The sequence below is a fragment of the Esox lucius genome, chromosome 13 (assembly GCF_011004845.1).
Source record: "Esox lucius isolate fEsoLuc1 chromosome 13, fEsoLuc1.pri, whole genome shotgun sequence".
NCBI classification, from domain to species: domain Eukaryota; kingdom Metazoa; phylum Chordata; class Actinopteri; order Esociformes; family Esocidae; genus Esox; species Esox lucius.
Window position 1 is genome coordinate 17,367,595 of NC_047581.1, and position 144,179 is coordinate 17,511,773.

General features: G+C 39.2%; 4 protein-coding genes across 10 annotated transcripts; 1 reads left to right on the forward strand and 3 right to left on the reverse strand.

Annotated features, from left to right (window-relative positions):
• Positions 1 to 803: 803 nt before the first annotated feature.
• Positions 804 to 3,558, reverse strand: nkx3-1 (NK3 homeobox 1). Its single transcript, XM_010875993.3, has 2 exons — positions 3,273 to 3,558; positions 804 to 3,140 (listed from the first exon to the last, which is right to left on the reverse strand). Exons 1-2 carry the CDS (start codon positions 3,472 to 3,474, stop codon positions 2,737 to 2,739), a joined length of 606 nt encoding a protein of 201 aa, XP_010874295.2. The 5' UTR covers positions 3,475 to 3,558; the 3' UTR covers positions 804 to 2,736.
• A 13,271-nt stretch (positions 3,559 to 16,829) lies between these two features.
• Positions 16,830 to 19,741, reverse strand: stc1 (stanniocalcin 1). The gene is made up of 5 exons (XM_020052463.3): positions 19,718 to 19,741; positions 19,445 to 19,580; positions 17,625 to 17,767; positions 17,301 to 17,512; positions 16,830 to 17,163 (listed from the first exon to the last, which is right to left on the reverse strand). The coding sequence occupies exons 2-5, from the start codon at positions 19,557 to 19,559 to the stop codon at positions 16,872 to 16,874; spliced, it is 762 nt and encodes a 253-aa protein (XP_019908022.2). The 5' UTR covers positions 19,560 to 19,580; positions 19,718 to 19,741; the 3' UTR covers positions 16,830 to 16,871.
• A 13,397-nt stretch (positions 19,742 to 33,138) lies between these two features.
• On the reverse strand, positions 33,139 to 46,881 carry ido1 (indoleamine 2,3-dioxygenase 1). 3 transcript variants are annotated; one of them, XM_010876001.5, is made up of 11 exons: positions 46,706 to 46,881; positions 46,116 to 46,211; positions 45,689 to 45,808; positions 45,291 to 45,409; positions 45,156 to 45,170; positions 44,924 to 45,023; positions 44,602 to 44,719; positions 44,453 to 44,504; positions 44,195 to 44,343; positions 35,942 to 36,273; positions 33,139 to 35,321 (listed from the first exon to the last, which is right to left on the reverse strand). In XM_010876001.5, the coding sequence occupies exons 1-11, from the start codon at positions 46,832 to 46,834 to the stop codon at positions 35,217 to 35,219; spliced, it is 1,335 nt and encodes a 444-aa protein (XP_010874303.2). In that variant the 5' UTR covers positions 46,835 to 46,881; the 3' UTR covers positions 33,139 to 35,216. The 3 variants fall into 3 exon arrangements, with proteins under 3 accessions (XP_010874303.2, XP_010874302.2, XP_019908430.2); XM_010876000.4 differs by having other exon boundaries at positions 35,229 to 36,273; positions 46,706 to 46,880; XM_020052871.2 differs by having other exon boundaries at positions 35,229 to 36,273; positions 46,116 to 46,207; positions 46,706 to 46,793.
• On the forward strand, positions 44,984 to 76,290 carry rhobtb2a (Rho related BTB domain containing 2a). 5 transcript variants are annotated; one of them, XM_020052869.2, is made up of 10 exons: positions 44,984 to 45,063; positions 61,596 to 61,797; positions 63,227 to 63,330; positions 63,448 to 63,633; positions 64,470 to 65,413; positions 65,576 to 65,694; positions 65,856 to 66,006; positions 68,057 to 68,145; positions 68,418 to 68,523; positions 73,502 to 76,290. In XM_020052869.2, the coding sequence occupies exons 1-10, from the start codon at positions 45,035 to 45,037 to the stop codon at positions 73,705 to 73,707; spliced, it is 2,136 nt and encodes a 711-aa protein (XP_019908428.1). In that variant the 5' UTR covers positions 44,984 to 45,034; the 3' UTR covers positions 73,708 to 76,290. The 5 variants fall into 5 exon arrangements, with proteins under 5 accessions (XP_019908428.1, XP_010874297.1, XP_010874300.1 ...); XM_010875995.3 differs by lacking the exon at positions 44,984 to 45,063 and adding an exon at positions 52,144 to 52,419; XM_010875998.3 differs by lacking the exon at positions 44,984 to 45,063 and adding an exon at positions 52,562 to 52,649.
• The last annotated feature ends 67,889 nt before the right edge of the window (positions 76,291 to 144,179 follow it).

A 144,179-nucleotide genomic window follows, 5' to 3' on the forward strand; every position in this document is an offset into this window, starting at 1 on the left:
GAAAACCTGCAAAATCGGCAGTATATCAAATACCTGTTCTCCCCACTGTATATCCGAATCTAACATGTCACCCTCCTTAGGAGAGGAGGTCATCCTGATGATGTATTGTAAATGAGAGCTCGCTCCCAACCATCTCAATGTAAAGTTCCTGGGATGTTGTCCTGCTACTGCGTAAATACTGTGTATGTGTGTATTTACTGTGGCCTATTGAAAATCTTATTCATGAGTGTGTGATATGTGTTCCCTTGTCTTTCTGTGTTACTTCAGAAATTGAATTCCCGCAATATACCCCTTACAGTATAAGCATGTGACCTGCAGTGTTTGATGAAGACAGCTTTTTCGTCAAAAGAGTGTACAGCTATTTCTGTCATTTTCTAAAATGTTTCTATTCCACTAGTCAATGCCTTGCTTAACCAGGTGTGTTTTTTTCTCCGCCTATAGTCAACCTTCGACTATGATGATTACTATTCATAGCAATATTTTTAGAGTTTCCTGGAAACAGACATGTGGTCAGATTGCATTCCATTATCATATCTTGCTCCAGTCTACCCCTACACAACCCTGCCTATCTCAATGAAAACAATGTCAATAGAGAGATTGCTATTATTAAGTGGCATGACATTGCTGTGAAAAGATTGTCAACAATGCAGTTTAGGTGGGTCTGTTTAACACATAACCAACTTGTGTATTTGAAATCAGAACAGGTAAAAATATGTTCACAAGACACAAGACACAGATTTATGTACGCAAGTCTTAGGCCACCTGAGAAACTGTATCTGTGCAAGAAGTGTTTATTTGTTTGGAGAAAAAAACTACACAACATGAACACAAAGAAACATTAATACAAGGAAAAGGAATGTATATTTCCTCTATATTTTAAACAAATCCGTATTTTATGTGGCCTCCTTTAAAATGCAAACCAGAAGTACAGATTTGCCAGAACTCTTGTTTTGACTTTAACCTTTATTGTGGTCTTTGTTGTGCTGAAAGATCAGTCAAAGAATGCCATTACTTGATGCTTCATGGTTGAAGTGTGTACTTTGTGCCAGATGACAGCCAGTATACTTGCTTCCCTACTGTCTGCCATGCAGTGTCACATACTCAACTAAACTTGTGGGAATTCTGTTGGTCAAAACAGTCAGTCTAAACACTTTGACCCTTTAGCTGATTCTGAAGACTCACATTATAAGACCTGGAAACAATTACGTTATTGAGCAATAACGAACAAGAGGCAGTATTGTGTTCTGAATACAGTCACAGGTAAATGGTGTTATTTGGTCTGACCTGAGCGAAGGGCCAGTCTGCCAATTTACCTGTAAGTGTATTTACTATACAGCTCTGACTCACAAGTCTTATTCAGTTCTATATATTCCATTCCAACAGAGACTTTTATGTTGTATTAGAAAGCATATATTTGATAAGTAAATGCATACAATTAAATTCACCCTCTAGACGAATTCACCACGTTTTACCCCCTAAGCATTCTCCCTTGCCACTTTTCCTCAGGGGAATCTACACTGAATTTGGATGCAGTTAACTCTAAAACTCTATCTCTTGAACCGTTTAACCTTTTGTAAATATATTTGCTAGTTATCATTTAACTATGTTTTACTTATTTGTCAATGGGCCGTACTGAGGAAAACATCACATTTGATGGCTTTTAAGGTTAAAACACTAACTTTGGATCCGACATAGACCCCTGTTTCTATATGTTGTCAGACTTATAAGGATGCTTGGAGGAACTCAAATAGTGAACATATTTAATTGAATTTAAACTTTTAATACTTTTACTATTTAAACCTTACTCTTACCCCAGGAAGAGTAAGGAGAGTGAAATAGGGCTTCAGTAGGGTCATTTAAAACATCTTGATTTTGAAACAAGCCTTGGTTTATGTGAATTGATAGGGGTTCTTTATCTGTTAAAGAAGCCAAGCATTGTTGTTTAAAGATGACCCTCATCTTTTTTTTAAATCCCAGCCAAACTCTTATCTGATCATGTAATTTGCTAGTTTTTTCAGAGTTTAACTACAGGTACAATTGTTTCTCTCAAAACAATTACTGAATACAAGATGTCTCCAACAAGTTAATCGAAAACTTCCAGTAGCTCACAACCAAACCATGGTCTAGACCATAATTTCAAGCAATCTTTCCTGTATGTATAAATATACATTTTGTATATAACAACACCAATGGCTTCTCCAGGTAGTTTTTAAAGGCGTAGTAAATGTTGTCTCACTTTCCTGTCCCAACCAGCCATGCACATTTTATACTTGTAATTCTTGTATTCTTCAGAATGGAGCTTTTGTTTTCACTGAGCAAAAACGTGTACTCACTTGCAGAAAAGGTTAACTTGAGTAAACGCTTTGCCTTTTTTTGTAACCATAACTACTCTTAGTAATGAAAATATTTGCACTGTCTATATTATTTGGTGAACTTCATGGGTTATGAGACATTTAGCAAGATTTAACTACAGCTGGCAAATACCTTGACACTGCAATATACTTTCAATTACTTTAAATTTAAAAGTCACTCTTTATTTTGTTGCAACTTCAGATAGAAAAATCTTCAAGAAATGCAAGTAACAAAGTGAAGGAATCTTCCCCCCATTTTTACATACTCATAGCGGCTACAAATAAAAAAAAGGACAGTTTATGACTGAAGTAGGTTGGCTTACTGTGCTGAATAGATCAAATTCCATCTTTACATAAAAATTGTCCAGTACTGAATATGTAATGTTCAGAGTGTTGGTCTCCATGTGCTATTGAAGTCATACACATATGTTAAGTGTTGATATGATTTGTAGAATGTGTTGAGAAGAGAAGCTCTAACTAATTCACCCTCTGTACTTAGTCCTTCTGACTTTTGAAAGTTGTCCTGAGAGTACTCTGTGGCATACTTCTTCCGTTTGGTTTTATATCTTCTGTTCTGAAACCAGATTTTCACTTGAGTCTCTGTCAGTCTCAATGTGTTGGCAAGATGGGCTCTTTCAGGAGCGGACAGGTACTTCTGGTGGTTAAATTTCTTCTCCAGTTCTAGCACTTGCATGTGTGTAAAAGCAGCTCGTGAGCGCTTTTGTTTTCTGACTGATGTAAAACTTCTCATGGCACCTGGGGTGCTGGAACAAGAGCAGTCAATGGAGTCTGTAAGAGAACACAGGTTCAAATGGAATAAGCACTATTCCCTGTTGTCATTATGATTCTAAGGAATGTAACAAATCACAGCTGATGAAATCCTAAATTTCGAACAGCCTAAGTAAAATGCAATATGCTCACCTTTCTGCTCACTAAATGTTGTATCCTGTGGCAAAAGTTCCTCCGTATGTGATGCTTTATTGGGCTGTTGGTTATTCCATTGTGCGTGTCCCTCCTTGGACTTGTTTGAGGTGTAGCACCTGAAATGTTGAGTTTTTTTTTCTTTAATGGACAGGATGTCCTTAATGAAAAACGATGTTAGTGGCTTGACAATCTCTGACATTCTTCAGTTAGGAATCCACCATATGGGCAAAGCAATGCAGGTTTGGCTTGTCTGAAGTGTGCAAGCTAAGTAGGAAATGTTGCCCAGGACACAGGTAACAAGGTGTATACTTTCTTAAGCTTGTGGGCAGGTCAATTTATACTTGTGCTGTTGTGGTCATGATGACAACAGAAGCAACTGGCGAGACTGGTTGTCTCGCCAGTGTCTGGTTTAGGCTACCTAATCTACAATGATGATAAGAACAGACTGGCTGTGCTCACTTTTCATTCATACTTCTCTTTCAGAATATCGTTGTCATGGCATCTCATGTGTGAAGCATTCTTCATAAATAATGTTACATATATTCAAATATTAATATGGCAATGTATTATTTTTATTACAATAAATAGAATTAACAGCTGCATTAACCAGTTTCTCACTGATCTTTGGAAATCTTTAGAAAGGACAGGCTATATTACTAAAATATTAGGACTACTATTCAAGAATAGAAATACTAAAAACAAGAGTTGTTTTTAAGACTTCCTGGTGTTCTGCAAAACCACTTGATGAAATGTTGTGCAACATCTTGTCAAAGACTGAGAGCACTACCTGAAAAGTTTGGAGCATTCTATTTACTGCAGAATAAGAATATTTCTTCTGGAACATAAACATTTTTATGTTTAATATTTATGCATCTGATTGAGTGCCAGTTTAACCACTAAGGTTAGATATACTTTTTATTATTTCATCACAAATGTATAAATTTTTTGTGTACTGAGATGTGATCTTTTGTCTTGTTTTTTTATGGAAGTTGTATGATTACTATGAGATGTAGCACCAAATGTGTGAGATGTATTACAAAATGTGTAAAACTTTTGGTGTGATATTTACTACCCATATTCATTACTACAATGGCTGGGTTTGGGCTCAATATGACAGATGAAAAATTAGGTCAAATGTAGAACATACTGAAATGGTGTGGTTATGTAATTTTAATGTCATTAGGCAATACTCAACTTTTAGCGCAGGAAAATGCAGTATGAAAAATGCATTAACTTCAATAACTACAATCCATTATACCTGGCTCTGCAAACCAAAAGGTAATGATGGTTACATGTTCATACATGTTCTAATAGACCAACTTGGAAAAGGATAACTCCTGAATTTAAAATCAAGCAATCTCCATAGTTTACAATACAGTGGATATAAAAAGTCTACACAAAAAATAATGAGACAAAGATAAATCATGTCAGAACCTTTTAAACTTTTAATGTGACCTAAAATGTGAACAGTTCAATTGAAAAACAAACTGAAATCTTTGAGTGAGAAAATAAAGACCTTACAGTAACCTGGTTGCATAAGTGTGCACACCCTCTTATAACTGGGGATGCGGCTGTATTCAGAATTAACCAATCACATTCAAACTCATGTTACATAGGAGTCATCACACACCTGCCATCATTTATAGTGACTTTGATTAATCATAAATAAAGTTCAGCTGTTCTAGTAGGATTTTCCTTACATCCCAACATTAAAGGATCTGCAGGAATTTCTGGCAAGTACTGGCTGTGTGCTACATGTGACAACAATCTCCCGTATTCTTCATATGAATGGGCTATGGGGTAGGGTGGCAAGACAGAAGCCTTTTCTTACAAAGTAAAACACCCAAGCCTGGCTGAAGTTTGCAAACTCAAACATCAAAATCAAAAGGTGCTTCAACAAAGTATTAGTTATAAGGCTGTGCACACTTATGCAACCAGGTTATTGTAAGGTTTTTATTTTTCATTTGTCCCCCTCGAAGATTTCCGTTTGTTTTTCATACCATACCATACCATCTTCTTCCGCTTATCCGGGCCGGGTCGCGGGGGCAGCAGTCTAAGTAGGGATGCCCAGACTTCCCTCTCCCCAGACACTTCCTCCAGCTCTTCCGGGGGGACACCGAGGCGTTCCCAGGCCAGCAGGGAGACATAGTCCCTCCAGCGTGTCCTAGGTCTTCCCCGGGGTCTCCTCCCGGTGGGACGGGATCGGAACACCTTCCCAGGAAGGCGTTCCGGAGGCATCCGAAAAAGATGCCCAAGCCACCTCAGCTGACCCCTCTCGATGTGGAGGAGCAGCGGCTCTACTCTGAGCTCCTCCCGGGTGACCGAGCTTCTCACCCTATCTCTAAGGGATCGCCCAGCCACCCTGCGGAGAAAGCTCATTTCGGCCGCCTGTATCCGGGATCTTGTCCTTTCGGTCATGACCCAAAGCTCATGACCATAGGTGAGAGTAGGAACGTAGATTAACCGGTAAATCGAGAGCTTCGCCTTGCGGCTCAGCTCTTTCTTCACCACGACAGACCGATACATCAACCGCATTACTGCAGAAGCTGCACCGATCCTTCCGTCAATCTCCCGTTCCTTCCTTCCCTCACTCGTGAACAGGACCTCTAGATACTTAAACTCCTCCACTTGAGGCAGGCACTCTCCACCAAACTGAAGTGGGCAAGACACCCTTTTCCGACTGAGGACCATGGCCTCGGATTTGGAGGTACTCATTTTCATCCCCCCCGCTTCACACTTGGCTGCAAACCGTCCAAGTGCATGCTGAAGGTCCTGGTTTGAAGGGGCCAACACGACAACATCCGCAAAGAGCAGAGACGAAATCGTGTGGTCCCCAAACCTGACACCCTCCGGCCCCTGGCTGCGCCTAGAAATTCTGTCCATAAAAATTACGAACAGAACCGGTGACAAAGGGCAGCCCTGCCGGAGTCCAACATGCACAGGGAACAAGTCTGACTTACTGCCGGCAATGCGGACCAAGCTCCTGCTTCGGTCGTACAGGGACCTGACAGCCCTTAGCAAGGGACACAGGACCTCATATTCCCGAAGCACCCTCCACAGGATGCTGCGAGGGACACAGTCGAATGCCTTCTCCAAATCCACAAAACACATGTGGATTGGTTGGGCAAACTCCCATGAACCCTCCATCACCCTGTAGAGGGTATAGAGCTGGTCCAGTGTTCCACGGCCTGGACGAAAACCACACTGTTCCTCCTGAATCCGAGGTTCTACTATCGGCCGTATTCTCCTCTCCAGAACCCTGGCATAGACTTTCCCGGGGAGGCTGAGAAGTGTGATCCCCCTATAGTTGGAACACACCCTCCGGTCCCCCTTCTTAAAAAGAGGGACCACCACCCCGGTCTGCCATCCCAGAGGCACTGTCCCCGACTGGGTTTGTTTTTCAATTGAATGTTATAGGTCACATTAAAGGTGGAAAAAGTTCTGACATGATTTATCTTTGTCTCATTCTTTTACATCACAAGAACCTGGCATTTTCACAGGGGTGTGTAGACTTTTTTTTTATATCCACTGTAATATGTCTTTAATATAATGCACTGCTTTTTTAACTGAGAATTGTTTATTTAGGACCAATATATTATTTTTTTATTGTTACACTGCAGCTTTATTACAAATCACACATTTGCTTAAAGTTGATAATCACCCAGTAAACTGAATTTGCAGAAACTGAACATTCAGATCAGGTTTACCTTTGGTTGATCAGCATACAAAAGCTCTAAATCTATTGTTAGATATTTAAAAATGTCTTAAAGTAATTTAGGGTGAGACAATGATTACGTATACTATCATGTGTTTGTTTTAACTATATGAACAAAAATTGCCGGAACTGTGTCTGTATAGAATTTCCCACTGAGAAACAGGCATTATACAATTTACAGTCTGTTTGAGTATAAACACGTGTCTTAGTGAGACCAATAGAAGAGGAAGGGGGCTGCTTTTCTGCAATACTGCATTTTAGTACAATATGTGCTTCTGTATGAACCCAAATTTGTTTCTGGTGAGTTAATGTTGTGAAACTTATCGTTCCACTATCACTGCATGTGGACATTTTACTATATTACAATGCAAACATTTTACATAACGCCCTTTACATTTATTCCCCTATTAAATATAACTTATATTTTATGTGGATCTCAACAGATGTCAGGTTTATTTCAGTTACCTTTCTGGGTGTACATTAGTCTGATATTTTAGAAATCTTAAACACATTTTATTGATATTTAAGGGACTTACTTGATTTCAAACATTAGCTGCTTTCATGTACACATTGTATTAAGATGTTTTGTTTGATAAGGTTGACCTTGAATTCTTTCACTCGGTTTGCCTGTCTACGTCTCTGTATGACTTAGTTCTTAAGCTGAGGTCTGGAGCCTGCTGATTTTGTGATCTACCTCATTAATAATTGCACCCACCTTGTGTCCCAGGTCTAAATCAGTCCCTGATTATAGGTTTGTGATAAAAAAAAATAGAGTGGGACTGGCTTGAAGGTACAGAGTTGAGTTTGGGGGCTGTAGCATATACAGAATGTTTTTCTTAACAGAAAAGGAACCAGCCAAGCCTAGTTCAGCCAGCCCTTGATTAGAATGGATGAATGTTGTTGTCCCTGGCTGGTTTCAATCCACAGTTTTCAATATGGTAGACTGTGTCTTTAACCATTATGCTATTTAAACAGCGGGAATGCAACTTTTACCTCAGTCATTACATTTTTGCTGAAATAATGTGGACAACAGAACGTTTATTAACGGAACTAAAGTGTTTATGGTATTACAGAGTGGATATATATTGTTGTGCGATGGCTGATAAGTACAGAGTGGATAAATATTTCTGAATGAAAAAAAATGTACATCTGGGAGGGGAATCGAACCAGGGTCAAAATATTGAAAAGCAGGGATAATCCCACAGGATTTACTAGTTAGTAGTCTATATGCATATAATCTCCAAACTTTTATTACAGCAACTACATTTTTGTGGAAAAAATATGGGAAACTGAACGTTTCATAATGAAACATAAGTGTACTCTGGTACAAATATTACTGGCTAGCTAATAGCTATACAGCCAACCTACAACAAAACCAATAACTCCAATCACTCCATTGCTGATTCTTTTCTTTAAAAATAATAACAGTATAAAAGAAATTGGAAATAATGTAATATATTCTGCAGTGACACCGGAGGGGCATTCAAGTGAACAACTAGATTTCAGGTGGGGCAAGTGCCTCAGTTGCCCATCCCCTGTATTGTATTTTAAAAATACAGTAATGATGGGGTTAGAATACAGCTTACATTTTAGGGTATTGTCATTCATATCGCATTACCCATTTGGAAATGGAGAATTAACACTTGACAGCTCTTTTGCAAGTGAATGGTATTCGTTGTGTCTACTATGTTTGTTTGTCCTGTGAATAGAATGCCCCCATGTGGCCAAATACAAAAATATCAGTAAACCTCTCCTGGGATTGTCTCTGAGCAAACACATGATGTGTTGTCGTAAAGAACAGATAGAAAAGGACATGTTTGTTACCGGGGGTGGTCCTGCATTGCATTTTGACTGTTTTATGGATATTAAACATTTACGCAAGTAAAAGAGGCTCTGCTGTAGTGCCAGGTGCAGACGATCAATGTTCACAGGTGCCCTTAAGGGGTTGGGGGGCCATAGATGGGCACATTGGTACTGTAGCTCTCTGCATAGCTGGCAAATATGCTTAATGGGAAAACCTCTTAATTAATGGACCTTGAAGTAATTTGCATGACATATCATCTTGATAAATCAATTAAATGTATTTTATGAAGACCTATTTACATCATTAATCGTCACATAGTGCTTTTACAGACACCCAACCTAAAACTCCAAAGGGTAAACAACAATTAATGCACAGTGGCTTGAAACATTTTAGGAAGAAACCTAGAGAGGAACCAGATTTTGAGGGGTGACTAGTCCTTTTCTGGCTGTGCTGACTCAATAAATACAAATGGGCTGTGACCAGAGTTCTTAAACAGAATCCAAGTCTGTAGCATAACCAGGTGGACATGGACAGGGACAATCAGGTGCGGTGTGGGCAGTGGCTGCAGGAGTCATACGTCAGCAACTTGATCGGCAATCCATCCAGGAGAACTTTGGATGGGGACAGCTGCGAGTAATTTGGGCCAGGTTGTTCTGAGGCTTGGTCCAAAGGCTCGTGTCCTCCTAAAGTCAAACAGGACTTCAGGAAAGTTAAAGTAAGCATTCCTAGGATTTGCAAGTATACCTAAAGATGACGGTCAATCTCCCTCAGCCTAGGGCTCCATGCAGGATTCTGGTCTTGACTGCCTGGTTGAGAGGGGGTTCCTTATGACACATGAGGATTCTGGTCTTGACTGCCTGGTTGAGAGTGGATTCCTTTTGACACATGTGGATTCTGGTCTTGACTGAATCTGTGAGCTTTATCAGATATCCTGGTGTAACTATCAGCAATTTGTTAATGAGTTTGAATTTGTGCTTTGTGCCGTTCCCATGTCATGTAACATGTCTATACATACCTGTGATGAGCTGTTATATGTCTGCTCTGATTTCCAATTCTAGCTGTGAGGTAATTGTTCATTCTATTTACAGCAATTGTGTGCTTGCCATTTTTGGTTGTCCTGAAAAATTATATTGCAGGTTAAGTTCTGTGTGTCCTGTGAATATTGTCCATGCTCTCAAAACAAGCCCTCGGATTAGCCTGGGGGTCTTGCAATTGGCGATGCAGTTTACCAGCAACATCCACAGTTTTGGGGCTAGTAATTAAAATAAATCAAAGTAATCAAATTGGTTGGAACTGACAGTTTTCCACTATAACAAAAACTTGTGGCAGCTTTGGCACCAGTGAGCTTAATCCAGGTAGAAGTCAAGAGAGTGGGTTCCTTCTGACACATGAGGATTCTAGTCTTGACTGCCTGGCTGTGAATGGGTTCCTTCTGACTCATGAGGATTCTGGTCTTGATTGCCTGGTTGTGAGTGGGTTCCTTCTGACACATGAGGATTCTGCTTTTGACTGCCTGGTTGAGCAAGCAGCATGATAAGAATATGGCATCAGACGTGCTTTGGAAGACACATATCTCAACATCGACTCGCCGGAGTCCGCTGGGTGTTGAAGCTTGGCCATAATTACAAATTGGATATCACCAACTTTATTTTTGGGCTTGCCATGATCTAGATACGTAATTGAAAAGAGGCTTGTATTGCCGTTAACTGTAACATTTTCTTTAGGACAATGTAGCACACAGTAGATAATATACCTTAGAAAGAATGTAGAGCATTGCACTTAGCGAGAAAATGGGCTTGCATTTCAGTGTCTCTTAAAAAGTAAGATGTGTTGGAAGCACTTTATGCAGAGCAGCTGCATCACCTATCCCTTCGACTGGAGAAATGCTGCTGATGAGAAAGCCCTACAGGATTCTTTCAAATTGGTATGAAATTATGTCTGCCTCTGACTGAGATAGCGGCCATGCTGCCATTCGCATCCTACTCTCTCTTTTCCTCGGGCACTGCAAGGATACTAGCACATTGCAGTTTCAGCTCGTTTATGCTTAAGTTTAAGAAAATTCCTTTTTAAGGATGTGCTCTTTGTCCTTATTTCCTACTTCATGGATCATAGATTTGTCACAGTCAGAAAGCACTGAGGAGATATGGATGGGTTGTATAATATTTTGTGGTTTTAGTTGCAAGCTTCCCCATTCCAAATCAGAATGCTCATCTAGTCAGCTGTTTGTAATATCCTCAGACAATTAACAACTCATTACAGTACTATTCATAGATGCTAATTATTGCACATTAGTTTCATGTTTCAAGTTCAGTAGATGTTTTAGAAATACCAGGTTTATACACTCCCCTAAAGGATTATTAGGAACACCTGTTCAATTTCTCATAAATGCAATTATCTAATCAACCAATCACATGGCAGTTGCTTCAATGCATTTACGGGTGTGGTCCTGGTCAAGACAATCTCCTGAACTCCAAACTGAATGTCAGAATGGGAAAGAAAGGTGATTTAAGCAATTTTGAGCGTGGCATGGTTGTTGGTGCCAGACGGGCCGGTCTAAGTATTTCACAATCTGCTCAGTTACTGGGATTTTCATGCACAACCATTTCTAGGGTTTACAAAGAATGGTGTGAAAAGGGAAAAACATCCAGTATGCGGCAGTCCTGTGGGCGAAAATGCCTTGTTGATGCTAGAGGTCAGAGGAGAATGGGCCGACAGAAATTGGACAGTTGAAGAGTGGAAGAATGTTGCCTGGTCTGATGAGTCTCGATTTCTGTTAAGACATTCAGATGGTAGAGTCAGAATTTGGCGTAAACAGGATGAGAAAATTGATCCATCATGCCTTGTTACCACTGTGCAGGCTGCTGGTGGTGGTGTAATGGTGTGGGGGATGTTTTCTTGGCACACTTTAGGCCCCTTAGTGCCAATTGGGCATTGTTTAAATGCCATGGCCTACCTGAGCATTGTTTCTGACCATGTCCATCCCTTTATGACCACCATGTACCCATCCTCTGATGGCTACTTCCAGCAGGATAATGCACCATGTCACAAAGCTCAAATCATTTCAAATTGGTTTTTTGAACATGAAAATGAGTTCACTGTGCTGAAATGGCCCCCACAGTCACCAGATCTCAACCCAATAGAGCATCTTTGGGATGTGGTGGAACGGGAGCTTCGTGCCCTGGATGTGCATCCCACAAATCTCCATCAACTGCAAGATGCTATCCTATCAATATGGGCCAACATTTCTAAAGAATGCTTTCAGCACCTTGTTGAATCAATGCCATGTAGAATTAAGGCAGTTCTGAAGGCGAAAGGGGGACAAACACAGTATTAGTATGGTGTTCCTAATAATCATTTAGGTGAGTGTATGTTAGTTAAATGAAAGCAATCTACACATTTGATACCATAAACCAGATATGATAATAGTTTATTTTCAGCACAAAGAAAAAGCCCATACATACAGTATATACAGTATGGATATATGTAGATGAGTATTATTAAAGTGCAAGTGATTTACAAGGATAAAACATGCTTAGTATACATAGCTACTGTACTAGGAAATTCATCAAGTGATTCTCCTCAAATGCCTTACTGATTATCTTTGAATTTGTAACTGTCACTATGATTAACACTCAATCTTACTGATTAACCAGTACTTTAAATTCTGGGAAAACACAACAGGTTTTGTATATATACGCTGTATTTATCTTAATTCAAGTCTTAAGTGGAAAGAGTACTGTGAAGTTCCAAATGTAAACCTACTGTGTGATGTGTCAACATTAAACTGATGGAAATTTCAGTATGGACAGACTTAGCTAATACCAAGTAACAACCATTCAAATGCACCCCTTTTTGTTATTCCTAATAAATAAACCATGTCTTGAAAGAACAGAATTACTTTAAGTCTATTTATTTGACTTTCATATACAACTTTTGGACAAACCAAAGGTTGTAAAATAACATTTTGATTATGGTAGTGAACAGGGGCAGCGCCAGTACTTTTTGACTGGGGTTGCTATGGAATTGCTTAACAAAACCATGCAGGTGCTAATACTTTTTCATCCCGGAGTGGGGGGTGGGTGCGTGACTAGTTACTTGCTTATTCTGAGCGGTTGCTTCACGATATTGTACTGCTATATAACTGCGAAAAATGGCAAAGAGAAAAATTGCCAATAAAAAGGAAAAATCAAAATGATGGTTATAATTTTCTGGGGTTGCTATGGGGTTGCTTTGCCAATTCATAGGGTTGCTTGAGCAACTGCAAGCCACCCCCTAGTGCCGCCCCTGGTAGTGAAGTACCTACTCTAGTTTTGGGCATATCCTCACCAGAACAGACATTCAATGTAAGATACATTCTCTGAAGTTAACCAGACCTTGGATATATAAGCATAGTTTGAAGGGAGAAGAAATAAACAGAACACCATTGGCAAGTATTCATTACAAGCAACATTCAAAGGAATTCAAGAATATCTTCCAAACTGAATGTACAGTAAATGCTGAAATGCATTATTTCAATGCCCTTTTATAGTGGTCATATGCAGAGTGCACCATGTAACAAAAGTAGTAAGATACATACACTACAATGCCATTACAATCGTAACACTAATGAGCAATGATTTCCAGGTTCTTTTTGATATACGCTATATTGCTAATAAAAGCAAAATATTTTTTATATTCCAAGAAAAAAGACAAAATAAAAAGGTATACAATTGCATAAATGATGGGGGGAAAACAAGGACAATTGGGAGTACAGGAGCATATAGTTCATCGTGAGAATGGGAGAAAATAAAGCTGCTGCCACTATAATTCAGTATCAACTGGCACTGATTCTGACAAAGGGAAAGGTTGTATGTTACTATAAATCCTCCATATATGTGACTATTGCATAGTTTGGTGAGTTCTTAACATTGCAAATGATTTGGCATTGTAAAACCATCACATCTCTCTATCATTCTGTCCTCATAATGTACATCTCAGTCATGTGCACTGTGAAAGGACACTGCTCAAAGTTTTGTCAATGAACCTCCCTTTTGAAGCACATTTGCGGTTATGTTACCACTATGTGTGAAACTATATTTTGCATGATATTAAGAATAGATCCAGCAAATGCTTTGCAGTTAATTTTTCAAGTGCAACTGTTTGTGAACTACAATGGATGGTTTTACCACAATTTGTCCCCTTGTACCAACACATTTGTGACAACCTTTGCAATATAGGTTAACAGTCCCATGTAACACTCATAAAATGATCACCTGACTTGAATGACCAAGTTATTCCCCAATGTCCAGCACGGAGTCATAACATGGGTCCTATTCCATTACAGTCATAAGCATGGTAAATATACTATTTGATCACAAGCCTCCAACTAAATGGGAGCCATTATCAAACTGCACTTTAAAATATTGTACTAACCTAACAAAAACTATTGCAACATCATCAAATAACTTAAATAACACAGTAGGAAAATAAATATAAATATTATACCAACAAGGCTTAAATTGTCTTTATCAACACTGGTAGTCAGTGTTTATGATCCAACCCCTCCATGTTATATTCACAAGGGAGAATGTTGTTCAATAGTCCAAGGAGATGTCCTAATTCAATCTAAGAGATCATCTGCTCATAAGTTACACTGCTTGTCCTCACGCTTAACTGAGTGTTTCAGAACAAATTAGATGTAATAATATCTAAACAATACATTTCTGTCTGCTATAGGAGTTAGCTACAACATCTTCCATGTTTAGTCTTGTTTTGAGATATGTGATGTTTCAAGTTGTTTGATTTAAGGTAATTTCCAGTGCAAAGTTATAACAATATCTCTCACCCGAGGGACTGATATAGCTGGCTGTTGTTATCTGAGACTAAAAACTCAATAAATATGATAATCTGTTTGTTTCTATAACCCATGCTCACTAATTTTACTGGCCTTGTTATAATATCGAAATATACTGTATTATATATGAAAGATCTAGTAATATTTAACTAATAGTACTTGCAATAAATTTCATTGATAACTTATAGATATTCTATTATTGGCTAAACATTTGTATTTTTTCAAACAAAATTAATTGGAACCCTCGTACTATATATACATGAACCACACCTGCGACTTTGTGCATGGAATCAACAGAAAACATCCTTATTACCACTAGGTTATTAAAGGATTAATATAAAGTTTGTTAAGGGAACAGGAATGAATAAGGCCAAGTTCTAGAGATCCAATGGCAACATGTTCAATGCACTGTGTGAGTAATATCATTGAGAAATAATTAGGGCATACAATCCTCTCAAACCTAAAGTATAGTATATGTCACACAACAATTAAAAATTCTCATATCAAATATACTTGAATGACATTGGCTATTTTCTTATAGGTGCATGTTCATTTCCAGTCTTGAAAGGAATCATTTCTAAATTCCCTGGGGAAGAGACAGCTGTTGGGTTGATTATACAGTGGGAAGAACAAGTATTTGATACACTTTTGCAGGTTTACCCTCTTACAAAGCGTGTAGAAGTCTGTAGTTTTTATCATAGGTACTCTTCACCTGTGAGTGACAGAATCTAAAACAAAAATCCAGAAAATCACATTGATTGATTTTTAAGTAATTCATTTGCATTTCATTGCATGACATAAGTATTTGATATATCAAAAAAAGCAGAACTTAATATTTGGTACAGAAACCTTTGTTTGCAATTACAGAGATCATACATTTCCTGTAGTTCTTGACCAGGTTTGCACACACTGCAGCAGGGATTTTGGCCTACTCCTCCATACAGACCTTCTCCAGATCCTTCAGGTTTCGGGCTGTTGCTGGGCAATACGGACTTTCAGCTCCCTCCAAAGATTTTCTATTAGGTTCAGGTCTGGAGACTGGCTAGGCCACTCCAGGACCTTGAGATGCTTCTTACAGAGCCACTTCTTAGTTGCCCTGGATTTGTGTTTCGGGTCATTGTCATGCTGGAAGGCCCAGCCACGACCCTCTTCAATGCTCTTACTGAGGGAAGGAGGTTGTTGGCCAAGATCTCGTGATAGATGGCCCCATCCATCCTCCCCTCAATACGGTGCAGTCGTCCTGTCCCCTTTGCAGAAAAGCATCCCCAAAGAATGATGTTTCCACCTCCATGCTTCACGGTTGGGATGTTGTTCTTGGGGTTGTACTCATCTTTCTTCTTCCTCCAAACACGGTGAGTGGAGTTTAGACCAAAAAACTCTATTTTTGTCTCATTAGACCACATGACCTTCTCCCATTCCTCCTCTGGATCATCATTGGCAAACTTCAGACGGGCCTGGACATACGCTGGCTTGAGCAGGGGAACCTTGCATGTGCTGCAGGATTTTAATCCATGACGGCATAGTGTGTTACTAATGGTTTTCTTTGAGACTGTGGTCCCAGCTCTCTTCAGGTCATTGACCAGGTCCTGCCGTGTAGCTCTGGGCTGATCCCTCACCTTCCTCATGATCATTGATGCCCCACGAGGTGAGATCTTGCATGGAGCCCCAGACCGAGGAAGATTGACTGTCATGTTGAACTTCTTCCATTTTCTAATAATTGCGCCAACAGTTGTTGCCTTCTCACCAAGCTGCTTGCCTATTGTCCTGTAGCCCATCCCAGCCTTGTGCAGGTCTACAATTTTATCCCTGATGTCCTTACACAGCTCCCTGGTCTTGTGGAGAGGTTGGAGTCTGTTTGATTGAGTGTGTGGACTGGTGTCTTTTATACAGGTAACGAGTTCAAACAGGTGCAGTTAATACAGGTAATACGTGGAGAACAGGAGGGCTTCTTAAAGAAAAACTAACAAGTCTGTGAGAGCCGGAATTCTTCCTGGTTGGTAGGTGATGAAATACTTATGTCATGCAATAAAATGCTAATTAATTATCAAAAAATCATTCAATGTGATTTTCTGGATTTTAGTTTTAGATTCCGTCTCTCACGGTTGTAGTGTACCTATGATAAAAATGACAGGCCTCTACATGCTTTGTAAGTAGGAAAACCTGCAAAAATCTGCAGTGTATCAAATACTTGTTCTCTCTACTGTATTTGCTAAAGGTGTGTGTATATTTTGTATCTGAGTGGAGTTAGGAATTGTCTCCAGTGACACGCTTCTTGCCAAAATGGCTGGCAGTGTCTCTGTTACGCAGACCAGGCTGGATCTTATAAATGTGTGGACCCGTGGGCCACCGCCAGCTACCACGGCCCTCCATTCCTGTTGGAACAGCAGCAGCCACCACTGAGGGGCAAGGCTTGTTGTGCAGCAGCTGGAAAAGAACTGTCATCTCTGGGCCAAGCCTGGACACCACACTGGCCCTCACCAGGTCCACAGTCTCTTCATTACAGTCCATAAGGCTTTGGAGGAGCTTACTGTAAAACCTGCAAAAGGATACATTCACTTTGCTGAATATATTCACAGAATGTCGCTAAACTGTATTAGCAATACATTTGTTATTTTTATAAAGGTAACATAAACACACATGGAAGCCCTTGATTCAAGTTGGCTAGGAACTCACCTGTTGGGGAAGTGGCTTGGGAGCTGTGCCACCTCTCCAATAGCATCTGAATTGGTTTGGGCTATAGTGCAGATATCCAGCTTGCTGTAGCACTCCTCCTGAACCTCTGAGATCATTCTTTGGAAGGTGGAGCAGCGACGGATGGTGAGGAAAACCTTGGCGGTGATGCCGTTGGCAATGCACTTGAGGCTTTCTTTAACAAAGGCTTTGCCCTACACAAAGCAACATGAAATCACAGTCATATCACGTAACATTACTTCAGTTGACGGATTTAATGTACAGTGACATACTGTACTGTATCATATGTGAACAGTGTTACCATACCTGAGTGTCAAATTTAGCTGCACTGTACAGAAAGGACTTGCAGATGTCATGCATGCCGTCTGTGTCACACGTGGAGTTCTCCAGACAGGCAAAGGCTCCACAGCCTACCTGGAGGGCACTGTTCAGACAGCGTGCTACATCAGCTATAGACAGAGCAGGAAAGGACCGTTTTCAGAATGACAACTTATATATAGCTCTAATCAAGAAATTAAGGCCTGTGATGGTTGGAAATCAAATAACGAAGTGATCTGATAAGAATATACAACATGCGTAGTTGATACAATCCAGAGATCCTACTGAGATCCTAGTTGGGTCTTGGAACACATTTTTGACCATCTTCGCCAGTAATACCCTGGAGCAGGGCACATGCACATAGAGACACACACACATTCCTCGTAAACGCACAATGTTCAGGTGACACATAAACATTTCCTTCAGACTAAAAAGCAAGCTGATATGCACAGCTGTATAAACTACTCAGACAAGATGCAAAGATCAAAATGTAACTAGAAAACCCACATGTTGTCCAATAAATGTCTGAATGGTCCATTTTTGTAAGACTGACAAGTACATGGGAAGTAGCACACAGCTATCCCAGCAATTAACTTGTGTTTTGTATCAAATGGGCCTCCCATTGTGTTTCTCGGGTAGTTGGAGATTGTAGAAATAAATACATAATGGCAAAAACACCCATTACAAGAACATGGTGACCCATGCTGCGGGTACTTTTTATGATGTAAATAATCAGACAGCTCGCAAAAGAAATACTGAAAGACCTCATTCACACCAATTTCTCCTGACATGGGCACCTTCACTGGTTTGCTTATGGGCCTGATATTAAGACAACCTCACTTGAATTACTTTTTCTTATGACATACATGAGTATTAAACCCAGCAACCATTTTAAATAGAATGGAAAGGATGATACTGAATAGATATTAGTGTCAGCAAGCTTTGGCATATTGGTATATTGTAAGCAGACATGTTCCCAGCCTGCATACAGTGCTTTATTTATTCCGTTCAAAAATCAGTTTGCTGTTGTCACAGGTGTGTGGTTTTGTCTAGCGCATATTGTAGGTTGTTTTTGCGTACAAGCAATACTATCAACCATGTGGTAATGAGTTGGGTCATTCCCAAGACATTCAAAATGTAATGAGTATGGTTGTTTCCAAACACCTGTAGATCATTAAATGATTCTTTTTTTTTTCAATAAACAAAGCGTAAAAACAACATTGCCGATATTGCAACACTAAAGCAACATTACTTGTGAAGTAAGGTCCGTGAACTACATTTTGTTAGCAAAACAATTGTTTAATGATGATGTACACTGTGACCAAATAACCAGATTAATTCACACAAAACGGGGTTCCCTGCATCAATTCCAATAGCCTACCTGTCCTAAAAGAAAAATGAGAATCGAATGATCCCTGCTATATTATAGGCTATCATACGGTCACTCATGTCGTAGCCTATTAAAGCCACCCACACAACCATACATTAAAAACTAATTCATTCATCTCATATAGGTTAACAGCCTCCGCCAGATGCGTGTCATTAACCTCGAAGCTCGCGCTCATCTGTTGCCGGTAAAATACCGGTACAGCACCGTCAGCACGCAAAAAAAGAAAAAGCCTATGTAGGTGCTATAACGTAGTCTGTCGATCAAGGCGTTCACTTGGAAACAGAGGAATTATCATGCAATGGCAAATAAATTCCATACACTGTAAATACAGGTAGTCTAGTAATTATGTACAAAAATCAGTGCGTATACCGGCATCCACTCATGCATGCAGTAAAAGGCACTGTTAGGCTATACTTACAAGGGGTATTTGATGAAAAGCGTGCTCTTCTAGGTGAATACGACTCATTCTGATCCAGTTCATATGCACATCCCATCAGCACCATTAGAAGAAAAAGTGCGGTCCTCATAGACATTGTTCAATAATCACTGATGATCTGACAAAACACAAGGAATAGTGTTACTTGATTATCTTATTAATAGTTCATAAAGCTCTGAGGATATAAAACACCGTGTTTTCAACTATGTAAATATATGACTATAGGCTATGCAATGCAGCTCGCTATTTCTCTACCTTGAACCGTATACTGATTTCTTTTGACGTGCATGACAGATAGAGCTGGTCTGCATGGGTTTATATGGGACTGGCTTACATTACGAGTCTACTGTTTAGCCCAATCAAAACACCGCATCTACGACCATGGATCCACGATGACGGATAACTACCACCTCTCTCTACCTTCGTCAAATTGATTAATCGTTTTACAATAGCCTACATTAAACTAACTTGGGTATCAATTAACACATCAATGATAGCATATTCCTTGAGCTGATTAAACAGTTAAGCTATATTTGGACAAAGTAAAATAGAGTTCCGTATCGTATATTCAATCAACTATCATATTTCATTTTAAGCCAACCATTTCTCTTCAAACAACGTTAACAGAGATTTTCAATTCTCAGATTTTTTAGTTCGTTATGTTTCTGTGGGCAAACTTAAGTGAGAGACAACTGTTATATTTATAGTTGGCAAAAATCTAATGTTTTATTTCCTGTATTTACATCATTTCACAATCAAAGATTGTAGGCTACCGATAGATGTATTTTTATATTTAATAGACCAATAATCTCATAGTGCATAATCACGTATTACATACGTCCAAACAGGTGACACGTACAGTACAAACATAATTGCTACTGTAGTTTCTCATAAAATACTAGTTGAGCATTAGTAATGTTATGCGACAGAGACACAGCCTTGATTTAACTTCCAGCTATTTAACGAGCACTGTTATGAGAAGTGACAGTGTTCTGTTTGGAATAGGTCTAAAATTGAAAGCTTAGTTGTGCTCAAACCGGTGATGGTTGCCGCGCGTTTAAACCAAGGTCACTCACCAACCTATACACCTGCCTCCTTTTAAATACTGCGTTCTCGCGATAGACGATGGCTTAACTTTTACATCAAGTTAGCTACCGGCTAAACCACTAAACAACACGAAGGTTCGTGAAAGCTTGGTAAGTCTGACGTTTTTTGGAACAGCTGCGTGTTTTCTCGAAGTGAAAAAGTAATGGAGCGCATCCGCTTATTGGCACTTCCCTTGTACGGCGTATTGCTTAATTAGGAGGCCTTAAGTGGGATTTAGTAACCTGCGATTTTATTAAAATGTATTACACGCTTTGTTGCAGTCGTACTTGAATATCTTAAAAAATATATCTACTAAAGTTATTCAGATGATTTGACTTTTATCTCATTGGCATTTTAGCGAACCATGCTTAGTAAATGAGACAATGTTGTTTCAATGGAGATAATTAATTTATTATTTAGATAAACTACCTCAGTATTGACATAAAGAATGTAATGTATGGATAACCATCATTGTAGACATATTCCCTGACTGAGACATAATCAGCCTTATTCAAACTACACCATGAAACACAAGGATCTACCAGGCACCTTTTCTTTTTGGGGTCTCCTTTGAACAGAAGAAATAATGAGTCCTGCTAGCCCTTCAACACCATTTGCAGCAACATTTGGCCGCCCATTCAGTGACCGGCCAGAATCCCCTTTAAGTCGCTGTGGATAACATTGTTTGCTTAATCCTACTGACAGGTAGAGGTCTACAAGTTGTTCCATTCTCTACTTGTAAAATATTCCCCCATGGACCAGAGCAATACCAGAAATCCTTTTGAAGAGTATATGTGTTTGTTTAATCTCTGGATAAGAGATATTGAACCCTTTTATTATGCTGAAATTGGTAATTTATCACAGCATTCTGACAGAACAGACTGGTACCAAGTTAAGAATAAGGGCAGAGTTCAAATACAGGACAAATCTGCCACAAAGAATCCATCACCTGGCACAGCATAAGGTGGTAGCTTTGCATTCATTTACATGGATTTTTGGATTACAAAGCACTTTGCATCAGGTCCTGTCTGTAGTCCATCATAGATACAGTAGCTGCTCTGTCACTGCCATATGGTTAATGCAATATTGGAAACATTTTCATTTTAAGATAACATCCCAGTAATGCTTCTCACATCCTATCAGAATATGCATCAACCATTTCACACACAAACATGTCAATACTCCAAAACACAATTCCATTATCAAACATGATAAATAAACTTAAAGTAACACAATAATGAGATCCCCTGTATGACGTCCTGCCAATGTCTGCACAAAATCTTAGTTAATGTCATAGAAGTTAGATAGTGTGATATTTTGTCAGTTACTGTCTGTTACAGCACTGCGATTTGTTCAGTATTTCAGTATATAGTGTAAAATATCTCTTGATATTGACTGCAATTATGATTGTATCCACAAGAGGGACTTCTAGGAGGCAGTTCAGTGCAACCGACAGGTGTGAGACATCTACAGTGACTGCTGGAATGTCTGATTGTACCTGTGGTGGAGCATGGCAGTTGTGTATTGAATGGAATACTTCACAGTGAACAGAGAGCCTTCACTTACATAGACTCTTCACTGCTGTGTTGAAGCTAGTGGCACATTTCTAGCGGAGGCCTATTCTATCATGGTATATTTTACTGAGGATGTCAGTTAGGTATGAGACTCATAATAATTCCAGCTGCCCTCTTATGCCAGTGTGGACTTGTCACATAGAGAACCATAGGAATGTGTTAGTTGGAGGGAATGAGCCAGTGACGTATTTTGAAAGATCTTCCTTTGTCTTGACATCTGGGACTGTAGAAATGTGGTATCTCTGTAGGCTAGACTGCTGCTCGCCATAAGGAGGGAGAAGAGAGCATGTGGTTGCACTGACAAGGGATCGGAGCTCAACAGATGTACAGTAGAGCAGCTCAGCACACTTCAGTATTCAGACCCTTTTACTGTTTCCACAGTTGGTTGTGTTATAGGCTTATTTAATAATTTGTGCCAATTGAAATTTGTGCCAATTGAAAATAAAAAAAACTGAAACGGGCTGAGTAAGTTCTTTGCCATAACACTCCAAATTAAGCATGGATGCATCTTGTGTCCTTTGACCATCATTGGGATTACAGCTTGATTGGAGTCCACCTGTGACAAATTAAATTGATTAGACAGGATTTAATAAGATGGTCAATATAAGATCCCACACTTCTCAGTCCATGTCAGAGCATTAACCCAGCCATTAAGTCCAAGTAGTTCTTTGTAGACCACCGAGATAGTGTCAAGGCACAGGCCTGCAGAAGGTTCTAAAAAAATGCTACGCTATTGAACATACCCAGGGACTTTCACAGTGGACTCCATCATTGTTAAATGGAAGAAGTTTGGAACCACCAAGACTCTTCCTAGAGCATCCTGTCCAGCCAAACTAAGTGACAGGTCAAGAAGGGCCACTTTAACAGAGCTTCAGAGTCTCTCAGGTGGTGAATCACCTGTCAGAAGGACAGCCATCTCTCAGGCATTCCCTGAGTCAGGCCTTTATGGTGTAGTGGCTGGATGGAAGCTGCCATGGAGTAAAAGGCAGAAAGGACTCTGAGGGCATGAGGAAAAAGATTATATGGTCTGTTGAGAGCAAAATGGAACTATTGGGCCTGAATGCCAAGTGTTACATCTAGCAAGAACAAGCTACTGCTAACCTGGCTTATACACGTCCCTACAGTGAATCATGGTGGTGGGAGCTTTATGCTATGGGGATGCATCTCAGCAACAGGGACTGAGAAACTGGTCAAGATAAAGGGAATGATTAACAACGCAAAATACACAGAGGTCCTTGAAGAAAACCTGATCTAGAGTGCACAGGACCTCAGACTGGGGCAAATATTAATCTTTCAGCATGAGAACGACCTGAAGCATACAGCCAAAACAACAATGAAATTGGATCAGGACAAGTCAGTGGATGTCCTTGAGTGGCCCAGACAAAACCTTGACATTAACACAATTGAACATTTGTGGGGAGATCTGAAGATTGCAGTTCAATAACGCTCCCCATCCAGGCTGACAGGATCTACAAAGAACAATTGGAGATTGGAGAAACTGCCCAAATTTAGGTCTGCAAAGCTGGTAGAGGCCACAGCCAAGACGACTCAAAGCTATGATCACTGCCAAAGATGCTTCTTCAAAGCAGTTAATAAAGGGTCTGAATTTTTATGTAGATAAGATATACTGTATGTTTCTTATTTTTAACATATTTACAAACAACACATTTCTATAAACATTTCTAAAAACTAAATTCTAAAAATGTATTTTACTTTTTTATTATGAGTTATTGTGTGGATTTATGGTATTTTCTTTACATTTATTTAGTTAATTATGAATTATTTCTATAAGACAACACTGTGTAGAAAGTGTTTGGATCTGAATACTTTCCAAAGGCACTGTGTATTAGGGAATTTATAGATAACTAGGATAAGGCTCTCTCTTTTAATCTTGGTAACTTGTGGGGAAATAACAGAGTATAAAAGAATATTCTTTAAACAATAGTTCTTTATTGTAGAGCCTAATTCATCTCATTAACGTAATCAACAATCCTTTTCTCCTGCCATTGTACTGTACTGTTGGCACCTGACTAACAAATGACCCTGAACCTCACCTTTGAATTTATTAATGAACAAATGAATTTAAAAGTTTAGCTTTTAAATGTTTACATTTACTTTTTAGCAATCTTATACATAGCGACTTAAAAATAGATTGATTAAAAAAACACTGAACTCAGTAGTAATAAATATGCCTTACTCAGTGAATCAGCAGAGTCAGAGGTAGAAAAGACAAAATACTATTTGAAATGCAAGCATTAGTTTGAGTAGGGGATACCCAAAAAAAATGACATAACAATTTTTAAAAATGTATTATAAAATGTAATTTGCCTATAGTCAATTGTTAAAAAACAGCACTCATGTAACTGTAATTTTAGACATCAAAGTGCCTTATTTATTTAGGGTAGTGCCTCTCCTCCACCATCAACTCTTTTCTCTGTCCTATAACATGGGATTGTTCCATCACCTCTTTTCTCTGTCCTATAACATGGGATTCTTCCATCACCTCTTTTCTCTGTCCTATAACATGGGATTATTACATCAACCATTTTCTCTGTCCTATAACATGGGATTGTTCCATACTTAAGACATGGATTTTTGGTTGTCTATTGATGTAATTTATTTGTAGTACATTTTAATGTAACAAGCTATGATGTACAGTAAACATGATGACATGGTTGTGCTGTCTTTGTTATGTTAGCTATCTTAAGCAACTGAATAATATCTAGCAATATGAAACTAGCTAGCAACAAACTGACTGCAAAAACACATGTGCAGTGACCTCCATAAGTATTGGGAGAGTAAAATTGCTATTTTTTTCTGTTCATTCAAGGCATATAGAAAAATGGTTAAAAGGTGAATGAGAAATAGTAAAAACTCTCAGCTTTTATTTATTTCTAGTTGATCGGGTGTTTCCTGTTGTATTGATTGTCATGTCATCTGTCATCTTCTTCCGCTTATCCGGGGCCGGGTCACGGGGGCAGCAGTCTAAGCAGGGATGCCCAGACTTCCCTCTCCCCAGACACTTCCTCTAGCTCTTCCGGGGGGACACCGAGGCGTTCCCAGGCCAGCCGGGAGACATAGTCCCTCCAGCGAGTCCTAGGTCTTCCCCGGGGTCTCCTCCCGGTGGGACGGGACCGGAACACCTTCCCAGGAAGGCGTTCTGGAGGCATCCGAAAAAGATGCCCAAGCCACCTCAGCTGACTCCTCTCGATGTGGAGGAGCAGTGGCTCTACTCTGAGCTCCTCCCGGGTGACCGAGCTTCTCACCCTATCTCTAAGGGATCGCCCGGCCACCCTGCGGAGAAAGCTCATTTCGGCCGCCTGTATCCGGGATCTTGTCCTTTCGGTAATGACCCAAAGCTCATGACCATAGGTGAGAGTAGGAACGTAGATTGACTGTTAAATCGAGAGCTTCGCCTTGCGGCTCAGCTCTTTCTTCACCACGACAGACCGATACATCGACTGCATTACTGCAGAAGCTGCACCGATCCGTCTGTCAATCTCCCGTTCCATCCTTCCCTCACTCGTGAACAAGACCCCTAGATACTTAAACTCCTCCACTTGAGGCAGGCACTCTCCACCAACCTGAAGCGGGCAAGCCACCCTTTTCCGACTGAGGACCATGGCCTCTGATTTGGAGGTACTGATTTTCATCCCCACCGCTTCACACTCGGCTGCAAACCGTCCCAGCGCATGCTGAAGGTCCTGGTTAGAAGGGGCCAACACGACAACATCATCTGCAAAAAGCAGAGACGAAATTGTGTGGTCCCCACACCTGACACCCTCCGGCCCCTGGCTGCGCCTAGAAATTCTGTCCATAAAAATTACGAACAGAACCGGTGACAAAGGGCAGCCCTGCCGGAGTCCAACATGCACTGGGAACAAGTCTGACTTACTGCCGGCAATGCGGACCAAGCTCCTGCTTCGGTTGTACAGGGACCTGACAGCCCTTAGCAAAGGACCCAGGACCCCATATTCCCCAAGCACCCTCCACAAGATGCCGCGAGGTACACAGTCGAATGCCTTTTCCAAATCCACAAAACACATGTGGATTGGTTGGGCAAACTCCCATGAACCCTCCAACACCCCGTAGAGGGTATAGAGCTGGTCCAGTGTTCCACGGCCTGGACGAAAACCACACTGTTCCTCCTGAATCCGAGGTTCTACTATCGGCCGTATTCTCCTCTCCAGTACCCTGGCATAGACTTTCCCGGGGAGGCTGAGAAGTGTGATCCCCCTATAGTTGGAACACACCCTCCGGTCCCCCTTCTTAAAAAGAGGGACCACCACACCGGTCTGCCATCCCAGAGGCACTGTCCCCGACCGCCACGCGATGTTGCACAGGCGTGTCAACCAAGACAGCCCCACAACATCCAGAGACTTGAGGTACTCAGGGCGGATCTCATCCACCCCCGGTGCCTTGCCACCGAGGAGTTTCTTGACCACCTCAGTGACTTCAGCCCGGGTGATGGACGAGTCCACCTCTGAACCCTCATCCTCTGCTTCCTCAATGGAAGAAGTGACAGCGGGATTGAGGAGATCCTCGAAGTATTCCTTCCACCGCCCGACGACATCCTCAGTTGAGGTCAACAGCTGCCCACCTCTACTGTAAACAGCGTTGGTAGGGCACTGTTTCCCTCTCCTGAGGCGCCGGATGGTTTGCCAGAATCTCTTCGAGGCCAGCCGATAGTCCTTCTCCATGGCCTCACCGAACTCCTCCCAGGCCCGAGTTTTTGCCTCCACAACCACCCGGGCTGCAGCCCGCTTGGCCTGTCGGTACCCGTCAGCTGCGTCAGGAGTCCCACAAGCCAACCAGGCCTGATAGGACTCCTTCTTCAGCTTGACGGCATCCCTTACTTCCGGTGTCCACCACCGGGTTCGGGGATTGCCGCCTCGACAGGCACCGGAGACCTTACGGCCACAGCTCCGAGCGGCCGCTTCGACAATGGCGGTGGAGAACATGGTCCACTCGGACTCAATATCTCCAACCTCCCTCGAAGCTTTGCCGGAGGTGGGAGTTAAAGATCTCTCTGACAGGAGACTCGGCCAGACGTTCCCAGCAGACCCTTACAGTTCGCTTGGGCCTGCCGAGTCTGTCCAGCTTTCTCCCCCGCGAACTGTATTGATTGTTTACCGATAAAAGAGCGGTGAATGTGTAGTCTCAGTTCTATCCTTTATTTTAGCATTTGGAGTATGCGTTTGGTGTCAGTAGGCATAATCTAACTAGGGAGTTATCTATTAAAGAACAGCTAGCAATTTGGATGAAAAGAAAAGTGGATTCAATAGAACCACAGCACAAGTTGGGCATAGCCAAATGCACTAAAAAAAGAAAGAAACCACTAGTGTCTTCAGCAATCAGCAACAACCAGATCGGCCAAGCCAAACAGCAGCTGATGACCGAAAAAGTACTAGAGTTAAAATTACCCTAAAATGAATGTCAGTGAAATCACCAACAACCTCCAGAATGCTGGGTTGAAAGTATATGTATACAATCATGTATTGTAAGTAGAATCATTGTATTTTACCTCAGTTACCCATGAAATTCTAAGTTTTAAGGCAAGTGGTTTTAATAACATAGGGCACAAGTTGACATATAACATAGTATAGCGTTTTTGGGGTCCCTTTTTGGCTTGACAGCACCACATTTACATCTACTGGCCAAAAATTGTGAAGTACATTTTAGAAAATTTTTAAGCGTATAATATGTTTTAGGATTTGCATTGTTTTTTGTTATTATTACTATTGTTATTATACACTCACCTAAAGGATTATTAGGAACACCATACTAATACTGTGACAAGGCATGATGGATCCATGTTCTCATTCTGTTTACGCCAATTTCTGACTCTACCATCTGAATGTCTCAACAGAAATCGAGACTCATCAGACCAGGCAACATTCTTCTTCAACTGTCCAATTTTGGTGAGCTCGTGCAAATTGTAGCCTCTTTTTCCTATTTGTAGTGGAGATGAGTGGTACCCGGTGGGGTCTTCTGCTGTTGTAGCCCATCCGCCTCAAGGTTGTGCGTGTTGTGGCTTCACAAATGCTTGGCTGCATACCTCGGTTGTAACGAGTGGTTATTTCAGTCAAAGTTGCTCTTCTATCAGCTTGAATCAGTCGGCCCATTCTCCTCTGACCTCTAGCTTCAACAAGGCATTTTCGCCCACAGGACTGCCGCATACTGGATGTTTTTTCCTTTTCACATAATTTTTTGGAAACCCTAGAAATGGTTGTGCGTGAAAATCTCAGTAACTGAGCAGATTGTGAAATACTCAGACCGGCCCGTCTGGCACCAACAAACATGCCATGCTCAAAATTGCTTAAATCACCTTTCTTTCCCATTTTGACATTCAGTTTGGAGTTCAGGAGATTATCTTAACCAGGACCACACCCCTAAATGCATTGAAGCAACTGCCATCTGATTGGTTGATTAGATAATTGCATTAATGAGAAATTGAACAGGTGTTCCTAGTAATCCTTTAGGTGAGTGTATATTATCTATATTTTTCTATTTTTCAGCTTTGTCAAATAATAAATTATAAAATATATGATTTTGTAAACAGTGTTTAATCTCCCATATTTTCAAATGTGTTATCACCATTACAGGGGAATCAGATTTTCACTGAAAATATTGTACATTTAAAATGTTCTGAAAATGTATGTCTTAAAATGTGTGTGTAACTAAGTGCATGTGTATCTTTTTGTGTTTAATCTTTTAGTTATTTTGAGACAGTGAAAATCTTGTTCATGTAGATGTTTATGAGCTTTGCCTTTTCTCACATATATAAAAAAGTAATGCTTTGTTCCCATCTCAGTAACGTATGAAGAGCCAAAGCACACAGCTTGTGCTGTATTACCTGAGCTGATTTTAGGATCCTTCCCATTTTAATAACTCAATAAGAGTAGAGCATATTTAGGATGCCTGTGGGCTTATACTGAGGCAGCTATTTCTCATGGTATGTGATAAGGCCTATACTATGTCACAGACAGTAGCAGACAGTTAATCCAAAAAAACATTGCCCCCTTTTTCCAATTTGCATGCTAATGCAGTTCTAGATTTAATCTGATAAGGGCTATGCATAGTTATTATTTAAAGGTAAAGGGGCTATAAGAGTGTTAAGAATAACTCATGATTGAAAAGTTTCTTTGTTTAATGATCAAATTACACAAACTCAGTGAACTCACTGAAGCACTGATTTAATCAAATTATAATCTATTAATAAAGCTGTCATACTAGTAAAGAAAAAAGTACTACTATGATACATACATTTACTTCTGCCATAAATATATGGCCCTCCTTGACACAACAATTGGTTATCTATCTTAACACCAAGAAGTTAAAACAGGCTACTAAAATCTTCCGATCTCAAATTACAGGTGAAAGAAATCTAGCGTTTTCATCATGCTGGTTTTAGGGAAATATGGAATGGCTCAGACTGGATCGGCAGAGTTTTCCAGTAGTTGAAAACATTTAGTGTGCAGGTGAACAGACAGACCTTTTCCCTTGAAACAATGCATACTGCAGAGATGGCTAGGGCACCCTGAACTGGAGGGCCTATGTACAATGGGCTTCAGTTTCTGAGTGGTTCATGCAATGGATGAAATACTTTTAAATTCAACCCAGTCTGCACAAACCTATAGTCATTACATAATTTAAAATCCTAAGTGCTGAAATGCATATCCCCACTCCCCAAAACATGGCTTGCAGCATACAGGAGTGTTTTCTAAGTATTTGCACAATATTTGGCTAACCTGTGGGCAACCACTGGCCCTCCAACCAAGATAGGACAGCGCGATCTGATTGGTTGAGCTGAGTTATAAGTGGGGGAAAAAGCGTCGGGCCGGATCTGACAGTAAGATTATTTCTCTTTCAATGTCAAAAAGGAAAATGTACTGAAAAAACAAAGGTGTCGAAAAAGTCTGAGGGCAGTGGTGTAGTCGATGTAAGAACAAATCAGAGAAAGAATATTGCTGGTGGTAGTTACCTACTTCATGTTATAGTACCAGTCTACTGTGACTGCTGCCAGTTGGCCCAAATGTTTTTTGGTGTTATTGTAACAATCCCAGCTGAACAGGATTATTCCAGTCCATGTTTTGGTTTTGTCTTTTCCTTGTTTGGTCGTTCCTACCTGTCTTCCCTCCCAGACTCAGTTAATTAGTTTCATTCATCCTACCTGTGTTTGTCCCTGTGTCCCATTTCCTTGTTTACCTGTGTATTTAGTTTAGTTTTCTACTTCAAGTTCCTGTGGATTATTGTTTGTCTCTGCTTTTGTTTTCTCTTCAAGTTTAAAAAAAGTAGCTATTGAGAGTTTTCTGCGCCTACTTCCTACCCTGCACAGCCGTTACAGTTATAGTCTATAAAAACAGTACTAGGCTTAGGGTAATTAGAGAAGGGGAGATTTGGGGGGACATATAGACTAGTCTAACTTTAGTATAGCTTAACACGTTGACAACATAACACAAAGCTTTATATCAAACACAAGTCATTATGTATTACCATAAAACATTGAATGAATGCATACATTCCAAATATCACTAATGGTATAGTTGGATACTGTCTGTCTCTTAGATGTATTATTAATATATAGGCAATTGGTTTTGCATCTAAAATTTAGTTTTTAATCTATTCATTAGTGGCCTGGGCTGGGCTTCATGGGTGTGAGAACCCGGTCTATTTGGTTGTGTGCCTGGTCTTTTGATGGTCTAACTGAATTATTATAGAGTTTGCATAATTGCTCTTATTGCTTGCACATCCAAGTACAGAAAAGACCATCATACTACTGACACATCAGACCGCTCTCACCACTGACAGTCTCATGTAATAGGCCAAAAACAACCTCCCAGTTTGGAGTCAGGGTTAGTTCGTCCATAGAAATACTATTTCTAACAAACTCAATTTTAAAACAGTCCTGCAACACCTGCCCTGTGTAATGGCATCTTCCAAACTTGAAACAAAATTATCAAAAATATAGATGCAACGTTTAAAGTGATTTTGTTCCTTGAGAGTTTATCGTTGTCCAAAATGGATAAGCCACAGAGGTATTCACATTGAATGCAGCAGTTCACTGATCATCATACACTTATTTTCTCACATAGGATCACTTATTTATCATACACTTATTTAGTATATTGGATAACATTGTGTCACTGCTTACACTCTATCTCTGTGTGTAATGTAGTGTGGTGGCAAAAAGTCAAAATGATTTACGAAATTGGGGTAAGACAGAGGAAAACTCAAATGCACAAATGCATCAGTTTAAGAAATGTCCCTGACAATAGGATTCAAGGAGATTGGATGCAATTGCTAAGGGAACCAATTTAATTTCATAACACAGAAGATAAATAAAAGACTAAGCCTAACAAGGGTAAATACATAAATATACTCAAAGTCCAAACGGACTGAAACAAAATGAAAACCAAACAAACTGAACTTGCACCAGCGAGCAGAGAACTATGGAATCAAACAAACATACCCATATATAGAAGGTTGCAAAACGATAATCAACGAGGACTGACAATGAGGTTGTATATATTCGTGTAGTGATTGCGAATGGATGACCGATATGATTGATAGTCCAGGGCTGCGTTCATTTCCAGTGGAGTGTGATGAACTGTGATCGAGGAATTGGTGGTGGCTAGTACACAGGGGAGGACGAGCGCCGCCGTTTAGATGAAGGCCGGGGAGGTCACTGTGCATCCAATTCTCAGAAATATTTTTCAGATAGCTTCACTAGGCCCTTCCAAATGCAAATCAATGAGATTGTCAGGCTTTGAATAATCTATAGAGTCAAAACTCAGTATTTGAGTCACCTCAAGGTTTACAGATTATTTCAAAACAAGACCTGCACCAAATTCTTACAACCCATCGAGTCTAGGAGCCCATAGAGTCCTGCTTTAGACATCAGAGCTCATATTCCAGACAGGCTGAAGGCCACAATATGTCAAAAGCATTTTGAAATAACTACCAAAGAGCCTTTATTTTAGGCCTAGTTTTGGAATGTTTTGCACGGCCGCAATCAATAGGAATTTACTTGTAGGACCTTTATTTTGAAAGGCTATTCAAGTGACAGGAAGAAGAGCATGGAATGTTGGGTAATTAGAGAGGAGTGACAGCTGGTGCAGGGCGCAGAGTAGTTTTAAATTTTTTTTTATTCACTGAAAGTCACGTTTCACAAAAAATCTAAAATGGAAATAAGACCTACATCAAGATAAACAATCACAATTGATGATAAAATGTAATAAATTTAAATGTCTTATAGACTCTCAAATATAGAGTCTAAAAGAACAGGTCCTAAGGAACCGTTTATGGTAGTCATTTTAGGGTCATCCAAAGCTAAGTTCAATGACCTAGGAAACAGCATATACTCTGTTTTATTTGCATGTACGATCCATAAGTGAGTTTTTTAACAGGTAGAAATGAGACTACAGCTTGTTTATATGCTGTAGCATATAATACTGTGTCATCTGCATAAAAATGAAATGGACAGTTTCTTACAAAGTATATTTTACTATACAATGATATAGGACCCAAAATTGACCCCTGTGGAACTCCTTTGTGGACTGCAAGAAATGTAGAACAATGGGACTGCAAGTTTAAGCCAGTGTTGACGTAGGTCTCTTCCTTAAGGCTTTGGGTGGATGCCATCTGCCTTATAAAATGAACTTTGCTTCCAAAGTGTATAAAAATTGTCCATAGAAGTTACCCCAGAACATTTGCAGTTATTCTGTAACCAATTAAATTCCATGACCTAGTGAAAGTATAGGACCAGAAATCTTGTTTTATAAAGTGCTGTGATTTTTGGTGACAGATTTGGTGATGTTGAATTAACTGTCAGAAAACATATGCTATGAAAAATTCACTTTTCATCACTTTTCTTTCCCTTCTCTTTAAAATTACATATTGTGAATCAGTTATTTGCTGTTTACATAAGTGCTGCACTTATCAAACTTAAACTTTTTATTTTCCCTTTGAAAAATCAGTGAGCTCCTTCAAACAAGTATTGTCCACTAGACTACCTTGGATGTTGACAGCTCAAGAGAGCGATTTATTCAATTTAACAAAAAAAGTATTCACAGACTATAGCTTGACAAAAGTGTGCCAGGGGGCATTAGAGGGCAATACATTTGTAACAAGTACCACCTTCCATGGCCATGAAGTGTCCACACATTCAGAAAATAAACTGCTTCAGAAGAACTTTGATACAACACAATCAGCTGACCACAGCACCAAGTTTTCATTGGAAAATACAGCTTATCCTGGCACAGTATGTTGATAATATGTTGGATGTTGGAACATCGGGTGAAGAGGTTAATGGATCACTAATTGTGGGGTAATGGATGGTGTCGTTGTTACAGCCTATTTCTTTGAATATTTTTCTATTTATACTCAAGTTTAAACCAGACAATTAAATGATATATACCAAATGTTACAGTTAAAGGTTAGAGTTAAATGCTGTTAGAATTGGTACACAGAAATCTGTCATTTCTAGTTGTAAAACAATCGATGGATGACAAAGACATTGTATTATATTTTTGGGAATATTATGTTTTAGTTGATTGATAGTTGTAAAAGAGAGTGGAGAGTTTTTAGCTGAAAAAGCAGTGGGAAAGATGCAAATTCATGCTGCCAGAGTACATGTGCAATGGAGGCAGCAGCTTCGACTGCTGAACCCCCCTTGGCCACCAACACCTTTCCAGTTTCAGTATTCAGTAGGTTGAGTTGAGTTCCATCCTTTACGGTTGCATCACACTTTTCCTGTTACCATTTCCACTGCATGACTAATGACCTATTCACACTAACAACAGTTATCGAGATGACATTTCAATTTAAATAACATTTACATAATATTTACATTTGCAACTGGAAACGTTTCACACAGACAAAGCTTGTTGATAGGCGGAAAACATACATCACCTTGCCCTTTCAAAATATTACCTTTTGCTTTGGACAACCGGGCTAGTTTGTTACTTTGCTTGTTTAATTTATGTATTTAGTTATTTTATTAAATACATTTTAATACAAGTTTTATTTTAATAGAACAACAACAGATCACTACTAAATCTGATTAATAAATCATTACTAAGGATTTGGGAAATGACTTTTCAGGCTGATTACATAGGTACCAGCCAGGTACTAAGGTAAAGATAATCCAAGCTATCCCAATGTAAGGGACAGACAGTTCTATAATATATTTTTTGAAATTTTAATTGTGAAATTGAATCTTATTTGATGTGGGAAATTGCGTTTGTTTATCATTTTCACATCCAAGGAGACAAATATTCCATAATTACTGTGTTTTGCTGCCCAAATAAGGTTTAATGTGTTCAACATTGAGGTTTCCTTATGGTTAACAAACTGGTCATTGTACTGCAGCTTTGGAATTTCATGGCCAACTGAGATTATGCATATATAACCAGCATTGCAAGCATCAAGCTAGTATAATATTACAAATCAAATGGGAGATTTAAAGAATAGTTTATTATTTGTAATGCAAATAATAATGTAATTTGGAATGCATCTTTAGCTAAAACGTGCTATGTTGTGCATTTGAGCTGGCACTTATAGGAAATGGTCAAACCGAAGCTGGCTCATATTTACTATATGTTAGCCATAGCTAGTGGTATTTATTAACGTTGGCAAGCTATCATTGTCATAGCAAACAAGCACTTTGCTCATGCAATCCTAGTTGTTAATTTTTTTTAATGAAATCTCTTTCATTCTGCAGCTAGTTTGTGTAATTGGATTGAGGGACACTTACATTAGTCTTTTAATTTTGAGATAACCTTAAAGATTTGTGGTAACTACTGGTTTTGTTATAAAGAAAACATACACCATTTGTGGGCTCAGAGATGGCATATTGAAAGTTTCACACTATGTACTTCAGTGTGTATTTGGGCTATTCCAGACAATGCAGGTAATGGAACTGTCAAAGGCAGATACTAATGGAGGCATTGGAGGCATTTCAGTCTGTTGAAATAAAAAGAAAACCTGCCACCCCTCATCACTGCCCCTATTAATCATCCGATCATAAGCCGCCACTGGAAAGGACAGACATAAATACAGTTCAGGGGCAGTTTCTCAATCTTTCGCTTTGGTCATGAGGCATCTGTACACTTAAGTGCTCTTAAGTGAGTCTTCTGTGGCACACCAGGTATTTGCTGATTATGGAGGTTTGGTTGGAACATTTTGATGTTGGTTACCTATGGGGAAACACCCAAACAGGACATTGTGAAGGATCATTGATCTAATAAAATGCAATGAAATGCTTTAAAAATGTAACACTTAGCAATTACTGCAGATGCCAACAGAAAAACCTTTTAAATCAGTCCTCAGAATATGGATAGCATTCCCTTTGTTGTACAGTCTGTGTCAGGTTATGATAAACTGTACTTAAAACTGTCCTCAGTTTATGGCCAAATGTCAACCAGGAATTGGGGATTGTGGTGTGAGCACTGTCGGTCTGGACTAGTCACCCATTCTATCTATCTTATTTTAAAGTAAATGAAGAGATTAGTGGTTGCGTTTAGAAACAACAACTGATAGTTAAATTTAGGTTAGAACAGAAAGAATCAACAGAGGATGTAAATAACACTGTGACTCGTTTAGTCATACATCAAACCTTGAAAGAGCAACATATTATGCACAAACCTATGCTATTCACCGTAACTAATTAATTAAAAAAGTGTCTCTAAAGTGTGTTAGATGTCAGATGTGTTTGTTGTGTTGGGTTTTGCATTTTTTGAAGTTGTGCTCCATTTAAGCTCTTCTTCGTGGCTGTGTTGTTCAAAGGAAGGGAGATTCCCTGTGTGCTGTCTCTTACGGTCTTTAAGAAACTCATGATGCCTGAGCCACCAGTGCCCGTCTCCTCCAGTGCTGTGGGCGCCTTGCTGACAGTTTCCTTCTGGCAACTGATGTCCTGCTTTCGGAGCTTGCGGGCACGGGCAGCAGGCACAGTGATAAAGCAGCTGACCACATTAATGTGGTAACTGCGGAAAGCCAGCAGCTTAGTCACACAGAGCTGGAAGGCTGCTGTCAGTGGCTCACTGGCCTGTTGTTGGACAAAGTCTCGTAGGGAGGGCTGCAGAGAGATGTCCTGGATCAGACGCTTGTGGGCAGGAGGCATGTAGTTTCTCATACGGTTCAGAAAGGCACCTGTATAAGTAGATAGCACATTCATCCTAGCTGGAAATAACAAATCTTTAGGACACCTAAGTGTAAATAATGAAATTATATGTCAAAGCATACTGTACAAGTGCAGCCACATCTGTATAACATTTCATTTTTCCCATTCCTCAACACTTATAAAGTTAACTTTCCTTTTATGGTAAACCAAAGTTAACCATAAAAGGGAAAATCCAATGCCAGACACTATATATATATTTTTTCCAGTCTCCCTAGATACATTTCAGTCAACTCAAGAAGTATTGGCACCCCTCATGAAATTTAGCAAAGGTGAATGCAAAATACAAATATTGAGGGGGAGCCGTGTAGTATATCATTGCTCAAACCCAAAACATATCAACGGGCAGTATGATATTTTTATGAAAAATATAGGTTTTAAAGTAATTGGCTCCCTTTAAATCAATATTTTGTGAAACAAGACACTCAGTGCTAATTTCACAACACTGAGTGTCTTCCTGTAGGTTGGCACAGCGAAGGTTGACTTTTGGACCACTTCACCATTCTGAACATTTCAGGGGCCTTGATAGTCTTAGGTCTGTATTTCTTGACTGCACTTTTCAATTCAGACCACAGGTTTTCAGTTGGATTCAAGTCTGAAGACTGAGATGGGTATAGTAAAACATTGATTGTGTGGTCGCACAACCATTTCTGTGTTGTCCATCCACGGCCAAGTCTAAATCTGGCAGAGGCAATCAGGTTTTGGGCTGAAATATTCTGGTTATTAATGGAATTAATTATGCAAGCAATCTTAACAAGAGCCCCTGGACCACTAGTAGCAAAACGACTACTATCAGGTTGGGCTCTGTAAGCGCTTCTTTCGTACAACTCCTCCAAAGAGCTTGTTGACATGGAATTGCTGTCTAACAGTTGATTTTGGGACTTGATAACCCAAGATTGCACTAGAATTTGCAGTTCTGAAACTGCGATCCTCTAATTCATGGTGGCAATATGCAAATGTGTTTCTTGGCAAATCTGACATTACAGAGTTCAGAAAATGTTTCATTATTTCCCTTATTGTGCTTAGTGGTATTTTCAAATGTTTTTTATATCCTCTAGCTGAGCAGTTTAGATCAACAACCATTTGTCTTCATTCAGCTGAGAGCTCTTTAGATTTACCCATGGTGATGGATGATAAAGGTATTTTACATGCGTGCAACCTCATATTTATACCTCAGGGAAACAGGAACAGATGAAAGTAGTGATGGCCATTCGAGGCTTCATTACCGTTCTAGCAGCAGGATATAATGCTAAATTAGATTTTCTTTTTCAAAATAAAAGCCATCTTTGAAATATACAAGGCAATATAGTTAACAATCTAGCCTGTTATTTTATGTTTAATGTCTGTTCCAATGTTGTGCTTGTCTGTTCTTTTTACAGACTAAATTGTTAACTATATGGCCTTAAATAAATATCAATGATGGCTTTTATTATGATAAAGAAAATATGAGTGCATAATATCCTGCTGCTAAAATAACGTGAATGAAGCCTAGTTTGGCCATCACTAGATGAAAGGCATCAATACAACTCCTGGAGACTGAGACCAACTACAAATAATAGAATTTCATATCAGATGCCACTTGGTTTGAATTTATTTTCCATTTTATTTTGGGATGCAAATGCTGTTGAAACCTATTTTTTGCTGAAGAAATCCTAAAAAATAAAAGGCTTTGTTTTTGAGAAATTGTTATGCTGAAATTAGAGTATATTTCTCCTGCTTATGTTTCTGCCCAAAATATGATTTTTGTCCTTTATTTTTTGCATTCATTTTTGCACAATTTCATGAAGGGTGCCAAGATTTCTTGAGTTGACTGTAGCTGTTGGAGGTGTTTCAGACAATTATGCAGTACAGAAGTAATTTTGAAATGTCATGCTTGGAGAGTTGATGTCATTGGTTGAACAAACTTGCTGTCTGATCAAAATGTTTTCAAGAAATAATTGTGGCCTTTGTGTTCCGCTGATGCTCCATCAGACCATTGGTGGGTTGTTATGGTTGTCCTTGTTCAATAGAGCTAGGTTGACACATTTTATCTGCCTTTGTAGAGACTACAGCCTAAAGGGGCCCTATTGTAATTCCTGTCAAATTATGTTACCACTCTCAAAGGGAATTGGGGAATTACTAGTTTTTACTGATTCTCTGGAGATTGTGAAAGAAAATAATGATAATATTGAAATGTAGAAACACTTATATTTGTGTTGTTTGAGGAAATTGACAATTTTGATGGCACATACAGTATGTTAATACCATATTAATGGACACATATATACACTGCTCAAAAACATTATGGGAACACTGATGAACTAAATATATAAAAAATCTAAATCTTTACTGTACATTGTGTAATTCGTTGAGAACAAAATGACGTGACAACGGTCAATGGAAACCAAAATCACCAACCGATTGAGGGTTGTATTCAAACTCACACCGAAAAACAAGTTTCATCACGGAAATTTCATCATGGCCCCCACGTGCACTCCTGACAACGTCTGGGCATGGTCCTGATGAGGTGGCAGATGGTGTCCTGGGGGATTTCCTCCCAGACCTGGATCCTAGCATCAGTGAGCTCCAGGACAGTCTGTGGTGCTACTTGGCAGCGTCGGATGCACTAATACATAATCCAAATTGGATTCTCAATTGGATTCAGGTCTGGGGAGCGTAAGGGCCAGTCAATGGCATAAATGCCTTCGTCATCCAGGAACTGCCTACACACTCTGGCCACATGAGGCCGGGCATTGTCCTGCACCAGGAGGAACCCAGGGCCCACTGCACCAGCGTATAGTCTGACGATGGGTCTGAGGATTTCATCCTGGTACCTATCAGCAGTCAGGGTACCGTTGGCTAGCACATGGGGGTCTGTGCGACCATCCGAGGATATGCCTCCTTAGATCATCACTGACCCACCGCCAAACCGATCATACTGGATGATATTGCATGATGTTCACCACACCGTCTTCAGACAATTTCATGTCTTACTCTGTCACTCTGTGTGAACTTGCTCTCATCTGTGAAGAGAACAGGGCGCCAATGGCAGACCTGCCAATTCTGGTGTTCTCTGACAAATGCCAATCGAATTGCATGGTGCTGGGCTGTGAGCACAGGTACTGCAAGAGGACGCCAGGCCCTCATGCCACCCTCATGGAGTCTGTTTTTGACAGTTTGGTCAGAATCTTGCATACCAGTAGCTCGCTGGAGGCCATTTATAGGGCTCTGGCAGTGCTCCTCCTGTTCCTCCTCACACAAAGGAGCAGATACCGGTCCTATTGCTGGATTGATGCCCTTCTATGGCCCTGTCCATCTCTCTGCGTTTAACGGCTCATCTCCTCGTATCTCCTCCATGCTCTTGAGACTGTACTGGGAGACACAGCATACCTTCTTACGATGGCGCATATGGATGTGCCATCCTGGAAGGGCTGGACTCCCTGTGCAACCAGAATGGGCTGCAGTTACCACCTCATGCTACCAGTAGTGACAAGGACTCTAGCAAAATGCAAAACTAGAGAAGAATCAGTAAGGATAAGGAGAGAGCAATTGTCTGTGGCCACCACCTGGAAACCCATTCCCTTTTGGGGGTTGTCTTGCTTTTGCCTCTCCATTGCACCTGTTGTCACATTCACATGTACTAAAACAGGTGACGTTAATTTACAATCGCTTATGCTTCCTAACTGGAGAGAAGTTTCATTGACTTGGTGTTATACTGTGATGATTACGTGTTCCCTTCATTTCTTTGGAGCAGTGAATATACACATAACTGTTAAAAATTTTTAGGTCACTTAGAAATGTCCTTATTTTCTAAAGTCCATTAAAATAACACCAAATTGATATGAAATACGGTTTAGACACTGTTAATGTTGTATATGACTGTTGTAGATGAAAACGGCGGATTTTTAATTGTAACATTTACATCTACATGGCGAATAGAGGCCCATTTTCAGCAACCACCCCTGTGTTCCAAAGGCATGTTATGTTTGCTAATCCAAGTTTATCATTTCAAATGTCTAATAGATCATTAGAAAACCATTTAGCAAATTGAAGCAATAAAACTGGCCTTCTTTAGACTAGTTGAGTTTCTGAAGCATCAGCAATTGTGGGTTCGATTACAGGCTCAAAATCGCCAGAAAAAAATAACTATCTTCTGAACGTCATCTGTCTTGTTGTTCTGAGAAATGAAGGCTATTCCATGTGAAATACTGACACGAAACTGAAGATTTCGTACAACACTGTGTACTACTCCCTTCACAGAACATTGCAAACTGGCTCTAACTAGAATAAAAAGAGGATTTGGAGGCCCTGGTGCACAACTGAGCAAGAGTGTCTAGTTTGAAAAACAGACGCATCAAAGGTTCTCAGCTGACTGCTTCATTAAATAGTACCCACAAAACACCAGTCTCAATGTCTGTTCTAGGCAGAGAAGATTGTAAAAAAGTGATTTGGACAGACAAATCTAAGTTTTAGGTGTTCAGATTACAAAGTAGAACATTTCTGAGAAACAGACCACATGAAAAGATACTCAATGTGATGGTCTGGGGGTGCTTTGGTGGTGGTAAATGGGAGAATTGTACCAAGTAAAAGGGATCTTGAAGCAGGAAAGCTATCATTCCGTTTTGCGACTCCATGCCATACCCTGTGGATGGCGCTTAATTGAAACCAATGACCATATGGTGCGTAAGAAATGCCCATCAAGCCTTTTTAACTTCAGGAAGCATGAGGTGAAATCTCTGCATATTCTTTTCAACAAATGCATGTTTTTATGGAAAACACGGACATTTCTAAGTGACCCCAAATGTTTTTACAGTAGTGTGTGTATATATACACCAATCAGCCATAACATTATGACCACCTTCCTAATATTGTGTAGGTCCCCTTTTTGCCACCAAAACAGCCCTGACCCGTCAAAGCATGGACTCCACTAGACCTCTGAAGGTGGTATCTGGCACCAAGATGTTAGCAGCAGATCCTTTAAGTCCTGTATGTTGCGAGGTGGGGCCTCCATGGTTTGGACTTGTTTGTCCAGCACATCCCAGAGATGCTCGATTGGATTGAGGTCTGGAGAGGCCAAGTCAACACCTTGAACTTGTTGTGTTCCTCAAACCATTCCTGAACCATTTTTGCTTTGTGGCAGGGTGCATTATTCTGCTGAAAGAGGCCAATGCCATCAGGGAATACTGTTGCCATGAAAGGGGGCACATGGTCTGCAACAATGCTTAGGTAGGTGATACATGTCAAAGTAACATCCACATGAATGGCAGGACCCAAGGTTTCACAGCAGAACATTGCCCAAAGCATCACACTACCTCTGCCTGCTTGCCTCCTTCCCATAGTGCATCCTGGTGCCATGTGTTCTCCAGGTAAGAGACGCACATGCACCTGGCCATCCACGTGATGCAAAAGGAAACATGAATCATCAGACCAGGCCACCTTCTTCCATTGCTTCATGGTCCAGTTCTGATGCTCATGTGCCCCTTGTAGGTGCTTTTGGCATTGGACAGGGGTCAGCATGGGCACCCTGACTGGTCTGGGGCTCTGCAGCCCTATACGCAACAAACTGTGATGCACTGTGTGTTCTGACAGCTTTCTATCAGTACCAGCATTAACTTTTTCAGCAATTTGAGCTATAATAGCTCATCTGTTGGATCGGACCACACGGGCCAGCCTTTGCTCCCCACATGCATCAATAAGCCTTGTAAGCCATGACCCTGTTGCCGGTTCACAGATTTTCCTTCCTTGGACCACTTTTGATAGGTACTGACTACTGAAGACCGGGAACACCCCACAAGGGCTGCAGTTTTGGAGATGCTCTGACCCAGTTGTCAAGCCATCACAATTTGGCCCTTATCAAAGACACTCAGATCCTTCACTTGCCCATTTTTCCTGCTTCTCACACATCAACTTTGAGGACAGAATGTTCAATTGCTAGCCTAATATATCCCATCCACTGACAGGTGCCATGATAATGAGATTATCAGTGTTATTCACTTCACCTGTCAGTGGTCATAATATTATGGCTGTTATTGATGTATACACATACACAGTAGCACTCAAAAGTTTAGACAGGCTTACCCATTTGGGTAAATGTGTCCAACCTTTTGATTGGTACTTTTGTAAATTGAGCAGTTTTATATTTTTTAACTGTTTTAATCCCTCTAAAAACACAATTTCAAGTAATTTCTTTAAGATATTTTATCAAGTATTTGTGCAATATGGCTGAACTGACATTTTTGATGACATGTCAACAAGGTTTACCATCAAAAGATAATGTACAGTGCCTTTTGAAATTATTTTGACTCCTCCACTTTCTCCAGAAGTTGTTGTGTTATAGACTTAATTTATTATTGATTCAATATATATATATCAGTGGTTCCCAACTCCGGTCCTCGAGTACCCCCAACAGCACACATTTTTGTTGTAGCCCTGGACAAGCACACCCAATTCAACTCAGTGAGAGCCTGATAATTAGTTGACAAGTTGAATCAGCTGTGCTTGGCTGGGGCTACAGTGAATATGTGTACTGTTGGGGGTACTTGAGGACCGTAGTTGGGAACCACTGATATATATATTGCCTTCAATCTAAACACAATACCTAATATTCAGTGAAATGAAATGTATGCCAATTTATAACTGAAATATCTCATGTACAGAAATATTCTTCCCTTTGCCATGACCCTCCAAATTGAGCTCAGATATATCATGTGTCCTTTAATCATGCTTGAGGTGTCTAGAACTTGATTAGAGTCCATCTGTGGTAAATTACACATGATTTGGAAAGGAACACAAATCTCTATATAAGGTAAAAATCTGATCTGATCTGATGAGACCAATATGGAACTCCTTGACCTGAATGCCAACTGATCTGTCGAAAATGCAGTTCCACTCATCACCTTTTAATACCATGCCTATGATGAAGCATGGCGGTGGGAGCATCATGCTATGAGCATGCTTCTCAGTGGCAGGGACTGGGAGACTGGTCAGGAATAAGGGAAAGATGAACAGAGCCAAATACAAAGAAGTCCTTGAAGATAACCTGATTCAGAGTGCACAGGACCTCAGGCTGGGGGACAAAAATGACCCCAAACACACAGCTAACACATTTCTGGAGTGGCTTCGGGACAAGTCTGTGAATATCTTTGAGTGCCCCAGTCAAAGACTGGACTTGAACCCCCTTGAACCTTTGTGGGGAAACCAAAAGATTGCAATATACAGACACTTCCTATCCAATCTAGAAAAAGTTGAGAGGATCTGCAAGAAAGAATAGGAGTAACTGTCCAAATCCAGCTGTGTAAATGTTGGAAAGGTTGAGAACCAAGAAGACTTGGAGCTTTGATCACAGCCCAAAGCACTTCTAACAAGTACTGAATAAAGGGTCTGAATACTTATGTAAATTTTTTTTTTTGCCTTGTCGTAACATGGTATTGTGGGTAGATTGATGGAATGAAAAGGAAATGTAATCAAGTGCGAAATTAAATTGTAACACAACACAATGTTGAGAAAGTGGTCTGAATACTTTCCGAAGGTGCTGTATATGTATCACTACCCCAGATTTGGCCAGCATAAATAAATAATGTATAAAAAATATTGCCGTATACTAAGATTCTATTAAATGTCCCTATAGCAGGTTTAGAGTTTGGAACTTTGAGCTTTATAGTCTGATGGCACCGGCACCTATCACTACCAAAACTGTTCTGTTTGATACATTAGATTAGCTCAGTTGCCAACTTTTCCCCCTATACATATCACAGAAACAGAACACTTTAAACACACTATTTTGTCACTTTTAGGGTTAAAATATATGTTAACACAGCCCTTTCATATCTGTGAACATCATTGAAGAATTAATATGTGATGGTATTTGTCATGCACGGACTGTTCTAGAGCTGTCTGTTAGCTTTTTTTTTTTACCACTCTTTGCTTCATGTTTGATTCCAAGAAGCTCATCACAGCAGTGTAGCAGACTGCTCTGTGCGGCACTGGCACCAGAATATTCCATAGGCTCTGCCTGGACGCCCTCATACATCAACCCAGCTGGCATGCATGCGTTATCTTTCCACCTGACTCACACATACAGGTACATACAGGTTCAATATAGTTAAATGTATATTATGCATCATTAACTTTTGTCAGACTCATTTTGTGTAGGCCCAAGGATTCAGTACTTACCCAGACAGATAGATCCTCATTATGCCATAGAAAACTTCTGGCTCGACATGTGCTGGAACAACATAAGAGACATCTATATGCTGAGAATACAGGTAAACTGGACTGAATGTCAATTCAGAAAACATCTGTAATTGTTTCAGTTGTAGTACCATGCATCAGTTTCAGTGCATCTGTCATGCCTTGAATTGCCTGACTCAGTTCTTCTAGTGCTCTGGTCACAGTCTCAGCATCACCGCACTGAACCCCGTTAATAACAACAGGAATACTCTGAAACACAACAATGCATCATAAGCCAACATAATATCATGTATATTATCTGTTTAGTTGGTGTGAGTAATTTCTTTTTGTGTCTGTTTTGTCTTTATTAATCAACTTGAAAAAACTTTTGCCTGTCCTTTTTGCTTGTTCTTATCAGACCAATTTCAACATCTCATTTTAAAGGTCTGTTTGTGTTTCAGTTGAGACCTTCACCTTAATGACTGGGACTGCAGCTAACTCCACTAGCAGAGTGACAAGGAAGAACCCTCTCACGCTGTCCTCACCAGGAAGGGTAAAAATCAGTTCCAAGTTCCTGGGAGAGCAATGAAAAACAACTATTACCATGGCAGCTGGTAAGACGTCAGACTTCATTAAAACCTTTTATTTTAGAATGTATGGAATCAAAGACAGCTTGTTGCAATTAGTTACTCAAGGCAATACTTACTCCATGTCAAACGGCCTGGTATTATAGATGAGAAGGTGACATGCAAGAGAAACATATTTCCCTTAAATATCACTGGGAGACATAGAATAACTGGAGAGGCAGCTCTTGAGACACTGCCAGAATGAATAATCCTACCCTTGTGGATCCCTCTTCTTCCAGTTAGCCAGTACAGCATCTGCATGGGTAAGGATGGGGGGAAGGCCAAGGGACTGAGACACCTCCCAGTATGGAATGGCCAGGTTATGGGGCAGCACCTTACAGGATATTCAAGTTAATGTAAATGTCTCCCTATAGTGTATTGACAGAGTAACTGTTTGTTGCTCTTTATATCTCAAACCTGAAGGTGTCAAAGTATCTGGATTGTTTGTCCTTTGATTTCCAGTAGGACAAGATTATTAGAACATTTAAAAAAATGTTTTCACCTGCTATGGGTGTAAACCTTTTCCAAAATAATCTAAAAGTTATATCATTACTGTGCCTCTCTTCACGCTCTTGGTCCAGAACATTCATCATAAGAAGGGTTGGTGAATAACCTCGACTGTGTCATTCTCCCCCTCTTGCCACACGTAGCCCATGGTCATCACACTCAAGGCCAAGTGGGCCAGGCGCTGCTCTTTGTGACTCTTCAGGTATTGGGTGTTTAGCAGGGGCATCTGGGAGAGTATGTGAAAGAATGGAGCTATGCACTATACACAAAGAATGGAACTATACACTATACGTTATATATTATACACTACCTTTTTGGCAATACTTTGTTGAATTGTTCAGGTTATGGAATAATGTAATAAATATATGACAATAATGATTAGATAAAAAAAAAATATATTGTTGTCATCTCCTCATAAGTGATGTCACACTGTTTTCAATGTAGGTCTTTCAAACCAAGATGTTGGAATTCCATATCCCCCTTTTTGAGCCAATGTTACTGACCAGTGGTTTTACTGCATAGATAGAGCTTACCTTGAGAATGTGGGAGCGCAGCATGTGAGAGTAGATGAGGTCTGTAACATGCTGGGCAATGTCCATCCATGGCTGATAGTATGGCGGCAACTCTACCTTTAGGGTATTGAGTTATATTGGAAAGTGTCAAGGTACCTCATTGACTTTTTTTGTGTCTGTCTCGTGTCAAGTGCCGGTTAAGTTAGGATAAGCACAGTAAACCACAAGCACTGTGAAAAGTGCCAAACAAATGTATTACAGTTGTAAAAGATAATGATCACTTATAGAATAAATACAAGAAATGCCAAATTAGCATGTATTTACCTTGCCTAGATGAAATGCTCTGCACTCTGCACTCCAAATTAAAACATTGACAACAGCCTAGTCTAGAACATAAAACCCCAACTTGATTTGGGGGTTTCAGTGCTTGTCAACAATCAGCTTCGCTCATATAAAAATGTATCAGTACTACACAAATCCACATGCTATCATTCAACAAACAACTAAGATCCATAAACAGCAGCCATACCCCAAATGATATTCAACAAATACAAACTAATGACTGACAGTGACTATAACGGTTTCCTTTAAGATAACAGGTCTATACCTACCATGGGTGCAGGGAGGATGAAGCCAAACTCCTCAGAGACATGGTAGTGATCCAGAGAGAAAGGCATCTGTGAGTCTGTGAAAATAGTGATGATGGCTAAAAGAAGGTTCCTAATATGTGAAATGAGCATCAGGCAGTTTGAATGATCGGGTAAGTATGCAAAGTGAGACACCAGCCAAAACCATTTGGACTCCAGCACTGAGTTCACAAGTAAACCTTGTCAACAAAAATCTGATTACGCAACTCTTTACCTTTAGCCACACTATTGCACAATTGTTTCACCACATTATATGTTATTACTTATGGAACACACACACACACACACTCCACCCCCTTGACGGTTCAAGGAAATTAAACGGTCAGTCATTCCCAGAGATATGTTGACTTGATTGATTTTTTTTTTACCTACTCAATGTTTGTAAGCCCTATAATCAACAATGTTTTCAAAATGTCTATGCAATAAATGAATGGCCGCAGTACTTCCTGAACGCAAGAATCGTGTGAAACCTTTCTTATGCTTTGTGACCTAGTTTTATTTTCTCAACCAAATTAATTGGATTGTCTAGTTGCCTTGAATTTATGAAATTAATATTTAAAAAATGGCAAAGAAAAAGGAATATTATGATATGCAATGTAATTAGCACAAACAAGTCCTAGTACCCCTAGTTGGGAACCACTGTAAGAGTCAGGCCAAAATGCTAGTCTTAGTTTTAAATTTTTTTAGTAATTTAGCAGATACTTTTTATTCAAAGTGACTTTCAGTAAGTACAGGGATTTTTTTTTCTCCAGACAATAATACATTTTCTCACATGGTTTTGGGACATAGAATGTCATCTTTCAAATTGATAGGGGTATGCATTTTCTTTTTGTGAGAATTGGCTACCTTTTTACCATCTTACTCAAACGCTTGGATGGGAGTATTGTGCTATAGTGAGTACCCGAGTTTGTGACAGAAATTTGCGCAGCTTCTTTAATTTTGCTGTTGGCCTCTTTGTAGCCTCTCTGAGCTTTGTCTTTGTCAATTATTGTCCCCACCGATGAAGTCAAAATGTTGACAGTGTGATGGGTTCTGTTTGGTTGTTCATTCATGCATTCATTCGTTCGTGTGTTTCAGGTGATTTTCTAGCACTACCCTGAATTTTTGGACATCATTTGGGTAAATGATATCAAAGTGCTGACAACAGCCTTTAAAAATTACATTGATTGGCACATGAAAAACCTGAAAAATACATTGACCTGTGTGCATGCATAGTTTTATACAGGACAACTGCTGGCCATACCAAGCTGCATCCGTAGCTCAGTGGCCAGAGCAGCTTTCTCTTTATCATTCAAAACAACACTTGAAGTTTTTCTTCTGAACAACTGTGTGTAATTCAAGAAGTAAATTCACATCCCAGGAATCTGATTGAGATTAAATGGTTACTAGGCTGCAATGGAGAATTATCATTACGACTGAATGCAGTGATGTTTTTTTGTTGTGGTGATGTTTTTTGTTATGCTATGCTGTTAATGTATTTAATTTGTAATGTAGTACATTGTGAAAAACCCTGGGTGAGTAATGTGTCTTGCTGTTGAGGGCCAGTATTTACAAAATAACATTCATTGGCACTAACATAGACATAATGAATCCATTAATACATGTTCTTGCATGTTTGTATATGGACAATTTTATTTAATCTAGAAACAAAAACTGCATTTTCAGTTAGGGTATATAGACTATTTTATATCCAGTGTAACAGAAATAAAGACCATAGTAATGCAACAGCCTCATCTACTGGAATATATAACACATTACAATGTTTTGACTGACAGCCCAAATTTGGCAATTTTTTCCCAGTAACCAGCTCTGACAAAGATCTAATGTGAGAAGATCTTATCTGATTAGTCAAAGACCAATAAGTGGAACATAAATCAGAATTGGACAATTGTCTCAAAACAGCCATACTAACCTAATATGTACCAATACATGTAATGTCAATTACCATATGATTTGGGTTACAGAACCCCCACCCCCCAAAAAACACAGTAACAACAATGTGTTTGTGAAGTCAATAACGCTTGTTGTCCATCCCCAAATTGGTGTACTCAGTAATATGGTAGAGATGCAGCCTCTGGCACTATTACTATTTTTCAAAAATAATTGTATGATTTGTTTGTTGTGTGTATTTGTGCATATGTGTGCATCAGTGCGAGAGAGAGAAGGAGGGAATTAAAGAAAATAGATTACATAAGAAAGAGTCGATTTTTCATAGTGGCATGACTAGTTACCATTCTTTTCTAAACAAACTACAATAAGGTGCAGTAGAGTAGTGGATATGGCCAACCCAGTCTCTGCGCAGTTACTTTGTTTACTCCTCATTTAAATGTGTATTTTATACAGGAATTTCAGGTGGGAGGGGGCTTTTTTGCTCTTAATTGGGTTAAGATAGAATTAGGAAAGACATACAGTGTCCAGTGGGGAGAATTGAAACACTGCTGATTTTGCAGGTTTTCCTACTTACAATGCATGTAGAGGTCTGTAATAGGAACACTTCAACTGTGAGAGACAGAATCTAAAAAAAATCCAGAAAATCTAATTGTATGATTTTTAAGTAATTAATTTGCATTTAATTGCATGACATAAGTATTTGATCACCTACCAACTAGTAAGAATTCCGGCTCTCACAGACCTGTTAGTTTTTCTTTAAGAAGCCCTCCTGTTCTCCACTCATTACCTGTATTAACTGCACCTGTTTGAACTTGTTACCTGTATAAAAGACAACTGTCCACACACTCAATCAAACAGACTCCAACCTCTCCACAATGGCCAAGACCAGAGAGCTGTGTAAGGACATCAGGAATAGAATTGTAGACGTGCACAAGGCTGGGATGGGCTACAGGACAATAGGCAAGCAGCTTGGTGAGAAGGCAACAACTGTTGGCGCAATTATTAGAAAATGGAAGAGGTTCAAGATGACGTTCAATCTTCCTCGGTCTGGGGCTCCATGCAAGACCTCACCTCGTGGGGCATCAATGATCATGAGGAAGGTGAGGGATCAGCCCAGAACTACACGGCAGTACTTGGTCAATGACCTGAAGAGAGCTGGGACCACAGTCTCAAAGAAAACCATTAGTAACACACTACGCCGTCATGGATTAAATTCCTGCAGCGCACGCAAGGTCCCCCTGCTCAAGCCAGCGCATGTCCAGGCCCTTCTGAAGTTTGCCAATGACAATCTGGATGATCCAGAGGAGGAATGGGAGAAGGTCATGTGGTCTGATGAGACAAAAATAGAGCTTTTTGGTCTAAACTCCATTTGCCGTGTTTGGAGAAAGAAGAAGGATGAGTACAACCCCAAGAACACCATCCCAACCGTGAAGCATGGAGGTGGAAACATCATTCTTTGGGGATGCTTTTCTGCAAAGGGGACAGGACGACTGCACTGTATTGAGGGGTGGATGGATGGGGCCATGTATCGCGAGATCTTGGCCAACAACCTCCTTCCCTCACTAAGAGCATTGAAGATGGGTCGTGACTAGGTCTTCCAGCATGACAACAACCCGAAACACACAGCCAGGGCAACTTAGGAGTGGCCCCGTAAGAAACATCTCAAGGTCCTGGAGTGGCCTAGCCAGTCTCCAGACCTGAACCTAATAGAAAATCTTTGGAGGGAGCTGAAAGTCAGTATTGCCCAGCGACAGCCCCGAAACCTGAAGGATCTGGAGAAGGTCTGTATGGAGGAGTGTGCCAAAATCCCTGCTGCAGTGTGTGCAAACCTGGTCAAGAACTACAGGAAACGTATGATCTCTGTAATTGCAAGGTTTCTGTACCAAATATTAAGTTCTGCTTTTCTGATGTATCAAATACTTATGTCATGCAATAAAATGCACATTAATTTCTTAAAGATCATACAATGTGATTTTCTGGATTTTTTTTTTAGATTCCGTCACTCACAGTTGAAGATTACCTATGACATCAATTACAGACTTCTACATGCTTTGTAGGTGGGAAAACCTGCAAAATCGGCAGTGTATCAAATACTTGTTCTCCCCACTGTAGGTAGCTGATGTAGAGATTATATCTGGGCAGCAGCATTAGGCGAGCACCCCAGAAGTGCAGCGATGGCTTTGCAGGGGTGGAGCAGGCGGGGGAAGATTGGCCGGGGGGATGGGCAGAAAGAAAGGGGGCAGAGGACATCGTACACAAATAATAATGTATATAATAATTGGGAAAGACACGGGAAAAGGACACTGGATAAATGTTAAGGGACCTGAAGGGCGTTTTATCAAAATGTATGCCTTTTAAGTATCCGCAGTGCCGGCCCTTGCCTGTTGGGGGCCCTAAGCAAAAGTTGATTTGGGGAACCTCTCTCCCCTACTGGTCCTGGGCTTCCTAGCAGTTACAATTCTTAAACTTCTCTCCACAGATGGCATTGGAAAAGCAGTGCATGGAAAGTCTAATATCGATAATTCAATGCCCCGCTTCCACACCAATAGAGGCTCAACACTTGGTTTCTGAGAAAAGATGACTTGAACAAAGGTGGGAAAAAAATGTAATCGCAAGAAGAAGAGAATGTGAAAAAAAAGTGTTTGAACAAAGACATTTTAAGTCTGGATACGAAAATCCATTTATTGAGTTAAGCATACACTTTTACCATGTTTGTATCCATTTTCTTAATAAGATATTTTTTTTATACGATTAAATGTTTTTGTTAACCTCGCTTTAATTATTATTTTTTTATTCCTTTTCTTATGGTCAATACATTTGAACTCAATTTGGCTCCATACGGGGACCCTGGCAGTCAGGGGCCCTAAGCAACCGCTTATGCCTAGGGCCGGCCTTGCTCACGACACCTAAATGGTGTTTCTAAACCTTTGTGACTTAGTATTGGATTGTCTGTCAAAGTGTGCATCTCTCCTCCAGTTATTGCAGGACTACATCAAAATATTCCAGAATACTAAAAGAAATGTCCCAGTGAGCAATAAAAATTCAAGAAGAAGAAATTATTCTGTAACAAGTCAAATATTTTAGGTCCCTCCTTACATTATAAAGGGTTGAAAAAACCTTTATAAGGATTTAGTAAGAATTATGTTATGATACATAACTATGTAATGCTTTATAAATGTGGCATAACTGTGACATACTCACCTTAAGTAGGCTACTACTGTCAATAAAGCCGTAAAACAGTGTTTTAAAAAGAGTGACGTGTTCTGAAGGATGACATGTGGTCTGAAGTGAAATCTTGTTAGAACATAACTCAGAACCAAATGTGGGTTTATGAACCTAGTCACATTTTCCACAATGGTCGTTATTCGCTTTTAACTCCATGGCTATCCCTTTAAGTCCTTAAAACACATCTATGGGTGGAACTCTATTTTGTTGAATGCGTCTTTTATGGGGTGTGGAGGGGGGGGGGGGTCAATGCAGCTACAGTAAGCTGAGGTTTCCTTTATTTTTAACTTCTGGTGGACAAGGCTGGGGCTGCTGTTGACGGTTCACACAGACTTAGCCATCACGGCTAAGAAAGCTCGCCATTCTTCTATGCGGTTATGGTATTTTAGCCGTGTATACGTCCTCGGTGACTTTTGCTGTTCACCACCTGTATTTTATAACCTACAATTAACCTTGCTGCAAGGATGAAGTTCCACCTAGCCTGCGGTAAGGTGCAAGCCGCATCCGATGGAACCCTCTTCTCAAACATCGGGCAATCCGATGCATCATTTCATTATGTTGCGGTAAGGAGAAACGACATTTTGGGCAAATGCGCAACGGGATAGGCCTATGGGTTAATAACCTATAGTAGGCTATACCCTAATAACCGAACATTTTGGCAAGCGCCTCAATAACATAAAATGGCACAGGGAACCGCTGGGTGTTACATAACAGGTAAAGCAGTGTCGCGGAACGGTCAGTGACTTGGATTGGTGGAAAACGCTTTTGTAGCAAGCTGTCTGAACGTTATTAGGTAAGGCCTTTTTACATTCGCAAGATTAAAGTGCAACCTGAATAACATTTAAGTAAGCTATACGTTTCAATTCATACAATTTCAATACATTCATTTCTTACAGTTGTGGGTGGCAACTATTCGCTCCGAAGCTCAAATTGGCCGTAAATTCACAGTAGCCACTAACGCAGCCATTAAGCTTAAACTATCAAAGCATGTAAGCATTGTATTCTCAAACATTTTACAGTTGAATTATGGTACAAAACCAAACGATTGACATTTCTTATACTATTATATAATAGAGTAGGCCACATTTGAATCAATATCATGTAGATTTAAAAAGTGGTAAAAGCAAATTGCAAAGGAAACGTGAATTCACTGCGACAGTGAATTCTCCGGTGTCTATTGAGATCACCCGCCACCCCCAAACATAACAATGCCTCATAATTTGTCAACTTGTGCATAATAATCTGTGCTCCTGTCTGATCACTATATTTGATCGCAATTGATTACTGATAACAAGCTGCAATTAATCTAGACTTATTTTATTTTAGTTGCATTCTAAAGGCAAAGCACAATTAGGTTATTATGATTTGAGTCCTGAATGCAGATTACCACAGGGATGACGTAACATTTTATTTATTGCTCTAATTGCGTTAGTAGTTTACAATAGCAGTAAGTCATCTCTGGGGTTTGTGGTATATTGCAAATATACCACAAACTAAGTGCAGTATCCAGCCACTCAACAAGGCATAGTGTATAAGAACAGCTGTCAGCTGAGGTACAGTGTCATCCATGGGTGGCCTACTTGGACAGTGTATGAGTATGACAAGTTTTGTTGTTTTGTCTTTGTATTCAGGCACATGGGATTTAAAATGAAACAAAGTCTAAGAGGTTTAAGTGCAGACTGTAAACTAGGGCTGGGTGATTTGGCCCCAAAAAAATGCATTGCTCAAAGAAATAAAGGGAAAACTTAAATTACAAATCGGGTCTTGATGGACAAAATATATTAAAGATCAAAATCTTACTGTACATTGTATAATTCATTGAGAACAAAATGATGTAACAACGGTCAATGGAAACCAAAATCACCAACCAATTGAGGGTTGTATTCAAACTCACCGAAAAATCTAAATAAGCTATTGAAAGTGCAGGCTGTTCCAACTTGCTTGAATTTCATCATGGCAACTCATAATGTGACTCAGTAGTGTGTGTGGCCCCCATGTGCTTGTATGCACCCCCGACAACATCTGGCCATGCTCCTGATGAGACGGTGGATGGTGTCCTGGGGGATCTCCTCCCAGACCTGAATCAGGCCATCAGTGAGGTCCTGGACAGCCTGTGGGCCTACTTGGCGCCGATCCATAACATCCCAGAGATTCTCAATTGGACTCAGGTCTGGGGAACATGAAGGCCAGTCAAGGGCATCAATACCCTCTTGTCATCCAGGAACTGCCTACACACTCTGGCCACATGAGGCCGGGCATTGTCCTGCACCAGGAGGAACCCAGGGCCCACTGCACCAGCGTAAGGTCTGACGATGGGTCTGAGGATTTCATCCCGGCACCAAACAGCAGTCAGAGTACAGTTGGCTAGCACGTGGAGGTCTGTGCAACCCTCCAAGGATATGCCTCCCCAGACTATCACTGACCTACTACCAAACCGATTATGCTGAATGATGTTGCAAGCAGCATAACGCTCACCATGGCGTCTCCAGACTCTTTCACGTCAGTCACATGTGCTATTTGTGAACCTGCTCTCATCTGTGAAGAGAATGGGGCGCCATTGGTGCACCTGCCAATTCTGGTGTTCTCTGGCAAATGCCAATTGAGCTGCATGGTGCTGGGCTGGGAGCACAGGTCCACTAAAGGATGTCGGGCCATGATGCCACGTTCATGGAGTCTGTACTGACAGTTTGTTCAGAATCATGCACAATAGTAGTCCGCTGGAGGTCATTTTGTAGGGCTCTGGCAGTACTCCTCTTGTTCCTCCTCACATAATGGAGCAGATACAGGTCCTGTTGTTGGATTGATGCCCTTCAACGGACCTGTCCAGCTCTCCTCATGTAACAGCCGGTCTTCTGGTATCCTCTGTACACTTGAGACTGTACTGGGTGACACAGCAAACCTTCTTGCAACAGCATGTATGGATGTGCCATCCTGGAGGAGCTAGACTACCTGTCCAACCTGAATGGGCTGCAGATACCAACTCATGCTACCAGTAGTGACCAGGACACTAGCAAAATGCAAAACTAAAGAAGAATCAGTCAGGAGGGATAAGGAGAGAACAATTGTATGTGGCCACCACATGCAATACTATTCCCTTTTTGGGGTTGTCTTGCTGCTGCCTCTCCAGTGCACATGTTGTCACTTTCATTGGCACCAAAACAGGTGACATTGGTTCACAATCGCTTATGCTTCATAACTGTACAGATTGTTATCTCTGAAGTTTAATTGACTTGGTGTCATAGTTTGATGATTGCATGTTCCCTTAATTGTTTTGAGCAGTGTATATCACAATACATTTCTGACAGGTCTTCAGTTAGCAAAATGTATCCCTGCATGATGTGACCGGCAGCATTTTATTTTCCCAGACATTTGATAAATGTACCGGAAACATAGCCTAGAACAGTTTGAACTACACTTCACTAAAGTCCCTTATGAGTAGTTGGGTGTTTTTGAAATAGATGTTTTTTCTTATGGACAATTGGCAGGCAGCCAATCATTTTACAGATGTTGTTCCAAAAACGGTCCCCCTGCCAGAATGTGACCCCCCTTCACATGATCTCACACACAATTCTCAATTGCTGCGATTTGCTTGCTTATGTGGAGAAGTTTGCTCTTCAGTTCGTTGTCAATTTAGTCTACGTTTCTCTTATCTTAGTTGAACAAAACTTTATTTATTTGTGTCCTTAAAGACAGCAGTAAAATAATTACGGTTTTCACATTTTATTATAGAAAACACACTCCAAAAGCGCTTGCAATGTGCAGTTTCTGTTCCAGTATATTAGGCTGTAAAGGCATCCGTTTTCCATAAGTTTTCACCATCACCAACGACATCTCTCTCGTCTAATTTGACTAGTACATTTGGGAATTTCATTCACTTGAGTCAGTAATGCTTCGATTTCAGTATCAGTAATCAACTAACTATATTCATTATTATAGTCTGAGTTCAATTATTAGTTATAAGCATGTCTTATGATGTCCCTGCTTTGATATTTTTTTTCTACGAATGTACATAGACATTGATCGGAGAACTGAGATGGAGAAACGGGTATGAAGCAAGTGATCATGTAGTAAAATCCGCTGTCAAACGTTCGAATGAACGATACAATTGAACGAGTCACTAGAAAAAATGACTCGTGAGTCCCGACTCAATAAAAAGATTCGTTCAAACGAACGAATCGTTCGCAAACTGTACAGCACTAGTCACTGTCGTGTTTGGTGCGTAACAGACTTGCTATCGAAGATGTGCTTTATTAAGTGAGTTGATATCTACAAAGAATGTGTCAACAATACTGCAGTTACTATAAGCTTTCGAATTTGATTGAAAGCTGTGTATGTTGCTATTAAATTGGCCTAGACCTAGTCTCAGGAAGGCATGCATGATAAAATTGTTTGCTTTCCGTACCTCGTGCTGAAGTTACTGTTCTACATTGGTAAGTAGCAGTGGAGTCGTTAGCCCTAGGATATTAAAATAATAATAATAAGAAAAATAGCCTCTGATCGATTCATCTATAATTCCGATCGCGCATTATTAAAATGTAGAGGTGTAGGTCGCTAGCGTGTACATCGACATTTTCTGCGTGTGCATTCATATCCCTGTACTTTCTCTCCCGGGCGGTGCGGGAGGGTGGGCTAAGCCCCGAATGTATTGTGATCCTAGCGAGGCCTCTGGTCAGTAGGATCAACATGCCGACCCATTGAAATCAAATGCCCGTCCAACACGAGTATAGGTTATATGAACGTAATTCCTAGCATATATGATTTGTTTTACTTTAGTTTTCTCGTATTTCTTGCAGTCAGTGTCCTTAAACATTTTAAACTGAATTATAGTTACTTAATGGGAATCAATATTTATAGGTTCTTATTTCTACAACAGTTTCTTATTTCTACAACTTTGATATGTGACCAAGGCACGCCAAATATTTTGAAAGCAAACAGGAAAGTTGGTGTGTTCCCAAGGGCCATCCAGCTGCAGCCCCGCAGACCCACCTCTCACTAATCACCTCTCACTAAACACCCCCTCTCACTAAAATCCTTCTGTTTGGTCATTTCCTTACATTTTTACATTTTTGTGTGCGCAAATTGGCGCAAATCTTACACTGAACAGGTTGATATATATATAGTAGAGGCTATATGCATACAGGTACCAATAAACATTTCTCTTATCAACCTGATGGTAATGATTTGCCTTCTGGTCTTGGTTGATATGTGGTAAATGCCCCAGGTTGTAATGGAGGAGGCACCTATGCCATTGAAAATTTGATTTGCAGAAAGTGCAATGGCCAAAAGATTTGTTTGGGTGTCTAGCTTGAAAGTTACATGTTTGCATATTTGTGGTTATTATCAATAAAAGTTTTTAAATGAATGCAATTGTATAGATTTATTTTGAAACATATTAAACAACTGTAAATTGGGATGGCTTAACATGTGAAAGAAAGTTGATTGAAGATGTGCAAATGTTTTTGCACATAGAGTGATTTTTTCAGAGTGTTGGTTGGGTAGGGTGGAAGCGGAAAGGGCAAAATTGGTTTAGTGAGTAGTGATGTTATGTACGAGGTGGTGTTTTGCGAGAGGTGGTGGTTTGCGGGTTTGCAGCAGGATGCTATTGGTCTTCCCCATTAATGCTCTGCCAGCCTGTACTGCACCCATCTTCAGTTCCTGTTGGTGTCAGGGCATTGCTGCCTTGTCTTGACCAAGTGAGATGAATGCTCAGTTGGATTCAGCTCAGGTAATTGGCTTAGCCAGTAATGTGTTTTGAGGCATTTGGTTGGATCTGAGCAAGTTTTATAGACTTTCCGAATTCCTCCTACGGCATCTGCAAACTAGTGTTTTTGAACTGTAAAGTCCAGTCTCTGTAGTTTGGCTAATTAATTATTATTTGACAAGTAGTGGCTGACACATTGGTGCCTGACTCCTGAAAAGTGTTCCTGAAAAGTTTTTGCTTTTCATGTTTATGGTGATTTTTTTTTAACATCCACTGTAGAGGTCTTCCTTGGTCTACCAGGTCATTGGCCATGGGTGAGCTGACCAGTGCTTTCTCTTTCTCAATATACCAAACACTTAATTTGGGCGTCCATAATGTTTATGTTATGTCTCTGATTTATTTAGATTTATTTACCTTATGATAATCAGCTTACATTGTATTTACACTTCTTTGGTCCTAGCTTTGTCAGACACCAGAAACAGACTCCAAATGCAAAGCCTAGAATCAAGCCTAGACATTTCACAGAATGTACTCTTGTGATTGGACTAATGATGCAAACAAACCCACATACCTAATTAGAGACAGCTGTGAAGTTTATTGTCCAAATACATTTGGTATCCTTAAAAGGGGGACTGTACAAAATGTGATGTTATTTTTAATTGGTTCATCTTTTATATAGAGTACAGAGCCAAAACAAAAAAAAATCACTTTCCAGATACTTATGGATTGAACTGTCTATTGGCCATATACCACAACAGTATATTGTTATGAAAAAGTGTAAATTATGAAAAATTTATTATATTTTAGTAATTATATTATTATAGTAAGGATAGGTTTAAATTTGACAATGGACAGGAGCTGGATAAATCTACCTCTAACAACAGTGTTTACTTGTTTATCAAATTTGAGATTTGACAGATGTTTGCATAGCTATGTACATTGATGAATAGAGGCCCTAAGTTATTGTGGGGCCAAATACAACAAATTCAGTTTTTGTGTAATTTAATTGGAGAACGGTTTTAGCTAGCCATTGTTTTTTGTTTCTAAGAAAATCAAAGTGATTTCAGGGACCTGTTGGTTTACCAAGTTTCCTGGGTAAGGTACAACTGTGTGTCATCGGCATAGCAATGATAAGAGATGTTATATTTCTGAAAGTTTGAGCCTAAGGAAAGCATATATAATGAGAGTAAGATTGGGCCTAGGACAGAGCCTTGAGGTACCCCACAGGTGATTAATGCAGAGGAGGAGGAGAACTTCCCGATCTTTACAGAAAATGTCCTCTTTCAAATATGATGTGAAGGGCAGTACCCTGAAAGCCGACTTCTAACTTAAGACGATCTAGAAGAATGGTATGATGAATCATGTCAAAGGCAGCACTAAGATCAAGCAGAATTAAAATATCACATTTTGCATTGTCCCTAAACAACAATAAATTATTTTACACTTTAGGAAGAGCTGCCTCAGTGCTATGGCGTGCCCTAAAAACTGACTGATATTCATCCAGAATATGGTTTTCATTTAAAAAGAAGGAAAGCTAGGAAAAATAACTTTCTATAGAACTTTTGATAGGAATGGAAATTATGAAAGGGGATGGAAATTATTAAGAAGAGTTAAGTCTAAATTAGACTTTTTAATAAGAGGCTGGACCACTACATGTTTAAAACATTATGGGACAGTGCCATTGATGAGGAAGCAATTTATTATTGACAATAAACTGAGACCAGAATTGTCCAGCACTTTAAAAAGGGTGAGGGAACAGTATACTGGGAGCTTCATGCCTGAGCCTGTGTCTATCATGTGAAAGAGATACAGGTTCTAACTGGTTAAAATGTGCAGAACACGTACCTAAATCAGAGGGGTTGTGATCCAGAGTTCAGATGCAAGATCTTATGGCATCAATCTTGCCGGTGAAGACGGTCAGGAAGTCTTCAAAGGCAGTAGCGACCAGGTGTAAAGGTTTGTTAATCATACTGAACAATAGTTTATGATTAGAGGAAAGGGTTTACAATCTAAAATACTGTATGTCCTTGATTAATTATCTATAGACATTAAGAAAACCACTGGGGCTGATAAACTTGATCCAATGCTGCACACCCTATCTATGCTTATTTTTAACTAGTTAATTAGACCAGTTCTCAAAAGTCTTGCCACTAGTGAGGGTGGTATTTTGTGAGGTAGAAACTTGCTCAACAAAAAGGACAAACGATACGAGGAAGTTTGGATTCACTTTTCATGTGTCAGTAATAGTGTTGAAAACCAATATGATGACAACATAATAACATACATTATGCTAGCTAGCTGGGTCTTGAAACTTTTTTAATTTTTCAGCTAGCTTCCAAAAATCCTGTGGGCGGAAATGCCTTGTTGATGCCAATTGGGCATGGTTTAAATGCCACGGCCTACCTGAGCATTGTTTCTGACCATGTCCATCCCTTTATGACCACCATGTACCCATCCTCTGATGGCTACTTCCAGCAGGATAATGCAACATGTCACAAAGCTCGAATAATTTCAAATTGGTTTCTTGAACATGACAATGAGTTCACTGTACTGAAATGGCCCCCACAGGCACCAGATCTCAACCCAATAGAGCATCTTTGGGATGTGGTGGAACGGGAGCTTCGTGCCCTGGATGTGCATCCCACAAATCTCCATCAACTGCAAGATGCTATCCTATCAATATGGGCCAACATTTCTAAAGAATGCTTTCAGCACCTTGTTGAATCAATGCCACATAGAATTAAGGCAGTTCTGAAGGTGAAAGGGGGTCAAACACAGTATTAGTATGGTGTTGCTAATAATCCTTTAGGTGAGTGTATATTCAACAGATGGCTTCCTACATCATACCATAAACCTTTTGCAATCTTAAATTAAGAAATTATTAATTGAAATTATTATTAGAAATAAAATGGATTTCTTTGTTATTTTTCTGAAAAGTACAGAAAGTGTATGCATTATGATATGCATGACAGTAGTTATTTATAAAAATGAAAAAATGCCACTTTTACCATGTGTTTCTATTGTAGCTGGTTTAGAACATGTCACAGTTAAGATGGTAGCCAAATCACTCCATTCTGATCTATAGGGGTGCTATGACATCCTCCTATCTACTCTTCTATTATCTATGATTAAGAGCGTGATTTTGCATTTTGTTTTCAAAATGTTTCTTCTAGCCCTGCAGCCACACACGCAGTGCTATTTAGTAAAACATTTTGTATCCCATGAAATGCATGCCTGTTCCAACAATATTTAATAATGTTTGTGTATTTTGGTTACAGAAAGTCTCCACCCACTTTCAAAATGTTCACCTTTTGTTGCCTTACAGTCTGAAATAACAATGCATCCATATAAATGACTGTACTCTGTATATATGTTTATCATGATTATCATAACATAGCACTTTTGCATTATTATCATAAAAAATGTCATCATATGAGGTGGTCAAATGATGACAAACAGAAATGTTCCCATGCAAGAAACATTGCATGAATTCTTAAAGGGTAAACTGTAAAAACTATACATTAGTCCATTACATTATTAGTCTCACAAATTTTATTCACACATTTTTTCCGCATTAACTAGGCTTCTTTTGACAAGAAGTTCACTTATTCCACCACGTGGCACCGTGTACATGTATACATCATGGCTGTACATACATTTGCAAACCCTGAAGGAAATGTTTTTTAGTTGATAAATATCAAACTTTGCATGTAAATGGTTTATGCACATATTAATGCATACCTGTGATTGATGAACGAAACCCCCAGCGATTTCTGAATTGGCAGAGGCACTCAGACAGGGAGAAAGTGTGATTCAGATGAAGCAGTCTTATGGCTAGTTGCAATATTGGTTCTTTATGCCATAGTGGTCAGGTAACCAGTTCAATAATTTTGATTTGGGGCGGGGGGTCATTATGTTTTTGTATTAAATATATTATATATATGTAACATGCAAACATTTCATATCTATGATAATTTGCTCTCTAGTGGATCAGTTCTTTGTATTTTTTATCAAACTCTACTTTTCTCCTCCTGACAGGCCCCAGTTGATGGATTCTGACATGGACTATGAGAGGCCAAACGTTGAGACTATCAAGTGTGTGGTGGTAGGGGACAATGCTGTTGGAAAGACCCGTCTTATCTGTGCCCGGGCCTGTAATGCCACACTCACTCAGTACCAATTGCTTGCAACACATGTCCCTACTGTCTGGGCCATAGACCAGTACAGAGTTTGCCAGGAGGTGAGTGGTGAAGCTATCGCTGTTTTCTTTACAAAAAGCTCTCTCTTCTTCTGTTTTCTCTATTGTTTCTACGTTTTACATATGTACAAATGGGTCTGAAGGGATCAGATTTGGTCTACATTTCAATTTAACAGTGAAAGAAAACAATGTTGAATGCTGTTGCTGCTTGTTTACAGTAATCTTTTTAAACTGCTGCTAATTTACAGTGTTATGTATATTATTGCTTAATTTTTTTGCTATATTCTTGCTTTATATATTTTTCTTAATTCTCACTACATAGTTGTGGGGTGCCATGTCACAATAATTGTATTGTGCTGGGTGACACTGTGTTGCGGGGAAACCATTTCAAAAACATTAGGGAAAATGTGGCCAAGACAATCTTTAGGCAACAGGACATGAACATAAGCAAGAGTGTGTGGGCTGTTCTGAATGACTTTGAACACACAAGTAGACATGGGTCAAATTCATAGCAAGTGCAATAAAAATATATGGTTGTTACCACCTTTTTTGTGTGTGGGAGCATTGCAGAGAGTTGTATGTTGCTTCTCAACGGGTGACTGCAGATAATGGACTCCCTGATAACAGGCTGTGCTGTTTGGCTTAAAGTTAATAGAGCAGCAAATCCGACAGACATCTTGGGTCTGAATGCTGGTATGCCGTAGATGCATTTGACGCAGCGAGTCGTGGCTTAACTGAACCACACTTCCAAGCAGGGTATCGGACATGGAGAAGTTCAGTCACTATATTACATTTTTTACTTTACACATTCCAGGACATTGATCTTGTTTTGCAAGCCTTTCTTTGGTTGACTTGGTTGTGTGCTTCAGATTGATGTGTTGAACGGTGAAATTCATCTTTTGCTTCAGCTTTCTGGAATAGGGCAACAGAGTTCAGTTCGTATGTTGATATTTGGAACTTGTCATTGTCCTCTTAATCCTGGCCAGAGCCACTGTCCCTGCACCAAAAATATATTTTGGAATTCAGACCTTCTACTTTGGTCTCATTAGACCAAAATGCATTTCCAACATTATCTTTGGAAATTCAAAGTCTTCTGGCAACATTTATACAGGCTTGGATGTATTTTTTTTTTTTTTTTTAATGGTTTACATCTTGCCACCCTACCTCGGAACTCAGGCTTGTGGAGAACATACACAGTGATTGTAAAATGCAGGAAGGGTCTAGTTCTTAACAGAAAGGTTGTTGTTGGCCTCTTGGTAGCTTCAATTATATTTACAGAATGTTTGTCAGTAGTCATGTTATGTACCTGTACATATTGAGATCTAACACTAAGATCATCATTATTAATCCAACCAATTGCCTCAATTAAAAGGCCTGTCAAGTGTGAAATCTCTGAGACATCAGTTCAAAAAGTTGCACAGTAGAGTTTAGAGTCAGGTATACTGGTTGTGATAAATGTCTCTCCTGTCAGGTTTTGGAGCGATCTAGGGATGTGGTGGATGACGTCAGTGTGTCCTTGCGCCTCTGGGACACATTCGGCGACCATCACAAGGACCGGCGCTTTGCATACGGAAGGTGAGATCAGCTAACCATACTGTTTACCCATAGGAGCCTTGGAACTGGTGCGATGTAAACTACAATTTTCTGGACATTTTCTTTCTGTCCGTCTCATAACTCCACTCCTCACTGAAGGTCAGATGTGGTGGTTCTGTGTTTCTCCATCGCCAACCCCAATTCGCTGTACCATGTGAAGACTATGTGGTACCCCGAGATCAAGCACTTCTGTCCCCGGGCTCCTGTCATCCTGGTAGGCTGCCAGCTGGACCTACGCTACGCTGACCTGGAAGCAGTCAATAGGGCACGACGCCCACTAGCAAGGTGCACTACAACTATTAAGTCCAGTGATTTCAATTTAAAACAGGGTCTTAAGCATCTCAACTTAAAGTTTATATCCTAGGGCCCTATCATTTACGCATTGCAGAGATCTTATTTTCACTCACTCCATAACGTAACCGTTGTGAAAAATTGCAGGGCGCCGTTTAATTGAATCTACATTAACATTTATTTGTAGGTTTTTGATTTTGTTGCGGTATGTGCAGAGGCTAGCATTCAATAAAGAAAAATGCTAGGGCACTGCAGGCACGGCAGCATGCTGGCAGATACCGAGAGCTCGCTCCAACAGGCCTACCAGCCTAGTAGTGGTGATGCGCTGGTTGATGACCAAAGTTCCATGACAACGTCTGTGCCAGCATGAGCAAGCCTCGTCCGCAGACATTCACGTACATGCTTGCACGTTACGTCAACACAAGCGCTAGATGGCATTGTCATATTTATTAGGCCAGAATTATATCCAAGGTGCAGGCAGGTATTGGGTCACAAAATATTGTTTGGCTAAAGAACGGGTGGGTTACAGTTAGGTTGAAAGCTGAAGGACATTGCTAGGCCTAACAATTTTTTTTGAAATAATCTATTTTGCAGATTTATAATTTGCAGATTTATGGGTTGGTTGCAGGATTCAGAATTTAAACAGATTTTATAGTGCCCTAATATCCTGCAGGTGAACATCTGTCCCCATTAGAAGCTTTTTACACAAATGTACAGTCAATAATGTTTTTACTCTCATGTTAATGCTGGTCTGAATCAAATCAATTTAGTCTGGAAATTCACTTAACCTTTGTCCTCTTTTTGGCCTCTTTCACGGTCATGTCTTTCAGACCCATTAAATCTAATGAGATTCTGCCTCCAGAACGCGGTCGTGAAGTGGCCAAAGAGCTGGGAGTCCCATACTACGAAACAAGTGTTGTGGCTCAGTTTGGAGTAAAGGATGTATTTGATAATGCCATCCGTGCAGCCTTGATATCGCGGCGCCACCTGCAGTTCTGGAAGTCTCACTTGCGCAATGTGCAGCGCCCCCTCCTCCAGGCTCCCTTCTTGCCTCCCAAACCCCCACCACCAATCATCACTGTGCCACCTCCTCCCACCACAACTGAGGAGCATCCCGGACGTCTTCTGGAAGACCCACTGTGTTCTGATGTCATCCTAATCCTGCAGGAGAATCAGAGAATATTTGCCCACAAGATATACTTGGCCACATCCTCTTCTAAGTTCTACGACCTCTTCATCCTGAACGCCCGTTCTCAAGAGGCTGAGAAGCCCGCCCGTGCCACTGCTCTTTCTGGCCGTGAGCTACTGATGCGTGCTGCCAGCTTTGATGTGTGTGAAAGCCCTGACGAGGGCGACACGGCAAACCTGCGGGCCTGCACCAGTGACGATACCCTGAGGGACTCCGATGGGAGCCGGAGGGGGAGATTGCTGTCTACCTGGAGCAGGGCTTTTGTTAGCATGCAGGAGGAACTGGTGGATGACCCAGTGACTTACAGCCCCAGGCCTATGACCGTGGTGCACATGGACCAGTCTATGCAGCTGGGACCCTTCCGTGCTGTGTTGCGCTACCTGTACACAGGCCAGCTGGACGAGCATGAGAAAGAGCTAATGCACATTGCACACATTGCTGAACTGCTGGAAGTATTTGACCTTCGCATGATGGTGGCCAACATCCTTAACAATGAGGCCTTCATGAACCAGGAAATTACCAAAGCCTTTCATGTAAGGCGTACCAACAGAGTCAAAGAGTGCCTGGCCAAAGGCACATTCTCTGGTGAGAGCAAATTATAATCCTGAGGACTTTTACACTGTTATAAGAGTTTCCCCTCAGAGATACAGAGGTGAGGGGGAAAAAAACAGGATAGAATTTTTCTAAGACTTTTAGTATTACACTACGAAGAAGGTAGTAGCAGTATGATTTCTTTTTGTTTTCCAGATGTAGTGTTCAAGCTTGATGATGAAACGATCATGGCTCATAAGCCCCTGCTCATCTCCAGCTGTGACTGGATGGCAGCTATGTTTGGGGGACCCTTTGTTGAAAGCAGCACAAAAGAGGTTAGTCAATACTTTTCACCATCTTTCTTTAGCTACAGATTGTGAAGTTATATATTATTTGTTGTTTACCATAGAAAGAACAAAAAAACAAGTGAACACACAATTTAACTAAAGAACTTGTGTACTGGGAAGGAAAAATGTTGGGCCTCTTGTTGTCTCAGGTGCTGTTTCCTAACACAACTCGGAGCAGTATGAGGGCCGTGCTGGAGTATCTGTACACTGGGCGCTTCTGTTCCCGCACTGACCTGGATGCTATGGAGCTCATTGTCCTTGCCAACCGTCTTTGCCTCCCACACCTGGTTGCGCTTACAGGTAGGTACACCCTCAAACATAACACCATGTTGTTGGCACACTGAAATTATAATGCAGATATGTGTGTTGTGTTACAGTCACAGTAAGGCTAAATTACCTAACAAATGTTACATAAAGTCACAGAAAGTAATGTCTACTAGGCATGTATGTGTCTGTTTCTGTTACTTTGCATAATTCTCCTATGAGAATTAAGATTTGGTTTTCTGAATAGAAAATGTTAAGGTTTTATTATTTTGGTAATTTAACAGACCCTTTTACCCACCCTTGGTGTTTCAAGCTCGGCACACCAACAGAGTACATTTTTTTGTTTTGTTAATTTTGTGTTACAGCGCCATGCAAAAGTATTTAGTGGGTGTCACATTTATGAACTTAATTATTTTTGTTACTTCCTGAAATAGAATATTATAAAATGATGTCCAATGAGATGCTAAATATGCTGTGTCTTAACTGCTGTCCAAATCAATGTCTTCCTGCGGAACCACACAGGTCCGACACAAGCTTGCTATTATGTCGGACAGTCAACATGCTTTTGTGCTACTGTGTAAGGACCGTCAACATGTTGTTTTGGGTGTTACACAGGAAACGTGGGGAGATGAATGGCCACAATTGTCAGGGAAGCAATACCTGATATTTCCTGTTGTCTTACTTAAGTCACAAGTTGCTGATCTCTACTACAGTACCTAACACACCAAAAAATGTACAGTGTGAGTATGGCTGCCGCCCTGCAGCCATACAAGTTCAGAGGGTATGCTAACTACAGCATAATATATTATTGAGATAGTATATAGATAATGCAAATTTAAAGGATACATATGTTATAAAAATATATTTAATAATTAAGCTGCTTGTGATTATTTGTCACTTGGGAGCTGCTACAAACATAAACAAAGAGTGAGCGCGCAACTGGTTATGTCAATCAGTTAAGTGAAGACAGACAGGATAAGAAATAATTAGGAAAGATGTTCCCAGTTATTATACTACTCGAAATCCCATGGGCAATATGGTTCTGCAAACCAGGTGTTTAAAAAGTTGGAAGTCATGATTATATATTAAAGGTACAGTGTGTGGAATCCTTCCTCTAATGTTTACAAGACTGAATTTTAAACAATGACACAACTTGTCTCCTCCATCCATTTCCTTACCGAAAGAGAATAGGAATAGCTAGTCCCAGGGTGGTTTAGAGTGGGGGTACTGACTAGCTAGTGTCTAAACCGAAAATGAGGAAACCGCACATCAATGCAATAGGATAGACACACCGGCGATAACATTTAAATGTATCTCAGGCACTCTGAATTATTTTGTAGGAAACAATATTTGAAACTTTAACTTAAAACATGAACTGCCATTTATGCTAGTAAAAATCTTACATATGGCCCCTTTAAGACTTAGAACTTAATGTCAAGGCATGCTTTTCTTACCTCATCCCCCAGGAAGCAAACAATTTTTCAGTCAAATATTTTAAGTTAAATGAAGTATCTTAAATGTTGTATCTGTTATCTCTGCAGAGAAGAAAGTAATTGCATGATCTGAATGAAAACCTGTTTGCTTACTCTGATCTGCAGTTTGGCACTTTCTCACTTTTCCATACTACATAGCCTACCGGTCCCATGGTGCGAGCAGAGCTTAGTATTCTCTGTCTTGTGTTGGCATCAGATGAATTATCTATTGACCTCTTGCTTTTTGTGCACAAAAAATAAAATAATACAGCTTTACATTTAAAAAGGACCATCCATTTATTCTGGACATTTAAACCAAGTGAATAAATATATTTTAATCAATGCTTTCTTCCATCACGATACACTATGTGGTAAACTGATATATTTGGTCAGTGTGCTTAATTTAATAAAAAGTTTACATTTAAATTGGTCAGTTGTTTTGAAGCCTTAGCCGAGACATAAAGGGGAAACAATAGCATTGATCCTTAATAAAACATTTTCACTTACTAGGATTGCATCCGACAGCTACAATTTATAATTCATTAAAATTAGAGAATTGTTAAAGAATTTGAGCACTTTTGCAAATCAATGTATTTTTATGCCTCATGGTTCAGAGCTATACACAGTTACAGTACTAATGGAGGCAGCTGTGATGGGGGCTGATATTGACGGAGATGTGCTGGTGTACCTGGATATGGCTCAGGTATGACCAAAACCTTGTTGTTATTACAATTTTCTGGCTAATAGAACTTTATATTGTTACTTCAACCTCAATTGTTTCTAATGTAAAGCTTCTAGCTACAATAGTCATTTACATCATTAACAATTTCTACCCTGTATTTCTGGTAAATTTGATGTTATTTTAATGGACAAAAAAATCTACTTTTCTTTTGAAAACAAGGACACAAATGACCCCAAACTTTTTATTGGTTGTGTGTGCTACATGTCTTTTGAAATGTCTCATGTCTCTGGCAGTTCCACTGTGCCCAACAACTGACTGGCTGGTGCCTTCACCACATCTGCACCAACTATAATAGTGTCTGCCGGAAGTTCCCTCGTGACATGAAGGCCAAGTCCACAGGTAATACCGGTGAAACATAAGCTAAATATATCTGCATGAAGGGGCTCCAAAATGGCACAGGAGTCTTTAGTCACTGGCTTGCAGTACAGCATCATTGCAGCCAGGAGTCCAGGTGCTGGTATTGCAACGGTGCTCAGCAGTCTTTTGGAAAAGGGAAGAAAATCAGACAGGTTTGTAGTGTCATAGTCAGTCTTTGTGGCTGGTCAGATGCTTGCATTGCTGTTGGCTGGCAGGTTTGTGGAGTGATGGATACATATTCTATATTACAAGAAATGTATTACAAAAAAAACTGAAACTGCGCTATGTTACCAGCAAATATTTTTTATTACAGATACTTTTCAAAAACAAGTGGATTACTTTTAAGATTAATAGATTTATAATCAGAAGTTATGTCTACTGAAAATATATAATTTCAATTACACAGTTGTCTGTTTTCTCTTTGGCTGTTTTCTCAATTACCATTTAAATTAACTGTAAAAAATGACAGATAAAACTTTAAGATTATTCTGCCGTCCTTAGCGAAACAACAGGATCATTGAAGACAAACAAACGGAATGGCCCAGTAATGAATTGCACTTCATGGCTGGCATTTCAACAATCAATTTCTGTTGACTGTTGAAAGCTTTTTAACATTTTATCGGTTTCCGTTTAAAGAAGAATAGAACTGGATCATAACAGTTCAGTGCAAGTTATGTTTGCCAAGGGTGAAGGTGCTGTAAGCCTCCGAAGATTCAACTTGACATTTGAAGAAGCACTTGCAGGCAAGCATAATAATTTGGTAATAATTTGGTGTGCATGCTTCTGCTTTAGACCAATAAAGTTATATGTATATGTATGTAATATATATAAACTGAAGGTAGTGTCTAAGATGGCGGCAGATTATTTTCAACATAATCTCACTGTCGAAAATGCAGATTTATGGTCGCTACCATTAAACTTGTTTCCGGTTTCACAAGCCTATTTCTGTCATTATTTAGTACATGTGCACCTTGAGGTAATCACCAAGTGGATTCCTGCAACCTCCTAGCAAGAGGACTAAATAGATACATTTCTGTTCAAAGAAGAAATTGTCAGGAACATAACAGTTCAATGCAAGGGTGAAGCTGCTGTAGCCCTCCCAAGAATCTACTTGAAGAAGCACATGAAAGCAAGGATAAAGCACTATAGCCCAGCGTGAATGGTGTAAGCCAGTGCGAGGTACTGTGGCTGTGCATCTTGATAAGTGGGGGAGGTGAAGTCTGCTAAAGATTAACATGCCTCCACTAAACAACCTTTGGAAAAAAGAAGAAAATGTTGGTGTTTGCAGGTGAGTTATTAGGACTTGAGGTCTTAGCAATACCTTGCATCACACAAAATTACATTAAAAAAAGGTAAAACTGCACTGAAACCTGAGCTTCTCAATACTGTTACCTACTGAGATCTACAGTCCTGTAGGTTCTCCCAACTGCTGTTCTGACTAACTTATTAATGTTGTCTTCCAATTAATTATTCTTGGTGTGTTAGATTTGAAACTACACGTTAGCTCTCCAGGAACAAGAACAGCCCTGGCCCTTACTCTAAATGCTTTATCAAAGCTTAAAATTTGATGCGTCCAAATAATCAGTTTCTCCATCAATACAGTAATGAACGTTTGCAAAAAAGTTTTTTATTTAAATTTGATTAATGGCTTATTTATCAAATAATACATCCAAAGGATTATACTGTATAAGCTGCTCCAATAATAAATACAGTACCTGACTGGCAATTACAATTTAGCAGGGTTTGTTTTCATGTATTAACGAATGAAGAGACTAGGCAGTTCTTCACAACTGAGATTTACTTGGCTAAGATAGCTAGCTAGCTACCGAAATCAGTTAGTTTTCAAAACAGCTTTCACTCTGTTTGTCACTTAAGATGTTGTCATGACCAGGGCTGTTTGTATATTATTATGGATTAATTAGTTAACCTATTTTAAAATACCAGCTTTTCAGGTTTTGTTAACTAACATTGCAGGAAAATCTAGATTGTATTGAGTTCAGATTCAGGTTATAGTTTAACTAAGCTCATAAGGCATTTATATTTAATATTCCTGAAGTATCAATAGGTATACAGACTCAACATATCAACGTAGGATTCAAGCTTTGGTACATTTGTCTGTTACAAATGATCAATAATGGTTGTATCATAACCATAATAATATTAGGCAAAATAAATTATTTAGTTTTCTCCCTGATTGCAGTCACCCTTTTATGCACTTTATTTGTGAAAGCACTAACAGTGTCATAGTTAAGTAAAACTTTTTTGTGCTTTTGTTTTTTCAGAGGATCCATAACAATCATTGGAAGACCCTGAATAGGAAGTCCGGCAGATGATATGGTGGAGTGCAGAGATGCACAGGCATCTATGGCAGGCCAAATAGGGTCATTCCATACACCTTTAAAACAAGCCAAATTCCAACCAGGTTGACCACATACCTCACAAAGTTGTGTTAATAATCTGGTATTTGACTTCATCGTAGAGGATGTTCAACCCTATTCATTGGTAGAGATTTCTTCATTCTGCATGCTAGTTGAATATAAAATATAAAAAAATAAAATAATTGTGATTGTGTTCATTTGTCCAATTGTGTATGAAAATGGTTGCAATTCCTAAACGTTCCATACGATGCACTTCAATTGCATCTCAGCTTTTTATTTCAAATCCATTGTGATGACGTACAGAGCCCAAATTATGAAAATTGTGTCAGTGTCCAAATATTTCCGGACCTAACTGTACATATATACACACACCAGTTTTTCGGCAACATTCATGTTGCTGAGTTACAAAGACATCTGTTGTTGTTATAATGTTTGGGATTTGATCTGATGTGACCCAGGTTGTAGATTTTCAAACATCTATATGCATTTCATTTGAGTGTACTGTGTGGCTCATTACATAAACATTTCAATTTTTGTGTTTTAGAAGATGCCCTTATTTGGAGCATTCTGTAGATGTCAGTAATGTCAGTTTAATTTAAGTCCCAAATTCACCAAAATAAGCTGCATGCATTTTTTCAAACAACAAATATTTTTATATATATGATTGCCTCAGATGTGATGAAGGGAATGCATAGCTATGTGTCCTCTAAGCCACTGTTATGCTTTTGCTCCTGTACACACAGTGGCCATCAATCCACCAATTAAACTATAATTGACTTAAATAAGGGTGACCTTTCTATTCCATGTTTTTGTGTGCTTTTCCTGTTTTACATGTCCTATTGTAGTTTTAGAAAAAGTGCACTGCAGCAATTTTATGTGGGGATTGATACATTTTGGCCACATTATGTTATTGTTTTTGTAATCCAAAAGTTACATTTCAGATTACAATTTTGGAGGGGTAACTAGTAACTGTTAAAGATAACATTCATATGGTGACCTGCCCAATCCATTTGGCTGGAGGACCCGGTCTCCTCCAAGTGTATATGCTCTGATGGATACATTTGGATTTACATTTGAGTATTTGTTTTTATGCTATTGTATTTTTATATATTTTTTATTTTTCTTTATAAAGCACATTGAATTTCATAACATAAGTATTTGATCACCTACCAACCAGTAAGAATTCCGTCTCTCACAGACCTGTTAGTTTTTCTTTAAGAAGCCCTCCTGTTCTCCACTCATTACCTGTATTAACTGCACCTGTTTGAACTTGTTACCTGTATAAAAGACACCTGTCCACACACTCAATAAAACAGACTCCAACCTCTCCACAATGGCCAAGACCAGAGAGCTGTGTAAGGACATCAGGGATAAAATTGTAGACCTGCACAAGGCTGGGATGGGCTAAAGGACAATAGGCAAGCAGCTTGGTGAGAAGGCAACAACTGTTGGCGCAATTATTAGAAAATGGAAGAAGTTCAAGAGGACGGTCAATCTCCCTCGGTCTGGGGCTCCATGCAAGACCTCACCTCGTGGGGCATCAATGATCATGAGGAAAGTGAGAGATCAGCCCAGAACTACCTTCACCACAGTCTCAAAGAAAACCATTAGTAACACACTACGCCGTCATAGATTAAAATCCTGCAGCGCACGCAATGTCCCCCTGCTCAAGCCAGCGCATGTCCAGGCCCGTCTGAAGTTTGCCAATGACCATCTGGATGATCCAGAGGAGGAATGGGAGAAGGTCATGTGGTCTGATGAGACAAAAATAGAGCTTTTTGGTCTAAACTCCAATTGCCGTGTTTGGAGGAAGAAGGATGAGTACAACCCCAAGAACACCATCCCAACCGTAAAGCATGGAGGTGGAAATATCATTCTTTGGGGATGCTTTTCTGCAAAGGGGACAGGATGACTGCACCGTGTTGAGGGGAGGATGGATGGGGCCATGTATCACAAGATCTTGGCCAACAACCTCCTTCCCTCAGTAAGTGCATTGAAGATGGGTCGTGGCTGGGTCTTCCAGCATGACAACGACCCGAAACACACAGCCAGGGCAACTTAGGGGTGACTCCGTAAGAAGCATCTCAAGGTCCTGGAGTGGCCTAGCCAGTCTCCAGACCTGAACCCAATAGAAAATCTTTGGAGGGAGCTGAAAGTCAGTATTGCCCAGCGACAGCCCCGAAACCTGAAGGTTCTGGAGAAGGTCTGTATGGAGGAGTGGGCCAAAATCCCTGCTGCTGTGTGTAAACCTGGTCAAGAACTACAGGAAACGTATGATCTCTGTAATTGCAAACAGTGGTTTCTGTACCAAATATTAAGTTCTGCTTTTCTGATGTATCAAATACTTATGTCATGCAATAAAATGCACATTAATTACTTAAAAATCATACTATCTGATTTTTTGGATTTTTGTTTTAGATTCCGTCACTCACAGCTGAAGAGTACCTATGATAAAAATGACAAACTTCTACATGCTTTGTAGGTGGGAAAACCTGCAAAATCGGCAGTGTATTAAATACTTGTTCTCCCCACTGTATCTCTCTTCATTTGAACCTACTAATTTTGGGCCATGACTCTTGCAGAAAACCAGGACTACTTTGAGAAGCACCGCTGGCCACCAGTGTGGTTCCTGAAAGAGGACGACCACTACCAAAGAGCACGGAAGGAGCGGGACAAAGAGGACTACCTGTACCAGAGGAGGCAATGTAAACGCAAGTGGCTGTTCTGGAACCTTCCATCTACTCCCTCTGCCAACGCCTCATCTTCTGGTTCCAATTCTGTCATCTAATTGGTTCTCAGGGTACATACAAGGCTGTCTGTGGGGATATGTAGAGATTACTTGAGAAAGCTGAGTATCAGCACTTTTGGCCAGGCCTAGGTCCACTAATTCAGGCCCTTCCTCTTCTCATTTCCATCTGCAACCTAGCTACACACTCCAAGATTTGCAAGGTCAGCTATATTGGATAATGAATTAAATGAGGCTCTATTGTTTTTTGTATTAACATATACTGTCATATTGCAATGCAAAACAATGAAGCTCAAACTACTAAGATTAGCTGCATTTTAACATTTTGAGCTCTCAATATGAAATTCCTGCATACACTATCAGGGGGAACTGCACAAGTCACAAGGAGATTTTGCTTTAAGGTACAGACTGTGATCCTAAGCATGATAATCCCTGATTGACTTGAATTGACTTGCTAGTGTTTAGCCGCTGCACCAGACAAATGATTGGCATAGCAACACAGAAATCAAATCTCAGTAACACAACACTTGGCCGTTAAGTGTTTGTACAAACTACCGAACCTGGCTGTATGTAGTAACCACTCAAAATAAATAAAATACATCAGGTCTGCATTTCAGATTATTTATTAATATGTGACACTGCTCTAGACCGCCTGCAAATAGGAAAACACTTAGTGTACAGAAGTATGTCTTAAATTATTTGCTTTGAAGCCAGTCAACTTTTGTGTAGTTACTCTATATCTAATACACATTTCTCAACTGAAATCTACTATGTGAGTGTAAACACATACCCCGGTATACATGTGATGTTCTCTTGTGACATGTGGCTACTTGAAAGAAAAGGGCTTTCTTTTACAAAGCCACAGTTAAAATCTGTTGTTAAGATGCAAGACTCACAGAATATGAATCTGTTGTTAAGATGAGTATCACAGAATATTGTTCAGCATTTACTGAACAAATAATGGAATGACTTGATAAACAAAATTGAATTACTTTGCTAAGTTTTCTTTTCCTTCAAATCTGCAATGGTAGTTTATCAGGATGGTCTGATATACTATATTTAGCCACATATCTTGAACCATAGCGATGAATGGTTAATGCCACTGTCAACCAGAGCATTGTCATTCCACATTATATAGCAATGCATCAGCTTCTTTTCAGAAACCTGTAGGCCAACTCCTAGTCTTAAAGTGTCCACATGTATAGCATGTCCTCCTTTGGTACAGTGGTGTCACAGGCTATACAAGCATGGCGGTGTCTGTACTGAGAAAGACTTTGCCTGTTAGAAGTTTCCCTTTTTTCATATAGGATATCCCTGTGACTACATTTTGTTGGTTGATTCAGAAGTACAACTGTCCTTAGTTTTGTTATTTATCTATAAATGCTTTCTCACAACCCTAATAATGGCCTGTTCTCAGATTGCACCTGTATCAGCAACCTGATGAGAGCACTGAGCGAGGCAACAATTATAATGTGCACATAGGTGTCATGATATATGTCAAAAAAAATCATATGCTGAGAATAATAACAGCACTACTAGAAGTTGTTAGGAAGGTGGGTGAAGAATGGCAATGTTGACCCAAAATTATAGTCAGACATTTAGCAAAGCAGAAGTTGTTTTAAAGCCCCACAGCAGTAGAAATCCCTGTTTCAGACATGAAAGACAATAGCCAGAGCTTACCCATACATTTAAATGTCATAATTTTAGCCAGTGTCATATATTTGATATTAAAATAGTAAATACTAATGTCCCACTTTGATTTTTCAGTCAAAATGTGTTATGTCTTTTCCTATGAGATGACCTGCACATTCTTGTCAAGATTTTATTTTAAAATGCTACCACCCAGCAGCATGGCCATGTTTATTAATAAATCAGTGTTGGTCTATATCTTCGAGGTGAAACTGACATACAGCATTTCACAGTAGGTGACATTTATTAGATTTTTGTAAACCAAACCGAGGTAGAGATGCAAATGTATTCACCTCAACCTGTTTCCTGTGAAGTTATAATCCACTGGAAAACATGGAAAATGTAATGAATTTTTTGGTATTTTTTGAGAATGTAATATGCAAAAAAGTATTCGCGAAAGTATTCAGACCCTTGATCAACTCTCTGATAATACTGAATTACAAATTCTACAATTACATTTTCATATTTTTTTCATTTTATTTTAAAACAACTCAAAATCAATTACTTTACAGTGACATTGGTTTCATGCTGTGAAATATTTGTAAGGGAAATAACAAACTGAAGTATATTTCTTACATAATTCCTCTATCGAGGACACAAAAGTCACTGGCCACCACCTGTGAAACATTTAAATTGCTATGACTTTTATGGATAAAATTCCCCTGTTGAAGGATCATTGATGAGGCTGTGAATCAGGATGAAACTGATGACCAAAGGGCATTATCAAGATATCAGAGATTATGTAATACAACTGCATAGATCAAGGAAATTATACAAAATAATGTATAAGTGATTGGATTTCCTAGTGAGCATAGTTGGGTCAATTATTAACAAGTTGGAAGCAACATTGCGCCATGCAGACACTGTCAAGAATAGTCTGTCCCTCAAAACTCAGCACTCAAACAAGAAGAACTTGTAAGAGAAGCCTCAGACAGGCTAGCATTCTTTTAGTCAATTTGAAGGAGCTTAACAGTTTAATTAGAGTGGACTAATGGTTCAGTCACAAACATCAAGTCCCCCAAAAGCATGTGTGAAAATGTGTTATGTTCTGATGAAACCAAGGTTGAACTTTTTGACCATAATTCCAAAAGGTATGTTTGGCACAAAAACAACACTGCACATCACCCAAAGAACACCATACCCACAGTGAAGCATGGTGGTGGCAGCATCATGCTTTGGGGCAGTTTTTCTTCAGCTGGAACCGGGGCCTTAGTCAGGGTGGAAGGAATTATGAACAGTTCCAAATACCAGGCAATTTTGGCACAAAAATTTCAGGCGTTCGTTAGAAAGAGGAAGAGGACGTTCACCTTTCAGCACAACAACGACCGAAAGCACACATCCAAATCCACATAAGCATGGCTTCACCAGAAAAAGATGAACATTTTGGAATGGCCAGAGCCCAGACCTGAATCCAGTTGAACATCTGTGGGGTGATCTGAAGAGGGCTGTGCACAGGAGATGTCCTCGCAATTTGACAGATTTGGAGCACTTTTGCAAAGAAGAGTGGGCAAATATTGCCACGTCAAGATGTGCCATGGTAATAGACTGCTACCCAAAAAGACTGAGTGCTGTAATAAAATCAAAAGGTGCTTCAACAAAGTATTAGTTTAAGTGTGTGCACACTTATGCAACCAGGTTATTGTGATATATATATATATATTTATTTTTTTCGCCATTGAGAATCTGTGGCACTATGTGACAATTACTGTCAACAAGCATCGTCCAACCTACGTGTAGAGCCTGGAGCAAATCTGCGAAAAAGAATGGGCCAAAATCACTCGGACAATGTGTGCAAAGCAGGTACAAACTTAGCCCAAAAGACTTAAAACTGTTATTACAGCGAAAGGTAGCTTTATTAAATATTTTTTGGTGATTGAGTTCTTACTCAAGCAACAGATTTCAGTTTATATTTTTTTATTACAAATATATCCCAACATGAAAGAAATGTACAATCATTTGGAGTGTCACTGTTTTTTCGAAAATAATTATCATCATTTAAATTCAGTAATTTGATAGAATTGTTTAAGAGTTTCAGTACTATTGCAAGGCACAATTAATGTATACACAGTAAATATTTATTAACCTTGTGGTTCGACTATAACAAAAAAATGTGGAGAAAGTGAAGGGGTCTGAATACTTTCCGAAGGCACTTTGTGTGTGTCTCTCTCTCTCTCTCTCTCTCTCTCTCTCTCTCTCTCTCTCTCTCTCTCTCTCTCTCTCTCTCTCTCTCTCTCTCTCTCTCTCTCTCTCTCTCTCTCTCTCTCTCTCTCTCTCTCTCTCTCTCTCTCTCTCTCTCTATATATATATATATATATATATATATATATATATATATATATATATATACACACACACAGTGGGGCAAAAAAGTATTTAGTCAGCCACCAATTGTGCTAGTTCTCCCACTTAAAAAGATGAGAGAGGCCTGTAATTTTCATCATAGGTACACTTCAACTATGAGAGACAAAATTAGAAAAGAAATTCCAGATAATCACATTGTAGGATTTTTAATGAATTTATTGGTAAATTATGATGGAAAATAAGTATTTGCTCAATAACAAAAGTTAATCTCAATTCTTTGTTATATACCCTTTGTTGGCAATGACAGAGGTCAAATGTTTTCTGTAAGTCTTCACAAGGATTTCACACACTGTTGCTGGTATTTTGGCCCATTCCTCCATGCAGATCTCCTCTGGAGCAGTGATGTTTTGGGGCTGTCGCTGGGCAACACAGACTTTCAACTCCCTCCAAAGATTTTCTATGAGATCTGGTGACTGGCTAGGCCACTCCAGGACCTTGAAATGCTTCTTACGAAGCCACTCCTTTGTTGCCCGGGCGGTGTGTTTGGGATCATTGTCATGCTGAAAGACCCAGCCATGTTTCATCTTCAATGCCCTTGCTGATGGAAGGACGTTTTCACTCAAAATCTCACGATACATGGCCCCATTCATTCTTTCCTTTACACGGATCAGTCGTCCTGGTCCCTTTGCACAAAAACAGCCCTAAAGCATGATGTTTCCACCCCCATGCTTCACAGTAGGTATGGTGTTCTTTGGATGGAACTCAGTATTCTTTCTCCTCCAAACACGACGAGTTGAGATTTTACCAACAAGTTCTATTTTGGTTTCATCTGACCATATGACATTCTCCCAATCCTCTTCTGGACCATCCAAATGCTCTCTAGCAAACCTCAGATGGGCCTGGACATGTACTGGCTTAAGCAGTGGGACACGTCTGGCACTACAGGATTTTGAGTCCCTGTTTGTTACTGATGGTAGCATTTGTTACTTTGGTCTCAGCTCTCTGCAGGTCATTCACTAGGTCCCCCCGTGTGGTTCTTGTGATCATTTTGACCCCACGGGGTGAGATCTTGTGTGGAGCCCTGGATCGAGGGAGATTATCAGTGGTCTTGTATGTCTTCCATTTTCTTATAATTGCTCCCACAGTTTGTTTCTGGTGTCCTTTGACAGCTCTTTGGTCTTGGCCATAGTGGAGTTTGGAGTGTGACTGTTTGAGGTTGTGGACAGGTGTCTTTTATACTGATAACAAGTTTAAACAGGTGCCATTAATACAGGTAACGAGTGGAGGACAGAGGAGCCTCTTAAAGAAGAAGTTACAGGTCTGTGAGAGCCAGAAATCTTGCTTGTTTGTAGGTGACCAAATGCTTTTTTTTACTGAGGAACTTACCAATGAATTCATTAAAAATCCTATAATGTGATTATCTGGATTTTTTTTTTCAGGCCTCTCTCATCTTTTTAAGTGGGAGAACTTGCACAATTGGTGGCTGACTAAATACTTTTTTGCCCCACTGTGTATATATATATAAATAAATATAAATACACACACACTTAACACACACATCTATTATACATTTAAATTAAAACATGATGTAAATGTGTTTGTTAATTTGTTTTAGAACTCAGCTCCCCAGTTGCCCCAAGATCAATGTTTTTGGCCATTAATGTGATGTGTAATCTGACAAATGTTTCCCAGGCCAACATGGTTTATAAATCTTTTACTTTTTTATTGGTCCTAAAGAGATGGCAAATTCTTAGTCCCTGTGGCTAGATATGTAGCTGACATCTATCCAGACCTACTTACATAGATTATTCATTGCATACATTTAGTTTTTATATTTTCTCCTATCCAGAACCGGACCGACCCCTCATAATTTCAGAGGAGAGCCAGGAATGGGATGCAGGATGCTATGCCAAATAACCCAAATTCTTCATTACAGGCTGTCCGTATTATCAAAACGAAGATTTCTATGGTGGATCCACAGCTGTGATTTGGATAATGTATTAATATCGCTAGCTTAATTGCTGAGACAATAACAGAAAAGTTTAATATTCTATTTGACATCGTTGTGCATGTGTAAAAACAAAAGATTGCTACAGTCCTACACCGTGTCAATGGAATTTCCACGACAAGAAACTTGTCAACCAACAACTGAACGGGTAATACTATTTGTTACTAGGGGTGGGGATAACCCAGTAGGGGGCTTAGAATGTATTTTCAAAGAAATGTAACATCCCTTTCAGTATGTAATATGTTTGAATCACTTAATGTTAAATGTTAAAATAGATTTTCTGTTGTTTCATGGATAGGTATTAGCAAACTTCATATTTCTCCAAATGCTTGCACTGTCTTCTGATTACATGTATGTTATGCATTTTAACTGCTGTAAAATCAAAAAAAGTGGCACATACAGCTTGTGAATGACCTGGAGCCCCTTCAAACCAATGTACATTACTGACAAATATTCTGATGGAAAAATAATTGTAAACATTGCTTTAGGTTATTATAGGATATTCTTCCCTTCTATGTACTTATAAATTATACATCCCTTATGACAGCCATAGAACATACTCTGAATTAATTAAATATGCCAATAATTCATTTAGAAAGTTTATATTGTATCTCAGAACGTTGCTTATATATTCAAAATAGACTACATGGCTGATCCAGATAAATAATCTGTAATATAAGGTATAGATTTAGGCAGTGAATGTATATATTTTTTATTATATACATATATATATTACTGTCTATACATCAGAGTATAGATGGTACTCAGTGGCAAATATATTTATTTTGCCAAATAGTAAAGTAATCTTTGGGTTGTAAAATTGTTTATTGTGTTGCAATTTTTGAACTTATTTATTTTTCTGAATAGTTAATACAGCTTCAGTTAATCACTATCTGTATACATACTTTATAGAATGTATGCTTGCACTATTGCTTTGATTCAAGCATCCGTTCCCTTTTTTTGTTCACTTTTCAGTTGAAACTATTCTACTTGACATGTTGTGGTTGAAATGCATCAGAGTTTATTTTTAATGAAGCCTCTTCTGCTGATGCACTGCATCCAAGAAAAGACACCTCATGCCTTAATGTATAATGTTTGTGTGAGACAATGAATGTAGATTATGTAGATATGGCTACTGTTGTCACCAGTTTGTGTGTACTGAAGATGTGTCAGTGTACCATGGTACTGAAGGATTTGTTTAAGTGTTTCTTATGAGTGTGGAATTAATGTGTATACATATGAAAGCATTGCTAAATATTTTCTGCTATCCACAACATTTTAAGTAGTAAACAACTTTTAATGGTAGTCACCACTTCCTTACAAACTCATGAGAAATCATAATTTCACAGTATCATAATTTTGGGCATTCAGTTATGGATTGTAGATCATAATGGCAAATTGCTAAAAACAGCTTGTTATAATGTGGCCAGGGACATAAAACCAGTTTTTACTGGTACGTATTCAAGCATGGATACTATCTGTTTTGTGCACTGTACTGGACATAGGCTTACCAGTATCCTTAAAACCACACTGGATAATGTCAACTGAAAGCCTTCCTTAATTTTAATTGAATTGCATATGAGTTTTATGACATGTTAACCTTCACAGATATAGTTTAATGAATAAAAAACATCAGGTGTTTAAAATTGCTAATATATTGTGACTAGACTAAAGGTAAACTTATAACTCAGTACCTTTCAAGCCTTTTTCCACAGGTGCTATATCACTGTTTTTGAGAAGCACAAACCAAAGGGAGCCTGTAGCAGCACCAGGACAGGAATCTGCTGCATTATCACAGTTGCATAGTTATAACGAAGCCTTGTGTTGAAATGGCTGAATTTCAAACTTGAATATTTTCTTTGTGTTAATAGCCTGGTCTCACATTTTTCCCTGTCATCAGGTTTTTATTTATGTATGTATGTATTATTGTTTAGTAGGAGCTGTAAATATGGAGTTATGTAGCATGTGTTCTTGAAATATGTAAATTATGTTTATTTAATAAATATAAAGTAGCAGCCTATACATGGATGTCTCAGTTCATGACTTGTCGTTTTGATGCCTTTCCAATAGCCGTGCATGGCATGAATTAATTATCTTATCTCACACATATCCACTTAGTTATTGCATACAGGCTATGATGCCACATGAGGTATGCAGGTTCCTACCGTGCGGCGGCCAGGTGCATCTGCTTTGTTTTATTTCAGTATAAAACCAAAATGCAATATCCGTTGCTAATGTTAACTTTCTAAACCATGGATTACATTGGGAGATGAATGCCTTGTAACTGTCCTTTTCTTTATTAGGCACCTAAAAGTCAGCCTATTAGTCCTCTGTGATCTTCCACACAGAGAGAAAGTCAACAAAGTACAGAGAGTTTCATTGTCTGCCTGGCGCTATATGAATAGGTCTCTGTAGTGTATCTGATTCAAAACATAATTCAGAACTTTTTTTGTTTTAACACTAGAGAGCACTAAAGTACATCTGAGTTAAATTGTTATAATAATTGTTAAGGACTCAAGTGAATGTAGTGATTATGAATTAATGTGTCCTTTGTTTGTGCAATACACCTATTAATCAATCTCTAATCAATAATACAACAATAGCCTTCTGAGTCACCGTAGTTTTTTCTTATCTATGCACTTCTCTGAGGCCTTCATATTCTTCTCTTTCATCGTTGTTATTACTAATGTTCACCAGGGGATGGTGCAAGAACCTTACTGTAGCTATATTCTTTTGACAAATGTGTCCTAGCCTAGATTTCCCACCTGGATTTTGATATGAATTCCAATTAATTTATTATATAGATGTTATATGTCCTATACATACTTACTAATGTTTATATTTGCAGTCTTGTTATAATGAAGTGTAGCTATACTGGACTGTTGCATAGATCACTGTATTAGCTACTATTTGTGTTTTGTTAGCTCAAGATGACTCAATAATTACATAATAGGAAATGTTTTTTTTTAGTCAGGAATATTGTCTTTGAAACATTATGCTTAACAAAAATTCACTAAGATGTTTTATGCAACACCATACATGATTTTGTTACTTCATTATCAGTATGTATTTGACTCTGAAACTGCAGATTGTCAGAATACAAGGACATTTAATTATTTGGAATTTGTAGTGGCTAACCACGGATGAATCGTACAGTCATTCATCATGTTTTCAAAAGGAGACACCACCAGCACATCCCTAGCATTAGCCTACTTATATTTTAAGCACCAAAGATGAAGACCTGGTTTGAAAGGGAACAAAATACAGCGTTAACTTCTGATGTTACAGGTCACATTTATGGCATATGATTTCCTGCCATAAATACATTATTTACCTTAGAGAAGGTAAAAACTGAAACAAAATCAACTCAGACCAAATCCTATATCTTTAAATCAAAAATGAATTGTATGCCACTTCAATTTAGGAGGTAGTTTATAAATTCTACAGCTAAGCAGTCTAGCTTCAACATGATCTATTGCCCTTATTTATGTCAGCCAAACCCCAATTGATGTATGGTCGTATTATCTATAATGCTGTCTTACATGATTCCCTTTTATTGCCAGAATCTGTGGCAGACAGCAAAACAGATTACACGTTAGATCAAATCAATACAAACTTTATTTGCTGGGCTTTGGAATGGTATTCCCTTTTTCCCTGACACTTTTAAAAACACTTATAGTACATTGTGGAAGCTCGAGTTCCGGGGTGGGTGGGTGGGCCGTTCTTAGCCAGCGTGCATGCTGTCGCTGTAGTGCAGCAAGCAGTGCATTTAGGGCCCGCTACAGTAGTCAGTGACTGAGAAACAGAACAGCGCTGCAGAGCAGCGGTCAGTCACTGCCAGCTCCACCCACTGTGCCACCCACTTCATTACCTCCAATGCTTGTCTGCTGTGGATTTGTGATGGAGTGGAATGGGCAGAAGTCCAGCAAATGCAGCCTCCAATTTTGACTTTTCAGGTCCATAGAAACAGCTAAGTAATGATTCAACAAATACTTTTGATACTAATTGAGCCGTAAAGCTCCAGATGCATTTACACATCATGGATGTGAAGTAGTTTTGATATAACACAATGGTGAACAGTATAAGGCGTTTGTTTTAATTGGCAGTATATTTGAAAACATATGTTACACATTTAGATGTATCTTCAGATGTCAGGAAGTGTTAATGGGGGTCAAGACTGGGTTAGAGCTAAAGTCATTGGAAGTGACTGAAGTTGTGTTTATCACTGAATAATGACCAGTGCGAAATAGATTAGGATCACAGAGGGTATCCTTGGCAATGGTTTACTTAAATCTATTCCACAGAATACTCCAATGAATAGCCTGTTTAACACCATGGTCCATTAAACACACAAGACTATGTAGATGCATTTTGAATTATTATTTACTGTTATGTTGATTGAATTCACCATCTATTGCTATACAGCATACCTAATGGTAAATGTTTGCAAAAGTTTCACTGCCAAGGGAAATCACATGTTTAAAACAGGTAAAAACATGTATTGGCTCATCTCACCTACCATCAATGCATGATACGCGATTTGGCGATATGTAATCTCTGAAGCTACATAACCTTGTGAGCTTTGCATTGAGGTATTAGAGGTGTCAACTTACAGTAAACACAATTTATTCTGCTTCTTTTAAGCAAATCTTGCCACTGGAGTTCTGTTTATTCACTTTGCTATTCTATGTAAGTCAGTTGTGGAGTTGTTTTTTCAGAAGAGTCCAGAGCCACAGGGCGCAGTCCTAAGAATGGGGAATTTTCTTTTTGACTTTCTCACATCTGGTCGAGGGTACGAGGGCTTAAACCATTACTGCGATTACTACTGCGATCACTATGATCTCTTGAGCTTGCTTACTGCTGCTAATAGCTGTTTCCTATTTCTCTCAATATCTTTTTCTCTCTCTTTCACTGTCTCACTCTGTGTGAATGATTTTTTACGCTTTGCTAAACCTTGTGGGGGCGTTGAGAGGATTTAAATGCGACGATCCCCCTCCTCTTTTTTGGGTGAATCTCAGTGTTCTTTTCTGCAAGCCTCTGATGACGACAGGGCAGCATTAAGCCTGGCAGTGCCCACGGCAGGCTGCCGTCTCGGCTCTAGCTGCCCACTCTCACCAGCCTTGGCATGGTGGAGAAAGCGAGGGTGGGGTTCCTCTCCAACAGACCCTGTCATTCCCAGGAAAGCCTACACGTCCACCCATGCAGGATTCCTGAAAGGTCTTCCTGTTGAGGATGTGAGAGTGCAGAGACAGGGATATCAATTTCTGTAGGCGATTCTCCTCATTCAGCGAAATAGTCAGGGATGTATATTTAGACGTCTGAAAACATTTTACATGCCATTAGTTATCATAACATGAGACCCAAGGTCTGCAAATGAAATGTGATGTAGGTCAAATTAACAAACCAGTGTCATGAGGTGGGAGTAGTTGGCTGGTAGGATTACACCAGCTCATTTAGCCAAGATTCAGGGTGTTTATTTCCCTAGTTAATGTTACAGTTTGTCATAATAACAGCCCTGTTGAGCTGACCCGTGACACACTTTATGCAGTCATCCCCCCTTCTTACACAACATGTATGATTCATGCAAGGCTCTGAAGAGTGAAGAATTACAACCTCTGTTACTAGAAGCGCAGAATTGATTATGTATATTCAGCTGAATGGAGAGAGGCAATAAGCCACATAATCCACATTTCCAAAAAGACAAATGACTTGCATGTTGTTTAAAATGTCAGTGGTGTACGGCCATCCATACTCTGAAGTCCGGATGGGTTTACACAGGCCCCTGTGCTATGGAGTTTGCCCTTGGTAACCAGGACACTGCATTGAGTTAAGTTGAGGTGTGCTCCAGCCTGCTCATTTACCAAATTTGACCTTCATCTTTATTCATCTGCTTCTACTCCTCTCTATCTAGTTCTTCATATGTGTCTTTCTCTATCACTCACGCACTCACCCACTCAATCGTTTTTGCTTTCCTTATTTTTACGGCACTGGTAGTGTAATTTCTTATTTTCTTCCTTATTTCTTACATAGTGACAGTAATAAAACAGTATTACACAGAGGTAATAATTATATTAGTAATCTTTTTTAAATTAACATGAATTTATCAGGGGAATATCAATAAGGTGTGAATGGCTAAGGCCGCTGGAAGTGTTACAATAGTTATATAATGTAATATTGTTCAAATGTGGCAGCTGCTATAATTTTAACATGATCATGCTTTTTATAAAGATCCATTTTGCTGCACTCTGAAGCAGAAAAATCAAGAGCAAAGACAACTGAAAGAGGATAAAGGGATGTTCCTTAAACAATAACAGGTCTCTGAAAATAATTCAAATGGAATCTCTTTCGTCAGTTGAACAGATTCATAATCTGCATAGGAGCATTCATTGGCTGCTGTGGATGTTGAGATGAACATACAAGATCACATTTCAATGTATATAATGGAAACCAACTAACACTGTTGTTAACAATTTACTGTTGAATTTTGTTACGTTCAGTCTGGAGGTAGGCTTATGAAATGTGCCGAAAATGTCATATTAAAGATGATTTTGGTTTAATTGTCAGTGGTCTAATTGAACTGTGCAGTGAAGTCTGCTACTGACATTTCAAATCATGCTTGATATATCCAGACTGTTTTCTATACTGTCTACTGTCTCTATTGTCTTTAGGGATGAAACTCTAACTGGTTTTAAAGTTTTTTAGTTTAATGCTTAACTAACAATTTATAATAAAGTTAAAGAATTTATAGAATTAAAAGTGCACACCCTATGAGGAAGCTTTGGCTCTGTGGTATTTTGCCGAAATTGTATTGTGCTTCTCATCCATAGTCCAGCTTTGGGTTTAGTTACAGTTCGGTCCCAATCCTCTGATTCACCTTCTTTAAGAATAGCTGCAGGGCTGCTCTTAATGCTAAAGTCTCCATAATGCATCCCTATTCCATCTCCCCTGGTGGTGTTATTGTCTTAACTCTGGATGGAGACGATGTCAGGAAAATTGGGTAAACACAAATTTGGCACGCAGCACGTTTTATGGGTTCTTTATTTAATTTTTAAGGATACAGTAGGCTATTTATTTAATATACTAATGAAAATCCTTTTGCTATAATTTACAATATTTTTTCTGTACACTTAATAAGAAATATAGAATAGTTAATAATCTATTGAATTAATACATTAAAATGTTGAAATAGATGATGTATATATACACTACCGTTCAAAAATGTGGGGTCTCTTCGAAATGTCCTAGTTAATTTTGTCCATTAAAATAACATCAAATTGATAAAAAATACAGTGTAGACACTGCTAATGTGGTAAGCAACTATTGCAGCTGAAAATAGAAGCAACTATTGCAGCAACAATCCTGTGTTCCAATGGCACATTGTATTTGTTAATCCAAGTTCATCATTTTAAAAGGCTAATTCATCATTACAAAACCCTTTTGCATTTATGTTAGCACAGCTGTTGTGCTGATTAAAGAAACAATAAAACTGGTCTTCATTAGACTAGTTGAGTATCCGGAGCATTAGCAATTGTGTTTGCTATTATAGGCTCAAAATGGCCAGAAACTAAAAACTTTTTCTGAAAGTCATCAGTCTATTCTTGTTCTGAGAAATGTAGGCTATTCCATGCAAGAAACTGAAGATCTCGTATAATCGCTACAGTATGTACTACTCCCTTCCCAGAACAGCGCAGACTGGCTCTAACCAGAATAGAAAGAGAAGTGGGAGGACCTGAAGCACAACTGAGCAAGAGGACAAATAGTTTGAGAAACAGTCACCTTACAGGTCCTTAACTGGCAGCTTCAATAGATAGTACCTGCAAAACACCAGTCTCAACGACAGCAGTGAAGAGACGACTCCGGGATGCTGAACTTCTTGCCAAAGCTGCATAGAAAAAGCTATTTCTCAGACAGGTCAATAAAAAGAAAAGATTAAGATGGGCAAAAGAACATAGTCACTGGACAGAGGAAGACTGGAAAGAAGAGTTATGAACAGATGAACCTAAGTTTGAGGTATTACGATCACAAAGAAGATCATTTGTGAGACGCAGACCAAATGAAAATATGCTGGAGGAGTTCTTGATGCCATCTGTCAAGCATGGTGGAGGCAATGTGATGGTCTGGGGCAGCTTTGGTGGTGGTAAAGTGAGTGATTTGTACAGGATAAAAAGGATCTTGAAGAAGGAAGGCTATCACTTCATTTTACAACACCATGCCATACCCTGTGGATGGCGTTTGATTTGAGCCAATTTCCTTCTACAACAGGACAATGACCCAAAGCACAGCTCCAAACTAACAATTTAGGTCAAGAAGCAGTCAGTTGGTATTCTGTCTATAATGGAGTGGTCAACACAATCACTGGATCTCAAACAAATTGAGCTGTTGTGGGAGCAGCTTGACCTTATGGTGCGTAAAAAATGCCCATCAAGCCAATCGAACTTGTGGGAGGTGCTTCAGGAAACATGGGGAGAAATCTTTTCAGGTTACCTCAAAATTGACAACTAGAATGCCAAAGGACTGCAATGAAAGGCTGTAATTGCTGCAAACGGAGGATACTTTGACGAAAGCAAAGTTTGAAGGACACAATTATTATTTCAATTACAAATCATTATTTCTAATCTTGTCAATGACTATATTTCCTATATATTTTGCTATATGAACTTATTTCATTTATGTTTTTATGGAAAACAAGACAATTTCAAAGTGACCCCAAATTTTAGAACGGTACGTTATATTGCATTGTGGAGACAATAAAAGGGCTAACTAATAGAGCCAATGCTTACATTAAAATACCAATGGTAAAGCAAAGTAGACAAAGGTTTTTAAATCAATAAATGCAACAGTTGTAGAATAGATTATCTTTCAATATACATATAATTTTTGTATCCATCAGATATTGACTGAATTAATGCACATCAAATATGTTGCTGGCACAGACAAATAATGAAGGCAGTTTTGGTTGAAATTTGGTAGATATTATGTTGAGAATTCACTGTTTTGCTAAAAGCAATCATACATTTTATTGTATCTGGGATTTATTTTATATTTTTCAAAAAGGAATATATACACAGTACATGTGCTTTGTTATTTGTCTATAGTATACACTGGGTGTATTTGCATAAATTAATACAATGAGTATAATGGATGGAACCAGGGTGAAACCAGCAAAGACTTGCTTTATCTATTCCTACCTGTTCAATCTAGACTAATTATTCATTAGTCTTGTCACATTCTCTTGCATAATTCTACAAGTGTATCAAAAGAAGGATATACCAATCGTAATTCTAGATTACCACAATGGATATATACATTCTTAACAAGATAAGATGTAATATCCCCATCTGCATTATTTAATGTATTGTTTGTCATTTAGCACATCTAATTTGTTAACATTATCTAGAATATATTATACAAAAAAGTCTACATTCATTAAAATAATAACACTTTGTATATTTCCTGTACGAAAGTGTCTAGTGGGTAAATTAAATCCTTGACAAAGATGCAATAGGAAACCTTTATTTTCCACTGAGCCCATTTCAACCATTAAAGGTCAAAAACAGGGTGCTTATATTTGTCCTGTTCCACACACTCAAAGAAATACTAATGTATAGGTGTGAAACTTGTTTTTTGTATATCCGTCTAAGACACACATAGAGAGCTGTCAGAGCCAGGGATCAACAATTACTGATGGTGAACTTGGAGCAATTGGGGTTAAGTGACTTGCTCAAAGATACAGTGGGGAGAACAAGTATTTTATACACTGCCGATTTTCTACTTACAAAGCATGTAGAGGTCTGTAATTTTTTATCATAGGTACACTTCAACTGTGAGAGACCGAATCTAAAACAAAAAGCCACAAAATCACATTTTATGATTTTTAAATAATTAATTTGCATTTTATTGCATGACATAAGTATTTGATCACCTACCAACCAGTAAGAATTCCGACTCTCACAGACCTGTTAGTTTTTCTTTAAGAAGCCCTCCTGTTCTCCACTCATTACCTGTATTAACTGCACCTGTTTGAACTCGTTACCTGTATAAAAGACACCTATCCACACGCTCAATCAAACAGACTCCAACCTCTCCACAATGGCCAAGACCAGAGAGCTGTGTAAAGACATCAGGGATAAAATTGTAGACCTGCACAAGGCTGGGATGGGCTACAGGACAATAGGCAAGCAGCTTGGTGAGAAGGCAACAACTGTTGGTGCAATTATTAGAAAATGGAACAGGTTCAAGATGACGGTCAATCTCCCTTGGTCTGGGGCTCCATGCAAGATCTCACTTCGTGGGGCATCAATAATCATGAGGAAAGTGAGGTCATGTGGTCTGATGAGACAAAAATAGAGCTTTTTGGTCTAAACTCCACTCGCCGTGTTTGGAGGAAGAAGACGGATGAGTACAACCCCAAGAACACCATCCCAACCGTGAAGTGGCCTAGCCAGTCTCCAGACCTGAACCTAATAGAAAATCTTTGGAGGGAGCTGAAAGTCTGTAATGCCCAGCGACAGCCCTGAAACCTGAAGGTTTTGGAGAAGGTCTGTATGGAGGAGTGGGCCAAAATCCCTGCTGCAATGTGTGCAAACCTGGTCAAGAACTACAGGAAACGTATGATCTCTGTAATTGCAAACAAGGGTTTCTGTACCAAATATTAAGTTCTGCTTTTCTGATGTATCAAATACTTATGTCATGCAATAAAATGCACATTAATTACTTAAAAATCATACAATGTGATTTTCTGGATTTTTTTATTTTATTCCGTCACTCACAGTTGAAGAGTATCTATGATAAAAATTACAGACTTCTACATGCTTTGTAGGTGGGAAAACCTGCAAAATCGGCAGTGTATCAAATACTTGTTCTCCCCACTGTAAATTGACAGATCACACTGAGGGGTCTGGAATTTGATCCAACAACCTTTTGGATACTTGGTCAACACTCAACAACTAAATTAAACTACAGCCAGAGTGTGTCTGACAGGTCATTAAATGTTTCATGTATCATTATTTGAAAAATGCTTAGAAAAATAAATACGGAACAAACAAAAGTGGGAAACAGTAACCAGAGCAAGATGAAAGGATTATGTAGTGAAACCTGCAACAACTGGATGTGCACCCTTCAAACACAGGAAATAAACTGGTGAAAAGGAGAGATTCTCAGGTGGGCAGGACTTGCGCATTGGCATCTGAGAAGCTGGATGACATGTCGGCCAATCGCAAGTGAGATAAGGAAAGAGGGAAAAAATGTAGGTCTCACTCTTCGCTCCTTGTTGTATACCTGCCTTAAATGGGGGCTGTAATGTCCAGGTTGTATAATTTCTATTTTTCCATTTGAAATGTACAGTATTTCATATGTTAAATTAAGGGCATAGCTTTGTTAATAATAAACTAATAAACATGTATGTTCAGTGAGTGGTGAGGAAAATATGTTCATGTTAAATGGATCCATCTCTGATTTAAAGGCAAACACTGATTGATCTAAGCTAGCTTTGTTCCTCTCCAGAGAACGCAGTTGGTGATAAGACAGCCATCACTTCCTCGTCATTCCTCTGATCCTGTGGTTTGGAAGCAGTAGAAATGGTATGCAAATGATTTGTTAATCCCTTTACATTATTTTGTTCCATTTCACCCTTTCATTTTCACACTCAATGATTTCTAGCACAGCTTCTGTGTTCAAAACAGCAAGCTTACACCCTTAGTTTCACAAATTCTCTGATAGCAAATCACTGACAATCAATCCTTTGTTGGGCAAATATTTGATTACCTGATGCAATTAAGTCATTGGATATATCTCTACAATAATTGGAAAACATTATTTTAATTTTGATTAGCAAAAATCACTGCCAGGGAAACCAATCAACCAAAATTGTTTGTAAATATAATGGTTGCGGAAATTTGCAGTCATTTTGTGATATTTCTATAAACTTAAAAATATCACATTCAATGTAAAACCTTTATTTAAGTGTATCCTTGATACCACCTGAGCTTTTTCAACTGTCAGGGAAATGACCATCCCTCCATGAGGTCCCATACTGAAGTTTATAATTATTTAATAATCTTTTTAGAATTATTATTGTTATATTTGCTCTGCTAATGGATTTCAATATGTATTGACAGATTAGTGTAAAAAAGGTAAGGTAGGGTTCATTCACTTAGAAGATACCAACATATGGTCAAAATGAACTCTATATACTGGCACAGGCAAAATTTGACAAGCTACAACTAAATTTAAATTCAAAGGTAGCGTATGAGATTGTGACCTATGTCTTGTAGTCCTAAGGGTTAGTGGAAAAAAAACAAATAAGAAAGAAGTGGGAAGGTATTATATTGAAGAAGCTTAAAATAAAAAATCTTGAATAAGTAAAAATTTCTTCAGCCAATCGCATTGGATTGTGGAGGGTTCGTGTTTATCATTTGAACTGACTCACACACCCTAAATAAAAACACTAGAGAGGTTTACGTGGCTTTTCAAAAACATATCTAGACATTTATCCAGTTTAATCTTCTTATAATATTAAAGCGATTTGCATTACCCTGAAGTGGCTAAAGCTGCATCAAGATCATCCCCTTTAATGCATTGAGACCTAGAAGGCATTGTGGACATATGCAGCTCATAAAACAGAGGTGGGCAGGAGTCAACTCTCTCAGTTATAGAGATTTGGCTGTCCCCACTGTGCATCCATTTTTTTACTGTTGATATTCCAACTGTTGCACTCTCAGTCGGTGTGCTTCTGCACGTGGCACTGCCAGAACTGCCCACACTGTGAAGTGGAGGGTTCAAGCTCTCAGCATTGGAGCTGCACTGAATGAGCTTTCTCATGAAGTAGGTGTTAGCGAGATGCTTCAGTGTTTTTTTTCTGTGAATGTTAAGTATTGTGAATGTTTAGAAAACAAAAGCATAACCACAGTGCTGGGATGATTTGTCTGTATGACAGCACACATGTCAATAGGTTTGGGCATTTCTCAACTGGAGGATGTTCTTAACCTTTTCTACAGACATAATAAATGCTCTGGGTTGGAATCAGTAGTGACATCTACAATGTGTCTTTTCAATTTCGGGCTCCACTGTCTGGACACTTTTGTAGCCTTTGTCACAACAAAGTAACTGATCCAAAACTGAGCCCTTATGTGCAATGATGTGCTATGTCTAGTTTTTTGCTGCTAGGCATTTTTTCAGCAGCTAGTGACTACTCCATGTTGCATTATCCATTTATTGTCATAATTTAATCTGATTTTGTTGGCATTTGAGGCACTTCACATTGTAATTGATGTTGAAATCTTCATCGTAAATGAGTGAATTTTTATGTGTCATGCTCTTATCAAATAGCTCTAGTGTCACTATGTGTGTAAAAATAAATTGGCTTTTTATTAGGCCTACAGAGGTTTTTAGAAATTATAATTCTTAATTACATGAATTTACTTTTAGGAATTTACTTTTAATTTGAAAGGTTTATTGGCTACAGTATATGAAATTAAGTTTGTAGGCCTCCTGTCAGAGTATTAAAATAATTTTTCTAAACTTTGTTAATTAATACATTGTCTGTCTGAAGTAAAATGTTTTCACTGCATTATAAAAGTCATTATTCATCTCTCTCCTATTTTAAATCATCAAGTGCTTTTTACGTTTTACAGGAAATGTCCTCATGGTCACATCCTGTTAGAAATGTCATCAAATTTCTGTCCTGTTCTTACTGTAGCTACTCTGCCATAACTATCACCTGCCAGCTTTATGTAGTGTTCACATTTTGGCCTCTAGCACTTTCTAAAAGACTGAAAGATGGTAGAAGAACAATTGTCTGTAGTGTTCCATATAGGATCTTCATTATCTGTTAAAGACAGACACTATACACAAACCACCAGTGGTTGCTTGTTTTCAAACTGTATGGAATTTGATACATTTATTGAAACTAGAAGGCTCCAAATCAGTATCTTTCCCTGTTTTATCAGTGAACCATGAATACATAGATTGCAAAGTAAAAACATTTCCTGCTTTGTTTTCATTTCTTTGTTCAAATCCTGAGTGGCACTTTAGGTTCTTCCTTGAGTAAAAAGTTGATATTGTAGTGAAGGGGAAGAAAAGAGTTTTTCCGTGGGGTGGAATGTGGATTTCTTTTTCCCGTGAAATCCTAATTGTGCCTTGAAGGAATGGTAGTACTGTGTGTAGGGTATCTCTGTTTAGCTCAGCTCAACAGGATTTGTGTGTGTGTATGCTGAAGTATGTCTTTCAGCATGGATGCGGATATAACCCTTTCAGTACACAAGCGGCTGCTTCCTCATATTTGCTGCTAGGCTGATCCTGTGCATATGTGCAGCTTTGTGCTGAACATTGGAACTTATTTTTTGGATGCTACCATTTGAAAAAGGGGATGTTTATGTTATGTACGGAAATGGGCATGCTTTCAATTCAGTACAATATGTTCTCAGGTAGTCAACCCTGGGCTGTGGAACAACCACATAAAACAGTTAAGAGATTACTATAATCTTGTCAATATTGTTCATAGCCAGAGTGGACCATAAGGTAGAAACAGAGCAGACATCAGGTCAAATCTCAGACCACAGCTTGGCCTCAGAATGATTGTTTTGCATTTATCTATGTAAATCCAGGAGAATATGCTAGCAACTCCCCAGGGGCAAACCCGCCTGGGTCCATCAGAGGTAAGCAGGTTATGGATTATAGTCAAACAAGGATGAAAAGAACACATCTGCTAAGATTATGGTGCTTTCGTGGTAAATTGTATTCTGAATGTGGATCAGACCTTCAGATCAGTGTCAGTTTGATAATCTATCTGTTATGCCTGATCTCATATATCTCTCTGTTTTCTTTTACTTAGGATTTAGTAAAAGAAGCTCTATTCAAATGAATGGTGGAGGTTAAAGGAGATTGTACTTGTATTTAAAAGGATGATATATGACTCCTGTGTGGAGAGGCCAGGATGGAGCTGTGTGGAGCTGCTTTATTTGTTGTGTTTTTATCAGTGTGTCAGGCAGGCAGAGGCAGAACAGCCCTTGAACCATAAACCTGCAGCTTGTCTGATAACACTTTCAGTATTGTGAAATCTGTGCCATTCTGCCCTGTGTATTCCTTGCAACAGTAAATAAATTAGGGTCCTGCAACAGAGAGGGAATAATTCTGAACCTTGAAACTAAGGCTTTCCATTTTCCGCTCAGTATTTTTATTGCAGTTTTTTGGGGGGATTGAAATTGAAGAGGATCTCAAAACATAGAGAACCTCTAACTCAGCTTTTTTGTTTTACTCATTTACTGTTCTGTACATTAATTACAGTGTTTGCATTAGATTTTTTTAGGCAGCCAGGACTTCAGTACTACACCAATGTCTCAGCTCTCTTTCTCCTGTTAGGTGAAATGAGTGTTCCCTGAACTACTCAGCGTCTTTCTGATTACACAGCCCTGATTGTCAGACTGGTGGGCTGGTGATATTTGAACACAGATGGTGTTTGTCTGGTTTAAATATGTCAATCTTCCAAGCCCTGGGCAGTCCTCTTTCCCAGCCTCCCAACACCCAGCATCGGCCACTGAAACCAGAGACTCCCAGAGACATACTGAAGAATCCGACCCTGTGAACTGGCAGCTTGGACCTGGTTCAGTCCACAAGCACACACAAAGGCACAGACTGCACTGCCCCTTCTCTGACACAAAAACTTTGCCACCATATAGTGGTTTGTAGATGTCTTCTGGTGGCTGTCCATGAATAGTGTCAATGGCATCTTCCTACACAGACATGAGTAAACAGAGGGAACAAATTTGTGAACATAATTGTCACTTTCTAGGTGAAAATGTCTTGTGAAACTCGAAACACCCCTTCATTCAATTAAATCATATATATTATGTATATAAATGTAAATAATGTATTTACAAACATTTTAATAAATAGACTACTGTTAAAAATTTGGTGTCACTTAGAAATGACATTGTTTTTGAAAGAAAAGCAATTTTTTGTACATTAAAATAACATCAAATTGATCAGAAAAACAGTGTAGAAATTGTTAATGTTGTAAATGACTATTGTAGCTGATCTTTATGCAAAGGCATACAGAGGCCCATTAACAGCAACCATCAGTCCAGAGTTCCAATGGCATGTTGTGCTTGCTAATCCAAGTTTATCAATTTAAAAGGCTAATTGATCAATACAAAACCGTTTTGCAATTATGTTAGCACAACTGAAAACTGTTGTGCTGATTCAAGAAGCAATATAACGGTCCTTCTTTAGGCTCGTTGAGTATCTGGAGCATCAGCAAATGTGGGTTCGATTATAGGCTCAAAATGGCCAGAAACAAAGAACTTTCTTCTGAAAGTCATCTGTCTACTGTTTTTCTGAGAATTCAAGGCTATTCCATGTGAGACATTGCCAGGAAAATGAAGTTCTCATACAATGCTGTGTTCTACTCCCTTCACAGAACAGCGCAAACTGGCTCTCTGGCAGCTTCATTAAAAAGTACCTGCAAAAACACCAGTCTCAATGTCAACAGTGAAGAGGCAACTCCAGGGTGCTGGCCTTTCTGTAAAGAAAAAGCCATATCTCAGACTGGCCAATAAAAAGAAAATATTAAGATGGGCAAAAGAAGACCGATGCTGGACAGAGGAAGATTGGGAAAAAGGTGTAATGGACAGACATCTAAGTTTGAGGTGTTCGGTTCACAAAGAACAACATTTGTGAGACGCAGACCAAATTAAAAGATGCTGGAGGAGTACTTGACGCCATCTGTCAAGCATGGTGGAGGCAATGTGATGGTCTGGGGGTGCTTTGGTTGTGGGAAAGTGGGAGATTTGTACAGGGTAAAAGGGATCTTGATGAAGGAAGGCTATCACTCCATTTTGCATCGCCATGCCATACCCTGTGAACGGTGCTTGATTGGGGCCAATTTCCACCTACAACAGTTCAATGACCCAAAGCACAGCTCCAAACTATGCAAGAACTATTTAGTGAAGAAGCAGTCAGTTGGTATTCTGTCTATATTGGAGTGGCCAGCACTGTCACCGGATCTCAAAACTATTGAGTTGTTGTGGGAGCTGCTTGACTGTATGTGCCCATCAAGCTTTCCCATCAGATTTCCTTAACAAATTGACAACTAGAATGCCATAGGTCTGCAAGGCTGTAATTGCTGACAATGTTATCATGAACAAGGACATTTGTAAGTCACCCCAAACTTTCAACAATAGGATATATATTTATACATATGCAAATATATTTATTCCATTCAAATTTAAAATGGAGCAGGACATGCAGACATGGCCAGAAGGAATGACAACAATCCACCCTTTCTGTAAGTGCAGAACAATTTTGTTTCATTCATTGGAATGTTATAGGGGAATACCGATTTTGTCCCCAACCTTGTAGATGTTAGCTGAATTTTAGCAACCATTGCCTTCAAACCAAATAATATCCACTAGCTTTACATTTGCTTTAGGTCAACATGCTTACAATAGCTATAAAATCTACTGTCCCCGTTGGAGACAGGGAGGGTGCCACTTTGTGATTTGACAACAGAATTTGATGTGCCTTCTGCTATCTTCTGCAATTTCAGGATATGTCTTTGTATGCACCAAAATCATTTCTTGTAAATGTTGTTTAACAATATCATTACGCTGTTACTGCAGATATATTATGGACATGTTCTTATACAAGGTAGAAATTCAACATACTGCCGCTTGGACCAATGACTACAAACTGTACTCTTATAACAATATAAGTCCTTTGAATAAAACAAATGTTCCTGGCGATTTCACTGTCGCCATGGATGGTTATTATATGTTTGGACACAAAACTTTTATCTACAATCCTCTAAAGCTTTAGGCCAAGCTGAGGGTATAAGCCTTATTGGGGATTGTTGTAGAATCACTGGAAAATGTATTTCATAAATCAGGCTATATTAGGGCAGAAGGTGTTGCATACTATTTTTAAGTGCAAATCAGACCAAAATTACGAATGTACTTTATACTGTCTGTAATGTATACTTTATACCGTCTGCCTTGACAGCAGATAGCTCATGCTTAGATGGGAATGGCTGTTGCTACTTTGGGAAACGGGAAGTTGCGTATTCGCTGTTCAGTGTGGGATACACATTTTTTTATGGTTGAACAATACGCTGGTGGAAATACTGAATCTTTGACTGACATGGCAACTGGATAATTGTCTATTCTCCAGTTTGGAGAAAAGCTTGCTAGCTATGCACAGGAAAAAATTGCTACAGCATTTGGAAAACTTTATTGTTGCTTTGGACATTAAGGATGACACAAGGACACGAGCGATGCTACTGCATTACTCTTAGGATAAGGTTTGGGATATTTTTGACACGCTTTCAAAAAGAAGTAAGGTATAAGACTATAAAAGGGCAATGGAAAAATGTAATGAATACATTTCGCCGAGAGTGAATATTGTTATTCAGACTAAATTCTGACTAACAGAGCAGAGACCAGGGGAAATATTAGATTCCCTGCAACAGCTAGCTGGTTTGTGCATTCACCGATAAAAATAAAAACTATGATCATTCAAACGAGTACTGTATCTACAAGACTTTAGCTCCAAGCAACAGTTGCTGAGAATATGACTCTGTAATGACCTAAAGAACATTGCCAAACATGTGCACCTGCTTGTTGAACATCTTCCAATATCATAGACATTAACTTGCAGTTGGTTTGCCCCTTTGCTGCTATAACTGCCTCAACTGTTAAGGCTTTCCACTAGACTTTGGAACACTGCTGCTGGGATTTGCTTCTGTTCAACCACAAGAACATTAGTGAGGTCAGGTATCACATAACCCTTGCTCCCAGTTGGTATTCCAATTCATCCCATAGGTTTTCGGGTTGAGGTCAGTGCTCTGTTCAGACCAGTCAAGTTCATCCATACCGATCTCGACAAACCATTTTGGTATGGACCTTGCTTTATGCACGTGGGCATTCCCATGCTGAAACAGGGAAGTGCCTTCCCCAAACTGTTTCTACAAAGGTGGATGCACAGAATCATCTACAATGTAATTGTATGCTGTAATGTTAAGATTTCCCTTCACTGGAGCTAAGGGACCTTGCCCAAAACATGAAAAACAGCCTCAGAGCATTTTTCCTGCTCTACCAAAGATTACAGTTGGCTTTATGTATTTGTGCAGGTAGTGTTCTCCCAGTATTCACCAAACACAGATTCATCCATCGGACTGCCAGATGGTGAAGTATGATTCCTTGCACCAGAGAATGCAATTCCACTGTCAAATGGTCCGAAGGCGGCAAGCTTTAACCACTCCTGCCGACACTTGGCATTGGGCATGGTGATCTTAGGCTTGTGTGCGGGTACTCGGCCAGGGAAAACCATTCCATGAAGCTGTAGCTGTTGTTGCTCGTAGACATTTCCACTTCATAATAACAACTGGGGCAGCTCGAGCAGGGCAGATGTCTGACAAACTGACTTGTTGGAAATGTGGCATCCTATAACGGTGACACACTGAATTGTGAAAGAGCCTTAGTGTACTACTGCAGGTTGTAGTCATAATCCAAAATGTATTTTACCTAGCTAGCCAATGTTAGCTTGTTAGCAATGCAGCGTGACCTGTGGCATCTTTTCCAGTATGGCCTTAGAGGCAATGCCCCAAGACTGAAAAAAACTTGTTTGTTTTTATTTTTGTAATATCTTTTTTATATTATGATTGACCATGGTGGGGTGCTGGAACTTTCAAGAAGCAGCTGGGAGGGCTATTTAGAGGGGACCATGAGCTGCCCGAGTGCAAGGAGAAGCTAAATGTATAACGGCATGTGTGTCTGTCCCTCTCTTTCTCTCTCTAATGTGTTGAGTAATCCTATCCTAACCTAATGCCCTCTGGCTTTGAACTTCTTTCTGTCTTGTTTCCAAACTTTGCTTGGCTACCATAATTAACAATCAGAATAATGCGTGCCATTCATTGCATTCACCTTCATTTTTACAGTGAAATCAGACCAAGGTATCTTTTACAGCTGAGCCCTGACTTACAACAATTCAAATTCATTAAAAAAAATGTATTAAAAGAAATTAAGATAAATAATCACAGTTGACAGAAAAAATCATAAGAAGAAATTGAAAATGTCACTAAAACATTTAACTCTAGATCACTCTGAATGGCATTCCATTAGTGTGGGGCAAAATATCTCTGTTACATAGTACGTTTTTGCACGACTGCCTTACATTGATGAACCAAAACATTATGAACACTCACAGGTTAAGGTTAAAGTTGACCATCTCCTAACAAGGTCACAAGTCAAGGCCTGTGTAGATTCCATTCCATTACTGTTTTCCAGAATTTGAAAGGACATCCATTACATATTTACATAGTAACCTGTTTCTGCTTTTCTAATAAGTAGTATACATAATTTTCTCAATGGCTTAAAAGTCTGACCGTCCAAGATGGAAGATTTCTCCACACCACACTTATTTTATGAATACCATCAGGTATTTCAGAATTTAACCTGGATTGTATCTGTTCTTGACTCTTATTATCATATAAGGAGAAAAGAGGTGAAAACACTAGTAAAATATTGTAGTGCTAGTTCGGCATCTGGAATGGCTGAAATACACTACAGATCAACTCTTTGTAAAAAAGCTTGTTCACTGCAATGTCTAAAAATTATTTTAGTGATAAATCGTGCTTTGGCCTTTGGAATTCTTACATCACTAATGCATACAATCGGGCAATGGTTGGTGATATCTAGCAAAAACACACCCCTTGCCATATATTATTTTGTAACATTCATCAATATATAATCAATCGATATAGACTTTATAGGCTCCTTTAAATGTGTCCGAGTTGGTTTGGTGATTAGCTGGGTTAAGTTTAAGCCAACACAGAACTCCTTAATACTATCTGCCTCCTGTGATTCCCAGTCTAGGTTAAAATCACAAGTGATATTCCATTAGTTGATTTAGCATACCTTTCTTGACAGATGGTGGGCGATATACTCCAACAACAGCAATATTACAATTTCCAAATATCATACTTAAGGCTAGCAATTCAAATTCCTTATGAATACATACAAACTTCTTTAAATGACAACGCCTCCACATTTTCCTTGCCTATCTGCTTTAAATACATTGTACCTATCAAACGCAATATCTGCTTCATTTGTATAATTTGATCCTCAGATAAATAGGTCTGGATTTGATTGAGATACAAAAATCTTAATAAAATCCAACAATTCAACAATAAACTCTGTACATTAAGGTGTAAAACCCCAAAACCGTTGTGGTTTTTGAATGTATGTGGATTGTCAACATATACAGGATTGCTAGTGGAATTTATATTTCTTAAGCTATTTGTGTGACTCAACTGTAGGGACAAGATTACTAGTCACAATACCTCTTTGTTTATTCAAGCATGCCGTAATACGATAGTCAGATATAATACTACTGGTAGCATAGGTTGAGCTGACATAATTATTTGTACAAATTAAGGTTATATAATTTACATAATCCCTCCCCTCATCTAAGGCAGAGTTAGAGCAATGAGACTGTTAAAGTCAGTGGTAACACTAACAGAGGTTGGTTAGGCCAGTCACTTCCTAAAGACTGCCATGTCATGTTGAGATAAAAATCCAAGCACACAGATGATTTGGGTGGATACCTTCTGCTTTATCAAATACAATTTGCTTCCAGAAAGCATTGAATTTGTCTATAAAAGTTACCCCAAACATTTGCAGTAATTCTATAACCAGTCATGAAATGCTGGGAGACTGCTGAAACATTAAATCCCATGCCCTTCTGCACTGAAAGTACAGGACAAGAAATAATGTGGCTAGCAGCAACTGAATCAGTTCCATGTAAATGCCTACCACCATTTTTGATAGAAATGTATGCAGGGAAAATTATGAATTTATCAATTTAAAAATGTTATGTATGGAAATTATTTTAGCGAATTATCATTTAACACAAAAATGTATCAGTCCTTTTTGTCTTTCCTGGAAGGCAAGCAAGGACGGTAAAACTGTCTACTAAACACTTCGGAGAAGACTGTGCGCAATCTTTTACAAAAATATAAAGGTAAAATTATGGAATTGAGCAAAATAGTAAGACTTCCAATAACTGTGGATGGTGGTCGATTGGTAATAGGGGGTCATATTCTTTAACTAGGTTGCTCCCTATAGGGGTCCACAATGCTTTGTATTTTGCTGGCCCAATATACGCCTAGTACCCTGACCCAAATCTGGTGCACATACGGCCCTTATCTTGAGTATCTGGCACTGTTCTGGCCCAAATGCACCAATACAGGCCAATGATGTACTGATATGGCCCAGAACTGACTGCTACCTGGGTAGTGTATACTGTAGTGTAGGCCTATGGATACTGTGGAGAAAAAAACTTAAATATTATTGTAGAATATGGTGGACACGTAGGACTGCCACTGGAACTGGCTCACTTGTCTTCACTCATGAAGGCAGCAGCAGCAGGAAGAATTCTTAATTGTACAGAGACATATTTTCTGCTCAGATACAACCAAAGCTCCTAAACCCATTTGACAGCTGTTCATCATGTAGTGACACAACAAGCCCAACCACACTCCAATAGGGACCAGGAAGTTATTTAAGGCCAAAAAGTGAAAAGTCAATCACCTGCTCTGAATCCAATTGAGCAAGCTTTCATATGCTGGATAAATCGACTAAAGCCACAAAAGCTGCAACGCAAGTGGAAATGAACTCAAAAAACACTTTCAGCAACTAAAAAACTAAATTCAGCAACACATCATCCTAGCATAATTTTGTTTGCCTACATACTCGCAAAACAGCTTTCGGAAATTGGTGACATCAAATTGGCGCTATGGAACTTTACTGTAACCACTACACACAGCCTCTGTTAATCGGCAATGATATAATCAGCTGTTTGTGAACACTAAATTATTGTTTTTTACACAGTTACAGCGACAAATTTTCCACTTCCTTGAAAAATATGCGGATTGGTACCATTTGTGAACAAAACTGACTGGTAAACATAGAAAGTATCATTTTAGTTAAAAAGGAGCTTTACAAAGCAAACAGTTCTCCCGTTACTTTTTAATGTCATTTCAAACCCAAAGTGCCAGAAGACTGAATAAAAACAAAACACTTATAACTGTCCAAATAGTTTTGGAGTGTACTATTGCTATAGTAAGTCATTGTAATGTGCTGAAGAACCTTGGTGTAGACAAAGTAGGCATTTTATAATTTACTTTCTGTTCTGGCTTCACACCAATGTCTACTTGGATCTTAAAGCGTGGTGTCGTTTAGCAATTTCCTGTCATAGAGTTGAATATCAGATAGCTATTAAAAACATGTTTATCTTGAAAGCTCAAATATTGTATCATCATTACCAATTTTGTGCCTTTTGGTGTGCACTTTCACTAGATTTATTTTTTTGCTGCAAAATATACTGGCACTCCCTTTATGTAGAGATTTTATTCATAACTGGATTAAAACTATATGGTGTCTTGAATATATTTTTTCTTTTCCCTCATTTCTTAAACTGATATAGTTTTATTCCAGTTGTCAAGCTTTTTGATTTTACACTTAATTTACCATGTGTGTTTATGCACAATCCAGCCAAATAGCAACGTAACACTATAACATTTTATATGAAGTATGATATGCAGAGTAATTATGGATATCAGTTTTGTTTTGTTTGTTTATACAGTTCTGCTACTGCTGCTGAGCTACATGTCAAAAAGACTTCTCTCATCTTCATTTAGCATATAGATTCTTTCTGACTGAGGTGTTGAATATGCTTGTGCCTGTTACTTACGAGTACCTGTTAATGCCAGTTACTGTGTATGAGCATACCATTTGCAGAAATGCTTTCATGGTGGTGAGTAGGTGTATGTGTGTACAGCCACCACTAGAAAGTGTTGAAAGCCCCAGCTAGCAAGATCACATCCAGGGTGACTAACAAGCTTAGCATTAGCACTACTGTTTCTGCAAGCATTGGTATGGTGAAAAGAGTCCATAACATTGGGAGAAATGCAGGAATTGTACTCTGTGCTTTTACTAATTCCATACCCACCCAAGCCTCAGTGTGGCTGAACCACACCACATGTGGTTAGATGCTGCTACAGTGTGCTGTTGGAAACAGAAAAGGGGGGAAACAAAAGAAGCATTTGATTTTAGGAAATGGGGATTTGAATGTTCAGGGGGAGTTTTTATTTTATCTAAAAAGTACAAAAGTGTTGACCAAGTATCTCAAATTACTATATTAGAAATTGTACACTGGCATTTTATTTTAACACACTGAAACTCAATTAGATTACTGCATTAAAAAAACTGAAATAGGTGGCATGCTACCTATAAGTAATCAACCTCGGTTTATGTTACATTGGTTAAGTCTGAAAAGAGAATAAAATAGCTTAAAGGGTTACATCTCTGGAATACTAAATTATATTGGTAAATCTATGGACTATAATATTTTTGGTACTTGCAGCACTTTTGTGAAACTACTGTAGAGATGAGTAAATGCATAAAGGTTGAGACTGAGTCTGCGTCTCTCACAAGGATGGGCAAATCATTCCACAATAAAGGAGCTCTATTGGAAAAAGCCCAGCCTCCAGCGGTATGTGTAGAAATTCTAGGTACAATAAGGAGGCCTGCATTTTGTGCATTTAGCATATGCATAGATATGTACTGTAGAGATCAGACAGTGTTAAGAAGTAACAAAAAATGACATCCATTTACTTATGTCTGAAACGCTGGCTTCCAGTGTAGGCAGTTTTGGATCTTAGTCATGTTTCAATGAAATGCAACTCTGTGTTGTCTCCACAGTAGTGAGGTCCCAAAACCTTGTCTTAAGGAACACAAAAGTGTACCTTTGGTTTGATAGAGGACAGACCAACCACACATACAAACAAATATCTTTTTGATAGAAAGGATCTAAACCAAGCAGGAAGATGTGCATGTACATAATTATTGGTTTCTCATCTTCCCTAATGAAGGGAGTGATCAATGATGCTGAAAGCATCGTTAAGGTCAAGGGGTGTGGGGCATGGAAGGGATACCATTTACCACCTTTATGAGTGCAGTCTCAGGTACAAGGATGGTGTCTGGATCTGGGATGGTGTGCTTGATAAAGTTGTCTTCAGGATGGCAATGAGTTGCTGGTAAACAGTTTTTGAGAACTTTTTGAGAAAAAACTAATTAGCAATCCCTTTTAGGTAAACAGAGCTGCAAAAGACAGGTCTCCTTAACATCAAACTTGTGTCTTTTATATGTCTTAATTCCACCATTTCGAAATGTAATTTTAAGCTCTGGATAACACATTGAAATAATGATTTACTAATAATCTTAGTTAGAAATATTTAAATGCAGAATTGGGGATGTCTTTCACTGGTCAGTAGTATAATAATTGTCACAAAAACCCTTAATTTCCAAATCCAGAGCTTAACATTTCCAAAGCTTTCTTGTTCAAACTGCGATTAGACATCTCTGATATTTCTGCCCTATATTTCCATATAGGTGGTTAGATGCTAACTGCATTTCATTGTACTGTACTTGTGCTGTTCAATGACAAAGTTAAACCTAATCTAATATTTGTCTCAAAACTGAAAATTAGTCAATTGTATTGATTAGGGTAGGTCGTTTCTCTTTAAGCTCAAGTTTCTTTACTAGTTACCTAACTTCCTCCTATCAGTTATTAATTTCGCTGCACTTTTTTTGTATACGTATTTTATTGTGAGACTATGCAAAATGTTGAATTCAATGCACTAAATATTGTATTGTTAAATAGAAAGGGTTTATGGGATGTAATGAAACGGAATCACAATTTTAAATGGTCATGCAAAACAAGCAATAATGTACGTTTATTAATGATAGACTGCTAAAAGTAGCTTTATTTTTATAATGTTATTTCAGAAAATTCTGAAATGTGTGTCAGCTATGACTATATTACTTTTGCCTAATTAGCCTTCATATCTTTCGACCCATTCAAGCTGGAGCATTAGACTTATTTATTACACTGATTCAACTGATTTAATTCCTTGGCTTTTGCTAAGCATCGGATACATTGAAGAACACGTTTATTGCATGATATTCATATACCTTTGGTCTAGTGGTCAGCTTTATCTCTGTTATCACTGTTTTACAAGCATATTAAGACTTATAATATGATTATAAAATGATTAGAGATTACAAGTGCCTTTAGTGTTATTCTGTATACGAGCAGATTCTTCAAAATTTACCAAATTGTTCTGTAACATATAGAAATACGTTATTTTGAAGTTTGTTAGGCATACTGTATCTTTGATACTTGACAAGCTATCATAGTCTAAAATGCCCTATATGTTCCCCAGGAAAATTAGGGAGTAGAAAAAATCATCTGTTGACTTTGTGATCATTCAGGTCCCTAGGAAATGGTGACATGATCAAAAAAAGGGACCGGAGCTGTATATTCTATAACTATATATCTGTCTTTAGAGTGATTCAATGGTGATGGTAAGGTGAGAGCAATGCAAAGAAAGGTGTCAATGTGATTATATAATTATGTAAACTAGTGTTTCACATTCCTCTGTGATACACTAACTCTTGAAATGGTGACTTCATACTTACAGCTCTTAAATCGTTGACTTTGGATGTTGTGTTGGGTCCTGGTTGATGCATATTGTTTTTTCCTTTGGTCATGTGTCTCCTGGAGCGGTATTCCACATGCCACTTCACCCTCCTCCTGTGTAGGATGTAGGCTGAGTTATAAATAGCCAAATGTTTAGGTAGTGGGCAGTCCTCCTTAGAGCGGGAACTGAGAACAGCATAGGAAGTCACTGGTACAAGTAATGTCAGATATCTTTTCCAATTTGGATTGAAATAAGTATAGAACAGTTGATGCATTTTCAATCACTCGTCTTGTGAACAACAAGAAAAAGAAATAAACTACACTGTAAACATTATTATACACTTAAGGCCTTCTGAATTGAGATATTCTAGTATTGTTCAGGCAGTGTAGTTGGAGAAATTGTTTTAAAAGCTCTCCAGTTTGATGGAGGTGACCAAGGGTTGCTGGCTTTGCACTGAAGGGCCAAAGCCTTGTGGAGATCAGCGCTGAATGGCAGGGTGGCTGATTCTGCTAATTGCACCAGCGTAGAGTTAAGCACACTGCAAAATGATAACAAGGGCCAGTAAATTATAGTATATGTCACCTCCTGCTTTCAATGAATTACTGGAATGGCATTTATATGCATTGTGTGTGTGTGTCCAGAGCAAGTCTCACTCACTCATTTTCTGCTTGTTTCTTTAACGCCTCCAATGACAAAGTATATTATCCTTATATGTGTTATTACATTTACATTCTTTATTTATTTATTTATTGCAGTCACTTATCCACAGCAAGGTACAGGTGGAATTCAAGTTAACCTACTCAAGGACAAAAACAGGTTTTACACATGGCTGGGATTTGATCTAGTGACCATCCGGTACTATAATCAGCAGGCTGTCTCTCACTTCATGCAAGCTCTGTACTGCAGTGATGGAGTTGTTTTTATTCTTATGTACTTTTGCTTGTGGAGAGCAGCCTAAAGAGGTTGGATCCAACTATCAGAGTTAGGTATTCACTCCATTATGATAGGTCTCCATTCTCTCTTTTCTCTCTGTTCCTTTATAGATGGTTTTGAGCAAAAGGTTTGTGGGATTTGTGTGCAAGGTGAATCATTCATTTGTCCAAGTCTTGTTATTTTATCTATTGCACTCTGATCAAGAGGATGATTAAGACTGGAGGTCTCACATCATGCTGAATATAAAAAGTGAGGCCCCTGAATGGCACAGTGCTAAAATCACTATCTGACATTTAGCTGCGTCATTGTGAGACTAGGATTCAAATCCAGTTTGCGTGGTAGCCCAGGGCTCCTTTGGAGGGCGGTGTAATTGGCCAGAAACATCAGAGAATGGGGGGTTCGTTTTTGAACATGATTGCCTTGCCTCATCGCACTCTAGCTACTGCTTATGAGTTTCAGTTGGGTTTCAAGGGAAGAACAGTCAGAATATTTGTCTGAGTGGTTTTCTGCAGCCAATTCATTGTGTACAGATTACTGTGCTGCCCTTTGTGACTGGCACAGAGGGGGGTTTGTACCGGCAGTTGTGATGGGGAGGAACGAGGTTAGAAAGCCTCTGTGCATGTGAGTGGGAGCTGTTATTAATGACAATAAGGACCCTCTCACCCCAGAGGTGTGACCTCTAGGTGAGTTCTTGGCTAAAAGCCGCATACAGCCTTGTCCTTTTAACATCACCACTGTCCCGCTTCTGTCTCCATCTCATCTGCAGGTCCCCTGCTCCAACCAGTCCCTGGACAGGATTCAATTACTGCTGGGGGGCCTGACCTCTGAACTATCTCCACCAGGATGAACCTCATCCGCTGACCCTGACAGGCCTGGACCACAGTTAACCATCCCCATAGCTCTCTTCCTTCACCTTTCTCTCTCCATTCTCTCTTACCAGTCTTCTGACATGTCAGGCATCCCTACCTGCTGCTTATGTGACTGTGATGATTGTTGAACTAAAGTCTACTGATGTGTACCTCTTATCTGTTTCCCACAGGTGTGCATGCATCAGTGAGTGTGTGATGTTTTAATACAATTTGGTGTGTTTTGCAATTATTGCCTCTTCCGTTTTAATGAGATGTTTTACGACTGCAATATTATTGGTTATTGCGTTACCATTAAAAAACTACTTTTACAGGGCCTTTTAAGGGGGAGAATTTTCTCCCCCTTACAAATCGATCCCCCAACCTTGCTGTAAGCCACAGTCGATGGTTGTTAAGCCATCACCGTCTCTTAATCACAACACAGATACCTGTTAATTACCAAGCGGGTTCAAGTGTTTTTGCTACTTAAAGAGGGATTTGGGATCGATGCATTGCAGTGCTCTGGGTTGAGCGGTGAGCGCCGTTGACCGTTTAATGAAATGTTGTGGGTTCTGCTAGCGTCTGCTGACGGAGAGGAAGAACACAGAAGGAAAGTAATGGGGTTATTAATAGGCAGCTGCTTGGACGACATGGTTTCCTATTGGGTCAGGGATAAACCATGAACTTGTAAACTCACTAAGGGGCCTCTATCTCTCCACTCCCCTCCCTCCATCTCTCTCCCACCCTGTATAGTGTCGTCAGTTAGAGCGAGGCTCAATAGCCCAGGAAGCTCTGCGAGAGCAGTGATTAGACATCTCTCTGATTCTCAGCCCCAGCAGAGTTCACTCAAAGGTAAGCCAGTAGTTTACACCCTCTGAGACATTGGCTTCCTCGGCCTTTGTTCTTCACCATCTTCCGTGTTGCAAATGACTATGCATTTGATGGTTCTAAGGCGATTAACATTTAGAGACTTTGCTTTGTCCCCATGGTAGGTGAATAGATTTCTAGATAAATACATTTAAAAAAAGTATCAGTATTGTAGAAATTGTTTAAATTGAAAAAATGACATTAGCACCAGCAGTAGGTTGAAGCCAGTGAACACAGTACCCTGTATTTTCTCTCTTTATAAAACTATACGAAATATTAATATCAATACACCCTCCCTGCCTCAACCCATGTAAGAGCCCATCTCCTACAGAGTACACATTTGTGTAAGATCCCAGAGCTAGCCGTTCTTTTAAACACTGACCATCAGCCATGACAGCCTCGCAGCCAAGCCCAGACCCAGCCCAGCTGGCTGCAGGGCTAATTACAGCCGTCTGGCATCTATAAGACACAATCCCAGAGGGCCGTTTTGCTGTGATCACAGCAGGCAGTGGGAGGTTAATCCCAAGAGACTGCAGGCTCAATCTCCCGCCTCCAGCCCGCACCCCAGGCTAGCCCTCTCCCATTCACTCTAATGGCGCATTGGAACAGCATGGCCCGGTGCTCACACCTACCCTGATTTCCCTGGCTGCACGGCTCTTGGCCCAGCTTGTAAGGTCCACTGCAGCCACCATGGACAATGTCAGAGTGGACAGTTGACCTAATTTTGTCACCTCCAGCAGCCGTATGAAAATAGTATATACAGAATAATGGATTGAGAATTCATAGAATAAATACTGAGGGACAATTCTCTGCATGCGTGTGTTATTTGTGTATGTGCAGTGTGCACTTGAACACCTAATTGGTGTAAAAATATATGCTGTATTGTAATTTATTTTGCACTTTAATTTTTATTTACTTCAGTATGCAGAGAATATGCCTCGGCTCTTCCCTAGAGTATTTTGTGCATATCTGTGTGTAATTAATATGAATTTTGACAGATGGAAGAAAAAAACTGTCCCTGTAAGACAGAGAAGGGTACATGCCACAATGTGTGAAGTGCAGGCATGGAGGAAGCCTCGTGTTTTTTCTGCGTTGTGCCAGCTGGACTAGCCAGCTCCTCGCAGGTAGCTACACACACACACGCGCGCAACACAGACATTCTCATTTTGCTGACCATCATATCTGTGATTATGAGTTGCAAGACAATAAACATGGAAGAGTTGTAATTTAATAGTACATTTTACATATGACTTTTATCCCTGATAACATGAGGCTCTGTCACCAATGTTGGTGTCTACAGCTTTAAAAGATCACATTCTACTAAGATAAACATATTCTAATACCGAAATTGCCTTAAATTGTTTGCTGTTTGGAAGAGTGCTATTTTTATAAGCATCTGTGTATGATTTAGGTATTAATGTAGCTACATTATCGCAATGTCTTTGCCTGGTAGCAAATACAAATTAGGATTACAACTGTTGAGAAGGCAACAGGTCATGGTTGGTAAGCTGCCTAGAGGGGTCAACGATGGAGAGTCTCTCTGACAGGCTGTGGAGGAGGCTCCATTGTTGTTGGTGTGTTTGGGTATTACCTGCAGGCACCATCGCTGAGACTACAGCATTATCCTATTATTAGGCTTAGGCTAGTTGTTTACGCTTTATTGCTGCTTGTCAGGTAGGCAGACTATCCCACTGTGAAGATTTGTATTTCCCTAAAAAATACACTAATGCTGTATTTTCTCATTCAGGTGAACTGGCTTACAATAATTTTCAGAGTTCTTAAACAGTCTTGAAAGAGTGTCAACTTCATGTTATTTTGTATTTAACAGTGGTTGTCTTCCCTTCATCACAAAAACACATTCTATAAACTGTGATTGGCTGTGGCTGCAAGACCAATCTGCCTTTTTCTATACCTCTTTGTGCCCCAGCAGCGCAGCAAGCATCGTCCTCATGTCTCCTGTTTTAATTACTGCACTGCGACCCTGTTAGTTGGGATTGGTCTTGATTGACGTGTCTGTTTGCAGGGGACATAATAAAAAATCCATTATATGGTCTGGCAGATTTTGGGCACAGAACCAGGGATGACAAATGTGCTCTAGCAATAATTCAATCTGCTCTCATAATTCTGTAACTTTGAGGAACAGACAGAGTGGAATATTTAGTGCAATTAAATCGCCAAGTTATCGTCATGTGACTATGATCAAGTGTTTACTTAAGATGGTTTTTTACAAGAATTACCCACTGACAGATTGAAGGGAGTAAAGATATACCAGAAGTGACAGAATGTTGGCATGAATATGTTCACAACTACTTAGTTAATGTAACCTCCAACACTCCATTGTCACACAGGCTAGCTATCAGATCCCAAATATTCTCATTAAATGTATGATCGAAGCCACATTTATACAATAGTGTACATCTTTCCTGTTTTCAAAGGGGAAAGTATGTCTTGAGGAAAACTGATGCTCCAAGCCTTAGCAAACAAACCAACTGGTGGGGAACATTAGATAAGCAGTTGAAATGTCCCCAACTGCTCAACACTTCTAAGACAGGAAATCCAAACTTGCAGCCAGTGGCCCAATAGGTCTGGCAATAGCACTCATAGTCTCATTTAGAGTTTTAAGAGCCTTAAATAAATGTCACTGTTACAATTTAATATTATGCCATTATGTAATATTTGTTTTCTTGCCCTGGTGAGCAGGTTGAAAGGCTAAAATCATAGTCGTCTTGTTAGAAATGACAAAAACATATTTTCTTGTGCAATAAATGCCTGTGACAAAAGTGTAGGAGTGAGTCACTCTAAATCGTGGGGAAAGTTTGTGAGGCTCTGTCAGCAGCAATATCCCTCTGCTGCTGATTGAAAGTCTGGGACATGTCAATGCAGGCGTGTGAGACTGTGATTGAGAAGAGCAGCATACAAGGAGAGGAGTCGACTGTATGGGGCTGTGGGCCCTCAGCTCCCCCTCCAGTGGAGAGATCTTGGCAGTGTCTTCCCTTCATCTGTTCCCCGAGGCAGAGCAGCTCCCCCAATGATCCACACTTCTCCATATTTTACACCCTGAAATGGGCACCGCTCCGATCCCCTATTTTTCTTCATTTTTCACTCCTTCGTCCATCCATTTGTGTGGCTTCACGTTCCTGCATTCTCACGCCAATTGCGTGAGAATGCAGTTGTTGATTACTTCAAATATTTAGAGGTTTTGTATACAGTTTGGAATTCTACTGCAGAACAGATATCAACCCCCATCGGGGTCCATTCAAGCAACAGAGAAGCTTTGAGAAATGTTTTGTGTCTTTGTCATCATAAAAGACTAATCTTATGTTACACCTTCTTAGTCTATATATGATATCTGAACTATTTGCTAATATTAAAATTAATATTCAGATGTTAAAGAGCACTGATGTTATTGTAGATAAGTACTCTAAATACCAGACTCTATCATACTCATGTACTATTAAGATCCAGTGGAAAACATGTGCTCTTTTTTATAGGTCCTTACTGTCTCCATACTGTCTGGTCATTTGACCAGTTGAGAATCAACAAATGTATTTCAGGTGCTCTGCCAGACAACATCCCCGCCAGCAATTACATTTCTTGTCACTCGTGTGGGCGTTGACATGGATTACTTGCATGGTGATTGGCCAGTGGGGCAGGATGTTTATATGATGGTGGCTGGTGGTTGGTCAAGGGGGTTAATGAGGATTCTGAATGATGCCTACCCACAGTGGGAGGTGTTTAATTGCTGGGAATAACTAGGTGACATCATATGACCTTGGTTTAGTTATAACGTTTGTGTACATAAATGTGTTGAATTATTTCTAAATGCCTTGGGGGCTTACACTAATACAGTAAGTTTATGCGATGTCTTCCCGTTTTTCACATTGGTTTTAGGATGTTTTATCTATATAATGTAACCATCACTTTAATCTAGGATTGGTCAAAATGAGTAGAAATCTAAAAATGTATAGCAATATGTTATTGAAAATGGACATCAGGCCAGTATTTGCCTGAAGATTTTTGAGACAACTGTTCTTGTGAAAGTGGAATCCCAGGTCATTTCAATATATTTCTGTATTGGGTCAGAAGTCAAAATGTAGAAAAACGGATCATGCTTGCTAAATCACTCTTGATAGACAATAGGGGCTTTAGTAGCCATAGTCCATATACATCTTTTAATCCAAGGTCATCTTGGGGTGCTCAAAACTGAGATGTTGGCATAATTGTTGTGCATTCATTATTCTTTATACATGTTGTTAGAAAATTCTTCACCTTGAACGAAGTCTATGAGCTGTAATCCATGATTACATGATTGTCTATAAACAGCCATTACAAACTTTAGCTAACTTGAGCAACCATGGTAAAAAAAATAAAATCCATAGAAAAGAAAGAAGTAATAACAATTTTCCCATGGACCCCCCATACAGTAATGATTTAACACCATGTTTCCATTAAGAAACACATATTATTATCCAACAGTACTGTGCAAAAGTTTTAGACAACCTGAGAAAATGTGTTTAAAAGCTATTTATCTGAGCTGTTTTTTTTTTTAAACAGTAAATAAATAAAACATTATAGAACAATAAATTATACACAAAGAATTGTGAATACAGTGAAAAGCAATTACATTAGCCAAGAAACAATGGAACATAACATGGTAGAAAATGACTGAAAATCAAAAAACATATTGAGGAACAATTGCATTCTGTTTTGGGAGAAGTGTGAGGTAAGAAATAAAATGCATTTCTACATCTTTATCAAAGGGGGCAATCATTTTGGAGGACACTGCATAATGTAAGGCAATATACCTGAATGTCTTAAAGACATTGCAGTCGACACACAATGCCAGTTCCATCAGATTAAATGGTCAGATAAATAAGCCAGTTGATGTTAAGCACTGCAAATGTTATCCATCTAATCTGAACTGAAACAGTCATTATTTAATCGGTCAAGTAATTTTTTAAAACTCAAATTTTCTGAGGATTGTGGACCTTTTTTCAAAGTTGCCAAGCCTAAATCTGCCCATAGAAATGTGTGAATCATTTTATAAACACATAAGCCATTAACCATTATAATTATCTCTACTGGTTAAGGCTTTATTTCTTTCTCTAGCTACCAAAACAATGGCCCAGTCGTAGTCATATTAGCAACCCAGGGTGTATCTTTAAATCAGTCCTCTTTCTAAATGTTGAAAAGATATTTCAGTTAACATGAGAGTAATTTAACAGATGCTCTTATCAAAAATGACACAGAGTAAGTTGTGAGTGCATACATTTTCACACTTGTGTCTATTGGTTCCCAGACTGAATCAAACCAACAAGTCTGGCATTGCTTGCAAAATGCTTTACCAACTGAGCTACCCAATACTTTTCTGTCACATGAAAGTGCTCACATGCGCAGTGTGCTTAACCAAAGGTGTTTTCACACAATATACATTATTGAACAATTGCACATTACTGGCCATATGGATCTTGCTGTGTTTACCATATAACAAAGTCATTGTTAACCAACATAAGCACACTGAAGAAGAACATTTATAATAAAACCGGCTTAATGACCACATTAATCAGAAAAAAAGAAGGGTACAGTTTTCTGTTGATGAACCATCTAACATATTTTAATTTTTGAAGTTACTTTGTCTTGGCACTCCTTGGTCAAGACAGGTCAGTCAATTGTGAGAAGTGTTTTGAAGTTTTAGCTATTCTCACTGAAGCCTTATTAGAAGAAAAAAACACAGCAAAGACCTGTTGGCTCTCTGAACGCGTTGAGTTTACTGAATGTAAAACTTGAAAAGCTGAGTTTTTTAATGTCTTTAATGGTGCCATATTTCAGGACCAGTGTTGTCCTCTTGCTAGCACATGTGCTGATAGACTGTCTCTTTATCCTGTGCCAGCTCCCTTGCCAACATCCACTTCTATTTCAGAGGGTTACTTGAAATGTTGATGTACTCCATTCATATGAAACAACATGGCTGAGATGACATTTTTGTCACTGTCTGTTTTTATTGCATTTCCTCTTTTTTCAGAAACAGAAGAAAATTGATATAACACTGTTTCAATTATGTTTGATATTGATCCTATGTTTTTACCCTTCAAATGGATAGACATCTTAGTTTGCATAATCATTTCCATAATGTTTGAATTTACACCAGCATGGTCGAGACGTACCACGCAGGATTGTTGCCGTCAATCGCGGGAAAATATTGTAATATGTGTGTGCATTGCACAAAAACCTGATACAGTTCCGACACAATTTTCTTTACACTAGCAAAACTGCGGGGAGGGGGGGGGGGGGGCGGGGGGGCTTTATCAAAAATGTGGCACACGCTACCTTGGAAGAGGGCATCTCTAGCTATTGATATCGGAAAGTTAACACAACAGAATAAGCTAGTGTCTTGAGTCTTCTTCGATATATCTCAGAAAATGTAATGTTATGTAAACAAGCCCTACTGTATGTTCTTTCACTTAGTCCTCTGTGTGTTGGTAGCCACTTCTTCTATAACTCATTGTCTGTGTCTCAGATCTCTAATTGCTCCCTACAGTTCCCTTGCTTTTCGTCCTCATAGCAGTAGTTTCTTTATGTAGGCTGTTTTGAATTGCATTCCTTTTTTATCTGTTTTTTAGGAGTAAAACAAATTAAGAAGTCAATATGTAAACTTACTTCCTTGTTTGTACTGACAATTCAGGGTAGCTTGAGTATTTCATTTCAAATTAGGTTAATGAGAACATAAAGATGAATGGTATTGTAAAAATGGCACTTCATTTAATCACAAAATCACTTTATTTTGTATCAACTGTTAAAGATATGAATTGGTTAGAGCAGATGGTAAAGGGGTTTGTTATAGTATATTTGATGAGCTGAATGATAGGCTGACCTCTTAACCTTACTGCAATTTAGGATACCCTAAACAGTTTGCAGTGTTTTGCATCAATCATGGACAATTACCAAAATAGTCATCAACAGCTTGTTTTCTCTGTGACTAACTTGGCTTCCAGATTGTGCGCCTCTCCCTCCCTCTCTCCTCTCCCAGAGTCTTAATCAATGCAGATGTTGTTGTATTCTTTTGCAGCGATAATTAAGAAGCCAGTCATTAGAATATCTGAAAAGAGCCTGCTTATGTAAATGAAGGTGACTGTTTTAATTTATTAATTTATTGTTATTATATGTTGGAAGGGGACGCAAAAATGTAAGTGGACAACATTTCTTCAACAGTTAATATTATGAATCATAATTAATTGGATGGTTTTCATTAATTTATCATGATATATTTTAGAATATTGTTAAAAACAAACCAGTAAATTAATTTACATGCATTTTGCACATTGACTATAAAGAATGGACACAAAATATAATTCATTTCCCATTTTTGATGTCCAACACAATGAAACACACACACACACACACACACAACAACAACACACACATTGATTATAAAGAATGGACACAGAATATAATGTTTAATAGCCTACTATCTCTTCCCATTTTTGATGTTCAACACAATGAAACACACCCCCACACGACACACACTCATACAAAAAATATGTCGCTGTTGCAACTGATTGGACAACTAATTCTGCTGCTCTGACATATTAACCCTGTTTAAATCTATCATCAGTTTAACTGTTATCATTATTGATATTGTTCTTGTCCATTAATTTCTTCTTTCTTAACTTTCATTGACTTCTCTAATCTATTTATATTGGCAATATTGTAGTTTTTTCTGTGTTTTTTACACATCTTTTAAATGTTTGATATTGATAGAGCACAGGTTATTAAGCTTGCAAGTAAAAATTCACTGTACCATTTACACCTGTATGAATAGACATTTGGTTTAACATTTATATATTGTGTTTACCATAGAGAATATAAAGATCAACATGCACCAAAAACTGATTAAGATATAGGCTATGAACTAGATAGTGTATTGTAATTTTGAGGTTTTCTTTAGTGTAGGCTGGTACTCAAGGGTATATTTGCTTTATTTTTGCAAGATTAGAGTGTCCAATACAATTTTTTCTCATGTAAATTTGGGAAACTTAGCCTCTTAGACCACCATATAGGGTTTATTCTTTTTAGATGTGAATGTAAAATTATAGGACACTCTCTTTCTGCAATGGTTTTAATTAGCTAGTAATGCTTGCGAATGGATAGATGGAGCAAGCATTTCTGTTCCAGCTTTTGATAAAAACTGCCAAAATGTGGGAAAAAACTGAAAACAAAGATAAAGGAATTGGAAGAATTTACAGGTTATGAGAATAGCCTATATGAATGATAAGCCTACATGAATGAGGTATATGGAAGAACAATATATGTTGTTTTTCCAGAGGTACAGTGAAAAGTCTACACACCCCTGCTAAAATGCCAGGTTCTTGTGATGTATAAGAATGAGACAAAGATAAATCATGTCAGACCTTTTTCCACCTTTAATGTGATCTATAACATGAACAATTCAATTGAAAAACAAACTGAAATCTTTGAGGGGGAAAAATAAAAAACTCACAATAACCTGGTTGCATAAGTGTGCACACACTCTTATAACTGGGGATGTGGCTGTGTTCAGAATTAACTTTTATTACAATAATCTTTGCGGAACAGTTCAAGCTCATTCAAGTCGCAAAGGGAATTTGCTGTTACCAGCCCTCCTTAAGTTGGTCCACGATTATCTATAGGTTTGAGGACTCATCTCAAACTGGGCCATCCAGGATATTGATCTTCCTTTTTGCAAGCCATTTCTTCCTTGAAATGGTTGTGTGCTTTTGATTGTGGTTGTGTTTTCTGGCAAAGGGCAGAGGTGTTTGCACCACAATTTGTTGATATTTGTAGCTTTTCATTGTCCCCTCCATACTGAACAGAACTCCTGTCCCTGATGAAGAGAAGCAGCACCATAGCATGATGCTGCCACCACCTTCTTGGTGTATTTTGGGTGATGAGTCATGTTGACTTGCACCAAACCTTTGCAATTAGTGCCCAAATGTTCTACCTTGGTCTCGGACCATAACACATTTTCCCACATGGTTTTGGGAGATTGAATCTGTCTTCTTGTAAAATTTATAAGGATTAAATGTTCTTTTTTGTGAGAAATTATTTCTGACTTGCCACCCTACTCCCTAGCTCTGTGATGCATACACACAACTTCATTAAATATAAAGTCAGACAGACAATTAAAAAATAAATTCTGTATTACTATTTATGACCAAACAACTATGACTCAATGGTAAAACTTCTGGGATTAAGGATGCTCTCATTATCACTTTTCACAATGGATTCATTAACTACAAAAAGGTAAAACAGCTTATTACAGTACAAAACTACATATTTTTCATCTTGCGAGACAGGGAACTCAATCTACTAACTTTTCAATTAATGTTTAGATAATATGCTAGGCTGCTCTGCCACTCCTTAGCAAATGTGTCTGGTTTAGTTTAGGCTTTGAACAGTGTCCGTCTTTCCATTAGTGCACTGAGGGCACAGCCCCACCTGTTGTCAACAGAAAGAACTGCAACAAAATAAGGTTATTTTTATTTCTCGAAGATTACGTCCTATCATTTATTATCTATGAATATAGCATCTTCCTAAATTGCATATAATTTGTGTTAGGATTTTATTTCATGTTCATTGGTCCCTTCCTTGCTGCTTCAGATTGCGTTCTGCCGATTTGAGTTCGCAGTAGTAGGCCATAGGCTAAGCGTGAATGTGGGGCTAGCACCTCTCTCACAATGCAATGTACATTGTACGTGTGAAAATATTAATACGCATGCTCAGAATGTTAGTGTGATCAATGTAGATCACACACATTTTATGCCAAGTGGGGCTGATAGCCGGTAGCCCCACTACAGCATAATTTCGTATTTCAGACCTGATTGCCTGTCTGTCTGTCTGGCGCCAACATTAGTCGGCAAGAAGAGCGAGGAGGGTAGATTGTCTTAGCTAGCTTGCTAGCTGCACATACACCAGATAACTTGAGAAAATTTAAAAAGTGGATTTCATATTCGAGCACCGTTTTGAAACCATTAATTTGGAGGAGAAATTTGAAGTAAAGCGACTTGGTTCCCATCAGCCCCGGGATATTGCCATCACTCAAACTCCTGGTAAAGGTAACCACGGGTTTAACGTGGAGTGTTTTTTTAAAGAAAAAGTGGCTAATGGTTAGCATACAAAAGAATGCACTCTTCTGTTTTCCATGTCTGCTATTTGGTGGAGATGGTACTTGGTCGAGGACGGGTTACAAAGATTTGAAACATCTTTCTGAGAGGATTGCAAAACAGAGCAGCGGGAGTCATCTGGACAAGGCTGTGAAATTGGGAGAGTAAATGTCGCAGCCCAAGTTGACAGTGCATACAGGCGCTCGTTGACAGTGCACACAGGCGCTCGTTGACAGTGCATACAGGCGCTCGTTGACAGTGCATACAGGCGCTCGTTGACAGTGCATACAGGCGCTCGTTGACAGTGCATACAGGCGCTCGTTGACAGTGCATACAGGCGCTCGTTGACAGTGCATACAGGCGCTCGTTGACAGTGCACACAGGCGCTCGTTGACAGTGCATACAGGCGCTCGTTGACAGTGCATACAGGCGCTCGTTGACAGTGCATACAGGCGCTCGTTGACAGTGCATACAGGCGCTTGTTGACAGTGCATACAGGCGCTCGTTGACAGTGCATAAAGGCGCTCGTTGACAGTGCACACAGGCGCTCGTTGACAGTGCATACAGGCGCTCGTTGACAGTGCATACAGGCGCTCGTTGACAGTGCACACAGGCGCTCGTTGACAGTGCATACAGGCGCTCCATTGAGCAGCATAACAAACAGGTGGAAAAAAACAGGTACATTCTCAGTCAGATCATAACATGTATTAAACTGTGTGGAAAATGTGAAACCACACTGCAGGGGCACGACGAGTTGGTAGACTCCCTGAATCCTGGAATTTTCAGATGCATTTTCGAGGGTGATTAGAGACTTCAGAGGCACTATGATGCTCAGCCCATCTTCAAAGGGACATCTAGCACTGTACAAAATGGACTGTTAGACTGTATGTATGAAGTGTACAGGGAGGGGATAGCCAAGCAAGTGGACAAGACATAATTTGTTGTCATACAGGCAGATGAGACAACTGATGTCTCCTGTAAATTACAAATGGTGGTTGTGTTGCCATACATGTTGCCTGACAATACAGTGACAGAGAGGTTTTTGGAGTTTGTGGAAGTCAAAGATAAAACTGGATTCGGCCTCTAATAGCATCAAGCTGGGAGAAAAGGTGATCGCTCGGACTATTGATGGTGTGGCTGTAATGAGTGGAAATGTCTGAGGGGTACAGACCCTAATGAAAGAGACATACCCACATGCCCAGTTTGTTCACTGCTATGCTCACCAGCTGAACCTGACCTTGTTCAGCAAGGATGAGCATCCTGAAGGTGTTTTTTGCAGATTTAACTGCTTTTGCACCTTTTTCTCTGGTGCTCCAAAACGTGTTGCGGCACTTGCTGAGGCAACACAGAGACGCCTTCCAAGGCCACCCGCTGTACGATGGAACTTGAAAAGTAGAATTGTCAATTCAGTTTGGGAAAACCACGCTGCCCTGCTCCTGTGTATGGAGGACATACACTCACAACCAGGATGGGATGAGGCCACCATAAGTGAGGCATACGGCCTGTCAAATAAACTCTGGGGCCGAGCCTTTCTGCAGCTGCTGGATTTTTTTTTCTTCCTTATGCCAGAAACTGAGCTTCCATGCATCTGGGATTAGCAGTGACCACCTGATTGCTGCCAAACTGGTGGACAGCTCGCTCTTCCCACAATTTGTCCTGTTATTCCCTACATCTGAGCTTGACTGTACGGTGAAACTATGGCCTCTAGGAAACGAGGAAAAGTTGAAGTCTGAGCTGACCACTCTGTACCGCCACACTGAGCTTCACACTGGTAAGACGGCCCTGTCTCTGTTAAGATCCATCCATGACAACAACCTAGAGGAGGCTTTTGCTGAGATCGTCAGTCTGCTGAAAATGATCATAACAACACCTATGACGACATCCGAGTCAGAGAGGAACTTTTCCACCTTGAAGAGGGGTAAAAACCTTCACTCGCAATACCATGGGACAGCCACGACTCAACGCATTGGCCATGTTGTCCATTGAAAGCATGCTGATTCAGCAGCTACATGACTTCATTCCCAAAGTAATCAAAAAGTTTGCCCAGAGGAAGATCTGCTGTGCCACCTTTCTCTTCAAGTGAGTCCTCACCCTTGGTGAGTGAAAGCATATTTTATCATCCTGCCTTTGTGGTGCTGGTCCGTGCATTGGACATCTTTTTGTGCTTCGATTGATATAGATGGTGATGAGTGTCAGTGTGTCCATGCTTATCAATTAAGGTTGTCATAGAATGGATCTGTATCCCTAAAAAGTCGTCTTTCCGCTTCGTTGTGGCCTTCAGTGGTGTTGAGATCATTGCTGTTCGCGTATGGCCCTGTAGGCACATTTGGTTCTGAGCTTGGTTGCATTCCTAATTTAGGTTTGTAAATGAGACAGTGGTCATTTTACATGTGTGTGAGAGAGAAGGAGAGCAATTACACAAGAAGGTCTCTCTCTCTCTCTCCAGTATGTGTTCTACAACACCTGGTAGAAGCAAGCCGCTCTGTCGTTAAAAGTGTTTTGTGGAGCCACACTGTTTGTTGATGTGTTAAATAAACACATCAGTAACAAGAGTGAGTTTTGTAGCTTTACTGGTATGTATCCAATATTTTGAAATGGTTTGTGCCCAACCAATTTTTTACATATAAAAACGCCACTGATTGTGCTAATAGGCCAACCAGTGCTTTATAGGTTGGCAGGGTAGCCAAGTGTTCAAGAGTGTTATGCCAATAACTGAAAGATTGCTGGTCCTCATTTCTAACAATGTTGTGTCATTTCAATCCTGACTGGCCTTTTGAATATTAAGATTGTTTTGGTTTTGGCTATCTATTTAAAAAACCAACTCATCGATCATGCTTGTTTTCCCTAAGCATTCTGTTCCTCTATTTTACCAATGATCAGTGATTTAGTTTGTTACTTCCTGAGTCACTGTCCACTGCATTTGGCAGAGTTTAGAGAAAATTATCACTTTCACGTCCACCCTTCTTCCTCCCCCTTGCCCACAAAATATCTGTCAGGTCTTGTGACCTACACTGTCAAACGAGCATATAAACTATTATGTAACTTTCCACTTCAAGATGAGCTGTTCTATCTAAATTGATTGGAATTCATTAATGATTTAAGTTTAAAAATCCAGGACAAATTGGCAGTATCTTTTTAGTTTTTATGTAAGAATATTAACCAGTCCTTTTGTAGTTTAACTAGTTCATAACTCAACCCTGTTTCCAAAAAAGTTGGGATACTGTGTAAAATTAAAATAGAAACAGAATACAAAGATGAGCAAATCTATATTTGACTGAAAATAGTACAAAGACAACATATGAAATGTTGAAACTGAAAAATGTTTTTGGAAAAGTTTATGCCCATTTTGAATTTGATTCCAGCAACACGTTTTTAAAAAAGCTAGGAAAGGGGCATCTTAATCACTGTGTTGCATCACTCTGTAAGAGTTTGGGAATTGAGGAGATCAATTGCTGTAGTTTTGAAAGTGACATTTTTTCCCATTCTTGCTTAATATAGGATTTCAGCTGCTCAACAGTTCAGGGTCTCCTTTGACATATTTTTCGTTTCATAATGCGGCACATGTTTTCAATGGGGGACAGACAAGCCAGTTTAGCACCCAAGCTCTTTTACTATGGAGCCATACTGTGGTAATATGTGCAGAATGCGGTTTGGCATTGTCTTGCTGAAATAAGCAAGGCCTTCCCTGAAAAAGATGTTGTCTGGATGGCAGTAAATGTAGCTCCAAAACCTGTATATATTGTTGATGGTGCTTTCACAGATATGCAAGTCCCATGCCATTTGCACTAATGCACCCCCATACCATTACAGATGCTGACTTTTGAACTGTGCGCTGATAAAAAGCCATAAGGTCCCTCCTCATTAGTCCATGATTCCCAAAAATTATTTTAATTTGTCAGAACACAGGACAGTTTTCCACTTCGCCTCAGTCAATCTCAAATGAGCTTGGGTCCAGGGAAGGTGGCGTTGCTGGATCTTATTATATATGGTTTCTTCTTTGCATGGTAGAGTTTTAACTTGCATTTGTGGATGCAGCAACATAATGTGTTCACAGACCAAGTTTTTCGTAAGTGTTCCTGAGCCCATACAGTGATTTCCACTACAGAATCATGTCTGTTTTCAATGTAGTGCCATCTGAGGGTCCGAAGATCATGGTCATCCAATGTTGGCTTTCAGCCTTGTCCCTTGCATACAGAGATTTCTCCGGATTCTCTGAATCTTTTAATGAGATTTTGTGCGGGAGATGATGTGAACACCAAATTCTTTGCAATTTTACACTGAGAAATGTTTTTCGTCAATTGTTGCACTATTTGCCTGCACAGTCTTTCACATAGTGGTGAATGATATTTCAATACCAAATCATGTTATTGACCTGTTGCTAATTGACCAAATTAGTTATGTGATATCTCACCTGGTTTAGTTTTTTAGCATTACACAACTTTTCCAGTGTTTTTTTAAATATGTTGCAGTCATCAAATTGAAAATGGGCATTTATTTTTCAAGAAACAATAAAATGTCTCAGTTTCAACATTTGATATGTTGTCTTTGTACTATTTTCTATGGTTGCGTTCACCAAAAAATTAAGGGACTCTTGTTTCAAACACTACTTATATACATAAATACTATATAATGATTCGAGAAGGAATGCTTAACTGCCCTGGAGTGGCCAGTGAACCGCATGGCAAAAGTTGAAAAAGCAGTTGGTGAAGGGCACCCCTCAAATATGAAAGAATTAGAGCAGTTTGCTGCTGAAGAGTGAACTCTTTTGCCAGTGAAAGCATTTGTTGCAATTATCTTGGCCGTGAAAGGATGGTTAGCTGTGAAAACAAGCCAAAGGCTGTGAAAGCTAGTACTAGCTCTGGAGTGACTATCAGTTTGTTTATGACATTTATGACATATGAAATAATTTTTTTTCAAATTAACTGAATTGTACAAAAATGTAATGAATGAATGATATTCACTTATTCATTCTTGACAAATATCATTTTAAATGTCTCATTAACTTAGTTTAGCCATTATATCAAATTAAAACACAAAATATCAACTTGTTTTACTCCGGTCTTTGTAAACAAAGTTAATGCAAACATACTCACTGCAGTTTTATTAAAAACATGTTTCAAACTATCACTTGAAAATTATGGATGGCCCATCTTACATTCTTGCAGTGACATTTGTGTACAGTAATGGGATTTCTCCTCCCTTTTTTTTACAGATAAAGGGGCAGGCTGAATGCTTTGATTTCATCTGCTGGTAGATAGGATATTCATATTTCCGTCCGCAAGCGTATGAAGTGATATGTAACTAACTGATAAAAATATGATTAAACTATTACATTCTATATTGGAATTTAATATTGGTAAATATAAGCTTGGAAGTAAAAGCTATGCTAAAAACATTTTGCCATTCAGACAATAAGGCTAACTCAATCATTTCTGCCTTTGTAAAGTATTGACACATACATGATGAGTAGACAAAACTATGACCACGCCATTTTTTTATTGCACCAATAGCATATATATCCAATGGTAATTGAACAATTGACTTCACAGCTGCTCTTTGGTTAGAAACACCTAAGGTGGGTTTGGCATGAACATAGGGTTGGTCATGCTGAACATAGGGATGGTCATGGTCTCTGCTGTGAAATATGTTGGTGGATATGTGATGTTGTGGGGCTGTTTCACTTCTAATGGCCCCGGGAAGCTTGTTAAGATAGATGGCATCATTTACTCAATTACCAAGAGATTTTTGCCCAAATCTATTTGCCTTTGCCAGGTGGCTAAAACTGTGTCGTACCTTACAACAGAAAAATGATCCAATGGATTCCTCCACACAAAATGTCTCATGTAGCACTGTGTGCTATTATTTGCATATGTTAATACATGTTCCCAAAAAAAGTGAGTGAACCACTTGCGCTTGTATAGAGTCTTGTTTCAGTGTGACCACCTGCCAATCCCGAGAATTATCCTTTTTACATCCAACCCAAAGGCACAGCAGCCACTTTGTCCAAAAAGAATAAAAACATTTACTGTTGGTGGCTGTCAATGCTGCTGGGAGATGCCATCCCTAGAAAGGGCGTCAATACAATTAGAACATTCCAATCTCCTCAAAAGCTTCCCTGACTTCTCTTTCCCGCAGTGAGAATCTTCGCCCCAATTCAAAATGAATCCCGAAGCCCTAACTACTAATGATGGCCATTCCAAATCTTTTTGGTGAGCCTTCTGGCTTTGTTTACCTGAAAGAGCTGGCTCATTTGACTCCTAAATGGCTTTTTCTGTAGAATACTTAAAAATAACCACAATGAAAATAGTGCATATATCCAATTAAAGCCAAAAAATAACCACAGAACAATGAAAATAGTGCATATATCCAATTAAAGCCAAAAAAGTAATCTAAACTTCTGTTAGCAAATGAAAGGCACATTCAAATAGATTAGATCTTACCTATCCAAATTATTAGATTGCCTGCTTTTTTTGCTGATGTTACCCTACAGGAAAAATGCGTGTGGTACACAAATAAATATGCGTGGAACACATTAAATGTGGCCTTTTTTCCGCACTCCCAACATTAATGATTTCTGCAGTGTGGATATGAGATCTTTATTTTAAATCATTTTGATTTTATCTGCAAAGGATCATTGTTTCATCAAAAAAAGGAAATTATGGAACCAAATGTATAGCTTCTTTCACCAAAGCGATTTGGTTCCCAATGTTCGCCAAAAAGAATCTTCCAAAAAAAGCTGTTTCTGTGTAAACAACACATCATTACTACCTACACTTTATGAATCTGGGTAGATCTGAGTGGCTTTGATTTGGATAAGTAATGTAGTGAATCATACATCTTACATCTGTTGCATTATCTCAGATAGGTTTTAAGGATATTGGTTATACTTGGGATTGGGTCTTCACTGAGGCCCTTTGTTGCTGTGACAATGAAAACTCTGTGACAATGGCTTGCTCCACATTTTATTCTGACCTTTTCCTCTGAAAAATCTAACAAATTAAACATGGATTTTCCATCATAAACTTACTACACTCAATTTACTACACTGAATTACTTACACAATGCAGCCACACTGAAGTAGCTTTCAGCATGTGCATTGTTTATGTGTTTTGCCAACTGAGCACATTCAGTGTATAACTGTGACTGTTGGGCCAAAAATAGGCTATCAATTCACATGTGAATCTGTTCAGGCACAGGCATTGGCCTTGTTGTTTCCCTACATCTCACATAGAGTCAAAACTGCTTCTTCTTCACATACATACTTGACTAATAGCCTGCGGATTGGGAGCTATCACATACTTGTGTCCTTCCTTTCTCCGGGTCATGGAAGGGCAGGTGGACAGCTCATACCGTGGCCAGATATTCAAAAATATGATCATGCATCAGGGAGATACATGCTTTAGAATCAATCCATTTTACACCAGGTCCCAGAGGGGAGCCCTGCTCATGCTCTAGGACATATGAATACAGTGAAGTATTGTGATAGTGTCAGACCAGCTGCTGTTATGTTTGTGTATGCTGCTTTAGGGATTTTGTGCTCCGTGCCTCAAGATGTCCTTTGACTGCAGATACATAGGTTTATGTTTCTTCCCTACGGGCTGTGCTTTTCAAGAAGTCAGTATGTCAAGTACCCTGATGCACTCATCTTAGTTAGACCGTACCATGGTTGTCAAGCAGGCATTTCTGGCTTTTAATCGTTTGACCCAAGGAAGATACTTTTGTGTATGACACTTGAGAAAGTAAATCAAAGGGATTTTCAGCTCAAACTTTTTAGACACCATTCATAACCTTTGTTAAAACAGAGCATGTTTAGAATTTATGTTAAAAAGTGTTTTCCTGGACATTGTTTTGGGAATTATGAAGTCACGTGTTTTCCCAGATTGTACGTAAAAATCAACAACCAAGGAAAACTTGTTTTCCAGTGGTAGAGCAAGGACACATTGCTATTATAAACAATTCAACTCTTATTTTGGATATTGATGAATATTTCAATTCTTCTGTCACTTTGCTGCACTCGTTCTCTCGTTCTCCCTCTCCATCCTTTGCACCTTGTGAAGGGAACATCTGTCTGGCGTCAGTAAGGAGCCTGGCTGTGCAGATTGGAGCAGGTAAAGGAGCACATTGCAGCCCAGCTAATGATGAGAGTGTCTGCCCTCTCTCTTGGAGGAGACACAAGCTGCCGCTTCATGCTCGCTCACTCCACTCATACGCCCAGGGAAACAGATTTCCAAACATATGCAGTATGTTTTTTATCCAGCAGAGCACTTCAGTTCCCGACAAACACAAATAACCTTATGGGACATCCATATCGCATGACAAGGGGGTGGGCGCAAAGGAATTTTAATGTTTTTCTCTTTTTATGTAATATATTGAAAAAAGTTTTTAAACATGCACGCACCTAGGTTAACAGTTTGTGTGTGTGGATTTTTTATAAAACTTTTAGAGATTTGCTCACCAATGCCAAGTCTAAAACAAAAAAATGTAATGTGTTATTTTCTGGTTTAATCACATTTTAATGCACTTGTTATAACACGTATGTGACATTTTTGTTAATAGAACGTTCCTTGGATTTCAGAAGTGGTTAAAGAATAATAGTAGTTTTGCCCACTTAAGTAAGCGTGTGTGTTTTGGACTGTCTGAGTTATTCAGTTAAACAAGCTTAGTTGTTCTTGAAGCATCTTTTCTGTCCCAAAGAAATACCAAAGACTAAACATTAGCTCTAAATGATAACCAATAATAACAGATACATTAATTGTTTATTACTAATTTATTAAACATTAGTTAATAACTATTTTAAAGTATTTACATATGAGCTTAATATACAAATTGAATGCCTAAATTAAGAGACCACTGCACCTTTTTCCTTCTTTCCAGAAAAGTTGAAAAGGAAGGTTTTGAGTAAAAAGGGTTAAAATTAAGAGACCACTGCAAAACTTTCCTTTTCAACTTTTTGGGAAAGGAATGAAAAAGGTGCAATGGTCCAAACAATGTCCGGAGCAATGACAGCATATCAAATGTGGAAGAGATTTACATTATGAATACATTATTTGGTGAGATTTTGTTTATTTTGTTTATTTTCTCCTTTGTCATTTGTAATTTAATAATGTGGCAAATGTTTTCAATGAGTGAGAGGTCTGGACTGCAGGCAGGTCAATTTAGCACCCAGACTCTTTTACTTTGAAGCCATGCTGTTGTAATACGTACAAAACGCCATATTACAACAAAAGGCCCAGAGAAGGCAGCGATGGTACTGGATCTTTTTTATATATGGTTTTTTCGTTGCATGGTGGTGTTTTAACATTTGGAGTGATGTACCGTGTTCACAGACAGTGGTTTTCAGAAGTGTTCCTGAGCCCATGCAGTGATATCTACTACAGAATCATGTCTGTTTTTCATGCAGTGCCGTCTGAGGGCCCGAAGGTCACGGCCATCCAATATTCGTTTTCAGCCTTGTCCCTTGCATACAGAGATTTCTTCGGATTCTCTGAATCTTTTAATGATATTAAGTACCGTATTTGATGGGATCCCCAAACTCTTTGCAATTTTTCGTCGAGAAATGTTATTCTTAAATGGTTGTGCTATTTGCCCACAGTCTTTCACATAGTGGTGAACACCTCCCAATCCTCACTTCTGACAGACCCATCCTCTTTTAATCCTCTCCAAAAACTTCAATGTTGTCTTGGCTTAGTGCTTAGGGTTGTTGTGCTAAAAGATCTATGCCCCAGTCTGAGGTCTTGTGCATCTGATCAGGTTTTCTTTATGTACCACTCTATTCTCACTCTTTTCTTTGCCTCAGTCCTGAACAGTCATGACATATGCATTCGAGTAGAATGTCCTATTTAATTTCCTCAGGAGTGGCTTCCGTCTAGCCACTCTACCATAAAGCATTGCTCCACAGGCTGTGGAGAGATGTATTCACAAATGCTTGTCGCTACCTGGGTGTCAGTAGGGGAGATTAGGAGACACTACCTGAGGATATAACTGATCCAAGTAACCAGGTGAATAGAGAGAAGAGAGCCTATAACAGAACCTTGGGGAACACCAATAGGCTGTGTGCTCAGCCAAACATGCCCAAATCCAAAAGGGTGGATAGAAGAATCTGATCATTCACAGTGTTGTAGGCAGTGTATCTAAGAGATTGAAAACAGAAAGGATTAGCTTGGGCATTAGGAGGAGCTTTTGCTAGATAGAGAAGATCAGTCTCGGATCAGTCAAATCGTCTTGTTGCCTAACTGGTTAGGGTTGAGTATATAGTTCTGTGAGAGAGAACAGGAAAATTGGTTGAAGACAGCACACTGAAGTGTAAAAGATAGGAAAGATGGAAGGGATACTGGACTGTTGTTTTTGTTGTCAGGAGGGTCAGTAGTTCTTTGTGGTGTGACTCTTGCCATCTTTAAGTTCAAGGGGGACAAAGTCTGTGACTTTCAATCTTTATTCCAAAAGTGTTTGTCTGTCATATGAGATTATTGCACATGTTTTTAATAAGTACTACCGTGCAAGTGAGGAAGGAGCAGAATTTAACAAGAACACAAGCGACGCCAAACCATACTGCCTTCACTACTGCAGCCACATGGAAGCCTAGGAGGGAGTAAGACAGTCAAAAGATGAAAGGTACAGAGACCGCTCTGGTCTTTACCCATACAATAATATAACCCAATTCCAACAAGATATGACTTAAACATCATTTGAATGTTTTGCTGACACTTCTGAGGTTTATATTTGAAAAATCTGGTCAAGCTGGTCTCTGCTCGTAAACCCAATTCTTTATTCCCAGTGATGTCTCACTTCAAAAAGAAAATACATATTCGGTCAAATGACACATTGTGTGTCATGGTTTCCTCAAAATAAGGTGTGGCTGAACTAACCCTTTGGCTCAACTACCTCTGTCCCTCACTCTCCTCTAGAGATTTACAGCATGTCTTGGAGACCATTAATTTCTCTAAGTTTGATGTGCTGAAAGGAAGTGCATTTTTTCCTATTGTAGTTATACTTAGGATGAATATACCCAGAGGGAAATTGTTCTCATCTTAAGCACTTGATGAAAAAATATTTTACACTTCCCTTGGTGTAAGTCAACAATAGCCCCTAACATCCCTGTCCAGCTGGAGGTGCTTAACACTGAAGGGGGTTTTCATCCTGTTGTCCTTTCTGTACAGACAAATGTCAAAGGTTCTGCTTACCAGAGGTCATCATGAGGAAGTAATCGCCTCACCAAGCCCAACCAGCACCTCCCTCCTTACACACACCCACAGTCCCACCCACTTCTACTATGTAGTTCACGCCTATGCGTGTGTGTTTTGGCGAATGAGCAGCGTGCACCGGAGTGTGTATGTGGGTGGGCACAAGGGCTACTGCCAGCCTGATGTGTGTTCAAATTCATGCATGGCAGGTACAAATGTCCATTTTAGAAGAAGGTCTTCAATTAGAAGCTCCACAGATTAAACCCAATTATCATTCTATGGCCCTGTACAAGAAGACTGCCTTTTAATAAGCCTGCTAACCAACAGCTGATGCTGCAATGTGGGCTGCCGTTTGCTGCTGTTGGTTCTCTGCTCCTTAAAGGGAACATTACATAAGAACCCGCCGCTCCCTTGTCAGCTCCATCCCCCGTCCACACGCACAGTACTCATGTGGGTAACCTTCGCAGCCTCTCACCATCACTATAACAACTGGCCTCCCTGCAGCGCCTGCTCTGATTTGGTTGCCGTGGTGAGGTGACTGTGGAGGTTGCACTGCAGAAGGAATGAGGTCCTCTGGTTCTGGTCATAAAGCTTGAGATAGGAGCCGGGAATAGATATCTGTGAATATAACAGTTTTACTTTTTAGGATTTTTGGTTAGTTAAGTCTGTCATTTTTTTGGGTGAAGGGCTATTTTTGGCCTTTGCATATTATAAAAGGGCTCTCATCACTGTGTCATTTTAACAGATTTAAAATCTTTTTTGCTTCATCCACAATACTGTAGTGTGTCAGTGTGTTATCTAAATTTTTACCCAGCACACTGTCCTGGATGTATTACATTAACTCTCCAAAAACAATAAAAAAGCTAAACAGCCGTAAAAGCCTTCTCTAATCCAGTCTGTCATAGTGTGTAGACAGTTAAAAAACAGATTGGACCATCTCCATGCAAACAACTGTTTAAAACCACTAGCTCCATACATAAAAACACTTCATTTAATGTGCCCCCTTTCTTCACACCCACAATCATTGTGTATAAAATCCTGCTTTTCTTGAAAAGATTCTACTCGCAGCCACAGACAATGTTCCCCCACACAAGCTGTCGTCTTTGTCATCCCCCTTAGTCAGTAAAGCAGGATCTTTGGCACAGAGTCCTGGGGACAGGTGGGTGCTCAATGAAGCCTGCCTTCCTGTTCTTGTGTAAGCTGGTCAATCTCCACAGATATTAAGAGCAAGAGAAAGAGAAACGGAGAAAGGATAGTGAATCAAGGTGTTAAAGAGAAGAACAGGCCACAGAGGAAAGCCCATTCTTTAAGGGGTAGCACTGTTACTCCTCTTAAGTTAGGGTGAAAATGAAGCAGGAAGTCATGCAGACACAAACACCTCACCAGCAACACTTCATGGTTAATAGCAACAATTGACGTGGTGCTTGTTAATAAAAGAATTAACTTGCACCTTCAAAACATATCTCTACCAACCTCTTTTAATATGTTTGTCACATTATTCTAGTCTGCAATAAAAGATTCACAAAAGGAGATTTCTTAATTTTGTTGATCATAGATTTCCAGTTAAAACAACATTTTGTGATGAAGTAAGGCAAGTGTGAGAATGCTAATTAGCATGAATATAAACATCTCAATAATTTCAGTAATATGTTAAGTGTGAGTTACAGGCCATGTCTTACAGTGTGGTTTGTTCAGAAAAACAAAATACATTTGTCAGTCAAGATGAAATTACCAACATTTATAAACTTATTTTATGAGGTAACACTAATCCAAATGAAAATCTGAATCCAGATTTTCTCTTACGTAATTGCATATTTTGTTTTAGGATGGTTCACGTTAAACCATACTGTATCAATCTTTACTAGTTATAGGGTAGCGTGGCCTCAGTGAGTGAGCACTGAGTCACCAGATCATTAGATCATGTTTTGGCAGCAGATGCCTTGTTGGCTGTTAAACCCCAGTCTGCCCTATCTGTCCTCTCCTGTCCCTATCCTGTCCCTATCAGCCAACGCTCCACTGACTCTTTTTCCACGATTCATCTCAACACCATGTTCAAGTCTTAGGAAGGAAGTCAGTTCTAGTAGGTCCATATAGATTCAGAAAGAAAAATTTAGAGGCTTTTATAATGATTATAATAATGTGATATATCAGGATAACAGGTATCTTGTGGTTGAGCATAACAGTGGCATAGTGTGTGCAAATGAATAACCCATCCACCAGGTTTTTATTAAATATGGTTAACTGTTTAATAGTTTAATACCCTCAAACTCCACTCTAGGCCTTGAAGCCAGCTCCACTGCTTTTTTATTGTTGTCCTTTTAACAGGAACTGATGCAGACCTGGTAAGCCATGTGTGTGCAATTCATCATCAGGTAGAACAGAATAATATACATGTGCAAATGTTTTTTTGTCAATACAATATAGCCCTACCAACTGTCAAATCTGCAAAGACCTCTGATCTGTATTATTGACCATTATCATAGCCAAAAGGTTTCTTTGTTAAAGTGGTGTATTTTTATGCCACAAATTGTGGAGGAACCTGTTTACATTCCAGGGTGCTTTAGTTCACTTCTTTCTGCAGCTCTGTGAGGTTCCAAAGCACTGTATAGATTTATTTCAGCTGATGAAATTAAAAAGACAGCACAGTGTGTGTGGTGTGCCTTGCAGCAACACAATTTGCCTGCGAGTTCATGATACGGGTTGAGAGGGGAGTTCCTTTGGGGGGGATTAAATAGCTTCCTCTCTTCCTTCCCTCCTCCCCTGCCCTCCATCCTTGCAGAACACAAACAGCTTGCAGGGCTGTGCAGTAAGAGAGTACAACATGTTTGCCACTGTGCAGCTCACAGGTAACAATAAACTCAGGCCAAAGGTTAAGAGGAATTGTGGAGCACTGAATCTTGTGTTCCTAAGGCAAACCTGTGCAGTAGATTGTGTTCATACAAGGCATTATGTTTGCTTCGAGAGAATGTTGGCGAAGAGAGAGGCTATTGTTGTCCCGATCAGGGCACTGAATGCTAGGGAGATAATCCATGTAATCTCTTAATCATGCATACATACTTTCTAAATGTCTAGAGTGCAATGGCATCGTTACTATTGATCAATCCCCATGGTGAATCCAGAAAACGTTCAAATTTTTTACATTTTATTCCAGCAATTCATATGAACTGTACCAGCCCATTCAATATTTTTCTTTCACATTTGAATGCTCACATAAATTGTCTTTATACTCGAATGATGCAGAACCTAACTACAAGCCTGTTTCACAAACATAGACTGGTATATGTTCTTGAAATCACCTGAAAACATCAACAAGTTTACCAGAACCGTCACTTGCTTCATTAATAATAATATAATAACACTTCCATCTGTAGCATCAAAATACTTTGACAGGCTGTCAATGTCTCACATAAACACCATCCTGGACATTCTAGGTCCATAGACAACGTTGTCTTGATTGTGTCCTGCACTGTTCTCTATCACCTGAACAAGAGCAACATGCAAGTGAGAAAGAGAGCAGCATCATAGCACTCCACATCCCACTGCTAGTTTGTCTCTAAAGTTGAACAGGATGGGTTATGGTTGTCCCTGAATGGGAGACCACGTGCTGCTGTTGTTGGAGGGCCAGTAGGGGGCACTCTTCCCTCTGGTCTCATGATCAAATCCCTATGCTCCAGGGTAATGAACGGGACACTGCTCTGCGTACAGGTCTGTCTTTCAGATGGGATGTTAAGCAGAAGAGAAAGAGTCAACTTACCTGGTATATTATTGGTAAGAAAAAATGCTTTTTATCCACTTTTAACATATACTTTCCTGACCGGCCACCCCCAGGTAGTGAAGGTGTGCCACAACACCTCCACCAGGTCATAAAATTCTGTTCACTATTAATGAATCTTTTTTTTTATGAGATTCTCAGTAAACCTGAAATCCACCTAATTAACTTACGTATATATTATCACTTTTATGTATGCTGAGATTTAGCAGCGGCATCAGGGCAGTGGAGTCATTTCATGCATGTGACAACATTTGGTTTGATGCTGATTTTAGCTCTATGGTATCTTTGTAGTCAAAGTGTTCAATCACTCACTGCGGTACTGTAGCTTCAGACAGATAAACAACTGATAAGAATCCATTAAAATTAATATATTGTGGTTGACCGGTTTCTCTACATCCTCAACAATTAACACTCAAATCGATATCACAAACTGGGGTGTTAAAACTGTATAATTTATTGAATAACTTTCAGTAACAAATACAATTATAATTCAGTTGTTAAGTTGGTGATAAATTCTAACTGTCATTCAACCACAACCGTGTATACATTCAACCTTAGACTAACCTAGGGCAAATAAATGGTAATTTGAAGAAGAAAGGTTAGCTATATTTTTGGGGTCCCAAAAGTGTATCTGTCAAAGCTCTACGGTTTATCTACTGACTATTAGTAACATTTCAACTATCTACTGACCTTAATGCTTATCCTAACCCTAACCTTAATCCTTGCTCTAAACCTTATTTTAAACCTTACCTTAACCCTAACCTTAGCAATCAGTTGCTAATCAACAGATAGTTTGTTGATAGTAATACTATGTGTAGAACATCTACAGATGGGAATTGGTACTCAAAATTAATTAAAACCGAAAATAAAGGTGTATTTGGTTTCTATTCTATCGATAAGGCGCCATGTCAGGATTGTTTCTGCAATGTCTGCAGCATTGAAGTTCCTCAAGAACATAATGGCCTCTATCATTCTTAGATGAACACTCCTCCTAGAGCTAGCCGCCTGACCAAACTGAGCAATCGGGGAGGAAGGGCATTGGTCTCGGAGGTGACCAAGAACCCAATGGCCACTCTGACAAAGCACCAAAGTTCCTGTGTGGATATGGGATAACATACCAGAAGGACAACCATCTCTGCTGCGCCACCTATCAGGCATTTATGTTAGAGTGGCCACACAGAAGACAAAATAGGAAAATTATAGCCTGCTTAGAGTTTGCCAAAAGGCACGTGAAGGACTCTCAGACCATGAGAAACAAGAATCTTGGTTCTGATTAAATCAATATTGAACTCTTCGGCCTGAATGCCATGCATCACACCTGGAGGAAACCAGGTCCCACTCATCGCCTGGCCAATACCATTCATATGGGAAGCATGTTTGTGGCAGCATAATGCTGTGGGGATGTTTTTCAGCGGCAGGGACTAGGAGACTAGTCAGAATCTGCAGAAAAATTCTTGATGAACACCTCCCCTTTAAACCATAGTGCTCAGGACCTCAGACTGTGGTGAAGGTTAATCTTCCAAAAGGAGAATGATCCTAAGCACACAACCAAGACAATGTAAGAGCAGCTTCGGGACAAGTCTGTGAACATCCTTCAATGGCCCAACCAGAGCCCGGACTGTGAATCTGATCGAACATCTGTATTGAAATCTTACAATGGCTGTGCAACTGTGTAAATGTGATATTTCAGATTTTTTTATACATTTACATAAATATTAAAAAAATAGTTTTTGCTTTGTCCTGTAGACTGGTGAAAGAAATTGCATAAGCTTTTATAGAATAAAGCTTTAACTTAAAAACATGTAGAAAAAGTGAAGGGGTCTGAAATTTTACAAAAGCATTGTATGGTCATTTATATCCGGACAGTGCTTATTTGATATAGTGTAATTTATCCAGTAAATCACAACTTAATTATATACTCACCTAATTCTGGAATTGTTTGGTAAATTTAATTATTATTTATTCATTTTCCAATGGCGTTGTGTTAGGCATCATTATTCTGCCATTGAAGGTGAAACATTTGAAGGTAACTACTTTTATATTCATGCATTTATACATATTTTTATATTTGCTTAGCTTGTTTTTTCCAATGGTTCTAATAGGTGGATATTGAATTTAGACCAGCTGTCAGGGATCATCATCACTTGACATGTAAATAAGGAGGGATCAACCCATCTGGTGAATAACTTGATGATTTTTCGTTGGAATCAAACCTATTTCAGCCCATAGGTATGTCATGTAATAGTTTTAGATCAGTTTTAGATTAGGTATTTGCATTTTTGTTCAGTAGACTTTAATCTTGTCCTAATACTCAACATGCAGTATTTCTTTTTCACATCCACATCATCCAGCTTGTTATTGTTTGCCCCACCTCTTCTCATCAAACTCTTGTCATACTTATAAAATTTTCAATTTGTTTTGCTGATTAACAGAGTCAGTAGAAATGCAGAGATCCTGACCAATCAACAATTCCTTAGGTACATGTACATATCCTTTTAGGTGGCCCTTAGCCAAACCCTTATGTATCCATTGGAGGTAGGTATAATATCTACAGTAACAATTCTACTAGTCTTCATCATTCAGTCTAGGTTAGCTGCCCTAATAACCTAGCCCTGCACAATAAATGGATTGAGGAAATATGCATACTTTTAAACAATGTTGTATAAAATTATTCATTGTACCTGAAATGTATTCAAAGCCGAGATAGTGCTTGCAGCACCTACTGTACATTGTATGTTTTGCACAAAAATAGGAATTAATGAAGACGCATTTTGGCCTGTAATTGCCATTCAAACAATTATGTACTTAGTTTCTTTCAACAAATGCATTCCACATTATTGTTTTGCTTCAGATAGCAAAGCACCCAAAAGACTAAAACCTTTTATTTCAGCAAAGGCCGTTTTTGGTCAATGTCAATAAAAGCATAAAAGCATTTATTTCCCACATTTGTCAAATTAACAGCATACTCCATCTCCCATAGGAACTGTGTGGTTCATTAACCTCCCTGTGAAGTGGGACTGATTTCCAGCAGTTACCATAACCCCTGTTCTGTTCCTAGCTCAATTATAATAGAAGAATTAAACATCCAGTGATTCAAAACAGTAATGCCTGCTCTTAAATCCCTTTGTACTATAGCAGCTCTCAGCTGGTAATGACTAAAGACAGTGACACAGCAGAGAGCTATCAACAGATATTACAGAAGTAACCGAACAAGCAAATGTTATTCTTTCACTCACATTTGATTAATTTTAGAGATAGTCTTGCATTACATTTTATTATACCTCTTGTAGGATAACTTTTGTAATTAATATTAGTAAAAAATATATAAAGAGAAATATATATAATAAGAAAATGGCGATCTACCACAATGACACATCACAAACACAGGAGCCCCTCAAGGGACAATTCTGTCACCATTCCTCTTCACCTTCGGATTGATAAATAGACACTTTATAGACAATCTATAATCTCATCTCATCTTCATCCGCTTATCCGGTATCAGGTCGCGGGGGCTGCAGCTCCAGCAGGATGTTAATCTATCTTGGTTAAAATAATTTCCACATATTTTTTGCTACATGCAACATGTTTTTAGTGTCTGCTTGTCCTTCAGTTTATTAGTGAATTATGTATTTGCCAGTGCCCTTCGGGGGGATTTATGAAGTAATATCTTACCTGACAGAGAACGTACATTTGTTTTAAAACCATTGTGATATTACTTGAGCACAGTTTTAGAGCAGTCTCAGTAGTACATAACCAAGTTTACTCCAAAATCCAATAATTTAGAATCCTCATAACCTTGCACAGTCCAGAGGTTACTTACTACCGGTACTTCTATCCGCCTCATCCTTGTTCCTAATTACTCCCCACATCCCACCTCCAACACTTATACCCCTCCTACTATACCCCTCCAAACTCCTACAGGAACTGATTGACCTTGGACTAATTAAGTATTCAATTACACGCCTGTTGAACCCTTTTAATGGACTCATTATTGAATAAAGTGTATGGATTCCGACCTCAGGTAAAGTCCATTCTCCTCCTTGTCCACCTCCAACTCCTCTTCTTCTTCAACACCCCCAATCCCTCCCTTTCAGACCTAACATGTTCCTTAATGTGTTTTTTCATCACATAATATTATTTGAATTCTAGCATTTGCCCCAACCTCCTCCTCCACGCGTCAATCATTTCTCCCCTCCGCTTCCTTCTAAAGGCAGCGCCAAACTGGGACATTGACTTGATCCATATCTGTGACTTTCAAGGGTTCAACAATGGGAGGTGTACGTTGATGGACAGCTGAGAAATGTTTGAAAAAAGTTTCTTTTTATCAGTGCCTTGAAAAAGTACTCAGACCCCTGACCAGGTCTCACATTACTGAATTACTGAACTGTAAATTACATTTCTGTCTGTTTGTTTGTTTACACTGCTTTATATTTGTAATAAAAATTAAGAACTCAAACATGTTGCCTTCATAAGTTTTCATGCTTTTTTATCCAGAAATGTACAACAACTTTAATAGCCTACTGATGGAGGCCAGTGTAACGGTAAAGTTGTCCTCATTAGGGGAATGTCTTTCATGTGTCAGCTGGGAGCTTCTAACGCACAATGGTTGAATACTTATAGACGCAACATTTTTCAGTAATTATTTTTCTTACTAATATTTCTCAACCTCAAAACAATGTCACCATAAAACAGTGTTTTAAAATATTAACCATTTCTAATACAGTGACATTTCAGAATTAGTCAGGGGTCTGAATACATTTGCAAGGTGCTGTATTTTGCAAGGCACTGTACTTTAGAATCTCTTTTTCGAGGACGACCTGGCCATTTAATTACACTAAATACAGCAGGACTTGTGCTAATAAAATGAGGGGATTCGGAAGGTGAAGTGATCAGATTATTAATATTTATCTTTATTTTGGGAGGAGTAAAGTGAGACGAGAGTCAAGCTCAAGGGTAATTTGTAGCTCATTCCACTCATTGGTGGCAGCAGAATGAAATGTCAAAAGGAAGTACAAGGGTTAAGGAGTGACTGGAGTGAGATATTTACCGGATCATCTGTTATTACTTGGAGTAGCAGATGTTAAGAAGTGAGCTGAGGTAGAGGGTGTATTTACCAGAAATCCACTTGTAAGTTGATAACAATGAGTCTGACATTAAGTGTGAAGGGAAGGACAATTTACCAGTATGTAAAGGTCGTGCTGAGGATGACGAGAAGGAAATGACTAACTTATGGAGAAGCTTTTTAGTGGCAAGCCTGAGGACAACATCACGGTAGTTGAATATAGGAAGGATGGTCATGTACTGTACACTTGGCAGCATAGATCAAATATGCCTTAATGGAGATAAAAAGGTTTTCTAAGATGCATTGTGTGTCTTGTGGACACTTTTAAAAGGGGCCCTGTCAAAGTAGGTCTCTGAAAATAGTGTACAATGTACCACTTGTTTCCTAACACAAAATGTCATGGCTGTCTGAGGTATGATAGTGTTTGTACTTACCTTATGTACGTATAAACAACATATTACACATCTAGCTTACATTTTTTGCGTTTAATAATAATTATTCACAAGTTCCAGACTGTCTCTTTAAATTTAGATTGCAGGTGGGCGATATGAGTATTGAAAGAGAGTGGGTAGTCAAACCAAATACCAAGATATTTGTAGTTGTTGACATACTCCAACTCGGTCCCATCCAGTGCGAGTATGTATGGGGCCAGGCATATTGAGGTAGATTTTGATTAAAGAGCATACATTTAGTTTTTATTTATATTAGGGAATAGATGATCAAATAAGCCTTGGTTGTTAGTAAAGCTATGTTAGGCTGGACAGCACAGTATTCAGTGAGGGGCCAGGTGTGTACAGGGTCACCGGCATAATGGTGTATGAGAGATTTACCAGCAAGCGCAAAGTTATTAATATACACAGAGAATAGATTTGTTGAACTTGACCTCGAAATTTGACCTGAGTCACACCATCCTATACACGGTCAGTTAAGGTTGCTGCCACCCTGGCACATTGATTTAATCCATATCTACTGTTTTCTCAATCAAAGTTGTATGTTGATGGACAGTGGAGATGAAGAAGCAGCTCATTCTTAGTGACAAAATGTTCAGTGTCTGTGTTTTACTTTTAACAGGCCTACAGAAATGTTGTCCAATTGGAACAAAGGACATGCACACACCACTGACTAATATCTCTTCTCAGACCAGTTAACTATTATGAATTTTTACAGTTTCACATATCAGAAACATTGTATGAAGGAAGTACCAGTTACTGGGTTATGTAAAGAAACAATTAGGCCTAAAATTAGATAAACCTTTAGGTTGCAGTGAGCAGGCAGCAACCATGGAGTGGTTGTCTAGTTTTGTCTGCTGTGCTGTGGGTGAAAGTATAGAGACAGGGATTTTCCATGGCCACCTCCGGCAGTAGGAAGCCCTGTGTGGGGACATGTCAGCTGCCTGTTTAGTTTTTTGTGCTGATGAAGCCGGGGGTGGGGCGAGTGGGCAGCCGAACGTGTTCCAGGATTCCCTCCAATTTAGTCAGCCAGCCCCAGCCTAACTGACTGTTACCTTGGGAACTCAAGCTAGGGGCTTCCCTCATCAGCAGTGAACTAAATATGCATCACTAGCTAGCAATGACTTAAAAAGAGCAAGACAAGACATGAAGGTAAATTAACACCACTGAGTAACATGACTCTACACCTCTGGTCCAAATCCTCTCTCAAGTAATACAATGTGTGAATTCTGGTGACCAGCTACACACAGTAGCACTGACAATCCTGTCAAGTCCAAAAATCTAATTCTCTATAAGCAGCCAATGTATGCAGTTTTGATGGATTAGTTTAATTAATTATTTGTTTCTTAAATAAGTGGATTGAGTAATATAGTGGCAGTGTTAATGAGAATTCCCAGACTGAGATTATGTGGGTACAGAAAAACCAACCAGTGTCAGCTCATGTCAGTAGGGGTAAGTTGAGTAAAATTAATAATTGGACTGTTTGTCTTCCTAACCCAGTTCATTACCATGGCCAAATTAGTTTCTTTAACAAATGTCATTAGTCCAGTGGAAGACTTGTTGAGGGCAGTGACTCCCCCACTGTCCATCTATTACCTGTGTGCTGTTGAACCCATTCCATTCTGCATGGTCTGCTGATCGTTACCACTGGTGCCAAAGGATTAAATGTTAATTAATTGAATGAGCTATGTTTCAGTAATTTATGTGATTAAAGAAATTATCCATTAAAAATATTACTGTACAAATTGAAATGTTTAATGTTTTTTTATTCTTTCAGAAAAACATTCATCTTTCATTTAATGGAATACAAGTCATTTTCTGGATTTGGATGGGATTATGTAATCGTTTATTCCACATTTCACTTTTAAATCAGCTAGTTTGGAACAATTATTTAATCTGCAAACTGTGATCCTCCCAGTGAGACACTGAATACTAATTCACAATAACCCTGAAATGAATGGGGCTGGAGGGAGGGAGAGAGAGAGCGAGAGAGATGGGAAGATGAGGAGGCAGTGGCAGGCTTGGCTTGAGTGCGATAGGGGAAGGGGGAGGGGTGCTTCTGGTGGTGGTGGCGGTGATGGTGGTGGTGGCGGTACAAGTCCAGCCTCAGAAATAGAGCTGTGAACACCATCTGTCATGCTCTCTCTCCCCGTCTGTTAGCCTGACTGCAAGTAAAAAGAATGATGCCCTCATAACAGCATTAGAAGGGTGTGGGTGCTCATTGTCATAGGTGTGGGTTTGCAGGTCACGTGTGCAAGGGGAGGGAAGTGGTGGTGGATGTTGCATCGAGGGGGCAGTGTATGAGTAACTCTTGCTGACAAAGGGAAACACTCACCCACTCAGACAAGGACGGGCGGTTGGGCAAGCGGGTATTCCTGATCACCCCCTCCATCGTCCACCCACCCAGCCTCCCACCTGATGAGAAATGTCTAAGGATTCCTCTACATACACTCTTCAAATTAGGAGCAAAGATTTACTTTATTATACATTTTAAAGAGGCATACATATGCAAGCAACGTAGGTTCAACAGTGATGATCACATAATATCAGTCAAATAGCACATTGAAGGAAATTTTAGGCCTACTGGGATATCATAAGATTTTATACCAGCTACAATAGTTCATATGTTTAAAATAGCTTGACTAAATTTTACCCTGACCCATGCAGCTGTACGCGATCAACATCTGTTTTTATTTGGTGTTTTAGAAAGTATAAAGCAGTTTTGTCTCTCTAGAAGGAAGTGTTCAGTCTCCCCAGATAAACAACCAGGTGTTCCGAATAATACTGTGTTCAAGCACAAAACAATGTAACTATTGTTTTCTGGCCACTACGCATGCCTTTTTTTAAGGGTGTGAAGATTTTGAACTCGAACATCTTGCTATCCCTATCTTTTACTTTTGCATATTGGACATCTGTATAAACTTATCAGAGATGCAGAAAGATTTTCTTATCGTAGTAGACTGTGAAAGCAGGCACCCAATATTTATCATTATGGTATTATCCTTATGAAGGTATCATCATTACTTCTCTGCTTTTCAAATACACTTGTATTTTGTATTTTGACACACTGTTAGTCAATTAGCAGTGTTTGACAATGCTTTTGGTAATTATTGTATTGTATTGTATTGGTATTACAATTACTATTATGTGCCGCAATAGAACATGATGCCACCTCAAGATTTTAACCTGGGTCACCCGCGTGAAAGGTTAAACACTACTCCACAGAGCTGTACAGTTGCTAGGTGCCAGTATAGCCTCTTGTCTCTATCCTGAACATTTGTGAATGACATTGATACAGTTAAACTGACTAAAGTTTCTTATAATGTATTGCGTTTCCCACTAGCCGTTTGAACAGCGTATTAGCCAGTAATAAGCTTTACCGGTATCAACTAACTTACTGGAATAGTCATATGAATTGAGCAATTGCTAGTAAGTCTGCCAAAGCTATTTCAATTCATGGCATAATAATGTATTTTTTTAATATTTTCATTCATGAATGACATTTCTACAATAACTATCAATAAAGGCGACGATGCCTACATTTTTCAGTGAAAAGTGAAAAGACGAGAGAATCGTGGAATCTACCAGAAATTAAAGCTGCGAGCAGCGTATCAGGGGGCCAAGCGTGGCACAGGAAGCATCTCACTGCATGCTCTCACTAAAGAAACGTTTTGCTATTTAAAAATGCCCAATGCCGCTAGTAGCCAGGAGGAAATCAAAACAAAACAAAAAGACCTTGAAAACAGAAAAGGAACCAGGCAATCCTAGTTCAGACGATTAGGAGGGATGAATATTGTTGTCGCTGGCATGTTTAAATCCCTGGTTTTCTATGTGGCAGACTGTCTTTAATCATTACACTATTTAAGCAGTAGAATGCAACTTTGACCTCAGCCATTACATTTTTGCTGAAATAACATTTATAATAACATTTATACACGGAACTAAAGAGTAGTCTTACACAAAGACTATATAGCTAATAGCTATACATCCTACTTATAACGGAAACAATGACTCCAATCACTATGGCTGATTTGTGTCTTTGGAAAACAATAACAGTATATAAGGGTCACGTAAAACAATTCTTCTCCTAAACATATGAGAATCATGGTATTAAAGAGGGGATATACACTCACCTAAAGGATTATTAGGAACACCATACTACTACTGTGTTTGACCCCCTTTCGCCTTCAGAACTGCCTTAATTCTACATGGCATTGATTCAACAAGGTGCTGAAAGCATTCTTTAGAATTGTTGGCCCATATTGATAGGATAGCATCTTGCAGTTGATGGAGATTTGTGGGATGCACATCCAGGGCACGAAGCTCCCGTTCCACCACATCCCAAAGATGCTTTATTGGGTTGAGATCTGGTGACTGTGGGGGCCATTTCAGTACAGTGAACTCATTGTCATGTTCAAGAAACCAATTTGAAATTATTCGAGCTTTGTGACATGGTGCATTATCCTGCTGGAAGTAGCCAGAGGATGGGTACATGGTGGTCATAAAGGGATGGACATGGTCAGAAACAATGCTCAGGTAGGCCGTGGCATTTAAACCATGCCCAATTGGCACTAAGGGGCCTAAAGTGTGCCAAGAAAACATCCCCCACACCATTACACCACCACCAGCCTGCACAGTGGTAACAAGGCATGATGTATCCATGTTCTCATTCTGTTTATGCCAAATTCTGACTCTACCATCTGAATGTCTCAACAGAAATCGAGACTCATCAGACC

What these genes read in the sequence shown, in the direction of transcription:
- ido1 (XM_010876000.4), bottom strand. Translation starts at nt 46,834, where the DNA reads ATGCTCATTTCACATATTAGGAACCTTCTTTTAGCCATCATCACTATT. An exon ending in TGCGCTCCCACATTCTCAAG is followed by an intron (nt 45,809 to 46,115) that starts GTAAGCTCTATC and finishes ATACTCTCCCAG; the next exon opens with ATGCCCCTGCTAAACACCCA. An exon ending in CTGCAGTCCCAGTCATTAAG is followed by an intron (nt 44,720 to 44,923) that starts GTGAAGGTCTCA and finishes GTTGTGTTTCAG; the next exon opens with AGTATTCCTGTTGTTATTAA.
- nkx3-1 (XM_010875993.3), bottom strand. Translation starts at nt 3,474, where the DNA reads ATGTCAGAGATTGTCAAGCCACTAACATCGTTTTTCATTAAGGACATC. An exon ending in AACATTTAGTGAGCAGAAAG is followed by an intron (nt 3,141 to 3,272) that starts GTGAGCATATTG and finishes GTTCTCTTACAG; the next exon opens with ACTCCATTGACTGCTCTTGT.
- stc1 (XM_020052463.3), bottom strand. Translation starts at nt 19,559, where the DNA reads ATGTCTATGAGGACCGCACTTTTTCTTCTAATGGTGCTGATGGGATGT. An exon ending in CTTTTCATCAAATACCCCTT is followed by an intron (nt 17,768 to 19,444) that starts GTAAGTATAGCC and finishes CTCTGTCTATAG; the next exon opens with CTGATGTAGCACGCTGTCTG. An exon ending in CCAAGCCACTTCCCCAACAG is followed by an intron (nt 17,164 to 17,300) that starts GTGAGTTCCTAG and finishes ATCCTTTTGCAG; the next exon opens with GTTTTACAGTAAGCTCCTCC.
- rhobtb2a (XM_010875995.3), top strand. Translation starts at nt 52,364, where the DNA reads ATGGAACCCTCTTCTCAAACATCGGGCAATCCGATGCATCATTTCATT. An exon ending in CATCATTTCATTATGTTGCG is followed by an intron (nt 52,420 to 61,595) that starts GTAAGGAGAAAC and finishes TCCTCCTGACAG; the next exon opens with GCCCCAGTTGATGGATTCTG. An exon ending in GCACGACGCCCACTAGCAAG is followed by an intron (nt 63,634 to 64,469) that starts GTGCACTACAAC and finishes CATGTCTTTCAG; the next exon opens with ACCCATTAAATCTAATGAGA.